The sequence below is a fragment of the Oreochromis niloticus genome, linkage group LG5 (assembly GCF_001858045.2).
Source record: "Oreochromis niloticus isolate F11D_XX linkage group LG5, O_niloticus_UMD_NMBU, whole genome shotgun sequence".
Classification (NCBI taxonomy): domain Eukaryota; kingdom Metazoa; phylum Chordata; class Actinopteri; order Cichliformes; family Cichlidae; genus Oreochromis; species Oreochromis niloticus.
In genome coordinates, this window is record NC_031970.2 from 32,780,147 (window position 1) to 32,924,325 (window position 144,179).

At 39.8% G+C, this 144,179-nt stretch overlaps 1 protein-coding gene across 1 annotated transcript; it reads right to left on the reverse strand.

The window, feature by feature from the left end:
• Positions 1–20,970: 20,970 nt before the first annotated feature.
• Positions 20,971–75,607, reverse strand: cntn3b (contactin 3b). Its single transcript, XM_003442722.5, has 23 exons — positions 75,203–75,607; positions 67,978–68,113; positions 65,715–65,850; positions 51,610–51,785; positions 47,354–47,452; positions 44,835–45,038; positions 43,629–43,731; positions 43,113–43,297; positions 42,543–42,679; positions 41,905–42,034; positions 41,115–41,265; positions 39,433–39,560; positions 37,666–37,841; positions 35,012–35,129; positions 33,998–34,156; positions 33,721–33,870; positions 30,102–30,172; positions 29,483–29,714; positions 28,943–29,052; positions 27,499–27,685; positions 25,777–25,889; positions 25,511–25,676; positions 20,971–24,991 (listed from the first exon to the last, which is right to left on the reverse strand). Exons 2-23 carry the CDS (start codon positions 68,030–68,032, stop codon positions 24,747–24,749), a joined length of 3,231 nt encoding a protein of 1,076 aa, XP_003442770.1. The 5' UTR covers positions 68,033–68,113; positions 75,203–75,607; the 3' UTR covers positions 20,971–24,746.
• Positions 75,608–144,179: the final 68,572 nt, after the last annotated feature.

Genomic DNA, 144,179 nt, shown 5'->3' on the forward strand with positions numbered 1-144,179 from the left:
CACAATTCTCCTGCAGGAAATTTATTGTGCCCGACAGTAAGCAAATACTTCCACGGAACAACACACAACAAAACAATGAGAGGATGAGAGGAAAGAATGGAGATATGCATATTCGTAATGTTTGGGGGGGATAAAAAAGCTTCACTTCCAACTTTTAAACTAACATGTAGCCAGTGTGAAAGCCAGCATAAGAAAATCCACTGAAGGGACACAGACTTTACAAATTCCAGTCAGCTAGCAATTGTTCACACAAAATTGTTGTTGCTCTGATTAGTGCAACAATATCCATTTTAATGCTGGAACATCCTGATCTGACATCTTGGAAAACACAGCATGCCCGGAATATAAAATCAATGGCAGCCTTCATTAGAGTCGAGCAAAGATCTCTATCGACACGTACAAATGTACTGAAAGTGAAATGGATATATTCAACAGTAACACATTCTGTGTGTGCTCCGCGAGGAGGAGGAGGAGGAGGATGAAGAAGAGGAGGGAGGGGGTAACCTTAGACAACATGCCAACAGTGGAGACTGCTCTTTCTAAGTAATAAGATTAGCCGCCAGCATGTGTGCAACAGGATAGTCTCAGTTGCAGTGCTGGTCAGATTTACTGTTGCAAGCTGCTAAAGGGTTCCCAGTATTGTAATACAGCATCCATTAACTTCCACATTATCTTTCAATTAACTTTCATTTCAATATATACAATGGATCTATTTTATATCCAATAAGAGCAAACATCATCTTGGCGACGATTACTCACCGCCTCACTCAGCAGTTCCTGAGTGCAAGATGCTTCCTATAAGGTTTGTTTGTTTTCTATATGTTCTTACCAATACCTTCCAGCATCGAAATCTATCATATAATAGTTATTTGCAGTGGTGGGTGGGTTGTGAGGACCGGGGGCGGGGGACGGGATGCAGTTGGCAACAGAGTGTGTATGTCTGTGCGTGTGTGTGTGTGTGTGTGTGTGTGTGTGTGGGCATGTGAACTTGGCAGAGACATGAGATGAGAAAACACACTCACCAGTTCCATTGTCTCCTGGAGATTGTACATCACGGTTCAGCCTGGGTGGTGTTTTTCTAAGCTCTGTGGTGCATTTACAGTCCAAAGGGAGGATTAGCACTGAACACGCAACAGGATTTGAGCTTTTCTCTCAAATGGCTCAATTTTCATATCTCCTTCAACAGAGGCTCAATTTAGGGTTCGGGGAATGGACAGAACCACGAGACTGCTGCTTTGGTGGATTTTGAAATAAACTGAAACACATGATGTACACTGTTAAATAAGACTAGGCTACAGATACTGTACCATCAATTTCTGTATTGCGTTTGTGAGATTGATGTTAAAATCTGGTGGCAGGAGCTGGACTCCTTTGGATAACTTCTCAACATCCACCGGGTCACCAGTGAAACATCTAAGAGTGGCATTAGTGTGGAGTTAGTGTCCACCCCAACAGCCAAATAGAAATGCTGTTAAAACAAAATGTCAGAAAGAGTGTATAGGCCTTCATTTGAAAAGCAACATGTTTTAGTTTCTGATAATTTTCTATTTAAGCATGTGTCTTAAAGAAAACCCTGATGTGAGAGTTTTAGAGTCGCTCTGAGTATCAATAATCTTCAAGTATGAAGACTTTAAGAAAAGTCACTGGGTTAAATTCCACTATAAAAGAAAAGCTAACTCAAAATATGATTTCTACCCACTTCTTGAATGTTTGTCAGTTATTTTTATGCTAATGTAGACATGGGTGAAATACCGTAGAATTACGGTCCCGCGGTGAAACACGTTTCAGCCATGTATTCCACCCCTAACCATAACCTTATCCATAACCTTAACCAGCACTTTAATGACGTGAAATAGTGTTTTCCAAAGCGATTGGAGGAAAATGAACGAACATGTGTGGATTGGTTCCAAACGGTTCACATGTTTCCTCATTTTTCCGATCTCATCATTTAGGAACGTGTTGGGTGCCCGGAAGCGTAACATGTTGACGATTTGTCACCTACCGTACGCCTCGGGAGTGAGAACATGTTGCGTCACAGTACTTGAGTCGCTCCTCATTTCTTTATGTTTTGCTAAGAAAAAGGGAAAAAGGATCAGATTTATTGAAACATGTGCAAACATAATGCAAATACAGTATATAAGCAAAAACACAATTGTAATGAGCCATGAGGCAACTGTTGTTGTGATTTTGCGTTATATAAATTAAGCTGAATATGAGCAACTTGAATTGCCTTAACTGAAGATCAATTAGGGTCAAATGCATCTCCAGTCTTTGATACATTTCTTTTTATTTCTTAGGGATATGACTATGACTAGGATACTGGTCATCTGCTGTAAACTGGTTTTTAGGCCTGCCACATATTTTATGCTCCACTTGTTCAGTTTCCTCAAATTCTTTAAGGACACACTGCACACTACCTGTAGCTCTTTGGGAATTAGCTGATTGGTTAAAAAAATGCTTCTTTTTGCTCGGCAAACTGTGTTATCTTGGTTTTTTTTTCATACATCCAATTAATTAATAGAAAATAAAATAATGGATAATAATAATAAATATGTGTTATACCTGATGAAGTTCAGTTAGAGTAACACTGTGACTCAGTAAAATAGGGTTAAGCAAGAAGTTACAAAGTGTGTGGAGACTTCACATTTTCTTCTTCTTTCTCATATGTACTTGTCATTCATTCAGGTGTGCAGAGATTTTGAACCAATGGATGCAACTAATAAAATTATGCAAGTTTTGCAACAGGCTGCAAAAGTAACTACATATACAGATTGAAACAGCTTCTTTGTCAATTTATATGTTTGATTTTTGAGTCAGGTGATGTTATGAAATGTTATGAAACATTCATGTATATAGCTAAAAAACAACAACATTCTTCTGGAAATGCTCAGGTGCAAGGACAGAACTGAAAATGTGTGAAAAAGCAGCCAATGGCCAAAGAAGAACTTGAAAGACCTTCAGAAAACCGGGAAAATTGTTGCTCTAGACCACTTTAAAATTGTAAACATGTTTGGCTCCTTGGAAGCAAAATATCTAGAAGTACATGGTGGCTCAAGACTTCTGCACAGTACTCTTTATAGAGGCCTGTTAGAAAATGGCCCTCAGCTCTGCTGGGTTGTGACCTGAGCAAACCATTCATGGTCTTAGTCACTAGTTTCACTCTTACCAAATACAACATGATGGTAATTCTGTAAAGTCTAGTCCCATGATTCAGTCAAAAGGACCCATTTATATACTTAAGTTGACAGGACAGTAGCATACAGTATGAGCTACTGTGCCACTGATTTTCTCAGTCAGGTCTGCCTTTTCTTGTCACATCCAGCTTCAAAACTATAAGACGCCGATGGCGAAAACGTTCAGTTTGAGGCTTCAGTAGCACTTCACTAACCAGTGGATTACATCATGTCACAGTGGTGGCATCCATCTTTTATATGTAGTCCATGATTGTGTGCTTACATATTTCTATTGCAAATAAGACATAAATAAACATATATAAAAACATAGAATCTATTAAAAAAATGCATAGGTGGGGGGTGGGGGTGGGGGTGATATTTAAAATGCACTTGTGCCATTGTGTATGTGTGTATGCAATATTTCTGGGGTCTCTGCAGCGAAACCTTTGGGGGAAGGATTAATAGGAGTGGGGGTCTGCTGATGCATGCTCTTGCTCCTTTGGGTCTCCATAATTCACATTGTCAGCCGGAGAGCCGGTGCAGAGCACCAACCCGGAGCTGTCTCTCATCATCACACACAGTCAAGAGCCTGTCAGAACAGATGAAGCCACCGGCTCAGCACTGTCGAGGAACATTGAGCCGTAATTCACATTCTCCTGCCCCGACAGGCCTCACTAAATCCAGGTCCTGCCACGAAGCACTCGCATCTGATCAAGGAAGCCCCGCAGAGGAGCCCCCTTGTGATGAACTAGATTAGCTATGATCGACTCACCCTTGCCTCCCCGTCGCATGATATCGGCACCAATAATTGGTATGTTGCTTTCCACAGTGGCTCAGTATGTGCCTGCGCATGAATTCTCACACTGTGCAAAAGAAAATTAAGACATATCTTTTCAGTTCATGCCTTATTTAGGATGCATTAGATGTGTGGGACACATATAATAACCTCTTTTCTTCTTCTTCTTCTTTTTTTTTCTTGCGCAAATTATATTTCAGCTCTATCAAAATTAAACTCCAAGGGGTGGTTGGGGATTAAATTAGTGTAATGATACGCAACATCACACTGCAGCGTCCTTTTGCCACAACCTAGAGAGACGTGAGAGATCATCAGAGTCGGTGTAGCTGAATCTCACAACAATTATCAGCTGCAGTAGCCTTCTATTTGTTCTGATATACACGTTTTGGCAGATGCATACAAAAGGGACAAAGCCGCCGTGTCCCTCTTACAGCAAAATAATTCCTCTGAGTATATTTAACAGAGCGTTTTCACAGCATCAGCCCACAGAGCCCACATCTGTGTTTGAGTGTCTTAATTAAGCTGTAATGAAGAAGTGTGCATGAGCTACATGGAGCTCAGGCATTTCTGGTGCCCAGTGTCAGACCTCATTTATACCATCAGGCTCTGTGATTGACACCCCGCTCTTTAGCAAACCGGAGGGCATGAACGCCGGAAATACACTGCAGAAATTATCTGCAACACCACTCCAAGTTATAGGCAAAATCATGAGACACTGGAGACTGAGATCCAGTGACCTAAAACAAGACTATTGCACTAAGACGTGGGAGTTTCCCTGGAAGATATTTATTATCATGATCATTCAAGAGTATGTAAATGAAACTGATTCAACATAACACTAGTTTAGGAATGGTAATCCCCACGCCATCCATTGCTTTAGCGTTCTGCAGATACAAATGTATAATTCAAATAATTCAGATACATATTTAATTTGCTCCGGGCTTGTGTGCAAGAGAACAAATGACAGAGCAGAAAAAGAACTGACATATTAACATATGTCATCTGCCAAATTCTGCTTTTATGCTTGCTGCTCAATTAAATGCCTTTTCACATTTTCCGTGCGCATTTCTGAGAGCTGACATCCACATAAGTTATACAGTAACAGGCTGTGCAAAGGGCTTCCTATGATGCATGCAGCATCATAGCACGACACTGTATGTGCTGCATAAATTCATGAACACGCATGAACACGTGTTGCGCTGACTCATAATTCATATTCCCGCATATTTGCCGAGGTGAGCCATCAGGAATGAATATGAGTCATTAGTGACAGGAGAGCATTCAGAACTATTTTTCTTCAACATGTTTTATTATTATCATTATTATTATTTTTCAATGCAGACATCACTCACTTCATCACAGAGAGCAATGCTCTAATGTCAGACTTCACTTCTCTGTGATATTGCGGTCTTGCTGTTCCAATGCCTGAATCCAGATACAGTGATACAGAAGTGTGTCTGTTTGGCTTATTGTCACAGTGACATGATGGAGATGCAGGTTTATTTGTTTATTTATTTCGATTTGGGGAGGGTTTTGATGATAAGTGATCTGCAAATACAGAAGTACCCAAGGATACCGATGTTGAGGATCAGTTATTTTAAAGCGCACCCGGAGCACTGAAAATTCAGTCAGTGCATCAGAATATCTATGTATATAATTAAACAAGTCGCATTTCTTATTAATGAATCAACGCCATTGTTTATGTCTTGTGTACATTGTGAGGCATTTAATAGCAGAGATGGGCAGTAACGCGTTACTTGTAACGCGTTACTGTCATCTGATTACTTTTTTCAAGTAACGAGTAATGTAAGGGATTACTATTGCAAAAATGGTAATTAGATTACCGTTACTTTCACGTAGGAACGCTGCGTTACTGCGTTACTAAAACCGTGATTTTTTGCGAGAACGTCTCATGACAGTGACGTAAGCGAGTGCGACGTTCGTGACAACAGCTGTCTGCAGATCATAATATATGGAGTGCGGGACAGAGTGTAGCATGCAGCGTTTAAAGCGTGGAAGTACTGACCTTATTTTGAGTTTGATTCGATAAAAAGTGACAAAAACATTAGTGTCCGTTGTGCGTGGGAAGAAAACTTCTTTTTACAGCGAAAAAACCCCTAAACTTCCAAGCAAGCGCCGAGTGTACTACGACGTAATGTGAAATTCACAGAGAAACTCGCGGATTCTTCCACTGACCGCTGCAGCACACCTGCACCAGGGTAAACCTCCGCCTACCCCAGTCCTGCTTTACAGGTGAAAATAGAGCAACAGGACCGCTAGTCTTTGATTTTATTTATTTTCTGCTGTGTTTTACTTGCATCTATTTGAAAGAGTGAGTGTAAACACAAAAAAATTTTATTTTATGTGCTGGAATGTGCAGAAAATAGGTTTAAATGTTAAACAAATTTCTTCCAGTCAGAGAATGTTGCATATAATTTAATTTTTGCTTGATGCATAAAGTTAAAAGATTAAAACTAATAAAACAAGTTTTAAAAAGAGACTTTTCCATTTGATTACATTTTGTATGATGAATTATGCAGAAAAAGTAGAATTGGGCTGAAAGATCTATCGCTTTATCACCTATTCAGGTTGTAAATTGTGTTTTTAAAAAGTAACTAAGTAACTAAGTAATTAATTACTTTTGAAAATAAGTAATCAGTAAAGTAACGGGATTACTTTTTGGGGGAAGTAATCAGTAATTAGTAACTGATTACTTTTTTTCAAGTAACTTGACCAACACTGTTTAATAGTGTCGCAAAGTAGCATGTATCCACTGTAATCTGCTGTTTTACTGCAGCTCCTCAAGGACGTAATAGCATGTGAAGACTGCTCTCTACAACGTTAGCAGTGATAACAGATAGTGACAGAAGAAGAAAGGCATTGTTAATCTAATCATGTACACATGATCACTTCAGCTGTCAGTTATTGCCATTCTCTCTCAGTTCCACAGCGTGTACGAATATTACAGCTGTACTAATAACCACCGTGTAAATGTTTGACTCTCATGATCTACATCAGATGTACGTAGATACAGGTCACATTTCAGTGTCTTTTAGCTCCTTGGTTTTTGTTTAGCTTCTTTACTTTCTTTGTCTTTTACATAATTGATGATTCTCATTGCTTTTCTTTGATTTTTGATTTCATTTAATGCAGCTGTAGCTGTAAATGTGGCCACAGGCATCAAAAGTTATATCCCCCCGGAGTTATTAATTGGAAAAATTCCATTATGCAGCTGAATTTTTACCATTTCGGTTATTTTTTTCTAGTTTGATCACCATTTTTAGCTTTTTATTAAAAAATGTAAATCCCCGGATACATTTAAGAGGTTTTACTTTAGTCTTAAATACGTCTGGTCATTCATTTATAACAAAAACAAAACAAAACAACTGCATCAAAACCTACCGTGTGCTTCATGTGCACCAATGGCCTGATGACAATTCCAGCTGAAAACTGCTCTGAGGTCGAGAGACTATCCTTTTACAGCACTATGATACATATACCGAGGTTCAGACATTCATTCTTCCAGTTCAGTTAAATGAATTTCATGTGCTTGATGTATTTAATGAATTTCATGCAATGATTACTCTCTCATGCTGGCCTAGGTTGACACATAACCGTTTACCAACACACTAACAACCACAGAATCACAGATGAACTCGACAAGCAGATCTTTGGACAGGTTCAGACCTAGAACCATGTTGCTTCGAGGTGACAGATGCACCACTGTGCTGCCCCGCTATTTGTTAAACTTGTTAACTGAGTTTGTAAAGTTAGTGTTCTCTGTGTTCCGCTCTCTCTCAGTTCAGTGCAATGAGAAACAGACTCTAATTTAGATAGCACCTCTTTTATTCTTGCCTAGCACTGATAGCACTTCTTATCCGGCAAGCTGCATCCACAGATATATTTTTAAAAATATATGCACGTTTGCAAATTCCAGATGGGTGCATCAGGGGTATTTGTGGTTCAGTATCTTGCAAAGAAGACTTCAGCATAGGAACACAAGTGCTGGGAATGAAACCACTTCTGAATAATAGACATGCTATTCTAAGATTGTATTGTTGTATTGTATGTAAAAAAAAAAAAAGATTCTTCATTCTCAATAAACACAAAGCAATAATTCTGAGTAAAATGCAGCTGAAATATATGACATTGCCAAAAGTATTCACTCATCCATCCAAATCATTGATTTCAGGTGTTCCAGTCACTTCCATATTCACAGGTGTATAAAATCCAACAGCTGGGCATGTAGACTTCTACAAACATTTGTGAAAGAATGGGTCACTCTCAGGAGTTCAGTGAATTTCAGCCTAGTATGGTGGTAAGATGCCACCTGTGCAACAAGTCCAGACGTTAAATTTACTCACTACTAAATATTCCACCGTTAGCTGTTAGTGGTAAGTGATTCTGAACAACAGAAACTCAGCCGTGGCCTTCAGATTAGAGAGCTTCATAGAATTGGTTTCCATGGCCAACCAGCTGCATCCAAGCCTTATATCACCAAGTGCAATGCAAAGTGTCAGATTCACTTTGCTGTAAAGCACACTGCCTCTCAACTCTAGAGCAGTGGAGATGTGTTCTCTGGCAACCCGATGGATGAGTCTGGGTTTCGTGGTTGTCAGGAGGACAGCACTTGTCTAACTGCAGTTTGCAAAGTTTAAAGTTTGGTGGAGAGGGGCTTATGGTATGGGGTTGTTTTTGAGGAGTTCAACCTCAAAACGAGGAACTATTAATGCTTCAGCATACCAAGACATTTTGGACAATTTCATGCTCCCAACTTTGCGGGAACAGTTTGGGAATGCCCTCTCCTGTTCTAACATGACTACACACCAGTGAAAAAAACAAAGTCGATAAAGACATGAATGAGCGAGTTTGACGCGAAAGAACTTGAACTACCCTGCACGGAATTGTGATCTCAACCTTCGAACACCTTTGGGATTTCATGGAAAATTAATCTAATTTATTTCAGTTTTTTTGAGTAAGGAATCCATAGAAGAGACATGAATAAAGCAAAATATATATATATTTTTTAAATGACATGTTTTCCTGCACCCCACAACCCCCTTTGCAAATTATTAAACAAAATGAAAAAAAAGTACTTTCAGACTAAACCTGTATTATTTAACACTAAGATTATCAGCATGGTAACTACTACTTCATCTTTACTCTATGTAAAGAAACTCTATTTTGTTGCCTTTGTCTACAGCCATGTGAAAACGGCTTCCACCTTGAGTTTTCAAATGACTAATGGGCTTCATCAGAAAAGTCATTACAGAAAAGTATTTGTGCCAATTTTATACTTGTATCCACCTGTAAATTAGATATAACAGCTACAGTACATTTCCAACAGTAAGCAGATTGAAAGCTCAAAAGCAGATCAAAGCTTTTAGACTAATTATACATTTCCAAGCACTAAGCAGCAGACAAGGACTGTCACATGCCACCTCACCTAATTTATAATTCTAGATGAGGTGTTACTGTTATTATCACTTGCAAAAGAAAAAAAAAATGAAGCTAAACCTAGAGGATGTGGCTTTGCAAGTTTTCTTCAAATAAAACACCAGTAATCCCTTTAGGACAGACATGACGGAGGTGAAAAGTTGCTTATAACGTTTTCTGCTGAAGATTGTGGAGAGAAGCTGCTAAATTCCAACATATTCTAATACATCACAATACATCAATTTAAAAATGATTGTGAAAAGTACTTTATTTGTAAAAGTGCCCAACACTAGGGTTGGTTTGATTAGGTTAGGGCTGTAATGTAGGATGGATGTTATATTCAAGTGGAAAAGAGAAATTTGTATACATTTGTCCTGCTTCCGTGTAATAAACTTACACGTTTCCTTTGGAAATTTCACTTAAATATACAGAAAAAAGCATACCATGTCTTCTGTATATCAAGTCTATTTGTAATTTAGTTTCAGGATCCAGAGGAGCATCTCTAATTAAGGTTTATTATTTGAACTTTGACATAGTCCTTTCTTTAAAAGCTGTATTAGCAGGAAATTCTTCACGCTGCCGGAAAAAAAATTATAAAGCATGAAAACAAATCATCTATCACTGTCTTGATCACCAAGGCGTGTGCACTGGTAATAATTTGTTGCCATGCAGTGCTCTGCAATAAAGCCGGCAGTGGAAACGATAATGAAAAAAGATTCACCAAGATGTCATTAGACAAGTTCAGAAATAAAAGCCGTGGGTATATATTTAATAAATATCCAATGCTTTAGTTCAAACCTTTCCCTTTTTTCACACATTTACTTCTACACTGATATTATGTTCAAAAGACTGAAGTTTCCCACAGAAGAGCAAAAAGTGTTCTCCCACTAACCTATAACATATAATCTGAGAGAATCCAAGCATATGGCTGCTTGTTACATATTAAATATCATGTTTAAATAAGCTGTTTGAACAGTCATTAATGACAGCTGCCTCTGTTCATCCACTGCAGGCTAATGATGAATCCAGGCTCAACACATACGGCAGCTATGGCTGATTAATTATAAGTTTCCTCAGGTAGCTACTGGTTGGAAATACTTGGAAACAATGAACTCTGATGAAACACATTAAATTACAGACAGGCCCAGTGTATATCCTGGATATTATTTGTGATATTTATTTCACAGATAGTGTTTGGTTTTCGCATTATATCCCAAATTGCAGATTTACCTCTTAAGGGCCAATGCAAAAGACGGCGCCCCATCCATGGATGCCCAGTTACAGGAAACACCTTTAAACAGCAAAAGATAAAAAGAAGCTAGAGAAGGCTTGTCTACGTACAGACAGAGACAAATGACACAAAGGAGAACCAATGTAACAAACTAAGAAATAATGCATATTAACAACATGAAACAGATATGTCTTTGTTACACACACACTTCCTCAAAGCAAACCTGAAAATCCAACAGACTGCAAATGAAAGGAAAGACTTGACACCATCGCAGCGAGAAAGGACAAGGACGCCATTCAAACAGACGCGGAGGAGACAAGAGATGAAGAGATGTTCGCTCAGGATGAAGCAGGTAATTGCAGACAAGTCGTGATGTGAGAACAGTTTTGAACAAAGGCAGGACAAGGACTGTTTACATTTCCCTGACAAGGATCTCTTGTGGGTGTGCAAGTAGTGTGAAGCTGTTATAGACTGCAAAAGCTCTGAAAGAAGAGGCTGGAGAGTGATTAGGTTGAATTCTTGGGCCTTAAAGACCACAGTTTGCATCATGTCTCACACTGTGCAAAACTCCTCTAGTTTAATTCCTTCTATATTTCTGAGTCAAGTTCAAAAAAGAAAAAGGTTTGTGAATCTTTTAGAATTACCAGCATATCTCATACACTGTTGCTGAGCTTCATCTTAGTCATTACAAACACAATCTGACTAAGAAAACAGAATCGTTGTACTTGACTACGCATGAGCAAGCTGAGCAATCAGACTACAAAAAGTCCACCATGTTAACTCTTCCCCAGAAGTTAAAATTAGGGAAATGAGACTGCAAGTGTGGTTTGTAGAGGTGCCCTCTGTAAGTAAAGGCATACAAAGTGTGTGGTTAGTGTTAAAGTTTGCTTTTCTTTCAAAGACTGATTGGGGGTGAACCCATACCTCAATCACAACAACTTTCGTAGGACCTTGAGGAGAAGAACTTTAGAGATGCATGAAGCTGGTAATGGCAACAGAAGCATTTCCAAAGATCTGGGTATTTATTGATTCTCTCATTTGTTTTGTAGACAGAATGTCCACAAGCTGATCAAACTCAGAACTACTGCTGCTTGCCCTAGGAGTGGGCGTCCTGCAGATATCGTACAAAAAAAGCACACCGCAGTCAGAAAGAGAAAGAAAAAGAACCCAAGGGTAACTCCCTAGACTTTATTATATCTGTCCACACTATTAGCAGAAAACTGATGGTGGAAATGGAACAAAACAACAAATGAGACCATTGCTCTCCTAAAAAAGAGAAAGAACACCCGGATGTTCTGCAGAAAAAAATGCAAACACAAACACAAACAAACCTCCACAATGTTTAGGTAAAGTAATGACGCTGCACACCAGTATCAAAACTCTATCCAAACCTCAGGATCTGGATCATCGAGGAGGTGAATGATTATCCACTCCATAATCTGAACTGGATAAAGTCTGGCTAAACAAAACTGATGTAAACTGAAAGGCAAATCTTAAAAACGTAAAAATTGTGTTGGGTCGACACATAACAGATTATTTAACATAGAAAATGTATGTTTAGGTGCTTTCCAGCTAGGAGCCTGCCACAAATACACATCATTTGCTCCCATTTCTTTGGCTGAATCTACTAAAGACATGTGAACAAATTTCTCTAGCTAAAAGATAACAGTTTGATAAAATAGTATTTTTATATCAGTAAGGTAATTCCCAAACAACTAAACTTGGCATATCTCTGCATGGTGTACTTTGAAAATTTTGAGGAAACTGGACAAGTGGTGTGAGATAAAAGAATGGCCCTTCTGCATCTGGCAGAAAAGGTTTCAATAGAAGGTCTTCTAACAAACTATTCATATACAAGCACAACAAGAAGAAAAGGCTGAGGTGTGCTAAGTTATATTTTTTTAAAAATGGACTGAAAATCAGTGGCAACGGGTCTGATCAGGCGATGTTTTCAAATTTAAAATTTTTGGTTCAAATTGTTGTCAGAAAAGAGGTACAACAGGCACAGGTTGGCCTCCCCAGAGTCTGGACCTCAACATTACTGAAACAGTCTAAGATCTTGACAGAACAGAACAAAAGACAGTGAAAGTCCAACTGTTCCTCTAGACTAATTAAACAAAATGACAAGAAAGCTTTCCAAGGACATTTCAGGCTGTGTTAAAGAACAAAGGTGGCCATACCAGACATTGACTGTCCAGCTCCTTAGAACTGTACAAACTCTGATTTTGCCTTATATGCTGTTTCCTTTTATATTTGCACATTTCAGTAAGTTGCTGCACCTTTTTCCCCCACTTTCCTTTCCAAGACTTTTGCACCAAATTGCGAAACATTTCTCACCATTGTCCAACATATAAGAGGAAACAACACCTGATGGAGGTTGAAGAATTCAATTCAATTCAATTCAATTCAATTCAATTCAATTCAATTCAATTCAATTCAATTCAATTCAATTCAAGTCAAGTCAAGTTTTATTTATACAGTGCCAAATCACAACAACAGTCGCCTCAATGCGCTTTATATTGTAAGGTAGACCCTACAATAATACATACATGAATGATCTTCACTAATACAAGAAGAAGGTGCAAGAAACTTTGTTTAAATCAAATTGTTTCCATTTTGCAATGCAAGTGGTTGTTGAATAAGACATGAAATTTTTTAAAGGTTTAAGTTTTTCACTTTACAAAATGAGTCAGGATCAATGAGTGTAGAAAACAGTTTTCTACAGTCATTGGTCAGGATATGTTGCACTACTTTTTATCTTTGGATGAAAATATGCTTTTTTTAAGACTCACAAACCCTGATGATTTAAAACTTTACAATCGGCATAGTTCATTTTGATAAAGTTGTTGGACAACTTCACTTGAAGTAAACTGTTCACAACTGTACGGTTAGATTGGCATTGTTGACTACTATTTCCAGCTGAAGTATCAACTTTTCTCTCACAAGACCCGCTTCACAAAAAGTTAAATTATGCTCTAAACTGAAAGTAGAGGTTAAATGTCAGATTCTCTTTCTGATTTTGAATTCTCTTGATATTGCTATTCCTTTAGAAATTCATTGTAGAAGATTAAAGGGACTTTTTTTCATCCTTTGAAAATCCAAGTCCTTGCTCAGTCCCATTTTGAGCTTATAAAAACCCATCTAGGGTGATCTAGGTCACCCTTTGAAAACAGAACGTGGTTAGCATTCAGAGGCATCTGCTAACCTTGTTTTCTAATTTGTTGTACCTTATCTATGGAGAGAGGCTACATGCCCACTCATTCGACTGCTTTCACAGCTGGGAGCAGCCCGGTATAGTCACAGTCCTCTGCTGTTGGCCACAGGGCAGCATCACAGGGGCAAACTGGGGTTAAGTGTCTATGTAAAGGGCAGTCTGAGGGTAGTCACTGGGGGAGGGAGGAAAAACATCCACTTTCCCTCCTAAGATTGTTCCTGTTGGTCAGGGGTTTGGAATGGAAACCTTCCTGCTAGAAATCTGCTTGTCCAATCTGACCTTGAAAAATCAGAGAAATACCAGTGTTGGCCAACTCCACAGCTTAAGTATAAAATATAAAAATGTATTTTTTAAAAGATTTGTTACCGTTTTTGCTACACAGCCCTAAGATTAGTGCTGTAAAACCTTCGTGCTAACATAATAACCAGTGACCTACTTGGCCCTGTGAGCATCATGCAGGACTTGCCAGTGCTGATGATTGTATCCACAGACACCTCCAACACACAACCACTGTCTCCTGGTTTTACTAGCTGCTTCCTGGAAGGAGGCTTGACTTTATCCTCTAAAGCTGAGTTAAATCTGAGAGCTGGTCAAGGCGGTTTGGCTGAAGCCCACTATGAGTCATCATTCCCATGTTGGGTTCGCTTGACCTCACTGGAATGTCAGAGGGGACTGTGTTCCAGTTTTTCCTTTTTCCCCCTATTTGGAACATTTTCCATTACTAGTAATCTGCGGCTAAGCTGCTTTTAAGAACTTAAATACAATCCAAAACTTTAAATTTGCATTTATACCATCTTTCTTCCCTAATGGCTTTATGTTTTTAGAAGTGGTCACACTGGTTCTAGTGTTGTCACCGTCCTTCTAGTCAAATCCTTTCTGAATTGTGGAATTACACACTGAGCTAATTCAGTGGGATTTAAATCCCAGGAGGATAATCAAACTTGCCAAAATGCTGATGTTGACCAATAATAAGTGGGAATTTACAGTTGGCACACATGCATGACTGGGATGAATTAAAGCGTAATACTAATTCATCATGCATCACCTGTAAAAATCCACAACAACTGGGACTTATGTTTATGTCACATTATACTGCAGTGTGTAGAAAAAACATGTATCGTGAATGATACTCATAGAATGCTTTCTTGCTCTAACTGAGCACTCAAAACACTCTACAAGCTTCAATCACCCATTCATACACGTATAAGCACTTTTTCTATACCTTCGTGTAAGGTTTGCTTATACTCTGATGGATGCATCAAAGGCAACTCAGGGTTCAGTATCAACTGCCCAAGGATATTTTGAAATGCTGACTGGAGAAGCTTGGGAACAAACCACTGACATGCTGATTAGTAGACAGCCCACTCTACCTCTTGAGCCACAGTCCCCCTGACAGTAGCAAAATTTATATTGCCTATCCCTTAAATTGTTTCTTTCTCTAAATTGTAGTAATTTACACAACCTTCTCTTAGAAAAACACCTGAAAATAAAGTGCACTGCAACTGGAAAGAGCTACAAACAATGAAATAGAAGTGAGATCCTGTGCACGCACCTTTAGCTGAAATATTTCAACTTATTAAACAAAAGCAGGCGGAACAGATTCATATAGCACAAAAAATGTCAGGCACTTTCATCATTTTCCAGTATGTTTATAAATTCAACAGATAACAGAACAATCACCCTGCTGAAAACCTTCCATTTGCTGTTCCTGGCTGGTCGATCGGTGAATCTCTCCTTAATTTGCTAGTCGAAGTAAAGCAGCGCCATCAAATTTGTAGGAAGCGGTGATGAAAAGCCGGAGCTTTCAAACAGAAACAATAGCAAATGTTAATATTGGATCAGGTCCAGCTAATATGCTATTTCAGTTAATGATTTTCCTTTCTTCACTTGTGCCCGCATTAAAGATTGCCTCTGAAAGCTTTACTCTGCTGGTGGCTTCCACGCACTTCCCAGAGTGATGGATGGCGCTCGCCTCTGATCGCTCCTTTTCATATTGTTCTTGGGCCACACAGGGCCGATACCCCCTCATTAATAAACCTCATTGATTAATTTCCAAACCTCCCTCTTGTGTCCCTTCCCTTGTCGTCTGTAAAGAAAGGCGCCCTCCTAATTAGTGAACACTGATGGAGCGTCTATAATGACCAGGGACAAAGCAGTGCTGGTGCTAAAAAGAAATCCATAAATGCTCACTGTGGCTGAAGTCTTTATCTGCATTGGATCATTTTAGAATCTTTTATGCTAATGGCCATTTAACCTTAAATATGTCTGCTGTGTTAATTGCCATAAGAAAAACATATATATGGTTAGCACGTCCCTCAAAAACCTGTTTGATGAATATGTGTTCAAGCTGACATTTCGTTTTGTTTAATTAATAAGATGCTCATTGGCACTCACAGCCTTGATTATGCGGCACGTATGGATAGATCTATCTGTCTGTCTGTCTCTCTATGAAACAAATCTCATTTTGCAACTTTTGTCTCCTGTCAAAAAAAGCACATTTGAGACTCTTCGCAGCTTGCGTCAAAGCGCAGTTGTTTTTATTTTATTTTTTTTTAACCAATCAGTCGCTCTGATTCTTTGAAATAAAGCAGAGGTTACGTGGGAGGAAGGTCGGACTCTTTTAATTTTCAGAAACATGAAGCATTTTTGGGGAAGAGAAGAGATAACATACCACTGAAAATTGCTGTCTTTCTGTCACTTGAAAGCACACTTATATTGAATTTTGTAATCATTTGCCATGAATAACACATGAGTGATTCTGTGTGAAAGACCAGAGCACTTTAATTATAAAATCCCGATGCACACACACTGAATCGGGGATAGATTTGAAAGTATGAAGTGACCTTAAGTTATTCATAAACATCTCAGCTAGAATTAATGCGTTCTGCCAAAACTAACAATGTGTAGATTATGCTTATAATACTAGTGCGATGGGGTTACTGCTGGTGCTAATTTAGGAAAAAAGTTAAGCGAACTTTAATTTTGTTTCAGAAACCCTTTGCTTTAATAATATTTTTTTATGAATCTGAAACAGCCCCTCTGGTTGTGGCTGTATCACGTGTACAAAAAAGCAGAAAGAAAGAAATTTGGAGGAAATAGTAAAGGGAGCCATGAGAGCGTGAGCGGTGTTGCTCTAAAGAAATGCATTCATATATATCTCATTACAACTGGATTTTCAGTGGCGATCATTTATATGCATAATAATTTGCAGTTCCTCATAAATAGTGTAAAACTCAAACATGGAGGTCAACAAAGGGTGAAAGCAAATGAGCCACCTTTTGTGAAGAAAAAGCACGAGTTCAAATCCCACAGCTTGTCTATTACTTAGAGACAACCCCAGGTCAAAAATAAAGGAACTTCTATTCTTCACAGATACTGTGCCTGTGCCGGGCTAATGATGGGGAAAATGCACAGTGGAGAAGGCAGTGCAAAGCTGGGCTTTGATGAATCGGGTGATTATATTCTGAAACACTCCTTTGCTCTACAAACTGCTGTAGCATAAAGTAATCCTGTTTAGATCTCACTGACTAAAAAGACCTGCTTGCCAGCGATGTGTGAATCCCAAAAGCAGACGCTCTCGCCTCTTCTTGCTTTGGATTATGTAAGGAGGTTCTTTTAGTTTAATCAAGCACTACTATGATGTTGCCATTTATGTAAAGTTAAAACGCCTCATTACTCGTTACGTTGTACTTGATATTTGCAAAGCCCCTCTGTGAATTATCAACAGCAGCATCTATATGTCTTTTTGGACTACAAATGTAGGATCCTGGGATTAAAACTGGGTCATAAAATTGTATTTTATGACTAGAAAGATTCATAATGTGTAACTCTCTTTAATTTCGTTGCATTTAATAACACATGTTTAGTTTTAGAGTAAATTTAGTTGGAGTTCTTGTGTTTTAGGAAATCAACCATTTTTCCATTGTACAGGGAGTGCAGAATTATTAGGCAAATGAGTATTTTGTCCACATCATCCTCTTCATGCATGTTGTCTTACTCCAAGCTGTATAGGCTCGAAAGCCTACTACCAATTAAGCATATTAGGTGATGTGCATCTCTGTAATGAGAAGGGGTGTGGTCTAATGACATCAACACCCTATATCAGGTGTGCATAATTATTAGGCAACTTCCTTTCCTTTGGCAAAATGGGTCAAAAGAAGGACTTGACAGGCTCAGAAAAGTCAAAAATAGTGAGATATCTTGCAGAGGGATGCAGCAGTCTTAAAATTGCAAAGCTTCTGAAGCGTGATCATCGAACAATCAAGCGTTTCATTCAACATAGTCAACAGGGTCGCAAGAAGCGTGTGGAAAAACCAAGGCGCAAAATAACTGCCCATGAACTGAGAAAAGTCAAGCGTGCAGCTGCCAAGATGCCACTTGCCACCAGTTTGGCCATATTTCAGAGCTGCAACATCACTGGAGTGCCCAAAAGCACAAGGTGTGCAATACTCAGAGACATGGCCAAGGTAAGAAAGGCTGAAAGACGACCACCACTGAACAAGACACACAAGCTGAAACGTCAAGACTGGGCCAAGAAATATCTCAAGACTGATTTTTCTAAGGTTTTATGGACTGATGAAATGAGAGTGAGTCTTGATGGGCCAGATGGATGGGCCCGTGGCTGGATTGGTAAAGGGCAGAGAGCTCCAGTCCGACTCAGACGCCAGCAAGGTGGAGGTGGAGTACTGGTTTGGGCTGGTATCATCAAAGATGAGCTTGGGGCCTTTTCGGGTTGAGGATGGAGTCAAGCTCAACTCCCAGTCCTACTGCCAGTTTCTGGAAGACACCTTCTTCAAGCAGTGGTACAGGAAGAAGTCTGCATCCTTCAAGAAAAACATGATTTTCATGCAGGACAATGCTCCATCACACGCGTCCAAGTACTCCACAGCGTGGCTGGCAAGAAAGGGTATAAAAGAAGAAAAACTAATGACATGGCCTCCTTGTTCACCTGATCTGAACCCCATTGAGAACCTGTGGTCCATCATCAAATGTGAGATTTACAAGGAGGGAAAACAGTACACCTCTCTGAACAGTGTCTGGGAGGCTGTGGTTGCTGCTGCACGCAATGTTGATGGTGAACAGATCAAAACACTGACAGAATCCATGGATGGCAGGCTTTTGAGTGTCCTTGCACAGAAAGGTGGCTATATTGGTCGCTGATTTGTTTTTGTTTTGTTTTTGAATGTCAGAAATGTATATTTGTGAATGTGGAGATGTTATATTGGTTTCACTGGTAAAAATAAATAATTGAAATGGGTATATATTTGTTTTTTGTTAAGTTGCCTAATAATTATGCACAGTAATAGTCACCTGCACACACAGATATCCCCCTAAAATAGCTAAAACTAAAAACAAACTAAAAACTACTTCCAAAAACATTCAGCTTTGATATTAATGAGTTTTTTGGGTTCATTGAGAACATGGTTGTTGTTCAATAATAAAATTATTCCTCAAAAATACAACTTGCCTAATAATTCTGCACTCCCTGTATTTCCAAATGCCTGTTTTGCATGGCACTAAATCATTATCTTTTTAGCTGAAATGCGGTTATCAAGGATTAATTTGCCATATTGTGATAAGTATTGATTAGGGCCGACCCCTGTAAGTCAACATCTTGACGCCTCAATCGAACGCCTTCTTCATGGCGAGCTTGTCGCTTTGTCTCGACAAGTCTTCAACTAAGTGATCATATTAGCCATTCAGTCTGAACTGACCCATGGAAGAGTTCCTGAAACAACTTATACGAGTGTGACGCCAGAGATGCGCTCCTTCACACAACAGTGAGAAGTCGATTGACTTCAGAATGTGACTGTAGCTCATAGTAACAGCTTTGACCTATGGGAGAGCGCAGGCTTGTTTATGGATATCACAACTGATGATTGAAGAGTAAAGCTCAAATGTGGTTTGTTCTGACAGCCTGTTCTTGTTATCAGCTGACCCTTTCGCCCTAAGGAACCTGTGTGATGTAGGTCCAGTGTTGCAGCAACCTGAGCATATAAGAACATTACAAGCAGCTGAAGGCAATGTGAAATGCACGGTGATAGCAATGATTAAGCTACTTTAATCAGCTATAAAGCATCTAGATACAATTTAGTTTCAGTGTAACAGGTATCCAAACATGTGCTGGAAGGAAAAAAAAAAAAAAGAAAAACTTTACCACACACCACTTATCAGTGCACAGTTGGGCTGAACAGTAAAAGTTACCATCGGCAAAATAAATGCTTTAGCAACCAAAAAGAAATATAAATACAAACTGTCAGCACAAAATACAGCATGTTTTACAAACAGCAAATATCGCTATAACATTAGAAACTGACAAGTCTCGCTCAGATGAGGTGCGAGTTATTTCATAACTGCTGTAAATTTAATCCTTTTCTTTAATATGCACACACTGTTTAAAGTGAAGCTAAAGGAGTTTGATTTGAACAGCCAACGGCAACACGCGTGCTCCCTGGCTCATTAATCCAACAAAGCTTTACGGCAGCCTGACATTATATGTGGCCTCCTTCAATTCTACTGACAAAATCCCGATTCTGTGGGGAGGCCTATTTTTGATATAGAAAAATATCCCTTTTTCCACAGTTAAAAGGATTTCTTACATATCATTTAACCTAGCCAGATTAACCTGGTAGGATGCTCGGGGCAAATATTTGCACAGTGGTCCCCGTTGACCCCCTTTTGCACTTCTTTTTTGCAGTGTTTACAGCACCCTGTTGTGCAAAATTCCACATTGCACATAGTGAAAACTGCAACTGCATAATTTGCCCGGAGATTCAGAAACTAAGCAATATCCCAGCTGGAATAACACATCCCAGCTCCATGCAGGTTTTATTCGTGTGTCAGTTTGTGGTAATTCTGTTAAAACTTAATTGAGCAGAGAACAATTTAAACAACAATAATAACACTCAGGAATAGCTCAGCTAATAACGTAGACCTTTTAGTTGTTATTGTACTTTGTTGTAGCAAATTCTCATACAAATATGCAATCAATCAAATTACCAAACATTCACTAGCACTTAAGGACTCCGGGGCCCCCTGGGGTCCTTGTTTTCGATTCCAAATTAAAGAAAGCTCCTTGTATGTTAGTAACTGGCTAAAAGCAAGAGAAAACACCAGCAGCTGGAATAAACATTTTTATTAACTTATAGTTTTAGAAAAAAACTCAACACAAATTCACAAACAATGATTAACATGCACAATTTTAGTATACAAGACAGTACAGTTACTTTTCAATATGAAAATGCCATTCTACATGTCAGTATCTCACAGAGATCAATGATTAATACACCAGTATTAAGGTCAGAGAACACACTATAGAAAAGCAGTAAGGTTGTCTTTGATGGCCATATTTAAAAAAGAAATATATGCAAGCTATATACACTGGACCTGGTGCACTTCTAGCAACAACAACCACAAAAAACCAAACTGACTGAAATGACTGAATGGATATAAATAGATATGTTGTTGCTCTTTGTTCAATACATTTCAGCCACTCCAATAATCCCTTTACTTACTTTCTTCAGATTGTACTTTGTAGTATTTTTCTATAGCACAAGGCCAGAAACAATACTTTAATTATCTTATGTGAACATGAGCAGACGTTACACATTAGGCTCAACTACGTCTATGTAAATAAAAGGCAGTTTGAGAAACTGCCACATAATTTCGTACCGTAAATTAATAACCTTTTAGCCTGCAATCTGGCGATGAGGTTACCTTATTTGGATATTAATGGAAATATTAACACCACTCAGAAACACGCAAGCTGCTTCGAGGCCCGGTCACACCAGAAAACTGCACACCAAATTCATAAAACAGGCTCCACAGCTTGACTGGCCAGTTTGTGAATTACTGGACATACTGTAGAGTTAGGACCACGCTAGAGCTAGGGCTCTTAAATCCTTCTGCTTTCTGTCTACTGGGTTATTTATTCCACGCTGTTATTTTGTTCCCAGGATTCACTCAGCGAAGACTTACCAAATGGAAAAAGAAAAAAGAAAAGGTTTGGCACTAGATTGGCTCCAGAGGGAGACATATATGATTAAAGACTTGCCTGACAATCAAAGCAGACTAGTGAAGAGCTGTGAAAAAAAAAGGTCAGCACTTCAAAAGTATACATGTACATAACATGAGTTAAAGTTTATGCAACAAAATGCATAATATGCAAAATGCAATATTTCATGGTTACTGCTCTTTTTAACATGAAAACTTAATTACTTTTCATTCCAGCCAGTGTGATATTTTTATAGTTGGCTGGACAAACCAGGCATTGTCATCGGTTTTACTGTGGGTTCTTGGACTATTTTCTCCATTTTCACAAACCATTCCTTGCTTTGGTGGGTGCACATGCCTGCTGAATCCATTTATGCTTTAAATCAGATAAAATCACAAACGTATTTAGCCGGCTCATCCAATTTAGCTCCAACCGGGGGGAAAAAAAATAGCTAGATTGCAAACTGCCAGGTCATTAGTACTGTCATAATGGGACATTAAGGACACACAGTTTATGCAAGAGAGAGGATTCGCACCACTGAAACTCACAGAAACAGATCTTTTGTTGAGCAGGATACACTTAAACATACTGCAGTTAAATAAAAGTTGATAGTGGAGCAGAGTAAATTAGCCAGGCTAGCTCCCCCTATTTGGATTCTTATGCTGTAAGCAATGCCACCAAAAATTCACCCATGTTTAACTCGAGGCAAGAAAAGTGACTGCACTGATCAAAGCAAGCCTGAACTGCTCTGGAAGTGAAATTTCACCGTTTTAAATGCTGGTGTGACCGGGCCTTTCTGCTCTTGGAAAGAAAGATACAGTAGTACTGCTGCTGGAGCACGACAGGGTTTGTTTTGATGTGCAACTCAAAAGAATAAACCAGCTAATCAATTTCAGGTCACCGCTCCAATTCAAAGTCACAATCTACAACTACGCTACAAGCGGAGCAAATACAGTGATTTCTAGTCAAACCAAAACACAACAACAACAGAAAATAAAAAGAATGTCTTTGAAGTCCTCCGATAGGGAGAAAAGTAGTGGAGGACATCTGAAACATCACTGACTGTAACACAACGGAACAAGTGCAATAAGAACACGGCCATCAGTCAATCAAGCAGCTGAATTGTGACGGCTGTAATAATGGGGCAGGAAAATCAATATCCCATTGACTGGTCTGCAGCAGTCTAATCAACAAGCGCAGCGCTTTATGAAACCAGTCAAGGAGCGGATAGGACAGCCTGATTATGTCGGCCGTTTGGACTTTTTTTACGAGGCCGCTGGGGTCCGCACACCTGCTCAGACGTTTAAGTGAGGACATCCAGTCACCTTGCATCAATTCCTTGTGCTTTCATTCGACTTTGGGGTGGGGACTTTAGGGAGGGAGGGGGAGTAAAGAGTGCAAAATGCAGACGATGACAGTCTCTAGCTAATAACCGTACGCAGCCCCGTGTTCGGCAAAGGCACAGTAATGTGTAGCAGTTGGGTTGACTCTATCCTTCCACGTGAACATTGTCAGGACCCCAGCAATCACACCTCGGCTTTTACTTGGGTGGCTTTTGACAGACTCATCCACATGATAAAAAGGCGTGAAAAGTAGCTCCCTCAGCAGAGCAGCAATGTTCCTTTGTTAATGTTCAGCTTGGTATGTGTCCAACCGACAGCGATGAGGTGGGGGTAAAATGACAGCCATGCCTTTTGCTCCATTTCCAGTCAGGGCTCTTTCACCACGGTATTCGCATCAATTATTCTGATACCTTAATAGCCCATAAATTATGCTACGGATGGAGTCATACATTTATTATACCACAGACCATAAATACTGAGACCAAAATTTCCGTCATATATCTCAATCCATTGCGGCTTTCCTAAAGCTTCCAACCCCCTTTTGTCGTAGGTGCTCCGGTGTCTCAATGAAAATTTAATCAACATACCATTTCCGATAATGGGTTCTTCTACATGCCGAGTTTCCTGTCCTTTCTAACTAATTTCTGCAGGAAAGAAAAGCAAACAATGCCTCTGCTGCAACACGAGTCTCTCTTCTAAGCTCTCTGAAGAGGAAAGAAAGAGGAAAAGAAATGAATATACCTCTACCGAAGGCACTGTTATCCCAAAGTCCACTGTGCACCGGGCCAGCTGGTCATCTGGGGTGTAGATGCACATGCTCTCGTTACGATGAACAGATCTAGTATACAGGTCGTCTAAATGTAGAGGAGGAACAGTACACATGGGATCTGCTCGACATTAAAATACCAAACGTCTCTATTCTCTGGAATCTGGGCTTTTTTTTTTTTGCTAGGCTGAAAATGCGGATAGGCATTCATTATTTAGAGGAGCATGAAACAGACAGCAAAATGCCACGATCTATCAGAGTACTGGGAGGGGGAACTTAGCTCAGGAGCCTATGGCTCTTGAACAGTCTTAAGTTTATTTCAGTGCACAGGTTCAGTGGGATTTGGACACAGTTGATCAGTTGGCTATTCATCTTTCACACATTTGACAAAACCTTGTAGAACTTTAAGCCTGCAATGGATGTTTCTGTTGGAAAAGGCTGCACAAATACTGGATAAGTGTGGTTTTAATGACTTCTGAGATGATCAAGTATGGATGCAATCTATCATTATATTATATCAATTTGCTGAGACAATAACTTCTTTTTTTCTTATAGGTTAAAACAAGCAGCCTCTGTTACCTACTTTGGTATGGACTATATATGTAAAGTCGGTTTTAAGGCATTAGTATCTCCAAAGATACTAAGATAAGTCATGTAGACATCAGAACTTCTAAAATGAAACCTAAAGCACGGTGGCACTTATGACACTGGATAAAAAATACCAAAAGATTTCATGCACGCAAATCATCACATCTCTATCTGATGGTCCTTTAAGAAGAAGTGGCACGGTCTCTTTAAGAGTTTGGCGCAGTCCGCTCTTTTCCAGCCTTTCCCAGTCCAGCCGCTGAAACCCGGGCCTTGTGCCAGTCCAGTGGAGGGTTAACATAGGACAGGCTGACTGAAGGGATGGAGGGGGAGAGAGGGAGAGCGCTCCATCGGCTGTGATTAAAGATCACCAGATGGAGCAGAGCAACGATGAGGACTGCAGAGTGACACAGCGGGCTGAGGTGACTCGCGCCCGAGCCCCGCGCTCCCATACCTGCAACCAAAAACCCACAGAGCAGCTCGTTAAGAACAGAACTACCTCGCAGCTCAAAGGAAGAAAACCCGCACTCTGCTGTGCTATCCTCTAAATTTCTGACAAGTCATCGTAAATCAAAAACCGAGCGTGACACTTTCCTATATCTACATTATTAGTGCCTTTCAACAGGAGAGGCTATCTAAGTATCCCGAGAAGATAAAATTGGTATCATATCAAAAGAGGAGAGCGCCAAATCGAGCTGCCTCACAATTTTGCACAGCAGCGGGATGGGAGCACAGAACTGCTTTATATGCTGCTGCGCTGAGCAGCCAGTCAACAAGGAATAATAACCCAATGGCAGAGATGGATGACACCGTGCACGCATTTCTAAAAAGGTCGCTTTTCTCGCACTAAGTCTATTACACCTGGTTGGAAAAGAATGCAACGAAGAAAAATTAAATGCTGTCTCTAAATTATGAATTCACACGTAAGATTTATCAGTGGTTAAAAAAAAAGGAAAAAAAACAAGAAACTCACTTAATTTATGGATGTGGATAGGCTCACTTCCCACACCTTCGCCGCCCTCGCTCACGGCTTTGATCTGAATGAGATAGTTGTCATTGGCTGAGAGGCTGAGCTCAGCAGTGGTTCGGTTGGTCAAGACAGTAAGGATGTCATTGTAGCGATGTCTCTTCAGCAGCACCTGAGGCACGGGGGAGTGACTCCGGAAAATGAGCTAAAGCAAACACCAACATTATTGTTTCTGGAGATAAATCACAGCTTTGCAAAATAGTGGGACTTACCAAATACCCAGTGACCTTTGACTCTGTCTCCATGGCTACTACAGGGTTCCAGTGCAGCGTAAGTGTTGAGCCAATCATGTTCCATTGTATGTTGAGCGGAGCCCGATCTGGAGCTACAAAAGAAATCAGAAGTAAGTATACAGAGGATATGCTGGTTGCCTTTTTTAAAGCATCTTTCTGGAGCAACATTCAAATTCTTGTTTTTTGCTGAATTCCCTATAAATAATTAATTTAGTTTTAAAAGAAAACACTCTCGTTAAATAAGACCGAAGTTAATAAACTGCACTGTGGGCAGCACTTAATGATAATAGGGGAAAACCTGTTGGCATCCCAAAACTGACACTAGTGGAAAGCCAGACTGTACTTGTCTCAGAGGCAGTGAGTCATTTAGCTAGAGTCAGGTTAGCCCTAACAAAGAAGAAAATGTTGTTGGAAACTCTTACTGGCAAGATCTACCCCACGAACCTGACTGTTCATCCTGGTTTAGACATTTTTGAATATGTTCCAGACTTTGTTGGTCCCTAAATTACCAACTAACATTCCTATGCCAGACGTTCTCAAACACTCTGGGGATTCCTCACATGAGACACAAGGACCGTGTCACAAACTTAACAGAGTTTTAGCTGGGTTTAAGTTTAATGCCATTAATTCAAATATTTCTTGGTGCTCATCAGCTTAGCTAGCTGGCTAATAACCCGAGCCATGCAGTAACAGGACCCTGAGAGAAGTGAGCGTTGTCATGATGTGATATGGCAGAGTCGTATCAGGGGCCCAAAGATAAAGTAAAAAGAATAATGGACACACTGCACATCTTTTACTGGCATAAATGTTCCTTATATATTACATTTATCTTTATATTTGAACTGACTTTTCAAGTGACTATGAATCGCTGACTCGGGATCCAAGTTTGAATACCACGAGTAAGTTATATATCCATGGTAGTGCCTAGCAATCCTCTCGACTTGCTTGAGGGTAAAAAGAATAAAACTCAATTGACCACCCCATCAGAAAGTGATTCTTAAGGGAAATCTGCTTGATTTTTCAAATTTGATGTCCTAATGCAAACTGGAAAACTCTTTTGTATACTGCACATCAGATGAGGAGAATACAGTTTTCTTTTCTGTTATTTTTCCCCCATGTTATCATTATTTGTGTAGTGAATAGATTTTTTCCTGCTCTTTCCATTCTGAGATTTCCAAGATACATTAATATATTTTTATATGTTATTATAATGCCAGTTCATCTCAGAGGAGCTTATTTTAAGGTAAGGACTCTATTATAATAAAAGACAACCCCAAAGATCAGACAAAGATCTCCTATAAGCAAGCTCTTGGCGACAGTGGGGAGGAAGAACTCCCCACTGTCCACAAGCAGAGACCACCAGCAGAGCCAGGCTCAGAGGGGCACAGCTTTTGGCTATGACCAGTTTCAGAGGTGTAAGGAAAAGAACATAAGAGCATACAAAGATAGGAAAAAATAAGCACAAATGTGGTCAAAGCCTGCAGGGGCTGTTTAAACTGATTTGCCAAACTAAAGACGACCTCCTGGATTTGTTGCAAGCGTGATGCAGTTACAGCTACTTGTGTTTGGAAAAAGGAACAGTCTCAGCACTAACAGTAAAGCTGAACAAATGCGATGCCCAGCATGGTGAGGACAGTCCAATGCCAAACTGAAGGTTACCATGTAAAGATACTTTCAATGTGCGTCTGGGGATGGACTCACGTGGTTTCTTTGTGGTGCTGTTGATGGGCGCGGACTGTGGCCCAGGGCCAGCCGTATTGAAAGCAGCCACAGACAGGTAGTACGCCGTATTTGCTTTCAGCCCCGTGATATTAACCAGCGTGTAGTTTCCAGATAAGCGCACTTTGCCAATAGTGTCAGGCTTGGTGTCATCTTCCCAGTACATGACCTGGTAGGAGAAGAAGGGTAAAAAAAAAGTCAGGCTCCCAAGCGCAAAGATTCAAGTGGTGCATTTCATTGCATTATTAAAATTCATAATCCATCGTGAAATCTGAAATGCCGTTTGTATTACAGAAAGGGAGGGGAGGAGGTGGTGAATAATAAATTTTTCACTAGTTGAGTCTCAGTTCCTGATGCACATCCCCTCAGCCGCCCTACTGATATACAGAGGGCATTAGAGAGCCATATGATCACTGACCCGGGGACAAAAATTCTACCTCAAGTCTTTCTAAGTCAAAGGAAAGTGGATCTTAAAGTGAAGAGGTTAAGAATAAATCTTGAGAATATTGTTTTTAAAAGAATACTTTAGTTCAGTTTAGTTTAGCAAAGCATCAGGTCTGTAAAACTAGATGCAGAGCTAACTTTCCCTCAGGCTATTAGCCAACACTTAGAGGTGCAGGTGACGCGATATTTGATAAAGCAAACTAATATGCCGCTTGCTGTGGGTCATCTTTAATATTCATGTATCTGGTATTAAGTGACAAGACTTGAGTCAATAAGTGATTAAACTGAAATGTGAAACCTGTCCTACGGGATACCCCTGTTTTTCAATTGCCCATAAATTGTTGTATTTCCAATTTGTTGACAATTAAAGTCACGTTTGATAAAGACCAGGAATCAAATCTTTTCAGCAGGATTATTGAATCTGAAAGTCGACTGAATTTACAAGCCCAACGACATCTACTTAAAAGCTGAGTGCCTCACACGTGTAGTCCTTGGTTTCCATACTGTTGGTGGCCTATTGAGATTCAGCAGCCTAAATCCACTTCAGAACCACATTTGGAGAATTGAGCTCTGTTCTGAAAGGACAATGTGGCCAGCACTATGGCAACTGCAGAGCTTTGTGAAAGGGGCCAGAGGTGACAGATACTGAAAGAGCACAGGAGGAGGGAGACTAAAAACAGCAAAGCCTTCTTTGCATTCTTGAAGCGATGAGGGATTTTTATTTTCCCCTCATGGGTTCAGTGTTGGGGTGCCAAAGTATTGCGATCACTTTGTCATGGTAACACATCAAACAAAATCTCTACTGAGATATATGCAAAGATACCGGAGAATATCATAAGTTAAAGAGAGAGACTCATTTAAAAAAAAAAAAAACAATGGATAAAACTGATAAACAAGGCACAGGGAAAGGCCCACTTATCATGTTATTTGAAAGGGAAATAAAAAAAGAGAGAAAAGAATATGATTTTGTAGCAGGTCGTACCTCATATCCAAGCACTCTTTCAGGGATGGTGGGAAGAGCTTCCCAGCTCACTTCAATTTGTGCTGCAGACACACTTCTAGCCCTAACCCTCTTAGGAGCCACACTGGGGACTGCAGAAATAGAGCAGAAATGTGGTGAGAATCCCACAGACTCATCCAACACCATCACACACACTAATAGCAATAAGAGGTAAGGCACAAAATAGACCTGTAGTTTCACTGAAAAGCTATTTCCCCTGCTCTCTTTTAATGGGATCTGTGACTGACATAAGGGAAGACTCTCTGCCCGGCAAATTCAATTAACAGGATACCTCCCTGACAGTGCGGTGTGGTAAGAGTCTGCTAGGATTTCCTGTAATCTACCAGCACGATAACTAATATCAAGTTGACATTCCCAGCTTGAGAGTGGAAGGAAATAACAGCACTGGAAAAAAAGGAGCTCATTTCATGATTACTATTCAAGGTCATGGTTATAAGGAGGGAGATTATAGCTTATTTAAGCGTCACTCTCTGCCGCCAGGCTGAGAAGTCTGTACCCTACCTTCCTCTGCCGAGTACACGACGGCGATAGAGCTGAAGGGCCCCTCGCCTCGGTTGTTGTATGCCCCCACTTTGACGTCAAAAGGTGAGAAGGGTGGGATGGTGTCATTTCGGAAGACGTAACGTGCCGCGGATGTGGAGATAACCGCTCGCGTCCACGTGACCGTGCCCACAGGCCTGAAGGCGATGATGTAGCCGAAGCCCTCTCCGTTCTGCAGTTCCTCGGGCACAGGCTGGGAGCAAAACACAAAACTATAGTGATATTAAAACGCATACAGACAAAAAAACAGACAGGCCCGTCTCTGCACTGTGCCTCGACTAAGGGATATCGTGAATAGACACAGCCCCTTTCTCAGCTGCCACCACCTAGAAGCCTCCACAAATGCCTTTTACCTTATCTTTTCCTTTCATATGTGATCGTGGCTAAAGAGCACAGTTCTTTCTAAAGAAAGTGTCCCCATCCCTGCTTTTGGAGGAATAAATGGCACTTGGGGGCTGAGCCAGATGAATGGTGTCTCCTTCTAATGGGGGTCATAAAATTGCTCCTTTCAATTCTGCACAATTAAGCAAAACCATTACCCGGCAATGGAGAGAACAGTAAAATGTGACAGATGACTTACCTCCCATGTTATCACTAATTCAGACTTTGTGCCGCCTCCACCTCCAACATCAGTGGGAGCTGTATCAGGAACTGAGAGGTAAAGCCCAAAGGGGAGCAATTAGAACACAGTTTACAAAGCTCAACGACAAGCCTCGACTGTACTTGTAACCTTATGACGAGTCTGCCAGCTGCAGATACTTCGCCTTCCATTTTACACCCCACAAATCCCCCACTTTGTGCAAACACAAGCATTGCAGAGAATAGTGACTTACAGACTTTGCCCAAATGTCAGCGTGCATACACCACAAGCCAAGATTTGTAATATTTTGCAAATGACATTTGACTCAGCCCACTCCTTTTCAATTCCCACTAGGCTGTTTGTGCACTGCAGCGTGCTGGAAAAAACGACAGTGTAGGTGGAGGAGCACTCAAGCACGTCCTCATAGTATCCTTTCGTAAGTGGAGCCCTGATTTAGTAAGCAGCGTTTGTGTTTGAAGCCCAGGAGTAGTTGAATGCTTGGAATTGAGATTCCTTTTTTTTTCCTACCCAGACTTGATATCCTTCTTTTTTTGCCATACCTGCAACTTTAACTACAATAAAACAATCATTATATATAAACAAACTTATATGAAAAATATAACTGAAAAATATAAACGTTATGATTTAGAAAATATTTAAGAGTTTCTGTAACACTTTAAGGCTTTGCGTGCTGCTCTACTAAAGCGGAAGATGCATGGTTTTCCTACTGAAAAAACATTTAAGCTACGTACGTCAGGTCTGCAAAGGGGGCTAAAAAACGTTATACCTTAGTAAGTATTTTCAAGAGACGGGGCAACATAGGATGGAGTATAATGACAGGCTCACCAAAGAAGCCTTAAAATTGTTAAAGTGTACCTGTTATGCTTATTTGACTCTATATTCTTTGACTCTACTAGAGTAGCTTTCCATGATTCCCAGTCCAGACTAGTCCTCCTTTCTTGGTGCGGGCCCTCAGTTCATCCTCTGTCTGAAATAATCTCTTTTAGTTCCTTCTACAAAGTGAACTTCTAAAGCGAGTGATTTAGCCTATAAATGCTTCATTTTTAGTAACATGACAGAGCAAGAGCGTGAAGGATCAGTTTCCAGTAGACTTCTTTTAGAACTTAGATTTAGTACACACAATCTAAGGTCCATAGCCAGATAGATCTTCTCTATTCTGACCAGGCCTAGTTGGGCAAACACACAGGACAAGGTCAGACTTTAATCCAATCAGTAGCAAAAATGCAAAATAATATTTAGAAAAAGTATAAACCTCACAGTTTACCCCATAATGACAAAGTGAAAATGTGCTTGAAATTCTTGCAAATTTTTTAAAAATAAAAGCCAAAACTATAACATGTACATAAGTATTCACAGCCTTTAACACATAAAATTGAGCTCAGTTCCATGACCTCAAGAATTGTCTGCAGGCCTCCAAGACAGGACTGCACTGAGGCACAGAAACATTTCATAGTCTTCCTAGTCTTCCCTGAGTGATCAGGGAGAATGGCCTTAGTCAGGGAGGTGACCAAGAACCCAGTAGTCATTCTGATAAAGTTCCAGCGTTGTACTGTGGAGAGGAGAAGCTTCCAGAAGGCCACCTATTTCTGCAGCATTCCACCGATCAGGCCTGTATGGTAGAGTTGCCAGATAGAAGCAACTCCTCAGTAAAAGGCACATCACAGCCTGCCTAGAGTTTGCCACAAAGCACCTGAAGGACTCTCAAACCATGAGAAGCAAAATTCTCTACAGATTGAACTGTTGGTCTGAATGGCAAGCCTCCATGTCTGGGGGAAACCAGGCACTGCTCATCACCAGGCCAATGCCAACCCTACAGTGAAGCATGGTGGTGGCAGCATTACTGTGGTGATGTTTTTTGTCCTGAGCAAAGGCTGTGAATACTTATATACATTTTATATTTGTATTTTTTATTTATTACCATGAATGTCAAGCAAACTATTTTCACTTATTTGTTTATTATGGGGTTTTGTGTGTGAACTTAACCAGTGTTGGAATAAGGTCATAACATAACAAAATGTGGAACCACTATAAATACTTGTAAATCACAAACCTTATGTTCATTTTTACCTGTGTGTGTATCTCTCTAAATTTCAAAACATTTACAATGGAAACACCATGGAGTTTCACGGTTTTTCAGAAGAATAAGCTACTTCATTATTTACACCCTGCTAGTACTGGTTTGGAACCCTTTCTGTCTTCAGAACTGCCTTAATTCTTTGCCTTAATTCATTTCTCAGAGATTTTGGTTCATGTTGACACGATAGCATCACATAGTTGCTCCAGATTTGCTGGCAGCACATTCATGAATGTGAATCTCCTGTTTCACCACATCCCAAAGTATTGGATTGAGATCTGATGACATTTGAGTACTATGAACTTACTGTCATGTTCAAGAAATCAGTTTGAGGTAAACAAGGACATGGTCAACAACAAAACTCAGGTAGGTTGTGGTGCTGAAACAATGCTCAGTTGTTACTAAGGAGATCAAGATCTGCCAAAACAATTGTCCCCCACTCTATTTTACCAACACCGCCTACACCATTGATGCAAGGAGGGCTGGCTCCACTCTTCTATGTTATTTACACCACATTGACCGTACCACTGGAATGCTGCAGCTGAGACTCGGACTCATCAGACCAGGTAACATGTTTCCAAACTCCTTTTGTCCAGTTTGGTGGGCCGACAAATTTACAGACTAGCGAATACTGTTGGTAGTATTACCCATTTGCTTATCTGTTGGTATCATCATTCACAATAAATTCCCACAAATGAAAATGTAAAAAGTAAAGAAGAGGGGGGTTGAAACACAGTTCATTCTTACTACATACTTTGTCCACCAGAGGGCATTCTGCAGCATCCCTGTTGGCAACACAGCTTTGAAGTGCCACAAAAACATTAACCAGCTGATCTGAGCACTGCAGGGTAATGAGTAAATAAATAACTACACACAACCAATGCTAGTGAAATCTGTTATATATCGAATATATTGGAATATCAGATTTTTAAATGACCAAATATCGGTATTGGTATCCTAAAAAAAAAACACAACCCTACATTGGTTGGGATCTACTACAAATGGATGTGTGGGGAAATCCAGCAGATCAGCAGTTCCACCTTTCTTCTCCATCCTGATACTTGGGTTAATCTTCAGCAAGTAATCTTTACCATATCTAAAATGCAATAATGCACTGAGTTGCTACCATGTGATTGGGTGATTTGATGTTTAATTATCAAGCAATTCATCGTTTCTACCTAATGATGTGGTATTCATTCCTGTGAAATCATCTGTAGCATAGCAGTCACTTTCTTGGACATATTAACTTTAGCTCACTATCACACCATTGCAAGTGTTTTTGTTAAAAAAAAAAGTGCTCTGCCGTCAAGCAAACTGGCAATAACATCAAAAACCGCCAACACAAATAAAATAAGCGTCACTTTTGGAATTGATTTTCCACAGTTCTGTGGTTGTGCTATAATCTCAACTCAGTTTTTGCCAAGGAAGACAGAGTCCCAAAAAGTGAACATTTTAAAGTAAAGCTGATCCATCAGTGCTTCTATCTGATTATGTGTGTAGCTTTCATTTTTTTGATGTACATACTTGCATCCTCCGTCCTGGTCTTGGCTGAGGCCGGGCTAGGCTCACCAAGCCCTACAGCATTGCGTGCCACCACCCTGAACTCGTACTCCACCCACGCATTCAGACCCACCACCGTGGCTGTCAGCATGTTACCATTGACCACCTCTGGCACTGCAAAGTGGAAATTCAGTTCTTTAATAGAAACAAATTGAACGCTAAACAACTGGACTCCAACTGAATGATGAGCAAATAAATATCCAGTCAAAATAAATACTACAGAAGCCTCTTTTCAGCGTACCTGTGTCTACAGCCTGCCAGCCCACGGTAAAAGGAGTTCGAGCCTGGACGATGTAGCCGGTGATGGGGCTGCCATTGTCCCTTCCGGGAGTCCAGGATAACTGTGCTGTACTGTCTGTGATTTCCTCCACTGATACCTTGTCCGGAGGACCTGGGGGACCTGCATCAATCAGACAATGACGAGGGTGAACCCAAGGTGAGCACCCATTTAAAAAAGCCTCCTCTCATCAAGCTCATAAAGACTTGTACACATTGTTACATATCAAGGCCATCAAGGCCATCAAGGCCACACTCGCTTTAATTAAGGGCTGCACCCTTGGTGTGTACACGCTTTATGTGTGTGTATGTGTGCGAGTGTGGGATTCTTAAGTGATGAGTTCACTGGTTGCGGAAAGATAAAGTGAATGGGATAGTTTATTAGAAAAGGAAATAGGTGCTTCATGAGGAGGAGACATCAGTAAGTAGAAAAAGGAAAGAATAGAGAAGCGAGTGTTTGCGACTACAACATGCTCAGTCTTTACCATGTTATAGCCGCTTGCTTTGCTGTTCCATTATTCAAATGCTTTCCATGATATTTTGCCGAAGTGTAAATGAGCCAATTACAGTCATTTTCTGTGATAAACATTGCCTTCTCAAAGCACCTGGGACAGCTATTAGAGTTTGTTTAGGGCATGAATACCAATGTGAATCACCAGAGATACGCTTGTACATGGAGCCAGATACACCAGGCACATATCAACAAAGCTACCTCAGCTACCTCACACACCAGAGCGAGCGTGTACACCATAATTGCATTTCAGTAACAAGTACAGTATATATTGTAAACAGGAGCTGACGCTACAGACTGAGACAGCATCCATTTTTGCTTCCCCATCGTGTATCTTCAGCGAGAGCCTCGGTATGTTTCACACCCTTCTGTCAAACTTCTTTTGCTTTGAATACTTTGACACACACTCTATGGTAGCCGTGCTACGGCGCTCACACAAAAGCAACCGAAATCTGGCCCTTCTCTTACCTTTGACGACCAAAATGGCAGAGGTGGACAGGCTTTCCACGTCAGTGTCAATAACACAGACATATTTCCCACCGTGGTTCAGCTGGATGTTACGAATCATCAGATCCCCTGATATGCTCTGAAAGAGAGAAATAAGGTTAAGTAAGAGATGTGGTGTTAATTAATCTTTCAGCCTGTGGCTCTGGGATGCCTTTACATTTCATAACATCCAATACACTCACAGTGACTCCGGGCCGCTGATTTTTGCATCTTTCAAACACCATCAACTGACATGGCAGATGTACTCTGAGCAAATAACCCTATTGGCCGTCCTTCAGGCACTATCTAACCAACCGGCCCCCGAACCCCCTGTAAACAACTACCAGCTACACACAGGACACACAAAACAAACACAGTCGAGCTAATTGGCAAAGCAATCCTAATTATTCTCTAATTACACAAGCTCAAGCAAGATATGAGTCTAACTCCCAGTGTAAAGAGTAAATACTATTTTACATGGGCTGCATGCATGTGATGGCCGTGAGGAACACGCAGCGAAACACAGCAGCAAATGTTAACTTTCTTATCTGGAAAAGGGGAGTTACTGCGTGTGGCTACATAAAGCAGAATTACCTAAAAAATGAGGCTGTAATTCTGCATTTTTCTTTGTTTTCAAAAAGAATGAAAATCATTCTTTATTCCTAACATCTTCTAGTGCTTTCGACTACAAAGGCAGCTCTTCTAAAAGCAACTAGCAAGTACGGTGCATAGCTCATTTCTCTGTACTGACAGAATATGTTAGCAATCAGAATACTTTTTTTTCCAGCATCCGTGAAAGTATTTGTTAATTTTAAAATTCATGTGGGAAAACGTGGCACAAAATTACTCATCAGTCGTACGCGGCGAATCTAAACTGCACAGCTGATTTAGCTTTTCATAGCTCGCTTAAATATTCTTTCAGTGCATTCCAATTAGCCAAGCATTCATCACATCGCAATGAAACAACATAACCTAAAAGCTATCATGCTACACTTCAGCATGTCTGTGTCATTCAGTCATCTTGTAAAGCGAGATATTATTAGAGCCCTCTTGCACAGCGTGACATGCACTTGCTACTGTACAGCGTCAGATGGGTCTTTGGGGGGATCAACTGATTGATTGTTTGGGGGTTTTCTGATGGGGGCTCAAAGGCAATAAGAAAAGTATGTAAAGTCAGCAGACGCTTTATCCAGGCAACATTACTCTGCTCTCATTTGGACTGCTGATGGGAGTCGGGCCTTTTGAAAGTCACCTCTTGAAGTGGCCTGTCACAAAGCATGTCAGCCAGAGAAAAAGAGTGTGCTGCTTTAGAAACTAGTCACCTGGGGGAGAGCCAGGTAAGACTCACTGCAGTCACAGTAGATCTCATCACCCCCAAAGGCTAGTGATCATAGTTCCACTGTGCCGCGACTGGGCACGAACACCCATGGATCTTCACCTCTCTAAGGCAACTGACAAAGCAGAGCTGAGCCGAATGGCACTTCTATGCGCCCAAGGGATAAAGTGACTATGTTTCTCGCTCTTTTTTTCTCTTTTACCCTTCCTTTCATCTTCTCTCCTCTTCCCTGACAGTTTTGAAGCGCCATGCCTGATTCTCCTTCCAATGTCAGCCGCCACCTGGCCGACCCGAGAGCTTGCGATGCGTCGCAGGCTTCCTGCCTTGGCAGGAAGGAAGTGATGAGGCAGATTTGCTTTAATTATGTTAATTAATTCATCAGAAGCTGTTGAGCAGGGGGTTGGTAATCTCTCTGGACAGGGGAAACAGACTCTGTGAAAACTATCTCTCATTAAATGCCTATGCACAGTTCAATGTCATTAGTAATTGCCATTTGCTTTCATGAAGAAACGAGTGCGCCGTGTCCACAAAACCATGAGCGTATTGAGATGCGATGTCAACTATTACCACATGAATGGCAGTGATCAGACTCTAAAACCTCGGATGATAAGCGGCGGTATGTGAAGCAAAAAGAGTGTGCATAGCAATTTGAAACTGACAAGCTCTGAACAATTAACTTTGCCCTTCATCAAAAGGAACAAATATTCAACAAAAAAAAATAAAAAGGCGTCACTTATCAATATTTCAAGGCATATGGATTTCAAATGAACATTTACTGGTGCCAGGCCTGCCCTTGGTGAATGCCAGCCAGCTCATTACTTAATTATTTCGGGACTCTAGATTCATAAATAGGTATGCAAATTCAATTACGGCGCAGGGAGATGATAAGAAAATGTTCTCCCTTGAGGTATGGGAATTAGAAGTTGAAGGGATGAAAAGTATAAAGACTTTATTAACGAGGGCCCTCTGTAAGAGTAAAATGGCATTTCACCGATATATTTTTAGAGGTGTAACACATGGCAGCTTGCACAGGCAATTCAAAAGGTAAGGATCCCGATTAGAGCTGATACCGCCATTCACCGAGGCTGTAACTGATATCGCTACCTTTTTGAAATTCTGTTCACAACTGACCACAGAGAAACTTTCAAATCTTTGCCTAAATCTCTTCATTTGAGTATTATTAGGGTCTACGAAGCTCTCAGCCGGGCTGTGGAGCATACCCTTGCGCGTTACACACTGTGTCCCAATTAATCCCAGAATAGCCAGAAAGTATCTGAGTTTAATGCTCGACATGACTCACCCCACCCACTCTTTCAAAATGATCGCTGTCTCGCTGGAAGTCGATGAGCTGGCCGTTGAATGCCCACGAGAAAGAGACATCCAGAGCTGGATCGGAGGCAATCTGGCAGGGTAACACGATGCTCTCGCCAACAATAATCTCCATGTTAGTAGGCCTCATGGTGATTCTGGTGGGCTCTGGCCAGACAACAGATGACAGCACAAGCATGTTAATATCTCTGCCACTGAAACCTCTAACACCACCATGACCCCTGCAACTGCCATTTCACTCCAATTCGCAGCTAAACCGAGCAACAGTCATTAAATTACCCATGAATGTGCGCTTTTTTTCTGATTTTAATAAGCACTTAAATTCCAAGCCTGTCCATTAGTAACATTTAATGACTTTGTGGGTTCACATTTTATCTCCCTAGATCAATTTGGACAAAAAAAAAAAAAGTTGTTTGAAACAGGATTACTGAGATGGGAGCACATTCTTACTGGTGACTGTGGTGGATTGGGGGCCTCGGAGTATGTTGACAAAAGGTCAGAGTAATTAAATTTCATGACATTAAATGGTTCAGCTGTCAGCGTATGAGAAGAATAGAAAGTAATGAGAAAAAAAAGTTGCACACAAAACAGATTAAAACCAGGGGACTACATGAACGTGTTATGTCATTGCACTCATAAATAATGACCTTTAACTAAATCAATGATAAGTATCTGTTGCTTACTTAACTGTTATTTTAGCTGCTATTTACCAGGCCCATTAATTTTACAATATCCTTGCTTGATAAAACACGCAATAAGCTGAAAGAAAAAATACATAAAAATAAGGACAAGAAAGAGCTGACTTTTATTTTGGAAATACTTCAAGGAAACTGTCTATTTGCTAATAAGAATTAAATTACTTTACCAAAAAAAAAAAATCACATATCAACAAAATATTTGGCATATAAGAGCATAACACTATCCAGAAATATCAGTGAGTGCATATTTCATAGAATTTTAGTTCGAAGAGCTGAAAGGTGAGACTGATAGTCACTACTTCTGCCAGCAGTTACAGGATTTTTTTGGCTCAGCACTTCATGGCTTGTGTTTGAGTACATGTGTGTGGCAAGATCATGACCCACCAAAATCCAACAGTTAAAGTTTTAAGTCATGTTCTTGGTCCACACAGTGCTTAGGGGGGTTTTTATATTACAAACAAATGTCCAGATGGTTGCTATAACTCAATCTTTCCTAGCACAATGCTGCATTGCAGCACATGTTGTGGCTGGTAAAGGACAACTGTATTTGTCACGTAATTTTGGATGTTTGCAGCGATTTAAACATGGCCACCTGCACGCTCAATAACCAGCATAATCATATTCAGGAATTGTTAAAGTGAAACAGCATCTGCTTTATTATTACCGTACACACATATGACTGATAACATCTTATCTTATTTAACTCTCACCAAGAAAGCATGTATTTCCTAAGGTTTCAGAGTTTGTCTTGTTCTTTTTTCCCTTTAAAAACCGAGAGTTAATTTTCCGAGTTAAAATCTTTAACAACAGCTGTCAAAATCAGGAATGAATGAAAAGCTGTTTTTTTACGGGTTTTTTTGGTTTCTTTTCTTCTCTTTGAAATCAAGAACCCATTGTTTGTAAAAATTAGCACAAGCCTTGAGAGGCAAATCAAAGTTCTTGAATGGAAAGCGTGTCAGGTGTGATGACAAAGAAGGGATGGAGCAGACAGCGAAAAGGTTAATTAACTGAGAGTGATTCGACTTTTAGGCCAGACTTACCAGTGACAATCAGTCTTCCTGTTGTGCTTGCTGTCCCAAACTGATTCTTAGCGATACACGTGTAGCTAGCTGCATCCCGTTTGGTTACATTGGCAATCTTTAATGTTCCATCTGGAAGCAAAGCAATCCTGAGAAGAGAGTGGCTTTTTACTGTATTGGGTAAGATAGCGAGCGTGAAGTAAAACTACAGTGTTCAGCTCTGTTTTGGATTTGTGTATAGTCATGACGTTTCCATCTATTGCCAGGTATATAATAAAATTCTCAAAGATTTGTCAAATAACTCAGATTTAAAGACTTTAAATAGATGAGGTCAGTGTGAAACCCTCATCATGCTGAAAGGTCACTGACTGGCTAGATATTTAAAAAAAAATAACATGCAAAATTAAAAACATGCTCCCCCACTTTAGTGTTTTATTATATTATTTCCACTAGCTGGGTCATCATTTTTAGAAATCTGTAGTTATTTAGAAGATGTCTATCTCCAAACATGTAGAAATCAAGACATGAGCTAAACATAAGCTTATATAGAAATCAGATGGTTGTAACAATTTTTCAACTGATGTGGTATTCAGTGAGAAAATGTGTGCAAAATTCATTTTCTAAACACTGCTCCAATTTACAGCGTGACTGCATATGTGAGTAAACATTTCCCTTCCAGTGTCTGCATACATCCAGTCTTGAAAGAGTACGTGGGCTTCACATATGCTAAATGTCAGTCAGCTTGGGAATTCTACCAATTTTCCGCCGCTATAGATGCAGCTTCCCATCTGGAGCCGACTAAAGAGGCTCGGTGCTGTTTTGACAAGACGCCTTGCTCGTATTGTTCTTTTTCAGACCTCCTCTTCAATAGGCAGCATGGGAGCGATTCAAACAGCATTTCTTTGCCTGCGATTGACTTTGTATTGAGTTTGCATTCATTCTGTCCTGTCTGTTGTGTGTGAGCGTGTGTTCCAAAGTCTTGATGTACGTACGATAACTTACAGGAGGTTTTAGAAACTATCTGAGCTTTTTGATTCCTTTGCCTATCGAGATGACAAAAAGCCTGAAACGTGACATGCCTTTGGAAGTTTCTACCTTTAAATGCTTCTTTATTGTGAAACGTTCCAGTTTATCCAATAAAAAATCCAACAGAGAAGGGCACCAAACTAAATGAAGCACCACTTTATACCCCTGAAAGCAACGCTTGATGTTGGCTCATTGTCTTTGTGCCTGTGTTCAGAGTTATTTCTTGTCTATTTAGACTGCTCTCCAATCTGTATCAAAGCTTTCGTCTCTGCTGTTTGGTGATTGCATCAATCAAGCCCTTGTAACTCTTTGTCTGTCACGATAAAACAGATAATTACAGGTGCAGTAGCTTCATTCTTACTTTTGAATTCCTTCCTCAGTTCACGAGATGAGCGGGAACTCCATTTACTAGTCTTTTATCTTTTTAAATATTTAACACAGGCAGTGTTGATATGACCACCTAGCATCTTCAGCCTTCACACTGAGCTATTTGCACACGAGGGGGCACGCAGTATATTAGCTATCTGCAATTTTCCTGGTGGGCGCCCTCTCGTTCTTCTCATTAGCCTTTCCTTCTATGCATCTCCACAAATGCCAAACGCACTATTGAAACAAGTCAGCTTGCAGTGAATGCGAATGAAAGCTGCCAGTAATATACACTTGGATTTTTATCCTACCTTTCAGTTCTCTGCAGGATTTCATTCCCTTTCTTCCACAGGCTAATTGCTGGGGGTGAGGCCTGAGGCTTGCATTCAAGAGTGACTTCGCTGCCTGAGCGAGCTTTTAGCAAGGCCCTTAGCGGACTTTTGGAGAAAGTAGGAGGTGAAGCTGCATGTAGGGGAACAGAGAAAGGTGAGAGATTAAAAAAAAATATATATATATGGGCAACCTGAACCTTTGCAGATCAACCGTGCTGTACTGAGATAAACTCTCCTTCAGCTTTCAGAGAAAGCAGCCTGAAATCTCAGCACAAAAGCCTACTGGTCTCAAAGCTCGCCACTAGTCATCCCACCCTTCAGCTGCATATCCATGCGCACACCATGCACCTCAAGCATGTCCCAAGCCATAAACTATTGTCTGCACTCATCAGTTTTTTGTTAGCCATCGTTGGGACACTCAAGTGTCATCACATGTATCAAGAGAGTTGAATTTCTTATTGAGCCAGTCAGATGGAAGTCATCAAAGCTTTGCAAATAAATCAATACCCTGTCTACATGAGAAGGCATGCACAATGCCACAAAACAATGCATTTGTAGTATCCAAATCAATACGTGAAATGACTGAAAGTAAAACGAGACACTCTATCAGATTCACATTTTTGCTGGCAAAGCCCATGGTGACATCAAATGCGTGCACAGACTGATTGCAGAGGAACGTTATAGCAGGCTGCTGGTTTTTATCTTAGGAGATGATCAAACGCATAGACAGATAAGCAGGATAAAAGCAGGAGGAGGGAGGCAATCTTACCTAACACCATTAGCTGGGCACTGGAATAAATAATTCCATGTTTGTTTTCAGCCACACACTGATACATCCCAGAATCGGAACGGTTTAACGAAGATATAGAAAGGGCTCCGTTTTCAATTTGTACACGGCCCTGTGGAGGAAAGAGAAAGAGTCCTGCATATCCATCGCAAGGCCAGCCTATTATATCCAAAGGCATAACAGCAATTACTGCAACTCTGCGTATGCTAAGCTTGACATAGATGAGGAAGTGCAGTGGTGAAAACTGTTTACCTGCTTCTTAAACACACCGAACAGAAGAAGTGTTAACATAATTTATATTTCATGACCTTTCAGGATGATCATGATGATGATGACAGATCACATCATTTTTAACAGCTAAAGTTGTCTCCGTGCTGCGTGGGGAGGGGATCGATGCTTTCTAAAGCATAGTCTGGCTATAGAATAGCTAACGTCTGCATTAGCATACATTAGCTAACGTATCCATTAGCATACATTACTAATATACACACAGCATATTGACATTATTGCATTTACAATTTCTGGTACAGACCAGCTCAATTTTTTGTTGTTACTTAGAAACTATTTAGAAACTCAGAAATTTTAGCCAGAAAAGAAAGAAATGTAACATATCTCCATACATCAGCCATCACTTGCTCCCCATTCTTCAGCCAGCTGTAGGATGGTTTAGGCTTTCCATTGGCCTTACATTCCCAGAAGAGGTTTCCCTCTATGGAAAGAGCTGTGTCTGCCATCGTCTGGAGCCAGTGAGGTTTAGCTTGGAATAAATGAAAAGGTTACCTATTCAAACATGCGTTTTAATTATAGAAGCACTGGATTAGTAAAGAATTGCATCAGGAATCATACAACCATAAAAGCAGCCTGGCATTAAAGCTTAAATTTAAGTCAAATTTTAAACTTTACAAGTGGATTACCAGCTTAATGAGAAACATGGGATGGTAAACAGATTTGAATATTAACTGGAAATGAATTTAAAGCCCTTGGAATAATAGCCATTTATCATTTCTACCCTTAGCTTGTTCTGAAATTTCAACAACATTAAGCCTCAAACGTCCGCAGAAAAAGGTTTTATGTCGAGCAAATGGGATTCAAGCTGCTGGCCATCTGCATGTTTTCTGGACAACTGTGGATATATATGTTCCATTTGTCCCTCCACCTCACTGTCATTCGATTTGAAACGGCTCACTTACCGTGGAATGAAATACGACCCCGTGCAGCATTTTTGCCTCTGCGATTCTCCGCCATGCACTCGTACGTCCCCGCATCCTCCTGCTGGAAATTAGGGATTTCCAGGACGGCATTTGAATTCTTCATTTTGACTTTGCTGGGGAAAGGGACGCCGCTCGTTCTCCTCCAGCTTATTTCTGGGACGGGGCTGTAAAAGAGGAACAAAAAGTTCCCAGGATTGTAACTGTCACTCGCTCTGATCAAAGTGTGATTAAGGACAGAAGGAAAAGTAGCTGTAAGAAAAAGCAAAAGCTTTGTGAATTCTCGTTCCCTGCAAATCAAACCGTGATTGCCAAGCTGTCGGATGCTCTTAAAAGAACTCTTACTTCTGCTCCCTTGTCTTTTTCATGCGTTCCTACGGATTGATGAATCTGAGGATGAGTAATGCTAATGCTTGTGCATTCTTAAATCGTCTTGAGTAGCTGTAATTCATGTGTGAATGCGTGTACCGTTTGTGTCACAGGCATACAGTGACTTACTTTCCCAAAGCGAAGCATTCCAGTTTCACCGCTGATTCTTTCGCAGCTGGAACTGAATCGGGAAAATGGACTTCTATTTTGGGTTCATATTCACCCATTACTCCTACAGAAGGGAGACAATAGATGACAAGGTTTTTACATCAGTGATTAACAGCAGACTCACACTCACCATGAATCAGGCAGAGCGAGAGCAATAACACAGCGGGGCAGCTAATGCAAAAGTTATGCATATGAATACAAAGTGACCAGTGAAGGCATTGTAAAGGGGGTGGGGGGGGGATTAAGAGGTGGGCTATAAAATGACTTATTTAGCTGAGATTGATAACATTTGGCTATGTGACTTCATTCAGGAGTTTATTTACCTTCACATCACCGGGACAGGTCAGTGACTTCCTTGCAGAGAGAGTAGCCTGCCCTTTATTATTACCAATCACAACCTGGCAGTCTCTAAGTAAGAGCTGATTTGGGGTCCTCTTCATGTTTTCAAATTAAAAGTCAGAAAAGACTGTGATAGAGCTGACGCACTCTGGGGAAAACATGTAAAATATGCAACTGCATCTTCCTCTGTGCTTAGTTAGAATATATTTGTGGCATTTTGATAATAACACAACCTAAGAAGCCAGCTCATAAAAGCTTTGTGCTGCAGCTGGAATACCAAATGAAATCAGTGGCTTTTATGTAACTCTGTGCCACATTGTAAAAAGACAAGCTTTGGAATTCGTGTCTTTACTAATGGTTAACAACTCATCTGTTGCTGTCTTACGGCTCAGTTTTAGGCTGGTAATAATCCCTTTTGCTGTCCTTTCGATTTTTCTTGTTTGTAATAATGCACTTGTAATTGTTTGACAGTCACAGCTTTCTCATTTTATGTCATCAAAGCTTGTAAACAAATATTAATAGCATTAATAATTCATAAATGTTCCAAATTCTTCAGCTGGAGGAGGATAAACACCAGCCAAATGGATTTTTCACAACCCGGCTATTATCTGTTGAGTTCGAAGCAGGTCCTACCACCTTGCCGGAGTACGATCAATTAGCTGCTTTTATAATGAAATTAAAATTTGGAACTTAAATTATAACCTAGATCTTAACGAGCTGAAATCATGATGAATCCGGGAATGCAGCCTTCAGGCAGAGAAGTCTGACCACAGATTAAAGCTGCATGGCATATGAGCATAAAGATGAAAGCCTGTTTTTAGTGTTTACCATCGCTTCTGAGGACCAGTGGTGTGGGAGAGCTGAGGATCTTCTCCCTTGTGACAGTGTTGTTAACCACACAGGTGTAGTTGCCCACATCTGAGCGCTCCACTTTGGCGATGTACAGGCTCCCTGTCTCTTGAGAGATGAATCTCCGACTGTCTTGTTGGACAAAGTGAGGGTATTCATTGAAGATCCACGCAAATGTCAGCTCTAGAAGAGAAAGGAAGACAGTTGAACTATGCAGCAGCGGTCCACTTTCACACCTCGGCTGATTTCACACGTGTTAGTCGCATTGGCCCCTGCTGGAACAGCTGTATCAAAAGAACTCGGCTATGGCCTTAAAATGTGAGCGTATCATGTCATTTTCCTTCCCTTATCTCAGTTTCCTTGGGAGGAGATACCAAGACTGGGTGACTGTAGCAGCTATCAGTGCAGAAAAAAAAATGGGAGAGCTAAGGAAAGGGAGCGAAACAAAATGGATTACAGCGCGTCAGTGGCCCTCCCCTGACACATGGCCTCCATTCCCTGGGTCCCTGAGCGCCTTAGTTCAGGGGTGGCACAGGCAAGTCAATGGTTGGATTGAGGGATGGATGGATTGGCACAAATATATGTTGTCATGCCCCTTTGCAAATGGCAGGTCTACCATAAGAAAGGAGAGACTTTCTGTGATGAATTACTGTGGCATTTTCTCAAAGAAAACACTGCAAAGACTTTCAAGAGTTAGGAGATGCTCTGTGTAATCAGCCACTTCAGAGGTAATGGGCTCAGAGTCAAAAGGTGTACACAATGACTGTCAATCGCCCCGAGGGGGAGAGCCCATAGATGGGATTGAGCGTCCGAGCTGGGTGCAGCGATGCAGATACAAAGCTGCCTCTGATTAGGCAAAAGCGGCAGCATAGTTCAGAGTCAGCATAACCTGGAGCTGAACTATGTGTCTATAACGGGCAGTAATATCATTCTGCCAAGCAATTCTTTGTTAAGCGAACTGACAAAGAAAATACAACACAAGTGGTTTTACAGTATGTGGAAGATAAAAGTGCCAAAAAAAAGCCCTTGGAGTAAACAAATGTCTAAGGTGGAGTACAATAACATCTGCTTGCAATGGTACTGTATTTAATTTTTCATAAATGGGTGTTGGGATAATGCATGCGGAGGGGGAGGAAAAAGCTTGTGCAGAATTCAAAGCCAATGAAGTGTAATGAAAACTAAAAGGAATGCCTCTTACTGTAGGCGTCAGATAAAGTTCAAGGTTACGTGGCACATCATCGCTTTCAAATTTTAAAAAGGAAAAGAGGGTGGAGAGAGGGGAAAGCGAGAGAGGGAGCCAGGAAGAGAGCAAAAGGGGAAAGAGGTAAGGAAGAAAAACAGGGACAACAGCCTTGCGCAGCTTTACTTTCATTCACTTTGGAAAATGCAGGAAAACACTGTGATACGGTTACAACAGCCAACTGCATATAAACCTATGTCAAAGAGAAAAGCTGTCAAACTGTATTTCACAGAGTACTTTGACCCATTATCCCAAAGACCAGCTGTACAATGCGCTGTGCTACAAACTGCTTGCTTGTGAAGGAAATTGGTTGTTCCACTGTGCAAGCTATTGTATCAAGAGGGTGACAAGCTAGGCAGCAGCCATTGTGTATTTTTTTTTAGTTTTCCGCAGACACTCAGAGCGGTCGGGCTGAGCAGCCCGTGTCTTTATCTCGTCTATTTGTAGCCTCTCCTTTATCAAATGCAATTTTAGCATCTCACTTGAACAATTAAAGCATCTTTTTTCTTGAATGTGTGGAGGTGCTTAAATATAAGGCTAACAGCCAAGAGTGCTATGTTCGTTATTTTAGCCTAAATACTGTAAATAGTGTGAAGACAGAAGCCTGGCTCTGTGCGAAAACAAATAAAAAGAAACACCTCTTAGCTCCTCTGAAGCTCGCTAATTAGCATATTTATTTCTGTAAAGCTCAAGTGCAGAAAAAAAAAAGAGAAATTGTGGTTTTATGGAGGTTAACATTCTGGCACCCTACCTCCTTTATAACCACAACATTTTATACTAAGCAAATCATTATACTGTGGTAATGAGCTGCTTCAGAGGTGCCGTGGCCCAAATATTGTCATTTTCAGCCGTCACCAAGCTAATTTAGTTCCTGTTTCCAGCTTTGTTTGAAGCTAAGCTAGCTACCTGCTGGCTTTAGCCTCACACAAGCAAGAAGAAGTAAGTTTATTTCCTAATTTAACTCTCAATGAAAGTAAATAAATATCTTTCTAATTTGAGAAACATGGCTTTAACTAGAAAAATAATCTGAATGTAGTGGAAAGAAATGCACCCAAGTGCGACTGGCTTATAGGTGTTCTCAATAAACAACATTAAGATGATTTTTACGAGCATGTGCACACATTAATGGGTGTAAAACTGGATTAAGTTTAGGAAAAGGCAGTAATTATTCATCAAAGTTTGCAGTTTGCGCTGAGTGGAGGTAATTCTTATGAGCTATGTTTAAATAACAGACAAAACTCTCACATAGCAAACTTACCTCCAGAATGTGGCGGTGGTCCACATAAAAGAACCACTCCTTGGCCTTCACGCACATTGACAGCACTCCTCACTGACTGAGTTTTGAAGTTATCCAGGTCTGATGAGACAAAAAACATTGAAACAGAAGTGGGTGGCGGTTTAAAAGAATAAGACTGACAGTCAGATTGACCAAAAAGTGTGATTCAAAGATTTTCTATATCCACGAGGGTTACTTTTAAAGAGATAGTTTTGAAGGGGGGACATAATTCTTCCCAAACTCCCCTCACAGAATCACTGAGCCATGTTTTTGATGCTACATTTTGAAGATTGGGACTTTTATAGGGCATCATTGATTGCCCTGGGACACCTCATGACAGCCTCCAATACTTTCAAAGACATCTGGTGTGCTGATGAAATAGACGGACCTGACTCTGTGACGTTTACCCTGCAACGCTGCACTTTAGGAAGAGATTAGGCTGAAATAAGATAAAACGAGCAGGGGAAAGAAGAAAATACTGTGCACAGACTGAACAAACACTGGTGAGCGCGCATGACAAATGACAGTTTGCAGTGCCAGCAGCAATAAGTAACATCATTATTAAATGTGGTGTAATCTTGCACTTAAAAGCATTAGCTTCCCCATCAATACTCTCAGCACAATCTATCCCCCTGCAAATGAATGAGCAGTTGCTGGCAGACAAAACCTAAACCTGGGATGATAAACCACCCCCGGCTTCATGACTGATGGAGGGAAGCTGCTGCAGTCCGCTCTGTACTCTGTCTGCACCCTCTGGCTAACAGCCTGGAGTAAGCCTTCCAAACACAAACAAAAGAAAGTCAGTGTGACCGATAAGGGAAATTAGGAGAAGGAAGATTATGGAGAGAAGTGGGACAGAGTGTTGGTAAGATTAATGAGCGGCTCTCTGATGACCGCAGTGGAATCAAACAGAGCCAAGTCACGGCAGGACACTTAGAAGGCCACAGGAGGAGATGGCTGACTTGAAATACAGACAGAGGCATCCTGATCTCACTAGGTTGTCTTTAGAAGAAATGTCATTAGGAGAGTCGATCTTCAAATGACATTTAGGATTCTCAGGAACTGTGTTGGAGCAAGAAACGTACAGTGCTACGTACTGATCACATTTTTGGTAGTTGTGCACTAAAACATATTTATATAATGAATACGGACCTAGAATGTTTAATTCAACAAACACGTGGATCTTGTCCCACAGTTGTGGCCAATTTCTGGATTATTTCTTCACAAATTAAGCAGGTAAAAGGACTAGAGCTGATTCCAAATGCGGCAATTACATTTGGAAGCTTTTTCTGTGAAACTGCATGTGGTCAAAGGAGCATGCAATTGGAAAAAAAGGACCATCCTCAGGCTGTAACAACAAAGTGAATACATCAGAGAGATAGTGGGAACATTAGGGGGAGGCCAAATCAACGTTGGTGTTTCTCTTCCAATTCAAACATAAAACCAAGACTTTGTGAGAGAAAACACAAAGGTGATGAGTAAAATACTGATCTGTCTCAAAAATTGAAAGGCCTGATTGGATCTTGCCAAAAACATCAGAAAAATCCAAACAAATTCAGCTGAAACTAGGATCAACCTTTATCAAAATAAGGTAGGTAGGTAAAAACTGAAGACCATCCCGAGCACACAACATCCTGTGTAAAACACAGCGAGGGCAGTATGATGCAAAGACACTGTTCTCACTGAGAGAAGACAGAAGCAGCTGGATTCATTCTGAAGTGAACAGTTCTACACTTACGCCTCAGATTCACATAAATGCAGTAAAATATTTAGAGACTCAAAACCAACTCAGGAGTCTTTGAAGCCAAATAAGTGCAGTTATGGAATGTCTGAGCCAATCACCTGTCCTCAGACTTATTGAGTTGCTTATCACTTGCTGAAGATGAAATTTTATGTCAGACCCACAAAGTAGCATCTGAAGACGTGTGAAAAAAGTGAAAAGCATTAATCAGAAATTCATTCTTCCTTAGCTGCTAATCCAGTTCAGGGTCACCGGGAGTACTGGTGAGAGTCAGGGTACGTGCTGGAAAGCGTCGCCCATTATTCTTAAAGTCCATGATTTCCAGACAAAGTATTAAAAATGAGCATCAACTACAACTACATTAGACACCTGAAAATATGGACAAAATGGAAAGTGCAACTGTAACCACTAAACAAAAAGAACAAAAATTGTGGCAAGGTTCAGACATTTATGGATGCAACTGCACAACAAGCCTGGCAACAGCTGTTTATAATTATAATGGCAGGACCTTTAGAAACAGGGGAAGGTGAATCAGAGGTTTACTAATAATTACTTAGTGAAAGAGAAACAGATGGCGCCTCTTCTTACAAAACTGCACAGAGACGGGTGAAGATGAAGCTGGACTCGGTGCTGGAGGGGATGTGCTTCTCTCTTCGCTGGGAAAAAGAATAATGGGCTTCACTGGAGTGAACTGACCACACACTGTAACTCTGAAAGCTAGAGGCCAAACTCACTGTAGCTTCAGTGATTCCTTTGTAAGCAGAATCAGTCTTTGCCATACGAGAATGGCTTGCCTAGAGATTACAGAGAGTGACCATTACAGCTCGACGATGATTGGTCTGGGCAATGGCGGCGCCATAGAGACATTCCCTGTTATATATTGTGTCCTATTGAGCTCTTGAGTAAGCTCCTTTACCTGCTACTCAGGCACTACAGCACCGCTCTCTAAGCGTATGACGTATTATTTTTCCAAAGCTTCTGGTAAAATTGTACCCAGTGACACAATTTCTATCTCTGTCTGCTCCAACATTGCTTTAAAAAACGTGTGACAAGGAAAGAAACGTGACAATGTGACAAGTTGTAAAGAAGCCAGCAGTTTATTCTGACTGTTCAAATTATAGGAACAGCTGTGTCATATTCTGACTGTCAGGAGAAAATCAAGCAATGGCCAGTGAGTCTTGTATGCCAATATCCACAGCGTGACTCTTTCTTAGCCCCTGTGAATGTATGTAATGCTTAAGCATTGTTGATTTTAAAATCAACTCTGCAAAAAAATAAAATCTATCCTATCATCAAACGTAAGGAGCTTGTATTATTTTTTTAAGCCACAGCTCTTCCAAAGACTGTGAAACAGGAAAATAACTGCTGCAGATCCCCTTCTGCTAATATGTAATTCATGAAATACAGATATAAAGAGACAATGGTAATTCAAACCACTGGGTTTGAGACCTGTGTGATCATCTAAGTGGCCTTTTTTTTCTGAATTCCCAGATCTCATAAATGAGTTTGACCTTGGTTGTATGAAAGCAGACTTTCTAAATCACAGTATTTTAAATTAATTTGGAACATTTTTTTTTTGTTGTAAAAATGAGCTGTGGGAGGATATGTTTACAGTGGTTGCAGCTGAATTGTGAAGGCTAAGCAAAGCAAAAGAAAGCACGACATTTCTATCTTAGGGCAGTGGCCTCATTACATGGAAAAACTGAATATCAGCCTTGCTGATCTTCTAGACCTCCCTCACTGTGCATTAGGCAAGACAATAAATGTCAAGCAGTTCTCCTCTTCACCCAGTCCCCACGAGTGAGATTCATTACTGAGCTGTAGGGATAATGGCAGTCCATCTCCTGAGAGGAAGTGAAAGGCTCTCTATCCTTGGGACATGATCAATAGTCAGGAGGCCTGATCAAGAGAGGAGAGGTGCCTCTACAGTGCCTGTCTGGAAGGTGGGACCACAACCAACAGCGTCACTTCTCAGCCCCCCTTTTGTCTTCGCAGGCTGCTATAGTAGCAGTCCTGCCACTGTCTGATCCACTTACAGTCTTCTGCGCATATTACACATAAAGAAAGAGCTGGTGATTGCATAGACGCAAAGACCTCTTAAGCGTTAGTTGTGTTTGTCCGCTTTAAAGTCTGTATCACAAAGGCTTGCGTATCACTTGGTGAAATATGAGGCAGTTTGGATGGAGCATAGATGCTGTCAGAGCTGGAACCGCTAATGAGAATCAATGGAGTTCAGAAGCAGTCAGAAGCTTCCTCACCCACTGTGTTTGTTGTATCTGACATTTCATTCGATTACCATTTCCCCTCTTGAAAATCTATTCCCAGGCAATCTAAATGAGAAATCGCAATAGTAAATGAAAAAAAGAAGGAAGGCCTGGGCTGCAAGCATATTACCCACATGTCAGGCTGTCAGACAGCAGATACAAAGAGATGCTAGAATGTCATAAGTGTGTCAGAACCATGCCAGGAACGTGTTAGCAATTGTAGGATCACTTACATGCAAATTGAAGGCTGGCTCTGCGGCTGAGTATGGACCCCCACATGTTGAAAGCTGTGCACTGGTACACCCCGGTGTCTTGGTCCTTGTCCAGGTTGCTAATGATCAGGCTGCCCCCAGACATGTGACGCCGGTAGTCATTCCCAAGATCAATGAGTGTTCCGTTTAGTGACCATCTGGAAAAACGCAAACACAATCAGTAGCTGAGCCCCCTGGAGATGAACACTCGCAGCGTTTATCGATTTGATCAGTCCGCCCACATCATGCTGCGAGGATAAAAGGTGAGCAATAAGAGTAGGGCCCTGTATTATTAACGCAGAAATGCGAACAGCTTTTGCAGCGAGTTAGGAAGAAAGAAAGCATTTCTTGTCACTTTAGACTTCAGTAGTCTTCAGTTTGACTTCATTTAAGGATTTTGTTTTGCTGTTAATTTAGGCAAATTTCCAAAACCCAGCAAATCATCTGTGGTGAATATTGATTTTCTCCTAGTTGCATGAAGAAGTAGATTTTATTTCATCTCATTTTTAATTACCTCCACAGAGGAGGATTGGTACGCTTTAAAAGTCTGCGAGCCGGATGTCTGGAAAGAAAAAAGGTTTGCCTTTCTGATGTTTGCTTAAAATCTTATCTGGACATGTGAAAAAGGTGCTGACAGATTTTAGTAGACTTCATGGAAACTGAGGTCAGAGGCTGAAAAATATTTATGGGTACAAGTTTGTAAAATTATTTTTCATGTATTTAAGTTAGACATTTTCACTATGCTTTCTGTTCAGTTGGTCAGCTAAGATATTCAAATTCACTACACTTACGTATGTCAGCAATTACTCCCCTGCAATTTTGTAGCACTATAGCTTTTTCCTCTATGTCCAGGTTGTGGTTTTGAGTGCAGGGGCTTAACCACCTGCTTTTACCTGTAAAAATAGTGACATTCCCATCAGCCACTGTTGCATGATATGTATGGAACAAATTTGCTTAATAAGCTAATAATAGCCAGTGCATTTATTGCAAAGGTAACATAGCAGACAGAGCTCAACATAACAAGCAAAAATTGTATCTAATCTCATCTAGTTTTGGATTACTTTAAAATTAAACATGAAATTTATTGCAGCCTATGCACAAATTATGTTCCACAATTGTTCTTCTTGATTATCTTTTCTATAAATTGTCTCAGTAATTTAAAGTAAAGGCGTACTCTACGGTTTTATTTCTGGTGTGTAAAGTTTTGTTGCTGCTGATTTTAATTCACTACCACATGGCAGACTTTATTTTTAAGAAGAGCATTTAAGGAAAATGCTCAGCATTAAGTTTTTTCAGTGTAAATAATAATTCATTAAAAACACCATTTATCATAACTAATTTATGAACAAAGCGAAAACAAACATGCTAACTATCTCACCTTGGCATGCAGTATAAAGTACTGGTCATATGATATTTGGTCAAATCAGATTACCCTGACAAAGCACTGACATAAATACCTGCACTTAGACTGCGTTCCTTGTTTAAGATTTAGTTTCCATAATTTAAAGATGCAATGAAACATTATCAAGTAATCAATGGCAAAGTAACTGTAATATAATATAATTAAATACTATTCTCACACGTCATCTGGATTTACAGCTACTTTTTAGGGTATTAAATGATCCTGATTACAGGTAAGCCATACCTTTCCCACCGTGAAGATATCTATGTATCTATACTGCTATATTTACTTCTGTACAAAGTATATGCACAACTTGATAAAGCAGCCATCATGGCTGTAGACATTGAAGCTTTTGTAACCTAGATGTAAATGAAAAAGAAATACTATGACTGTATGCCTACAATGTGTGCAATGTGATGCAAATTGAAATATAAATGGAAAATAAAATGTGTAAACATTTTGTGGTTGGAAAATTACAAATGTAAAGGTCTGTGCGGCTCTGGCAGATTTATGCGTTCTTTGAGTGCTTTCTAATTAGTTTTCTGTTTGTGTTTTTGTGTTTCTGACTTATTGCTTTCTGACACTTTCATATTGCATTGTCTACAGACCATTTCCTTCAAAGAAAGGTCACGAGACACTCTGTCATGCAAACAGAATTCAGGAAGTGACAGCTATTAATCACAGCTACCATCAGAGAGGAAACACTGAATAATGTTCATGCTGAATAATAAAAACACTTCATATGTATTTCACTGGATTTCAAGGAGATGCAAAACTCCTATACAGTACAGAGCATCACAGAGCGTTAACACTGATAAAAAATCTGAGTTCCTCAAACAGTTATAGAAGTAAAGAGATATTTTAATGCCATGTGTAATGCTGCCTCTGCAACAGGACTGTAAAATGACAATTCCAGTGACACGGGGGAAAAAAAATCAATATACATCTTTTCCTTCCTAGGCAAACTAGCAGGCAGTTAGAATGATGCCTCATATAGTCTTAAAGCCATTCGTGGTTCTCCCCAGTTTCCTCCCTGACAGATTACAAAAGACGAAGTTGTCTTTCATCTCGTAGCCTCTATTATTCATCTAACAGTCTGTGCCCGTCACTTAATCTGACTGATTTTGTCACTGTTCCAACAATATTACTTTTAAATGTCCTAAACTTGAAAAAGCTCAGGTTTCCAAGAATATATCTGACAGCACAGGCATTCAAAATAAAACACTCCCATTTCACTATTTGCTCATGATGTCCCTTTATGCCTCCATTCGAATTCTCCACTGTCCAATTCTTCCTCTGTTTGTGCCAAAGGGAGGATTATTGTATGTGCGAGAGGAGAGGAGGTTAAATGGCAAAGGATGAGAAGCTAGTCAGACTTGCAGCAACCCAGCATGACTGAACTTAATGGGAAAGGAAGGTGGGCAGCCTGGACAGATCACACACCCATGGAGCAGACAGCTGGCTGGGTGCGATGGTGCCTCTGCTCCACCAACACAATCAGTAGGCCACCCACCCACTTGTGCTGCACAAACATCTGAGACAAGCTTTGATATTAGCAGACCTGGGGAACCATTTTTTTTTTTGTATGGGATTTATAGATAAGGAAATATCAACAAGGGCAAAAGGGCTGCGGACTTCTTGTAAGCACAGTCTTGTGTAACATGCGCTGTCCTTTAGTCATTGCAGTATGCAGCTATGCCAGTGTTTGCCATTACCGTCCAATTTTGAGCTAAATAATGAGCCCGCTCTTGCAACTTTTCCCATGGTGACAGTGAGAGGTAAACTCTGAAAACATATGAAAGAACATCCACATAACACGCTGTACAAAACATCTCTATAGACCCAACCAGTCTGCACTGCTTTACATCAAAGGGACAAGAAAGGAGAAATGTACCTATCTCTTAATGGAGTGCTCTGTCACAGCTTTGTGGGACCCGGATGTGCACATAGTGAGATTTTCCAGTTTCACCTGCTGTAAATTTATTTTAGAATTTATTTGAAGTTTATTTCATTTGAGAAAATGTGACAGACGTCTCAGTCTCACCTGCTTTCTTCAGAATTCCTGCATGTAGTACCTGATAATCAATGCGTACATTTCTCTCATCACTTACTTATTTGCATACATTCACTCAGTCAGCCTTCAAAATCAGCGATCACTCTATTTTATGGACAATTCAGATCATGCCCATCAAAAATGAGTCTGTACAATGTACACTCATTTTTAGAAAGTCTGAATTTTATTAGTGATTAATAAATTTACTGATGCTTTGTAGATTCAATATTTTTAACTACCGACTATTTAAATGTTGACTGTGTTACACTGCATTTTGTGATTGACAATGGCTTTTACAGATGTTTTTGTACTTTACTTTATTGAACTCTTCTAAATGATGACATGAAGTTGTCAGGAAAAAAAGATCAAAATTGCATCACTTACACAAATAAATGTTCTAATTTGTACATTAAAAAATCTATAGTTTCTAACTTATAAAAGCATAAGAAAAATGAATTTTTCAGCTTTTTATAATTAAAGGCAGTTAGTCTTTAACACATAAAAATACACATAAACTATGATTAATAAGAGTTTTTAATGTTATTAACTCAATAATAACAGCTAAATTATAATGAAAGCTTTTACAGATATTAGCTGTCATAAATGTAAAGCGTTTGTAAAAGCTCAACATTTTGCAAAGGTGTTGCATTTTATCACAAAATGTATCCATAAATAAACAGTTTTAAACAAAAAGATACATCATTCATATGGATGTTATTAAGTATCAATATAAGAGATAATATAATATATGTGAACTATGGGTTCATGCTGTCAAATAAACTGTGAGCAAAAGTTAGTTCTCCCAGAGTAAGTCACTGAAAAAGACAAAAAAATGTTCAAGTCTTCGGTTTCAAATTCTAGTAAGTGATTTGTTATGGGTTCTTACAGTAATCTGTATCTGTCAGTGATAATAGGTTGTTATAAATGGATTTAGAGGAGAAGATGAATTACAGAGAGTCATGCTGAAAGAGGGTTTTTTTTTCTTCCCAACCTGGCAACTCAATAAAACACTTAAACTCTTTTACTGCATCAGTAAAAGAGAAAGGCAAGCCAGAGTTCTTAATGTTAGTGCGCTGAGTGAAACACACTGAATCCAACACCACATCAGGCAGAGAGGAGCTTACAGTAAGTCACCGAGAGAGAGTCCAGGAGAACAGTCCTATTTGCTGCGGTGTGCTGCAGGCACAGACTGAGCTGAGCATGCTCTGAATGAACTCCTCGTGACCTTGAGGTTCACATCAATTTTGCATGAGGTCTCCTCATCAAATAGACCGGGGACGGTACTGCACCACTGGCTCACCTGGCTTTCCTTGAGGCCAGACACCCACAGAGACAGCAGTGACCACACAGACCACATGCAGTTCACACATACACAATTGCAGGGCTTAGGAGCTGATAATGGAAATTCAACTGCTGACCAGGGTACTCTCTGCTATTATATTTAGCGGGCTATTGCTGCTGCCTTTCAATAAAATGGTGTTCATTTTGCTGTCGAGCCAAACGTAAGAACGTAACACCACAGACAGACTTAAAATCGCCCTCTATCAGTGTCGCTTTGCTGTGTAAAATCCTGTGAACTTAGCAATATATTAGTAGATACACTAATATTGCACCCGTATTCACATGGATATTGTACATATCGACATTATTATTATCTACAGTTTCAATTTATGGCCTGAAAGCAATACTCAAATTAATGAATGAATACTCATGCAGCGCTATCAAAGTCCACATATGCAGAATTAACCTGCGCCTAAGACCACATCGCTGCACTCTCTCTCAGTTCATCCATTTGTTTTTGAAATGATTTTGCAAGCCCGAGGCTCAGAGAATTTTCTCACCCTATAAAAGAGCATGTAACTCTCTAAAAGATAAAAATCAATTCTATTTGTTACAGTTTCTAGATTCGGTGCCGTTATCTGGCCCTATCCTGCGACTGAATTCTAATCACACCCTCCCAGTTCTACGCGTGTCCCTGTTACCCCGTTCCAACTGGTAAACAAAGGTAGAGTCGTGCATCTGCCCGAAGTCGCATTACATGATAGCAGACGCCAGCCGAAGCACTTTTTTATTCCCCTTTTCCAATCACTATTGTGCCCTTGATCCTGTGTTACGGCAGATTCATAGTAAACACACTGACAGGTGTATTCATAAAGCAGCGCCCTGAGCCCCGGAGTGTGCTCTGGTGCTACGCTGGACTATTTGTCAACTGAAAAACTGTCAGGGTTCCCGTTCATATATTCACCGTGTAGGCGAGGTGAAGGTGGAACGGCGCGCTGAAAACAAAATCAGGCAGTATGAAGCCAGCTAGCGACAATAACTCACTGGGATTATGAGCATAAACACAAATGACAACGAGGCATTCTCATTTTATCATATCTGCCACATATGTGTAGAGTTCTATTTAAATCAACCACACAGATTTTTTTTTCCAACTCATTCAGTCGTGTGTTAGAAGAATAACCCACCTTTACATGACTGTTAAATTTCACCAATCTGTCTGTTTTCAGTATATTATAGGAGAAAATATGTCAGGAAGTGTTTATTTTTAGATTTTGTCATCCTTGCCTTCCTCACTTAGTGGTTTCCTTCCATTTTCTGTAATGCCAGTCCACATTGCATTCTGCTCTGCTGGGCCTTTTCTGTGATGGATTTTTCCATGTGTGACTGTTGAGCATCCGTACAAACTGACAACAGCACGAAGGCTCAAAAGCACTTTCTCTCGTGACTGACACTCCAACACTGAGAGTTGCTGCTAATGATTTACCCCAAATTACAGGAGTGAAACCAGGTGACACCAAATATTTTCTTCTTTCTGTCAGTTTTGTGTGTTACGAGTATTTTGTGTCCATCCAAAGACAGATGGATCTTATTCCTCTGTGCAGCAGAGCTCCTCTGTTGTCAGACATCTATTAAAAACGCATCAGTGACCCACATCGATGCACTGAGTGACACGTTCCTTTATGACTGGGAACATGGGTACTGCTGTTTACTTTGAATCGATCCACAATCCCGCTGCCATAAATGCACACAAGCTCGCCAAATCTGTACTCATCCCCTGCTGAAAATGGTCTTGAACAAATGAGGTGTTTACTTTTGTTTAGTCAACCTTTCCGGTGCCCAGCTGTTTCGGGAAATTACTGAGCCTCTTCTTAAAAATATAACTGTAAATTTGAGAGCCTTTTTTTTTAACATTTACAGGCTCAGCAAGAGCCACCGGGCTTTGGTTGAGAGCTGCATAAGAAAGGAAAATCAGATTGTATTCAGAGATGGACAAATGGAGTGCTTGTTTTGGTCTCCACAGAATTTGTAGACTCTGAAGAAAAAATATAATTTCTTGTTCTAAGTTGCTGTGGCATACTGGTCTTTTACCAGCATAGTGCTTTATGTAAATATGGTCTACGCTAGGGGCCCCCAACCCCCGGGACACCGATCCGTGAGTCGTTTGGTACAGGGCTGCGAGAGTTGAGGCTCGGGTGTGAAATTTATGATTCTCAGGGTTTTTATCGGATTTAACTCGGTTTCCCTGGGTCTTTTCCCATCTTGTAGTTGTGTCTTATTTTGAACGAAATATTTATGCGTTACCATAGCGACCAGAGAGCATTAAAGGGCAGAGAGGAGGATTTTACTCTCAATGTTGTTGGCGCATTTCAGGAGGACGCTGCTAATAGAGTTAAACAATTACATAGTGAATTCATTATATTTTTATATTTTTTTATTATATTACATTTACAAAATGCCACTGTTTTTGTCTTGGTCGTATCATTTTATTTTGTTGTATTTATCCACGACACCTTAAAGGCCGGTCCGTGAAAATATTGTCTGACATTAAACCGTGGCGCAAAAAAGGTTGAGGACCGCTGGTCTACGCCATTGGTTCCAATATACTGTACCCAATCACACAAGTATCAGCGGAGGTCAGTTGGGTGGGCCTTTTGACTATATTCTATAATTGCAATATAAAACTGTAGAAAATATAATTTATTAATATCAACTTCAAGCAGTTATTGGAGGGTGCGAAAAAAAAGTGACACATCAAGGGCCCTGACTAACTAACAGTGAGGAGGTTAATGAGGAGGAAATTGGAAACCACCAATAACCGCCAGTGAACAGGACCCATGACCTAAAGAAACCAGGGGGAAAAAAAGTGTCAGTATGACACTGTGGTGAAAGATGCCTGTCTTACAGGGTCAACAATAGCCCTCAGCCTGACTGTGTCATGCGTCAAGAGAAGTTGGCTAATGTTAACATGGTGCCAAGTAAGTCCCTTCTAACAGAAACTTGGCCCACTTTAAGAGAGCACTAGATCAGAAGAGAAGCAGAAAGAAGATTCGTCGGATTGTGTGAAAGTGTCTGATAAGGTGATGAAGGCGAGGTACATCCTTGCATACAAACTGTAGGTGACACGCGAAGCTCCCAAAGGTGTCTCATCTGATAATACAATAAAGAAAACACGAACAACAACAGATGACATGTCAGATGACATAGAGGCTACTTTGCACTGATATCAGCAGAGGTGTAACTTGAAATTTTGGCTTGGACTTTCACTCTGTATTAAACCTGCTATAGATTTCTACCACATTGTGCACATCTGGCCTCTTTCCAGGGCGAATAAAGTGAAAGTGAAATTGATTCGGGTAATATCTGATTCATAATTGATCATTTTAAAAGCACTAAATGTCCTCAGGTGTTTTCCAGCGCCACGCGAGACGCTGAAAAGCTGAAATACCCAATACTAATCGAAAAGACAAACTCACTGCTACAAACACATTCGAGGCTCTCTGACGAGGGTTAACATCATCATCATTTCTGGCAAATTCAATATTGTGTGGCCCAATTTTCTGTATGGATATTAGACCAAATGGATGGAATTTCCTTAATAGCTAGAGTAACTGAGGAAATTAAGTGCTCTGAATGTAATACCCTCTCTCGCTTGGCATATCTAATTATATAAATACTATTCATTGGCAGCATGTAGGCTTGTGCATATAGTTTATGCCCAGTCTGCTGAAAGTCACAGCATGACCACTTCCTAAAGGCATTTCTTTCAGCTTACATTCAGGACGTTTTGAGCTTCTAATTTCAGTGTTGGTGAAATAAATTGCAAAGAATTTACGCTTTCTATTTTATCACCAGGACAAAAAGAAAAAAAAGTCCTCTCCTTGCCCGAAGGGAAACAAGTCAAGGACAATCAGTGTCACAAAAACTGATGCAACCCAAATAAAGCTCAAAAATGACTCTTTCTTCAAAGTAACATTAAGGGCAAAAATCTAGTGTCTTTAAAAGCATTACCAAAAATGTCAATCCACAGTGGTCAGAGTATGCTTACTCAAACATCAATTTTTCCTTTTAAACCTGGTTTCACATTATTTATTAATACGCGATGGCAGTGACTCCAAGAGCTACTGACCTAGATGAAATTGGCCAGTGTGAGATATCTGTGTTGTTTTTGTTCTACAAACAGAAGCCGAGTGGTTTGAAACACAGAAAAATTAGTGAATGATAGGTACTGCAGAAAATGAGAAGCCACACAAGGCTTGCCAGCGAGGTGGGGTAGAGTTAAGCAGGAAATGCATTTGAAATCAGAGAAATAATAAAAGCAAAGGGCAATAAAAATGACTTTTTATCAGCAGAACTCCTGAACACGTGGGCGGTGTATATCTTCAATATCGTAGAGTGATATTACCCACCAAGCACCAACTGTCCACGGCTGTTGTTTTGTGAGCTTAAATTGATCAACCAGTCATAGCTATATTGAGTCATAGTTACTGAAAACTGGGCTGCCTTTCATACAGTGTAATTTTGCCCAAATTAGGACTACATTAAAAAGAACAGAACCCCATATAATTTGGTTGAAAAGTGAAAGGGGAAAAAAAGAACAGCCTGAAAACAGAGCTTTGCACCTGGCAATGTCTTTTCAGGGACTGTTTACCAAGATTTTGCTGGTGCAGGTAATAACTGATATTAGCATATTACAGACAGCAGTACAATTCATTAGTTACATCTTGCTAGTACTGGAACCCCTTTTTGCATTCAGAACTACTTTAATTCTTCGTGGGATACACTGAAAAAAGTGCTGAAAACTCTTCTTAGAGATTTTGCTTCATACTGACAAGATGCCATCACATAGTTGATGCAGATTTGTAGACTATACAGCCATGTTGGAGATGATGTCATCTTTGTGACATCATACATTATTCCATTCATAACATCGGTACACTGTGGTCATAAAAGGATCAATATGGCAAGCAACAGCACTCAAGTAGGCTGTGGTGTATAAACAATAATCAGTTGATAATGAAGGGCCGGGAAAATATCCCCATGTTATCACAAAACCACAACCAGCCTGAACCACTCATGCACAGCAGGAAGGACCCATGCCTTCATGTTTTTTAAATCACAATTCCAACCCTGCCATCCAAATGTTGCAGCAGAAATCTAGACTCATCAGACCAGGCAATGTTTTTCCAGTCTTCTGTTGTCCAGCTGTAGCCTTAATTTCCTGTTCTTAGCTGACAGCAGTGGCATCCAATATGGTCTTCTCCTGCTGCAGCCCATCTGCTTCATGTTTCAATGTGCTGTGCTCTTATGCATACCTTGTTGTAACAAGTGGTGATTTGATCTACTATTCCCTTCCTATCAACTCACAGCAGATCTGAGTAGTTTCTTCTGACCTCTGGCATCAACAAGGTATTTTTTCACAGAGAACTGCCGCTCACTAGATATTTTCTCTTTATTGGACCATTCTCTGTAAATCCTAGATATGGCTGTGTGGAAAAACCCCACTAGATCAGCAGTTTATGAAATACTTAGACCTGCCCATCCAGCACCAACAACCATGCCACGTTCAAAGTCACTTAAATCACCTTCCTTGCCCATTCTCATGTTCAGATTGAACTTCAGTGTGTCTACCTGCCTGAGCACATGTTGCTGCTATGTGATTGGGCAGTTAGATACTTGCATTAAGAAACAGTTAAAGTAAGCACTGAGTGTATGCTCTTCAGTATTTGCTGATAGGAAAACTTACATAACAAAAATGTTGCTTGGGGTAATTAAGACACATTGTCTGCACTACACTCTACACTCTCGCCACTTCTGAGTAGGCGGTTCATTTGCTTAGTACAGTGGAACCCCGACTTACGAATACCTTGTTAAACGAAAAATTCAAGTTACGAAGGCACTGAATGGCAATATTTCTGCCCGTGTTACGGCAAAATGCCCGTGTTACGAAATCCGCTGGCTCTGATTGGCTGAGCCCAGAATGCCTACAATGCCTTCCGAATCATGTGACAACCCCTTGGCTTTCGTACTTGCGCTTCGCTGTTCCACTTGAATGACGTATTGTTGTTGCTGTTAGCAATTAGCCTATAGCCTATCGTTCACTCAAAAGGCGCGATGGGTGCTTCGACTTACGAAAATTTTCGACTTACAAAAGACCCTACAGTTGGGGTTCCACTGTAGTTTGTTAAATACTTTCCTTCAAAGTTAATAACCAAAGATGCCATAATTTTCCCTTTTCAGTATACTAAAATACTAATAGACTATGTGCACGTTAGCATATGCTACTTCCGGTGCGGAAACTCCTGTGGGGAGCTTTGTTTCCGGTGTCCTATTCGCGCCTTGTTTACGGTCCAAAACAAGTTAAGCAAATGAATGAATCAAGCGGCGATTTACATTTCTATAGATGTCCTGGGCATTTACCCAATATATCTGTAAATGATGTTCATCGACTTGTCGATATTTTTTCCCCCGCGCCTCAGAGCAAAAGAGAAAAGGGGATTCAAATTTTATATTTCTCAGTATCTGTAAACAGCGGTCCCTCGTTTATCGCGGGTGTTATGTTCTAAAAATAACCAGCGATAGGTGAACTCAAGTAGCCAATTTTATTTTTTGACAGTGCAAAACGTTTCGTCAACATCGTCGACATACAGTACTGCACTTCAGTCACATTGCTAGCGATCGATGCAGCGATTCTGTACTGTACAGGAGAGACGTCACGGAGGAGATCGTCTGCAGCGATCACGACGCAGGACACAGTGTGATGTAAAAAAAAAAAAAGCATGCAAACTTGCACTAAAAAATCTGCGAAACAGCGAGGTGAAAGTTGAACCGCGTTATAGCGAGGGACCACTGTAATTTTGAAGGTAAGTCACAACATACCCTTCGTAAATACTAATGTATAGAAACCCTTACCAGCAATCGTTCGTTTTTTGTGTGGCTTTTTTCACGGTTTGTTAACATGCTGTGTAGGTGTGTACTTGACTAGCTGATATCGACATAACGGGGGAAACATCTGGTTTGACTGTTCTTCACCTGTAGTTTGAATGCTGAAAATTTGCCTGTTTAAATCATAAGACCAGTCACTATACAGAGATGTGCTTCTGAATGTGGACGATGTGTCTTCAGATTTTGTAATGCAGTTCTGCTTGTGTTGAGTGATGTAAACAACTGATCGATCTAAACTCTTTAAATGTCAAAATTGATCATTAGATTTTTTATGACACAACAGTGGTGAGTGTTCCCACCTTCTGCTCTTTGTAACTTAACGCGATCTTTCCGTTTTCGAGTTTTGGACATGATTTTGGAGTATATCTTCGCAGTAGCGATTGACGGCAAAGTAAAGCTAGCAGAAATGTACAACCCTACATCCGGTCTCAAACCAGGAAGTTAGCATTTTCTCGTGCACAGGGTCTATGCTGTACAAGTTTTTATTTTTGGAAATATATAAAGAATGTTGACATACTCATATTACAATTGATATTAATAATGGATTGGATTTATATAGCGCTTTTCAAGGCACCCAAAGCGCTTTACAATGCCACTATTCATTCACTCTCACATTCACACACTGGTGGAGGCAAGCTACAGTTGTAGCCACAGCTGCCCTGGGGCAGACTGACAGAGGCGAGGCTGCCATATCACGCCATCGGCCCTCTGGCCAACACCAGTAGACGGTAGGGTAAAGTGTCTTGCCCAAGGACACAACGACCAGGACAGAGAGCCCGGGGATCGAACCGGCGACCTTCCGGTTACAGATACGCTTCCCAACCCCCTGAGCCACGGTCGCCCATGGATTTTTCAAATCATTTAATACTGATTTTGTGTTTAATACAAAATCAGTATTAAACACACCTGTATCAATTAGGCTCTAACATTATGAATGACCACGGTATCAAAGACACACACAGTTACTACATAAACACTGTTACTACCCGTTTGGCGCAGTTGGGTTAGAACAACCTAAAAGTTACATGAATAACAAAATATTACCTTGCGACAAAGCTATCACTAACCTGTTAGCAAACTTGCCACACTAGCAGCTACATTAGCATTCTTTTGTAGTTGTATTACTATGACCCCTGGGAAACTGAACTCCTAACCCTGCTTTAGTCCTCTTATCCTTTGTTTTATATCTATGACAAATACATCTGGCATGTTGCTAAATGTTAAAGGCTATGTCTATTGACTGTGGTGCTAGCTAGTAGCGTAAACCTAAGTTGTGGGTGTCTGCCACTACAAATAAGCCCTTTCACATAAGACACTGTCATATGAGCCACTGTTCACTTAAAATATTGATTAGAGCAGCTTTAAAATGAGGATACACTCTTGCAGTGAGAATCTGTGTATATTCGCTCCTCTAATATTACATCATACCTCTGCTTGCTCAGCTAGAGAACAAACTGCAGATCATCCTGACAACAATGGCATTTCCTACTGCTGCATTAACTCTGCAAAGAGCCCCAAAGAGAAAACCTCTCGAACAACACAAGTGAACGTCAGAAAGGCTTTAAGTTGCGGGTGAGATAATGCGAGTGATGGTTTTGCCTTCATCCCGGAGATAGCTCGGGTTGCACAACATGTACAGTGATACCCCCCCCCACTGCTCTGCCTGAACCATGTTTTCAGTGCAGACACATTATAGGAAATGTAAGCGTTTAACAGAATGTCACTCACAAGGTTACTGCCTCTATCCTCTGCTTGCTGTGCATCTACATGGTGCTGACCAAGCTGTGAAACACAATCTACCACAAAAAAACAAAAAAACCCAGCCAGCTGCCATTTTCAGGCCGGGCTCCCTGCACCGCCAGGGAATAGCCACAGAGATATCAAAGGATCTGCGGTGCAAATGAGTCGCTCAAATCTCCTTTTCTCTCCTAATGATTTCTTAAGCCGTGCACCATATTATAAATCACCAGCTTCATTTCACACCATGCCTTAAATCTTATCATTAATAAGGTTAACCTCACTCGTATCTTAGGTGTTAGCATATTCATCAACCACAGTGGCGGCTCCATGACTCCAACTCCACATCATAGCTCAGGCCAAAAACAGATAAGCCTTTTTTTTCAATTAGAAACAGATGCTCAGTTAAACAGTTGCTCTTTGAAGCTTGTCTTCTTGTTGGATGGCGCGTTATCTCTCTCGAGCATTTATGTCCAGAAAACGTTGTTCTCTAACAAATCGATAGCATCCAACAATATTGGGACCGTCTTTGATTTCTGTGGAAGCAGCAATGAAGGTTCACAAGCAATTAAGCCGGATTGGATTTTCAGCACGCGACGCAGACGTGGAGCACGGAGCAGGTAGACAGCTGAGGCTTGTGGGGAATGGCACTTTGATGTGGTAATTTACCTGTACTGTGGAGGAGGGCTCCCCTCTGCCTCACACGTAATGGTAGCCTGGTGGTCTGGGGAGTTGATTGGTAAAATGAGGTCACTTGGCTCCGTCCTCCATCTTGGCCCTTGAAATATGACATCTTCTGTACAGGCTGTAGAAAGGGGAGAAAGTCTATAGTTGTACAAGCTAGAAAATTTGTCTCTTTGACCTTAAGAGAAAATACTGGAAGAAGCACAATCTCTGTGAGGGCAAATAGTTAATCTTGCAGAAATACAGGAACCTTCTGACACTGAGTGTATATTACTTTTTCAATATACTCTATACAGTATATTGCCTCCTATTCTCTGAGCAGTACCTCACTTTACAAAGAAGAATGCATTAGGACACTCCTCGTGATGTGTTGTGTACATTATTTGCTTATCTTGCTGCAAGGAGAGTAAATCCTACTTACCCTTGTTAGGCATTAACAGCTAATGCTGACATATTTGTTATCTGTTCCTCTGTGTGCTACTGCATTTTTCAGATGAGCGTGACACTTGGAATAATGAGGAAAAGAGCAATGGCCTAGGCACTTATGCGAATTCACTCAAGTTCTACACACTAGGCCACTTTTCCATAAGGCCAGGCTTCATTCTGTCATTTTATCCTTGTGACAAATCATTATATTGTAGCTGGATGTGATTATGTGAGTAAATAAAAATCCTGGAAAATATGTCACCTACTGCTTTGATTGCATTTAGCTGGCTAAGAGATTTGTGCGTTCTAATGAGTCAAACAGAGCTCGCTGACTGATATGACTAAAGTGAGGTGGTTGTTAATTACTTGCCAGGAACAATATCCTAAAAACAGCTGAATACAGTGCAGGGACTTAAGTTAAGCACCTAAGTCAACAACAGATAATGCAGAGAGCCCGTTTTCACGTATTCCCTCAGTAATTAATGGCGGCTTGGGAGTGACAGGATTGATAAATAAAGCGAGGCGTTGTATTTTCGGAACATCTACGCCATGTTACACATGCATGTTAATTGAGGCCATAAGGATGCGCTCATCTGCCAGCAGCCAAAAAGGAAAGGATGTTGAACACAATCTGGTGCTAAAGCAGAGTCAACAGACGGCCAGTGTAGGCCTAATTAATATCCTACTGCTAACAGATTGTGGCATGTGGCTAGCAGTTCTACATGTGGTTTTAATCGGCGAAAATGTGTCAAGGAATCAAAACAGGTTGAGAAACGAGGCAGGGCAGTGAGTCACGGCTGCTCTTGGCAGTGCTTTGGGAACACAGGGAAGCAGGATTTGGAGAAATCCGGAGGTGAAATTCGGGATGAAAAGCATCACGTTTCAAAACAATTGCCGCCGAATGATCTATCAACAAATGATGGTACCATGAACGAATGCAGGAGTGAATTCTTTCACCCCACAGGCTAACAACACAGGTGTGAGTTTATTCCATGTGGCTGCCTCATTGTCCCAGAACAGAGAGCCAAGACAACACGTTGCTTCACATGTCATTAATGATTGTTATCGGCCGCAGCAACTGCCGTTACGCTCCCGGTGCGTGATGGCAACACCGAATAAGAACTAGCACCTACAGGCCCTGTTAAAAACACTCGTCCGCTAGCAAGGTGAGGCTGCTTGGATTTCGCTCCTTTGGGTGCAGGGCTGTGAATTACCCATGAGCCAATTTGAATAACATTCATTGGGATTTACAATGTCATTTGAACAAGGGTTGACATTCCGAGTCTCTGTGCTTCTGCTGTAGAATCCCAGGTGGCTGCACAAGGGCAGAATGAGGCGCAGTGGCAAGTAGATTGTGCTAAAATGTGAGTCTGGATTCACTGCATGGATCCTGATAATGATCGGGACAGGCCATAAACAGGAATAGGATTGGACTCCCAGATGTCCCTGACGGGGTAGTGAAAACGTGCAGCGGGCACACCGCTCTAGGGAATGGTGAAGGACATCATGCTGGAATACTGTACATATAATGACTGTGGTTTAATTAGTGTAACCTTTTTTTGGTCAAAAGATTTTTCTAAGGTTACTTGCAAATGCTCAGCTATGTCCTCTTAGTGAGACGAAAGTATATGCACATTTTATTAAAAATAAAAAAAACCCTACTGCTGTGAGAATGTCAAAAAGCGCAAAAAGAGCATAGGAAGACTGTACTTTAATGCACACACATTAAAAATTAGTCTTTCTCAGGAGAGGTTTTGTGGTGACATAAACCATGACAACATGTGCAGTGAGACTCAGATACAATACGTGTAAAATACCTTACCTGCAAGGCATCCGGTGATTGATAGCAGAACAATTTGTTTCCATGGTAGCATCATCTTTAGTTGCCGAGGGCTAAGTAGACTCTCATCCAATTACTTGTGAATGGAATGCTCTCGCTTGAATACAAGAATTTTAATCTGAAGGGAAAGTAATTATGGATGTGATTAAAATATGACATTTTGATCCAAATATGACAAGCATTCAACAGCACAAAAAACCCCCCAAAAAACACGATTACAGCACTGCTAACTTCCATAATTGGTTCCTATTATTTTTGAGTTACTGTAAAGTGAATGTTGAGGAAGTGGGGAAAAGCAGCAGCAGACAAAAACCTGAGGATACAACCCAGCTGTGAGAGGGGTTTTTTTCTCTCTCAGGTGGCGCAGAAGAAGAAGAGGAAGAAGAAGAGAAACAGCTGCTAAATGGGCATGTTTTCTTTTACTGTGTGTGTTTCTCATCCCGCCTAACAAGCTCAATTCTGCTGCTTTAAAGAGAAGTGAGGAAGGAAATGATTGACCTCAAAAGACACTTCTCTCTCCCAATTTGACTATTAATAGGAGCTGGCAGACTGTGTACCAGCACTCCACAAAATGCTATTTCGTACTTTAACAAAGACTTTGGGGGCCGACTGAATGTAAGCAAAGTGACTGTTTTCATTTCTGTATACATAAATCAAATTTCCTTAGATCAACAAGAAAAACATGAGAAATACATGAGTGCCACACACTGAAACTGTGAAAACAAGACTGACAGTAGAGGACAGACGTGTGCCATCCTATTGCCTTACCCTAACTAGATGCTTAATAATTGATAATCCAACATTTAGTCTTGTAGTTGTGTAATGTCTGGAGTTACTATGAAATAGCAATTAATAACATTTGTTAGTGAGTTAGACTTAATTAGTTAGTCAGTAAGGCTTGTTCATTTCTTGGGCTTGTATTGATTTTTAATGATATTCACACTTTGGTTTACCTTTCAGTTGCCTACTTAGCAACTCTACTTGTGATGGTCAGTTTTTAGGGGGTTAAAAAAAATCTATGGGCAGGACATAATGATGTTAAACTCAGTAAGGTACACTTCTCTCTAAAGCGACTGAGCTTTTTGTCACAGCTATGTGCTGTTTGGATGAGAGGGGAGAAACACCCTTCAACCATGTTATGTGTTGATGTTGCGTAATTTGTCCACCAGAGGGCAGTCTGCAACTTCCTTATTGGCAACTTGCTTGTTTGTTGAAAATGGTCATTAAAAAATATATAAAAAGAGCAATCATTGACTTCTTGTAACAATAAAAGAAGTTGGTTTTTTTATAACCCTCAAATAACTACACATATAAAATGTGAAATAAATCTGTTCAGGTTCTGTGCCCCTGAGAAAAAAAAACTTATCAGCCAATTTATCAGATTTTTATTTTCATATCACCAAATATCTGTAGCAATATTTGTCTTTAAAATCCTGAATGGTAGAGCTCAAGAAATCACAGCAGAGGCATTTTATTAAACTTGTTTGTATGCTGATTTTGTTAACATTAATCCAGTGACTATCTCACCCCTGAAATCAAAGCTTTTAATAACTGCTATAATAAAAATGTGGAGCCCCTCAAAAAGGCATTAAGGACAGTCCTTGTGTATTTTAAGGAGTAACAGGCACAAAGAAATTATTCACACACAAAAAACCAAAAATGAAAAAAGAGAGAGCCTGATGCTTGTTTGATGTTAGAAGTGTGTATTTTTCTCCATTATGGGGAATGTAGGATCCTTCTGGAGAGTGACCCATACGAGGGACTAAAATATCTCAGCCTCTCATGCACCAGTTGTGACCATTCTTTTTTAAAACCTTCCTCTTCCGAGACCGCCAACTTTGTGGAAGCATGAAACAGATTTACTAAGCAGGGCAAATTAGCGTGAGGCCACAGTTGGAAAAAAACTGCCCACGGGAGCGGAAAGCTCTGCAGGTGATCTACTAACAATGCGCACTTTTATGGATACACGCGTAGCCCATTCTTTACAATAATGCAATCTAGAGCAAAGGACCCACAAACAAGCAGAGCGGAGGAGGGTGTGAGCAAACTAGTAACTACACAGGCCCAGCTTGTTACTTGTAATCTGAAAACATAATATAGGGTTTGTGTTTGGTTTCACACACGTTTCCCCAGAAAACAGCAAGACAGTGAAGACTGAGGGAAGGCAGTGGGAGGAAAGTTGGAGGTGTTGTTGAAGAAATGAAAGAATTTCACTAAAACGCTTCACTCTGCATTGTCCAGCTTGGTTGCAAAAAGGACTGGAAATGGCATTTGGGGCAAGGGAAAGGACGCACAGGGAAAGATGTATTCAACTGTGAAAGTAAATGCAAGCTAAACCTCGCTAAATCTTGATTATCAGGGGGTCTTTTTTCCAGAAGCAACATAATTGATCTGGGAGAAACATCCTGCTCTGTCCATGGTGCTGAAGTGTGAAAAATACAGTCTGAATGTGATTAAGTTGAGGATTTTGCATTTTTACAGTGTGTGAGATGACATTAAAAGCTCAACACTTAGGAGAAACTAAGACTTCACTGCCTGACTTTTTCTAAAGAAGATTTGATGCAGTGGGTACAGCACAACTTATTCTAGCTGGAGGTTCCAGGACATCTTTGATTTACTCCAGCAGATGAATAATAACGTGCCCTACTGGAATCGATATGCTCCAATAACACCTCTTCTGGCGTTCAGCTTTGTTTTCAGTGGCGGATCCTCCAAGCATGATGCAGATATGTCCAGCAAAAATTAGGCAAGACATGGGGTTTTTTTTCAGTGTTAAATAATGCAGCAATTAGCAATAAACTTCAAACTCCAACAAATAGACAGAAAATAAGGACAGAAAAAATGAAAAGGCTGCTTCTTTTCCATTTATTGCCCTCTTTTAATAACTCTCCATGGTTGTTTTTTGTAATGCCAGAAGAGAGCTTTCACTGGAACAAACAGTATATCTGGCCCTTTATTGCTTATTTCCCCTTTTTAATATCACTGGATGGATTAGGTCATTGCTGGTAACTCACTCAGTGGGACTGCTTTATGGACTTTTCATCAGATTCACATTTAACTCTCTTAATTAGCCAAAAGTGGACATTCCAGTCTTTATATCACAATATCAGCATCTACCGTGATAAGAAGCCGTTCTGTGGTGGAACATTTTATTCGCCTCCTTTGCTTTACGTGGAGCTGAAGTGACGTTCTGCCTTATCTAGTAATCGATGATGTTAGGGGCCATTAAAACTTTTCATATGTGCTGGTGGAATGGAGAGCTGTAATTGCAGTATCAGTGACACGGGAGGGGCTTTGCTCAAGCTCTGACCTACATCACAGCGAGAGGAAAGTGATACGCCTCTCAGGATTAAGAATTCAACCCAACCCCTCTTCCTTATAACACAACCCTGTTGTGTGGATTAACCCTAGGCTATCTTTGGAAATTTTTTGAAACAGACCTAAATACTAACCACTCACTTGATCTATCAGCTACAGGCTTGTGGCTGGGGTTTGATGTGAAAGGCATGGCAACATAATCTTATAGAAGAGTGTGATGCACAGTCAAATTTACAGACAGGACAAAATAATGCCATTTGCCTGATCGCAACTTAATGGCCAGAGCTGGCTTAGCTCGACTGTGCCGGTGCCAGTAATTGTTCGCGGTTTGCTGTAATTGCAAGCGCAGCCAGATCCAGAGTGGATTTCCTGGTGTCTTTCAAAATTTAAGGGGGCGTTTTGCCACTCTAAAACCCCATCACATTGGATTACACGCTTCGAGATTCTACTGGAGCACAAAAAAAAAGAAGAGAAAAAAAAGCGTGTGCTGCATTTTTCAGTTCGAGTGTAGTATTAGCAGCCAGTTGAGGATCCAACCTAGTCATCCCAACAAACTTCAACATCCTGAGAGAAAAATCTCCCAGTAAAGATGTTCTGGTTTGTGATCAGCACGTGGCAGAGTGTCTGCTCAAGTACAGGATAGCTGGCCTCAAGTGGCTTCATTCTGAAGCCTTCATAAACCTGCAATAACATTCTCATCCTGGAGTATTTTGTGAATTTGATTCACAAAAACTTTATTTTGTTAATATAAAACAGCAAACAGAAGCATGTGTTTCTACAATACCCAGTTTTTCAGTGGCTCTCAGTGCAGCGCTTAAGTGTCTCCCGATGCTCCAATCCTTTGAGTCCTACTAGATTAAAATAGCATAATACCATCCAACGGTTTTCTTATATAAAGGCGATTTTTAACTCTTTTGACCTTCAGAAAGCTTCACCTGTGTCATTCCTTGCAGAGCTGAATATCATCTAAAGCTTTAGTAAATCTAGGAGAGAAAGAACAAATAGCGAGGATGCAAAGCAAACTAAAAATGACTTCTTTGCTTTTGTGGCGGCGAGGTGGCATTTTCTTTCTTCGGCTTCCTCAGCCGAAATGATGGGCAAACGATTGCTCTGCCAAATGTAATGAGGCATCACACTTTCACCTCCACAGAAGCTAAACCTAATGGAAGTCATTGGCTAAACGCATTCCAGAGTAAATGAGATGACTTCTTGGTTAGTGGGGCTGTTGTTTGGCGCATAATTGATAGGAGAGGTGGTTAAAGGCATCCATTTCCCCCCCGAGGGCAGCATAATTGCAAAAGAATCTAATAAGGGAGGGAAGAAAGGAGAGTTTCTATCACAGCTCAAGGTCTGCATTTAGATCATATGCGGTACACAGGAAACGCACAGCAGAGCTATATCAGAACATGCAAAACACCAGCAGCAGGGTGGGGATAGATTCACTACATTATATGATCTATTCATTGTAGTTCTTGTCTTCAGGGCTATCTGCTGCCATCTCCATTAAATCCACTCAGCAGAAGAACCCGGGAAACAAGGATGTGCCACCAGGGGCAGACTCAATCTAAATCCACAGCTGCTCGCCTCTTTTTGCCAGTGAATGAAGAATTCACAATCAACTCTGAATTTACTCTGACTGACTGAGGACCCGAGTAGGCTGAGGGTGGCTTTCTTTTAGAAATTATAGTTCCTCAAAACAAACAAAAACGAGATGACGTAGAAATAAAAGCAAAGCATAATATCTGCATTTCACAACTTTGCAGCCTGCAGTGAAATACTTGGAAGAGAAATGAAAGAAAACAGAAGCAAAGAAGGGGTAATTGTTTGGTATTGATTGCGCCATAACTCTGCATTAGGCTCTTGGGTGAGTGAGCGGTGCTTCCCATAGCAAATTATGCATTAAAGGTTTCAAATAAAAAGGCATTTTGTGTAATTGCCCTCCCCTCCTAAACCCCAGCCTCAAAAGCTACATTAACATTCATGAAAGAACTCCCCCCCCCCATACACACACACACTCAGATGTTTCCTCGCAGGCTAGAAAGAAAAAGCAGCAGCTTCACACATGTGATTGACATGTCACGCTGCGAGCGTGTGAATAAAACGCAGCGGTTAGAACTGTGGCTAAGGTCAGGGTTGAATGCTGGAGGACAGCAAAGAGCAAAGCTGGAGGCAGGAGTTCTACTCACGAAAGATCACTTAAGTGAAAAGCAGAGGCATGAAAGCACTTCACATTCAGTGTTGACTTTTCACACACAAAATACAAAAAAAAAAAAAACCAAAACGCTGTAATTTCACATTCAGTTATGACCTCTCCTGACTTTTTCTTTCCTGTACGTGTTTACATATTTGTTAAAATACACATCTGGACAGGACATTTTACAGCTGTGTATTTCCAAGCGAAAAATCACAGTCCCCCCCCGACACACACACACACACACACACACACACACACACACACACAGACATACCTCCCCATGACATCCCCTCCAATGTTAAACACGGCTGCATGCCTCAGCTGCTGCCTAACACACGGCTGGGGGGGACAAGAGAGTAAGTGCACTTAAAAGAAAGGGGAGCGGCGATCCATTTCTCAACCCCTTCATCAGCCAGGCACATCCCCAGACCCTCATCCTAGATACAGCACCCCTCCCCCCTCCCCCCCGCAAAAAAAACAAAAAAACAAAAAAAAAAACCCTGACTGGAGGTCAAGGATGAGGAGCAGGAGACACTCAGGCAGGCTCTTTACATTTTTTCTTATACTATTCAACTCGTTTCACAGCCTTTCCAGGGGAAAAGGAACTGGCTGTAGAATGTAATTGCCACTCTGGTTCAATCAAAAAGGTTTTTGAAAGCAAACGGTGCTACAGCACAAGCTCATCTTTGCACCGCTATCCTGCTATGTGTTATAGAACAATTCGCTGCATGCCTTTCAAAGACACGTCTCACCTCTCATTTGCCTTCTGCTTGTTATTCTCAAAGTTATGCGAAAAGCAGCCATAAATAAACATGAATAGAGGGGAGAACGATTCCAATCCCTGCTGAATAGCAGGATACTTTGAAGATGCAGAGCCGGCTGCATTTTCTGTTCACTGTTCTGTCCGATTGCAGTCTGGGTGGGAAGAAAGGGAATACTTGTGTGCAGACCACCGATGGGCAAATATTTGGATTTGCATGAAAAAAAAAAGAAGAAAACAAGATTAAAAGAGAGAGGATGGAGTCGAGCTGTTAAAGATCATTTCTCTAATAACTATCCCCCGTGTGGCACAACTATCATGAGTATGGAAAATTTTTGAGAAAAGAGACAAAATCATCGAAATGTTATAATTTAAGAGGGCATGGGGGCACAACTCAGCAGCACAGAAAAATAAAAAAGCAACAATTTTAAATAATTCACATAGGTCAATGCTCTTCCCCCCTCCTCCATCTGCGGAGATGGATATCATCGCCTTTAACAAGTTCGAAAGAGGCTTTTCTCCAGGCGGACGGTCCTGATGCTGTTTCTCTCTGTGTGACTGAGCAGAGCGGCACCATATGGACTTTGTCTAAAGATGAGAGAAATGAGCCCCAGCGGTACAAATCCCAGTAGGACCATCCAACCCATTTGAGGCTCATCTAGAAACGCAATCATCAGCATCGTGCACGTGTGCCTACTATCAGCACGCACACATTTGGCGTCTGTGCCCTTTTCACAAATTTAGACAACGGCATCTCGCCAGAGGAAAGAGAGGTTTTAAGCTCTATCCTTCCAACTTATGTTTGTTTCTATTTTCTTTTATTTCATGTTTGCAAAACCAAAACTTAGCAGCACACAGTTCACGGTAGGTGCATGCACATAAATTTAGGGCGACAACACGCACGCATGCAGTGATGCTCTCCAAGGATCACTTACTTGTCCTAGGATGCAGATTTTTTCCTCTTCATTAAACTGCTGTGATTGTAATCCCACTATCCGTCAGACGCGTTGTTTCACACACGTTATTTCATTTTCTTTCTTTTCCTTTTTTTCACAGTAACTCCTGTCCTCTTAAAAAGCAAGAACAAAAAAGAGAGGATGCCCTCTGCTCCAGCAGTGTTTGCGCTCTGCACTTAATTCTGCTCGCTTGGATGGGACTAACAGTAAGCTGTGCTCTCGGTAAATTCCCACAATCATAAGTACATTTGCCGGCCGAGGACGATACGCGCAGAGCCGAGTGTTCCGCGACCTCCTCCAACTGCACTTCCACAAGATGCTGCCAAGAAGCACAGAGGACAGCGCTGCCTCTGAGCGGAGACTCACATTGTGCGCATACACGGGTTCTGCTCTCTTTGTGCGCAGGAAGAAGCGCCCACTGGTGACGCGTGAAAACACCCATCGATGCACGGTAATGCGCCACCAGCCTATGGGCAGCTGACATAAACGCACGTTTTATGTGTTTATCGTTTAAATTAAGGTAATTTATGTGCAAAAATAAAATAAATACATTGGAAAAAAGAGAAAAAGACCGAAACCACAGGGTCGGTCGGTTTTAAAAGAAGGAAGAAGCACTCAGAAACAAACGCCGTGAAAAACATCAAAATATGTTTTAGTAATGTAATGTCTAGAATGTAGTGTGCAAAAAACTTTTATGATAACCCCATGCCTGGGCTTGAAGGCGGGTAAATGTGATCTGCTGATTAATGGAAAGTATTAGTATTAGTGGTAAGTATTAGATTAGTGGAAAGAATCGATGTGTTACTGGTCCCTGAACTCACCAACAGAAACCTCGACGTTTTTACGAGGAAAATGCATCAAGTAAAAAATACACGTTTTGTGTGTTGTTTTTTGTGCCCCTGTATCACTATAAACCCTTATAAAGATTCTAGCTCACTGTACTGAAAAGCACAGCAGCTACAAACGTGTGTGTGTGTGTGTGTGTGTGTGAAGGACCACACACTCAGGTGCTTTAGAGCCTCTTGGTTTATAAATATGATGTCACCTACTTTGTGTTTCATTGTTTTCATGATGCAACCATCCGAAATCACTGTTTTTGGTGGAGTTTTATTTCCCACAGCTCTTTTTAAAGTGTTTGCAGGAAAAATTCAATCACATGCTCGTTATAAACACACGGGCTAATAATAAAGGCTCATTTTCCCCACTTACGTCTGCGCCAGGCGTATGAACACAGTTAGGTCATCAGTCTGAAAGCTGCACTAATCACTATGTAAAAGCCATCCAATTGCTGTGCGCATGTAAGGGAACCAATGTAGTCACAATATCAAAAATAAACATAAATAAATACAAATTAAAAATTAATTATAACCCAGCTGTGTAGGTGCTTTGGTATTGTTCAGCATGTTTGTCCTCCGCGCATTTGTCCTGTCTATTTTCAGCCAAAATATTAGGATAAACCTACCGTCCACTTCCTGTCCAGCAGCAGGAAGTGGACATTAGCTGGTGACCATAAGAGAAAGAGTGCTAACGGGTACCTGTTTGCAAATATGTGCAGCTTTATAAGACGATTACATACCAGTGCTGTGTTTGTGTTGCTATTATATCTTTGTGCTGGGTCCAGGTTACTGTTTTAAGCAATATTTGTAGATTAAGTGCATATAAATAACAGTAGAATGTCTTGAAAAATGATCACTTATGTTAATCGTTTAATCTATAATGCATTTACTTTAAATCGTCTTTTTTATGGGACTAGCTGTTATTAAATCTAATGGCACATACTGCATAGACTCTGTAGCATGGACATGTAAGTAGCGTTCACAGGAGTATGCTGAAAGTAGAGATAACTGCTGGTACAGGATCTGTGGTAGACAAGTTACAAAGATTGTTGGCAATATTTCTCTTGCAATGCCAAGTCCTGGATTTGATGGGGCTCCAAACATTTTGCAGACTACTTCAGCTGCTTCCCAGCCACACTGTTTTGGCATCATTTTTAAAGTACCTGAGCTTCTTGGGCCTGTGTTTTCTTCGGGAATGATAACCTCAAAAATACACTCAGGTCACTTCATTAGGTACACAGTGTGACCAGGTTTACTCCCCTTTTTTGTTCAGAATTGCCTTAATTCTTTGTAGAATAATTACTAATAGCCCAAAAGACCACCAGCAAGCATGACACAATCACCAGCAACCTGAACCTGATATCTCTGGCTCTCTTCCACAGCATATCTTTTTATCCGGTCTTCCTTCTCTCTCCCCAACTGATTGCAGCAGATGGCCCCGCCCCTCCCTGAGCCTGGTTCTGCCGGAGGGTTCTTCCTGTTAAAAGGGAGTTTTCCCTTCCCACTGTCGCCAAAGTGCTTGCTCATAGGGGGTCATATGATTGTTGGGTCTTTCTCTGTATGTATTATTGTAGGGTCTACCTTACAGTATAAAATGCCTTGAGGTCACTGTTGTTGTGATTTGGCGCTGTATAAAAAGAAATTGAATTAAATTGAATATACAACAGGAGGGATCCATTCATCCATCCTCTTCCTCTTCCTTATAAGGGTCGTGGTTGGGCTGAAGCCTATCCCAGCTACGGCTGGGTAGGGTACACCCTGGACAGGTCGCCAGTCTGACACAAGACTAACACAGAGAGACAGACAACCATTTGCACTCAGCTTAACCTAACCCCCCCATGTCTTTGGACATTGGGAAGAAGCCAGGGTACCCAGAGAGAACCCACACAAACACAGGGAAAACATGCAAACTCATCAGACCAGGCAATGCTTGCTTCTGCTGTCCAGTTCTGATGAGCCATGCAAATCATAGCGTGTGTTTCCTGTTCTTAGCTGACAGGACTGGCACCTGGTATGCTCTTCTGCTTCTGTAGCTCATGTGCTTCAAGGTACCTTGGCATCTTGGTTGTAACAAGTAGTTATATGAGTTACTGCTGCATTTCTATTAGCTCAAAGCAGTCTGACCTTTTCTCCCCTCTTGCATCAACAAAGCATTTCCACCCATGGTACTGCAGCTCACTGGATATCTTCTTGTTGTCGAACGATTCTCTGTAAACTCTAAAGATGATCGTGTGGAAAAATTCCAGTAGATCAGCAGTTTCTGAAATAAACCATCAGGCACCAGCAACTATACCACATCTAAAGTCACTTCAATCATCTTCTTCACCTTCCTGATACTTGGGTTTTAATGTCATGATGATCTTTTAACCAACAGTTTGTCTGAAGGTGTGGAATGAAAGTGACTAGCAGATTAGATATTTGCGCTCACAAGCGGTACTTGTGACAGCTGCACCTAAATAAGTGGCTGCTGAGTACATACATGGGTTACACAGGTTTGTGTGAGGTTGGTTAATGAGATTATAACTGGAAACTGCTTAGATCTGCCACCATCTTTAAATTATGGATTAGGAGAGAAGGCATTTACATTCTACTCTTCAATTTCCCGCTAGGCTGCAAGCTACTCCAACACCAAGCCTTAAATGAGGCTGTTTTTCCACCAACCAGAATGTATTTTAGTGCTGCTGAGCTGGGATCTGCCAACAGGACGTCATAGGGAGTCAGATGGTGATGGCCTTTGCACACCTAGATACCTCCATTTGCTTACATATCTCCTTCTCCTATAGTCAGTATTTCCAGAGCAAGAAACTTTGTTCCAGGTTGCTATGGTGGCCCCTCCCTTGCTGCACTCAGTCCACAGTGTCCTTGTCCTTGAGTGGTCAAATTTGAACTCCACTTCACTGAGAGTTAAAATTTGGAAGTGTGTATCTTTTGAACTTAGGTGCCTGACCAGCAAACACTTCTTTAATATGAGCTAATTAGTCTCTCGGTTTTTTATCTGTGAAATCAGAGCTTCACAATGCTCATGATGGTTTAGTGGCCACAAGGTCTCTTGTGTTGCAAATTACAAACAATAGAGCTTCATCTTGCCAGGGTTACTGCTCGTGTTTTTGTAACCAATGCACTAATTTCAAACTGAAGTTCTTCACAGGCTTCTCAGACAGTACGAATTATGTTGTTGTTGGTGTCAGAGTACAAGTGCACACAAATTAGCTGTCTACCACTAATTTCTGCTTACACTGAGACACTGACTGAAAATGAAGCATTACAGCAGCGATTCAGGGTTTTAATGCAACAGGGCTGAAAACAGTCAGTGAAATTAACAATGCAAGGCTCATCATTGTGAAATATAGATAAACTTTAATCGTATAAGCCACTTTAACCAATAGATTTTATACGTTTTTCATCAGCAGCTGTGGAATGGATATCTCATTTACTTTATAAGCTGTGTCAGTGATTCACTTTTAAGGTGAAGGATGCCTTGAAGATGCAGTTGCTTAAAATAAATAAATAAAAATAGGTAAAAAGCTGCAGACATTCAGCTTCATGTTTTATCAACTGTCACTCATCACACTAAATTTCCTGTCCCTGCATGGGTAATTGCTGTTAGTTTTATCTGATACAAACCATTTGATTGACTTAAATATTAAAATGATGGAGATATGAATATTTAATGTTTATGGTCATAGGAGAAATCCAGGGGCTTCGGGGAGACTAATGGAAAAGACAGAGGTGGGGAGATTCCATTAATTAAGGTCATTTGGGGTCTGATTGGTTGAGGAGAGGTGTACCGTAGTGGGAGTTTGTGTTTGGGAAAATGACAGATCAAGGTCTGCAGAGATATGAGGCTATCACATACACTCCATCCAGCTTCATCTACAAGTAAGTGAGGTGGCAAAATGAGTGATGACACCATTCTGTATTCTGCATGCACAAGCATCTGTTTCAGAGAGCACAAGTCCTGCTCGATTGCCTGTAGACCAACCATGGCTGGAGACCCTTTGAAGCTGAATCACATCTCCAACCATCTCTTGATGAAAGTCAAAAGAAATTTCTGGTGGCACTTCATGATACAGGCTGCAAATTAAAGTGCAATTTCACAACATTTATCATGAAATTTTCTAAAACTAGGCCAAAAATTTCAGTACCTAAAACTATTTACCCTGACATTCAGTAGAACAAGGGAGAAGCAAATGCAAGTTTGAATAATAAGAACAAAAAAATTCTACTCTCAGTAATTTTAGGTGATGAGTAAATTTTGGGTAGTTTAGAGAAAACAACATCTGCTCCATGTAATGTTGTAAGTACACAGTAATTTTAAGAGTGTGCTCTGTGTTTGAGTAGCCTAAGCCCCATGCTCACTTGTTATTACAAATTATTTTGGTGCACATGGTAAAACATACACTGTTCAACTGCATGCATATTTTGGTTTACAAGAAAAAAATAAGTACCATCAAAAATTGATGGAACCAAATCTAATTTTTGCCTTTTTAGATGAAGATGAAAGCGGGAATAAGGAAGGAGGAGGAAGATTCTTCTCCCTTCAATTTTCTGCTTCTGCAGTAATTTCTTTAAAAAATTGATGCGAGTTTCCAAATACAGTTATTATTGCATCCTTCTGCATGATTAAATATGGAGAACTATTTAAAACAAAGAGCCAAGCATGATAGTTTGCAGTGTTGCTGTGCTGTATAAGCAATGCTTTTTACTTGATAAAGAATGTTGACTGTGATGAGCTGCTATTGTGGTTAGAATGGGTCAAAATTGGGAGTTGGTTTAAAAAAATACAGATAAGTAGAAAATCATACTACTGCTTATTCTTATTCTTTTCTTTTTTTTTTTTTGAGCAAATCCAAATATTATACATTTAAAAGTACAACAATATTAGGTTGATCATGCATGTTGTCTGAACATGTGGGAAACTACAAACTCTTGAAGGTAAGGGGCAAAGCCAGTTTGCAGACTCTAAAGCAAGAGTGTTGACTTAACAGCATACACCTCAAGGGTTTTATTTGCATGGACTTGAGATTGACAATGGATTGGGAAAACTGGTCAGGCAGCTCAGGAGTACGACTCTGGGAGGGAAGAGTCGAGGATTAGTCCATGCCAGAAACTGATTGTTTGAAGAGCGAGTGTTGTTACTTGATGAGAATGAGATGAACAGAAGGAGGAGCCAATGGTCAGGTACTCCTGGAGAGTTGGTACCATTGGCGAGTGGACAGGCAGGTGAGTTTTTGACCAGTGGTTTTCATCCAGCTTAAGAAATCTGGTAAGAGAGTCTTGCTGGAAGTGTTTTCTTCAGCCCTACAGGAGTGACTAACAAACAGGAGTTCTCTCAGGAGTTAGCATAGCAAACACGCGGGAAAATACAGGTGCCAAGAAGGAATCTGATTACTTTACTACTGATGACAATCCAGTCCAGACCGGATGTTGGAGCTGGTGCTTAAATTTAGGTGGGTGACGACTCTGATGAGAAACAGATGCGATGACTGAAGAGCAGGAACAGAAGACTGCATGTGAGACTAAATTAAAAAAACAAAAAAATATATTTCTCATAATGTATTTAGCAACATAAATATTAGAAGATTTATGCTAACTACAGCTATATAAATTAATCATAGATTAATCTTCTTCTTTCAGTCGCCACAGTGCCTCCAACTCACCCTATTCCTAGCATCTTCCTCCACCAAAAGTCTGCATGTCCTCCATCACCACATCTGTGGATCCTCTCTGTGGTCTTCCTCTTTTCCTCCTGACTGGCAGCCCTGTATTCAACATCCTCTGTCAAGTATATCCATTATCCCTCCTCTACACATGTCCAAACCATCTGTGTCTTACCTCTCTAACATGGCCTGCAAACCGTTCAACCTCAGGTTTAATCCTGTCATTTCTGGTCACTCCCAATGAAAGTTTTTGTATCTTCAGCTCTGCCACTTCCAGCTTGGCCACCTGTCTTTTTTGTGCCACCATCTCCAAACCATACATCACAGCAGGTCTCACTACCATCTTACAAACCTTCCCTTTCACTCTTGCTGCTATCCTTCTCCCACAAATCACCCATGGCACTTGTCTCCACCCACTCCATCCGGCCTGCTCTTTCTTCTCTTGTGCACTGTCTGTTGCACTGAATGGTTAAACAACCCAGGTACTCTCTCATTCACACACATGTATTTTGTCTTGCTTGTTCTCTCCAAAGCCCCCCCACCCCCTCTCTTCTGCCTGCTCCCCACTCTTGCTACAGATCACAATGTCGTCTGTAAACATCATAGTCCATGGAGACTCTTGCCTGACCTCATCTGTCAGCCTGTCACTACTGCAAACAAGAAGGGCCTCGGATCGATCCCTGATGTAATCCCACCCCCTCCTTCAACCCATCTGTCTCTCCTACCGCACACCTCACCACTGTCTCGCTGTCCTGCACCACCCTCACATACTTTTCAGACACTCCTGACTTCACCATGCAGTACCAAAGTTCCTCTCTTGGCTTTCTAAGGATCCATGAAGGCACAGTGAAGTTTTGTTGAGCTTTTCTGGAAATTTCCATCAGCACTCTCAAAGGGTGCATTGCATCTGCAGTACCATACTGCTACTCACTGCTCATCACCTCTCTTCTGTGTGTGGTTCATAAACTTTATCCCCATGTAGTCACCATAGCTCTGCACATCACCCTTGTTGTTGAAAGTTAATACCAGTAAACCTCTTCTTCTTTCTCAGGCATCCCCTCAAGTTCCCTCTCCTAGACACCTCCATACCTCCACAGGTATGTTATCTGGACCAACTGCCTCTCCACTCTTCATCCTCTTCATAACTGCCATCACTTTATCCTTATTAATCCTCTAAACTTCTTGATTCACTAACTGTCTTCCATCTGTCCTCTTCTGTGTTTCATTTTCTTCATTCATAAAGTCCTCAAAGTACTCCTTTCATTTTCTCATCAAACTTCCACATGTGTTTGGGAAAATGACAATTCCACAAAATTCCTCATTTCCATTTCTGTCCTTTATCACTCTAACCTGCTGCACATCCTTTCCAGCTTGACCTGTCTGTCTATCCAGTTGATAGAAGTTCGTCTGTCCTTCCTTAGTGTCTAACCTCAAATACAAATCACTATAAGCTTTTTCCTTTGCCATCTCACTCTTTGCAGTACACCTAGTTTCCCGGTACCCCTGTCTTCATTCCCCGACTAGTCCCCATTTTCTTTGCCGACCTCTTCCTTTGAATGCTTCCTTATTCCACAATCAAGTCTCCTTGTCCTCTTTCCTCGGTCCAGAGGATACACCAAACACCAAATACCTTCGTGGCAGTTTCCCTGCCACCTTAGCTGTACTTTCCCAGTCATCTTCTCACCTAGATCCTGTTTCAACTCCTTCCTGAACTCTGAGCAACATTCTTCCTTCTTCAACTTCCACCTTTAATTCTCGCCTCTGCCTTCATTTCCTTCCTTTTCTTGATTTCCAAAGTGATCCTGCAGATTATCATACGATGCTCCCTAGCTACAACCTTGCAGTCTTCTATCTTGTTCAGTCTGCACCTTCTACACCTGCATGCACCTTTCTCTTATACATCCCCCCATGTTTTTCTCTCTTATTTATGTAGGTGTTAACCACAGCCATTTCCATATATTGATTTCCATATATTTTTCCCTTAAATCCACAAACATATACCATATTCTCTCCTTAAGTCCATACCTAACAAACACCCCCTTTTCACCTCCGTTCCCTTCACCTACAGTCCATTGAAGTCTACTCCAATCTCCACGCTCTCCCCTCTCGGGAAACTCTTTACCACTTCATCCAGATCTTTCTCTTCTAACTGACAACAACCTGTGGGACAAACTCACTGACAACATTCATCATCAGCCCTTCAATTTCAAGCTTCAAACTCACATCCCTGTCTGACGCCGTTTTCATCTCCACAACACTGTTCACATTCTCATCCTTCAAAAACATTGCTGTTGTGCATGAGTGTTCAAGATAAAACAAACAAAAAACCCCAAGACAAAAACAACTTGTCAAATAAATGAAGCCGTAGTCCAAATTTATTTTCATTTCTTGATGGATTAAGAGATTATTTCATGCTCCTGCTGTTCTTTTTTGTTATAACGCTAATTAGCGAAGATATTTCATTAAAGCAGTTATTTGTCAAGAAATCCACATAGCCACGTCTGTTTAAAGTTTTTTTTCTTTTAATTAAAGGTAACTGAAAACAAACCATATTGCTTCCATTACTGTAAAACCATATTGGCTTGTGCTCTGTAATGTCACCTTACAAAGGAGGAAAGGGAGAACAGCATTTATCCTTTTTATATAAGAGTACAGTTGAACAGTGGATATTCTGCTACGCACACCAAAATAATGTGTAATTACAACATGAAAGGGGAGGTGATACAGCCTTTACCCCTAAAATCACTATAATTACAAAGTGAGATGGGGAAACACTGCATTCTTCTAAAATAGCCTGAGGCTACTCACTACTTAAAATTACTTACAATATAATTTGTGTCTTTTCTTGTTTTAAAAGTCTGAAGTTACTGACAACTTGAAAATAACTTGGTCTTTCTTTTAAAGGCTCCAGTTATTACTCAACCCTAACACCCCGATGTGCTGTATTTTTGAACCTAAGAAAGAAATAGTGTTAAGAAATATTAAGAAATAGTATTTTATTCTAGAATTTATCATTTTACAAAGTATAGACATGTTTTGCTTATGCCTGGTTATATGGTTTGCACTTCTTTTATATACAGTTGCTTGCAAAAGTATTCGGCCCCCTTGAACTTTTCCACATTTTGTCACATTACTGCCACAAACATGAATCAATTTTATTGGAATTCCACGTGAAAGACCAATACAAAGTGGTGTACACGTGAGAAGTGGAACGAAAATCATACATGATTCCAAACATTTTTTACAAATAAATAACTACAAAGTGGGGTGTGCATAATTATTCAGCCCCCTGAGTCAATACTTTGTAGAACCACCTTTTGCTGCAATTACAGCTGCCAGTCTTTTAGGTTATGTCTCTACCAGCTTTGCACATCTAGAGACCGAAATCCTTGCCCATTCTTCTTTGCAAAACAGCTCCACAACTGCCCTGTGACAGCCTCAGAGGTTGTCTAAGAGAATATGGGCGCAACAACACCATGAAGTCCAAAGAACACACCAGACAGGTCAGGGATAAAGTTATTGAGAAATTTAAAGCAGGCTTAGGCTACAAAAAGATTTCCCAAGCCTTGAACATCCCACGGAGCACTGTTCAAGCGATCATTCAGAAATGGAAGGAGTATGGCACAACTGTAAACCTACCAAGACAAGGCCGTCCACCTAAACTCACAGGCCGAACAAGGAGAGCGCTGATCAGAAATGCAGCCAAGAGGCCCATGGTGACTCTGGACGAGCTGCAGAGATCTACAGCTCAGGTGGGGGAATCTGTCCATAGGACAACTATTAGTCGTGCACTGCACAAAGTTGGCCTTTATGGAAGAGTGGCAAGAAGAAAGCCGTTGTTAACAGAAAACCATAAGAAGTCCCGTTTGCAGTTTGCCACAAGCCATGTGGGGGACACAGCAAACATGTGGAAGAAGGTGCTCTGGTCAGATGAGACCAAAATAGAACTTTTTGGCCAAAATGCAAAACCTGAGTTAGGCATGTGCATGAGTAGAGAAAGGATGCCATCATCAGTGGAGCGCTGATACTCTGACTCGCCATGGCAACAGGTAAATAAAGAGCAGAGCCTTCATTTTGGGCTGAGGAATATGAGTATATGTCATCATGGACCATGATATTTATCTTAAAATATTAAAAGAAAGAAAATATTTATTATTGTTCAAGTACAGCCATTCTGTCATCATCAAATACAGGGTAAAAAAAAATCAATACTTAAAGGTTTTTATTGCTACAGTTTTTTATTTTGTTTGTTTCAATAATTGTTCAGTAAAAAATTATGTATGTAGAAACATGACTGTTTCACAGAGAATTTCATTATTTGTCATTACTAGTAAATTATTTTTAATGAGATTCACATGCTTAATAATATTTTAAGAGTTAAGTTTCACATCTAACAAAAAACAACAACAAAAACGAAACAATCAGGGACCTTTTCAAAGTCTTTAACAAATATAAAGTTTTATTAGTAAAAGCAAACACGTCATAACAAATATCTGGGATTTTGTATTTTTTATAATAAATAAAGTAAAGCTTTTGGGGGATGGGCCATTTGAAATAAGGAAAACAGACTGTGTTGGAAAAAATAACACACTACAAAGAGATCCAAACCGATCCGGACAGGAGTTGGGACATGACCAGAGTTGAATTTGATCTGTTTTTTGTTTGCATGCTAGTCATTCAATAAAAATACAGTCATTTCATTCTGATAATAATTAATGTAATTTAGAACACAGAGTGTTACGAATGAATGCTGACACCTGAGAGATGTGTGGAATAGTTAAGTTGTATATAGACCAGATGTTTGCCCAGGGCAGTAACTGCATAAGATTCAGACCAATCCAACATATATGAATGTGTATTGCCTAAACTGCCACAGTTCACTCTCAGTTTTATAGTTTACTTTGAAGTTTCTGTTGCTGTGTGATGATGCAGGCATTTGACACATAGTCAGAGATGAGTTAGCCTAAAAATATAGACCTTCAGAATCCCAAACAGCATCACCTGACACAACATTATTATGTTTATTTATTATACAAAATTTACATTGTTAGTTAAGTAACATTACTAGCTGCATTTTTGTATAGATTTCAGTGTCTTCTTTTAATTTGTGAAAATAAGAACGAACCAAAACACAAAAGCTGACAGCATGCTGTTACAGTATGCTGCACACTACAGAGACAGACTGGGGCTTTGGTATGCTCTACAGTTTTCATTTTGGCATTTTGTAAAAGTCTTTGTAGAAAAATGTAGGGGGAGCAGAAAGCACTTGTTAATGCTCCACTCACTGCAAAAACTAACTCTGCTGACCGTGACCTGTTACCTTGTGTCTTTTAATGAATAACTCTTCTCAATCATCCCTCCAATGCTCCAGATTGAGTTCCAGCATGTTATTTTAAAGCACACTATTAGTAATAACAAATAAAAAAAAAACTTTCCATAAAAAAGAGGTAACCAAGGAAATTTCTCTTCTATCAGGCTTTCTGCTTTCGCCACGCCAGGCCCCAAAATGGCTATTAATATGGGCTTTTTCATATGTAAACTTTGAACCTTTGAACCAGTAAGCCTTCACACTTTCTCATTTGAATCGTCACTATTCTATATTAGCATTTGTGTGACAGACATAATGTTCATTAATTCAGAATGTTGGACCATGTTCTGATGAATCTGCAGGCGCTGCTGCCAGTAAGGAGAAATGCTGCATGTCACACAGTACACACGTCACTAGCATATAATATCTGTGTGCACTATAGGCAAGTCCAAACAATAACTGAAGGTTACTCTACAGGAAAATAAATGTTTTAAATTACTCTAATTGAGGATTCTTCTAAAAACTGGGGTCGACTGGGACTGATGCACTAAATTAGGGATTCTCCAAGAAGCCATATGTTGGTATAAATATATGCAAATTAGTGTTATAAAATTCTTAAAAAGAGGTCAGAAGGCTGGGAATCATCAAGCAGCTCCTCTATGAACATAACATTGAGTCTAATGCTGCTGTGCTCCCCTGACCCCTGAGCAGGGAGTGCACATGGAAAAAAAATGTATAATTTTTAAGGTCTCCTGGTGCTTTGCACATTCTCACTGCTTTCATACTTAACAATGACCTTCTGAATGGGCGCCACGAGGAGAGAAACTGGGAAGATAGAAAACAAGGGAAAAGTTATGAGAAAGATGAAAATTACCTGAAGGTGTCCACTTCTTCCCAGTGAAACATACAGCTTTGACTGAGAGAATGCTTTTTTTTTCTTTCAAGCTCCAGGCTTGGCAGCATAGAGTATACTGCTCCCATTGTTGTTTCTGCCAGTTCTCTAAAGTTGGAGGTATAACAACATCCACTGGCGAGAATAACACTTTGTTTCATTGGTGAACTTTGGATTTGTGCTGTGAAGAAAAAAAACACTAAGAGATGTGGGCAACACCTCAGCGTGAACATGTCAAAGGTGGTCTAAGTGAAAAAAAGTAGGAAAATCAAAAAGCACAAAGTAAAAAGAAATCAGCGTTGTTACATAATGTACAGTCCAGAGGGTAAGCATTTGGACAGTTACACAGTTTTTGTTCTCCAGGCTCTGAGTTTCAGAACATTCAGTGTAAAATAAAATGTAAGCTGCTCAAGGAACATTTAGCAGATGAACATCCATTACTGCAAATACAATACTATCTATCTATCTATCTATCTATCTATCTATCTATCTATCTATCTATCTATCTATCTATCTATCTATCTATCTTTTAAATGAAAGTATAGGAATTGTGATAGCCTTATTCAGAAGGATGAAGACAGAAGATATAAGTAATGAACAGTATGGATTCAGCTTCATGCTGGAAGCAGTTATTATGAACATTGGCTATGTTTGAAAATTGTTTGAAAATGAGTCCTTATCAATGACAGCCTGGTCAGTAAGGTAACACCTTCTAAGTAAGTAAAACTATAATTTGAGTAGAATCTAAAGGACAATGAGTATTGTAAGATCCAGCAATAAAAATAAATATAAAGTTTAAAACGGGCACAAAAATGAGGCAATGGTATCATGGGGAGGTAGTGAGGTGCATATTTTAAATAATATTTTATTTGGTATAATAAACCCTGTTTACAAATCATATCAACGCTACAGTGAACATACTTGTAAGCACTCGTGTCACTTTAGCTTTCCTGCAGCACCTCTGCAGTCACATGGTGCTGCTGTAGCTTCCTGCTCAGCAGGCATACAGTTATGCCTTCAAGTTTTCTTGGTGTTCCAGATTTCGTTTCAACTTCCATAAATCCCCTAAACTGCCATTTCTTAATGATGGGTTAGTCAGTGGAAATTGCAAGCTGGAAGCTTTGATTTCTTTTTATAGACTTCCTCTGCTTTGCAGGCTTCAATTAGCTTTCATATCCAGTCAGCTGCCGTAAAGAGCCCTTAGTTGCTGAGTGTCACCACAAAGTTTGAAGAGTAAAAGCATTCATCAGCTCACGGGTTGTCATCAGTTAACAATTTCAATGAAGGACTTAATCAACCTCACATTTCATCAAGGCCCAAACAACAAGAACAACAACAACAATAAGAAAAAGAAGACTGATTTTATTAAAATTTTTTAATGAAAAAAATTTTTATTTGAAGAGTTTGTATTTAGTATTTAGTATTTAGTCAACAAAATGCATAATTTCTACAAACTTTTGTATACAACCTGTACATAGCTGTACATAAAGAAACAAAGTAAATAAAGGCAGCTGATGTTCTGTCTAAGATGAGTTTTTATACACCGTATATAAAGCCCTGATGACTTTATAGACTTGATTCACCTAAACAAATTATTAAATTCTTCATTTTCTGAATCCAAGTGAGAAAAACAAGGCAACCTTCTACAGTACCTAATTTTTTGGAAAATAGCTTCCATGCTATAGTGTTACTAGTCACATGGTAGTGCTTTTTGTGTTACCTAATATAACAAACATGGCCACCATGACAACATCCAGTGGTTTTTGTGCTCTCATTTGAAATCACTGACTAAAACTTTAAACACATCTAACTGTGGCCATATTTAGTGTGGTTACCAAGGTGTATGCACAGATACAGTATTAGTATTGTGTTAAATTGTATAAGCACTGGCACACAACTGAAGCACAATTATTGCAGTTGTATTTTGTAATCAGCTTTTAAAAATGTGATTAAGTTATTGTGTTAAATTAAAGTACATTTGCTGATTTCCACTGAATGTTTGACTGGAAATACTTCATTTTAGCTTAGTTTTTATGAGTTTCACAGTCAGTTTGTAGAATACAGGTATTTTCGAGACTTAAAAAGTTTAGAAATATTTAAAAATACTAACACAGCACTTTGACTCACATTCATTAGCTGCTTTTGGAGCTCGCCTCAAGTTATCACTGTTTTTTTTTTTTTTTACTTTCCATGTTTTTAATGATGAGACTCTGCTTGTATTTGAATTCTAATAAATGACTTTTACTTTAATTCTAACAGTTTTAAAATGTGTTTTAGTTTTTTATTATTATTTTTTTTTTTAGTATGAAAAAATCAGGACACCAAGAAAAGAAGACATATCCAGGACATTAGACGTCCTTCTCAAGTAATCATTTGAAGAACTGCTCCCATTGGCTGTTTTAGTACGGAGGTTGCTGCTTGCTCAGTGGTGTATTTCTCATGACATTGGTTGTAACTAGAGGCAATATTAGGCCTTCTAAGAGCAAATCTCACCACAAGCCATAAGATTATTTTCAGTGGGTATGTAGAATATAAATAAAATACAAGAGTAAAACTGATTAAACTTACTTTTCTTAAGAAAAGTTAACTTTTTTTCATGGTCTTGGGTTTTTATCTCGTTTTGGTTTTATATTCAGTAACATAGCAAAGTGTGAGTGTGTCTTTCTGAGGTTTATTGTTTAGATTTTTGTGTCAGCACATTCCTGTTCTGTTATTGTACAGTGAGCTATAGTATGGAGGAAGTTCAATATAGCCAGGCTTTCTTTGCAACAAAACCTAAAATCCCTGTCAGAGGTTACAAGTATCAAGACAGTGTTTATTAAATTTGCCTCAAAGCCTCAGGTTCTATGTGCATTCACATAAAACGGGGTGTTTCACACATCATTTGACTCTTCTTCTGCATAAAAGGATCCCCGTGAGTGCCACCTGCTTCAATCAGATGATGACGAAGATAAATAGTGTTAAAAAAAAAACACGGTTACAAATAAATAATTCATGATTAAAATAGTTAACTTTAGGTTTTTCCTCACAGAGCAGAAGAATAAATTTTTTATTTGCGTTAATTATGTTAAAACTGTTGTTTATTTCTTAAGTGATGGCTCCACATTAGGCTGCTGACAGTTTACATCTTATACATTTAAACATCAAAGATTTTGTCCTATAGGTAATTAAAGGAGACCTGGTAACTGTGACACTTACCTTAATGTCATACAAACCGCTCTTTAATGTTGTCAATACTGTGCTCTTCTCTTCTCATGACCAATGCATTATTATTAATCATGGAATAGTTCACCACTCCATTAACGGGTGCTAATTAAGAGGCTAAATACATTTAGCAATTAGCATTTAACTATAGTAAAACAGTAAGTTTAAAAGAAGAAGGGAATGCCATTTCATTGACACTGAAGTAAATAAACCAATCTCAGCTCAAAATGTGTGAAATTATAAGTATACTCTGGTGTCCTGCCATCTGTAGCATGCCCTACTCTTAATGTGTTAGCATGCTGTTTTGAGAAATACATGAGTACAAAGCTCAGCCGAGCCATGCAACACCTGAGACTGATAGTAGAAAATTCCCGTAGAAAGTTTGCCAGGAATTAGTAAATGCCAATTCATGGTTCCTGTACATATACAAGACTGCTTGTGTTATTTTCAGGGTACCACAACTTGTTTTTTGCTTCACTGCTCAGTGTTTTTTTTTTTGTCTTGTTTGTTGTTAGACATGCATTTTCAGTGAATAAAACTGAGTGCATTTATACTTAATTGTTAAGCATTTCTTTTGCTATACTGAAGCGATGTTGTAAATACAGGATGCAAGAGCAAAATACAGAGCTGGACCTGTTTTGAGAGATACTGGTGTTTTAACTGGCACAGTCTGGAAAAGAACAGCATCTTAAAGGTCTTCTTGTGGATTAAACCACATCTGAATTTTTTCGACTAAAAATAATTCCTTAAAATTATTTTGATCCATTTTTGTAATTTTGTGGGTATCTAATCATATGTACATTTCTATTCCTGAGCTGGAGAGGAAAAGCCAGTGCTTGATTTCTAAATCAGGAGGTTCTCGAGCCTCACAGCACATATTAATCCTTGTTGGAAAGGTGTTGTTTCATAGTAGCATAATGAGTTGTGGTCAACACCAGCAATTATCTTCACTTCACCTGTCCTCTGTTTCACCGTGACACACAATGAACAGAGCAGAGGAAACACGGAAACACACACACACACACACACACACACACACACACACACACACACACGCAAGCAGAACCAATTTTCAGCCTGGGAGTTTTATATTTGAGGCCAGCCTTTTTTTGTTGGTGAAAATAAGATAAAAGAAGCAACACTTCAGTTCTTACTATCCTGTATTATATTTATTGTTGATGTTTTTTGTCAGTCTCCTCAGCAACACTATCCTCTGTTTGTTACTCAGGAATCTTCTGCTAGGCTGCTGTATCACGGCTTACTGTCTGTGTCACTTTCCTTTTCCCCTTCTCTCAACATCAGACTCATCTGTACTGAATCACATTAGGAAAGTCACAAGGCCACAGGGACTGCAATTTAATCCACAGACAGTCAGTTACCCATCATTAAATGTTAAGGTATTATTCAGTCATTCGATTCAGTTTGTTATTTTTTATATGTACCACACAAATATATTCATTATTCACATCCTGACCTCCTTGATATATGTTTTCTTTTGATAACTCTACATCTTACTATAATGATTGTAGTGTAAGTATGTTTGCTCCCTCACTTCTCCTATATGCATTAATCAATCTGGATGATACTTTCAATATAAAAAGCCTGTGGTACCAGGATTATTAACGTCTATACTGTATATCGTTTGGCATTTTCATAACACTCACTTAGCTGACAATATGTACACATTATGCATACATTGTTTGTTGCACATATTTTAAAATCTTTGGGGGAACAGGTATGTGTTTTTATACACATTTCTATAAATGACTTTTCATTTGGCAGTAATAGTGCCTATCATGGAGTATTGTGTCCTATAAAATGATCTTTCAAAAAACAAGGACACAAAATATATATTTTTTCAGTCTTTTTTTTGGTGTTTTTGGTGGTTTTTTTGCAAATATGTAAAGTGATACAATGAAGATAAAAAGAATAATATGATGAATTAACATGTCTGTGTTTTTATGCAACAGCAGGTGAACAAGTGTCACAGGCCATTTACAAAAACACCCACAGGGTGGCATTTGCTAGTTTTCCTAAGCTGAAGTAGTGAGGTGAGAACCCAAATGCAGAATGAAGGAGGCAGAATGTTCAGACGGAAATCGATTGTTAAAGGCAACAAAAAAAGTCCAATACAAACAAAGTAAGAAAGATGGAACACGGAACCAAAAACATAAGAACACACGGGAATCCAGAAAGATAAACACCAGGAGCCGAAAGTGAACAGGGCAGCACGAGAGAGAACATGAAAACACAACTTGACAAAGAGGAACACACAGGTGAAGACAAGTGGGGCAAGACTGACAATCACAAAGGAAGGAGAAACAGCAGATGCACACCAGAAAACAAACCTTCAATGGAAACAGGAAGTGCCCAAAAAACAAATACTGAACACAGAGCCAAGAAGACTCAGAGAACAGAGCAAAAGAACGACCACACTGAGGGAGGAACAGACAGGAAAACATCGAGTCTGAAGATTCAAAAACACAAAAATAAAAATTAAAAATTAAGAACAGAAAGCGAAACTCCAAATCCAAAACTCAAAGTATCCCAATGCTTGGGACCATGGTTCATATAGAATTCATTTACCCCCTGCGCTCCTTGTGGTTTGCTTTTTTTGTAGTAAACTGCCTTAATTTCATATTTCATAAGTTGTACTTCAATACATATGTACTGCATATGACTTATATGTATTTTCTCACATTGCATTTTCCTCTGAACTATATGACCAGCTGTGTTGGTGAATTTCTAATCTTTCAGTTATACACTGTCAAATTAGACAAAAACTGAAGACCCTAATGAAAAAATACATGATGCAATACCTACATGATGCATGTGCTGCTCTTTTTAGTAGAGTGACTATCCCACAGTATGCAGCTGCTGACTGCGAGCACAGCTGCAGCTGCTCTCCCTGCTGTGACGGGGAAGCTGTGGCGGGATTTGTGGTTATTTTTCTGACTTCTCCTTCTGATCTGGATGCGGTTCACTCTATGACACTATGGATATGTTCAGCTGTATTAAGCCTCTGGAAATTATGCCGGTTCTATGACGGATGTGTTACAAACATACAGTAGCTACAGGGCAATGCTCAGTCAGCAAAAGCATCACAGCAACAACCACTGCATGTAGACAGTGTTATAACCATGAACAGCAACCATGTCACAGCCATATTTTTAACAACCAAAGCCACCAACACTGACAGCTGTGCCACTCCAGCGTCTGCAGTCGTAATGCCAGATTCTCTTTCTTGGCAGCAGTAAGTGAGACAGGACGTGACGCTTACGTTTTTCATTCGTGAAGTACATCTGCAACACATCACAAATTTAATCAAATTTTCCTTCTTGAAAGAACAGGAGAAACCACAAACAAACAAAATAATTCATTTGATTTATTAAAAAAAGAGATACACCAAATAACACTTTTACTTCTTGTATTTTTGTTTATGTTTTAAATGCTTTCAACTCTATAAACAGAAGCAGCAATTTTACGTCTATGCTAAATTGATGTTGACAGGTTAAATGAGCTGCTGATGCTGTGTGGCAGGGGTTCTCTCATCTTGAGATATAGTATGAGCAGATGTTATACATTTATCTTATCTTACAGCATTTTTTTTTACTGATGATTAGTTTGTTTTAATTACACTGAAAAACATGTAGCAGCATTAGAATTAAATATAACTACAGTGCAGGAAATAATTATTTGGTCCTGGCTGAATTTGTAAGTTTGCTCACTTACAAAGAAATGAGCAGTTTATCGTTTTTTTTTATGCTAGTTTCATTTTAATAGAGAGAGATAGAATATCAACCAATAAAAGGTTGCAAATTAGCTTCCATCTCACTGAGTGAAATAGGTATTTGATCCCTTAGCAAACATGTTTATTAGAGGAGAACTCGTTGATGGCTTGCACAGCGGTAAGATGTGTCTTAAACAGTGTTGGTCAAGTTACTTGAAAAAAGTAATCAGTTACTAATTACTGATTACTTCCCCCAAAAAGTAATCCCGTTACTTTACTGATTACTTATTTTCAAACGTAATTAATTACTTAGTTACTTAGTTACTTTTTAAAAATACAATTTACAACCTGAATAGGTAATAAAGCGATAGATCTTTCAGCCCAATTCTACTTTTTCTGCATAATTCATCATACAAAATGTAATCAAATGGAAATGTCTCTTTTTAAAACTTGTTTTATTAGTTTTAATCTTTTAACTTTATGCATCAAGCAAAAATTAAATTATATGCAACATTCTATGACTGGAAGAAATTTGTTTAACATTTAAACCTATTTTCTGCACATTCCAGCACATAAAATAAAATATTTTTTTGTGTTTACACTCACTCTTTCAAATAGATGCAAGTAAAACACAGCAGAAAATAAATAAAGTCAAAGACTAGTTGCTCTATTTTCACCTGTAAAGCAGGACTGGGGTAGGCGGAGGTTTGCCCTGGTGCAGGTGTGCCGCAGCGGTCAATAGAAGAATCCGCGAGTTTCTCTGTGAATTTCCCATTACAGTCATAGTGCATTCGGTGCTTGCTTGGAAGTTTAGGGCGTTTTTTTCGCTGTAAAAAGAAGTTTTCTTCCCACGCAGTGAACAGTGGACACTAATGTTTTTGTCACTTTTTATGGAATCAAACTCAAAATAAGGTCAGTACTTCCACGCTTTGAACGCTGCATGCTATACTCTCTCCCGCACTCGATATATTATCCATTGTTGATCTGCAGACAGCTGTTGTCATGAACGTCGCACTCGCTTACGTCACTGTCATGAGACATTCTCGCAAAAACTCACGGTTTTAGTAATGCAGTAACGCAGCGTTCCTACAGTAAAGTAACGGTAATCTAATTACCGTTTTTGCAATGGTAATCCCTTACATTACTCGTTACTTGAAAAAAGTAATCATCTCTGGTCTTAAAGTTGGATTTCCACACTTCTTGGGGGGGATTTTGGTCCACTCCTCTTTATAGAAACTCTTTAAATTCTTTAGTTTACGTGGCTGACACTTGGCAACTCCAAGCTTCAGCTCCTCCACAGATTTTCTATAGGTCTCAGGTCTGGAGCCTTACTTTATAACCTTAATGTGCTTCTTCTTTACCCACTCCTTTGATGCCAGGGTAGTATGCTTTGGGTGATTGTTGTTGGAAGACCCATCCATGACCCATCTTCAGTGCTGTAGTTGAGGGAAGTAAGTTCTTGTCCAAGATTTTACTCTACATAGTCCCCCAATGTGGTGAAGTTGTCCTGTACCCTAAACAGAAAAACAGACCCAAAGTATAATGTTTCATCCTCCATACTTGACTGTAGGGATGGTGTTCTTTGGGTCATACTGAGCATCTGACCACTGAACTTTCTTCAAGCCTACTCTGAATCATTCAGATGCTCACTGGGAAACTTAAGACTGACCTGTTCATGTGCCTTCTTGAGCATGGGATTTTGCAGGTCTTGCAAGATTTCAGTTGATTACATCATAGAATGGTGTTCTTTGTGGCTGTGGTCCCAAATGCCTTCAGATCATTACCAGTCTTTTTCAGTGAGGTTTGGGCTGATCCACTATCCTTTTTATGATTATTCTCACTTCATGAGGCAAGCTCTTGCATGGAGTTCCTGCCCAAGGGTGACTTGACAGTCATTTTATATTTCTTCTGTCTCTGAAATTTGGTACCAGCCACTGTCACCTTCTCACAAAGTGTCTTGTTGTTCTTGTAGCCCATCCCAGCAGCAAGCTCACCCAAGCTTCAAAGATGTTGTCTCTCACTTCACCTGGGCTTACAGTGTTTATTCCCTGACTTTGTCACATTGGGGTTGTGCTTGTATTTCAGGTGGAAAAAGCTCATGTTGTTCAAGTTTTCCAGTGTTGTAATTATTACAGTTCTTTTTATTCACATATTTGTATCTAGATACAATTTACATTTCACGTGCTTCTTTTATAGTTGCAAACACTTGTAAAATACTGGCAATGTTGAGTCCTGTGAGAGTTGGTGAACCACCGTGTCTACTTTTCATTCTAATTTCCTTGAGCTCAAGCATGCAGTACTTTCACATGATTCTCATGTGAGTCATAACCAAGCTCAGAAATTCAATCTAAAAGGTGCAGCCAACCCAAAAGTTTCAGATTCACCTCTGAGTCGATAATCTGGACCTCTTGATCATGTCTGTGTTGTCCCAGAAGTTTTGATTAGTAAAATTCCAGTAATTTTTAGGGAGTTACTTAGCACTAATGAGCAGATATGTATCTCTTTGATGCACTGGGACTGTTTATAGATGCACCCTTTTAATCAAGCTAGTGTTACCTGATGACTAAGCACACTCCCCTTTTTATAAATATTGTTAATTTTTCTTCCAAAATAACAACAGAGGCTTAAAAAGAAGAAAGTTAGCATTAGGCCTCAAAATGTAGATTTCAGGATCCAACATTGTTACATTGTTTTAGACAGTCTTGATGCACACTCAACCATCCAGGTAAGTAAATCCCAAAAGGCTGATTCTGTAGCATTTCCAGTGGGAGAAACGTTTCTTCACTCATCCAAGTGACTTCTTCATGCTCAGCTGACTGCAGGTTTCCCCAGCCTTATGGCCATTGATCAATGGTCTTTGATAAGTGGTTGTTAATCAATGGTCATGACAATTTGCATAATAACAATCAAGGAACTGACCTCACAGCCCATTGTTCATTCAGTGGGCTAGTTTCAGTCACTGTGCAAATGTACTGTTTATGAGGTTGGGGATACTTCAGATGAACAGAATCAACCTTTTGGTTTTAGACTAAACATTCACATATAAACGTGAAGCATATTGCATCTTCCTGCAAAAAGTTATTAGAAGACCTTAAGATTTTACATGATTTGTCATGTCAAGCATATGTTTTATGAGCTTTACACTACTGTTGACATGAGATAAGGAAATGCAATAAATATTTTTAGATTAATTTCTGTATTAATAACTCTAAAAAATTAATAACAAAAAATTAAAAAATAGTGCCTGACATGGTTGCATCCACACTTTAGGTTTAGCTATAAATATATATTTATACAGTAGTATATAAATATATATAGTATCACAAATACTGCAGTTGGTGGAGCATTCCATATTATTGCTGTTTAGTAGTAATAAAAACATTTATCTTTAGCATCGCATGATTCTAATGAACTCTTTGTGTCGTGTCATCAAATTCATTATATCCTTGGCTGAATCAAAAACGAGAAAAAAATGCTTAAAATATTGAACTAGTTGTTGTTGTTAGTGAAGCAGCGACTCTGGATGGATTGCAAAACAACAATTTGACAGCTGTTTCGTCATGTTCTGCAATGCTTCTCATTGGGACATGCCCTTAGCAGAAACTCCAGTCCCTGTTTACTCTAAGCTTGATGCTTGCACTGTGTTGTTTCCACATATTGCACATATCCCTGACCACCACTGATGATTAATATGCAGATTTCAGAATGTGTGAATGTTTGTGTTGAATTATTTTGGTGTGCAACCACACTGGCATTTAGAGCTTGAGGTAGTGCTCCACTTTCAGCAAATTCCCCCAGATACACATATCTTATACCTCTGTTAGAACTGTTAGTTTTCACAGCGGTGTAACGTGGATATTTGCTCTTGAGAACAAGTGAGTCATCCCATCTTTCTATAAATTGCTCCCTTTTTTTTTAATTAATGAATGGAAAGCTTTATTTTTCATTGCCTTCTGATGAACCACAAATCTATTCTGGGGAAAGAGTATTGAGATTAATCAGTTTAAATGACATGTGTAATTAATTGTTTGACTGTCTTTGGAATACTTTCCTCAGGGGTTAATAAAAAGAAACTGTCTGCAGTATGCAAGCATATACTGAAGACTGTCTGCAGAAAACAGCTCGCAGCCATTTACTTAACGTGCTCTATCTTGTCTATTTTATCCATATGGTTAGTTAAAAGTAAGTTGTGGTTTTCACTGAGGAGCTATATTTGAACTCATACAAATCACAACCTTTTTAAGTTGCAGTGTGCCACATTTTATCTTATTGCTGAAAAGTTTTATCCCTACAGCTCTCTCAATATGCAAGTGCCTAAAATCTCAATTTTCTGCTCTGTGTTTAGTAAACGATTTAGTGTCTATTACGGAGAAGTGAACAAGTAAACATGAGAGAGATCTGGGGCACAGCCCTGGTGTCTTGCCTTGCAGTTACTAGTCAACAATAGTAACTTCAGGGATTCACATCAATCCTCGCCCAAGAAGTATTCCCCAAATATAAAATATATAAAACAAACTGAGCTACTTGTGTTTGAGCAAAATGGATTTACTGTATGTTTGTCCAAACATGAGTAAATCCAAACATCCTAAATGATGTATTAATAGAGTCATGTGACCTGTAGAGCAGAAGCAGCCAGGATACAAGGTAAGGAAAGGTGTGGTGAGGAACCTTATCATCCTCTTTTAAAAACACACAACACAACACACAGTGATTTGAATTATTCATCCCTACTAAGCCCAAAATAAATGCTGGAACATGTTCCAGTCATGTAAAATTAATTTAGTAACACGTGTAATATTTTGTAGCCTCTTACTAAAGCTTAGTTAATGACTCCTAAAATTAGTTTCAGTATTCTTAACAAAGACCAAGACAGTCTATGGAGCGAGATGCAATTACTGAAGAGGAAACATCCATAATTATTGACCAATTTACTCTCTTTGTGGAGCTAAACAGCGTGCCCGTGGGCTGCTGACCACCTGTGGTTTATTAGTGATACTTTGTTCTGCACTAAAAAGGCAGCATTAACTACTGAAGTCTATAAGTTAAGACATTTTTTAAAAATTAAATCAAGTAAATACCATAATTGCTCTGCTAAGTGCTTATCCCCTTAACAATCGAATTCACTACAAAGGAAAGTTTGCATTTTGTGAAAAATTTAATTAATAAATAAAAACCCTAAAAACTAAACAAATGTATCAGACTGTTGCTATCTTTGTTTTATATTGGACAGAAATAACAGATATGTTAGCTTATGACTTCAAAACAAAGTGGCACAGTGGTGTGTAAAGGCGTAAAGCACTAACAGGCTAATTTGTCAAGCTGCTAGCTTACCTTTGACACAGGTATAGAGCACTGATTGAACCAACTTGCATGCCATGCATAGATAGGATAGCTTATAGTGTTCTTGGGTCCTACCTGAGACCTTGCCTGTGCTGTAAGCTTTCACAGGCCCACGTTCTCATTTCCCTAATGGCATCCTTTAATCCTCTCCTTGCATCTTAGTCCCTCCCACCACAGATGCGAATGGAGGAGACAAGGAAGAGAATCAAAGACAGAAGAGCAGAGAAACAAAATCAGACATCCCTGCCTTAGAGCCTGATTTTAAAGCAACGTGAATTAAACATGATGTTTGACATTAATGCATTATAAATAGTTTTGTATTAGCTCAAGTACTGCTGATTCTTATGAAAAATATGAATAAAATTTTGACTAAAAATACCGTAAAAATGTAAATAAAAGGGACAAGTCGCTTATATAGTCCTCCCACCATGGTTTCTATGTTGTAGCTGCATGCCACGCCTTGTTTAACACTTTCACACACCTGTGCATCCATGATCATAGTTTCTGCCTTCTTTCTTCTCTGTCCTCCAAATGCATTTTGGGAATTGAGACATCCTTCACCATGGTGTACTGAGATTGATTATTGAGTCACAGGCAGGAGGATGGAGGATGGAAGACACGGGAGTCACAAATTAGTGAAATGAGAAAAGCCCAGTGTTGCTGCCCTCTCCATACGGGGAACCCAATTTGTTGAAGGCATTTGCAGAGCAATTCGTCGTTTCTGTCACTGCTGCAATTTAAAAGGATTTTCTTGTTTTCTTATCAGTGTTGGAATAAAATGACTGCACTTACCTGACATCTGCCAATATAAATATCAGTGTTGTACAGAGCTGTAAGCTATATAATTTCGTTCCCTTTTCGAAAAAGGTCTTTGTGTCATCAACTGTAAAAGCTGATTGTGCTATTGTGTGTTTGTTGCTCTTAAAGCCTGAAAAGCTCAAACATTAGTGGAAAAAAAAAATCTTTAATATCATATAAAAGCAAAGATATGATTTGACTTCAATCCGAGAACCAAACATAACATGCTGCAGCTCCTCCTGTAAGCTGTTTTATTCAGTTGCTTATCTTGAAGAGCTTTTTCTCCTGGAGGAGTACAGTAATCACACACAAACACACTGTCACTGGTCACATTGTACATGTGTTAAGGGGAAAGAAGAAGGCCTTTTTTGCACATGCGTAGAACAAAAGGGGGTCTTTACTAGAGTTGGATGTCTCAAGATCGGTCTCGAGATCACTTTTACATGGTCTTGGTCTTGTCTTGGTCTCGGATCCCTCGGTCTTGTCTTGGTCTTGCTGTCTCAGATCGACATAGTGGTCGGGAGATTTGGAGTCAACAGTATCCATGACACACAACGTAACGTTCGATAATGTGTCATGCGCAAAAGCGTCGGCTCTAAAAGCCGTTCTTAGAGAGTGCTTTGTAGTGAATAGAATAGTCAACTCCCATTGAGCGAGAACCGGCTCCTCACTTAATTTCCTTTCGCTGCTCAGCTCTCACACAGTGGCTCAGCTATGCTCCAATCCCTCCATATTGTGGCCAATCACATGCGAGGATATAGGATAATATCATTATGTGAAAAACAGAGAAGGTGAGAGACGGGACAGTCAAGTGGAGCGTGCGTCTGTCCTCTCAGTAAGTGAGTGAGACAGTAGACAGCGGTGAGGAGGGCTGTGCAAGTGCATCGCAAAAACATAAATATGCTTGACACCCGTAAACGAAGCAGCATCTGGCTGCAGCTTAAAGACTTTTTCGTCTCGGTCTCGTCTCGACTTTGTCTTGGTCTTGACTCGGTCTGTCTTGGTCTTGTCTTGGTCTCGATACCCTCTGGTCTTGGTATTGTCTTGGTCTTGGTTTAGGCGGTCTTGACTACAAGTCTAGTCGTTACAGACAGCATTAAAGATGGACGTAGCCTCTGGGTCTGGAAAGTGAAGCTAACGCTGACGTGGAGTCACTGAGCAGAACCTCTCTGCTGTGGTGATGTCTTCTGGAGCATTTCTGATGTGACTGTCTCAGAAATATGGCTAGCTTTGTGATACAGACCATCCAAGAAGTTAGCGTTCTAGCTGAGTGATATTAGACTGTAATATTTGACAGACTGGGTGATGTCACAGATGTTCAGTCTATAAACACTCTATGCTATAACCCTTACACACACACATATAACAGAGAAAGATGATTTCATTTTAGTTAATTTAAAGTCTTAAAATGAAAGATTTGTTCATACTAATTATATTTTCCTTTAAAAGTTAGAAATGTTCTTATTTCAACCTTTAAGCTAAAATGCAGCCATGTTTGGCTCTATCTGACCTGTGGAGGAACTGCAGTAACATTTTATGACCACTAAACTAATGAAGTTCTGTGGGGTAATGCAGATAAAGTGCTGCATCCCTATTAAGTGCAAAAAGGGGGGAGGGGGGGGGGGGGACGCAGCTGGGAGGTTAGGGAGGTATAAAAATGGAGATAAAATGTGACCAAATGAGACTGGCTGGAAAACATTGGCCATTACACACCTCCAAGCAGCCTCCGATGAACTGATTCACTGCAGGCACATGTTGGAATTAGGGGAGAGGGACTGTAAAGACGGAATGCAGAGAAAAAATACATTTCAGTGAAGTTTGTAAAAGAGCTTTCAGTCCAGAAAGTAGGAGACGTGAGCAGACTTTATCCAGGGCTGAGAAACTCTGAGACATAAAAAAAAGCATTTTTAAGTTACAGAAATGTGACAGCTGTCACATAATACATCGAACTATAAATCAGATACACGTCAAATTGGATGTAATCATTGTTTGGCCTGACTTACTGACAGATTTCAGGGTATCTGGGTCAGCGGTGTCCCCTCACAGCCTTTCATCTCTCGCTCTGCCTCGGGTTGTGCTCCTTTCACATGCTTGTGTGATATGTAGACACGGTGGATCTTGCTACCTGATGTTATTTTGATCAATAATTGTTTTCACTTGTGTTTTGGCTAATAGAAGCAGCTGAGAAACACACAGTTCTGAATGTTTACTGGTGTGAGTAAGTCTTCAAGGAGCATGAAGGTGGTGCAGGAAAACTAATGTTATTTTCACCTGCACCAATTTAGTTGTTAATACAGGACTGAAAGTTGCTTTTGGACAGCTTCCCTTTGGTGTGCATGTATGTGAAACCCTTTTAATCCTTTCTTTGTAAAAGTGCAGTTTTACATATACGATAATGTCTGTTTTTATTCATGTTAAATGCTGACTTTTCTTTTTCTTTTGCACAGGCTGGATTTGAAGTGAAATGAACGATCAAAGTATCACACGTTAATAAAACTGTATACATGAACGCGTCAAGTCACGACTTCAGCGAAGAAAAACTACGAACACTGTGAAAGGCATGTTTATATCTGTGAATGGTAAGCAAGAGCAAAGACCTCTTTAGGGTGATATAAATAGTGCATGAAGCTGAGAGCTTCTCAGTTAGCACACATGGCCTTTTCTGCAGATGTTGATATACTGATATTCAGAGATGTAAAGCGAGCGATTCCAATAGAGAACCAATGGCGGCATTCATCAGAACTTGCCAGGAAGGAAGGATCACGAGGACATTAATTGGTGCGATTCACTTAAGCGGTGAGCACAATAAGCAGCTGTGTTTTCCCATCGGATTGAGAGCGCGATGAACGGCGACCATGCACAGACTTTTTTTCTTTACCTGCACGAGTTTGGAGGTTGAGCTGGAGCTATGAAGACGTTGCTGCTGCTCTGTCACATGTGGCCCTGCCAAGCAGGGGCCTTTGTTCTTTGGCAGCATGCCAGCCCGCAAACTACTGCCAGAAGAACTGTGTCATGTTCCTGTTCAGCTGGGTTTGTAGACGGGGAACACAGGGATAATCCATTCTATTTGATAGCTCTGTGGCAGGAATTGGAGTGGCTGTCACGGCAACTTTACAACAGATTTGCTGTCAAAACTGAAATATTATGTATATCACCTCCCATCTATTAAAGCACATGCTCAGCCCCAGGGCCTTGGTGCTCTCTGTAAGCTGAGAATAGCTATTTATCCACAATCTCAGCACACGTAACTTCAGTGAGAAACTTAGGAGAAAAAAAAATTGAATTCATAGAGAATCTTGCATCACTCTCTTGTACAGAAATAGTCTTGTTTCTAATTAGACGCTGAAAAAACTTTAGAATTCCAAGTAAAATTTCCTCAGCTCAGGACAGAAATACAGGACAGAAATCTTATAATTCATTATATTTTCCTATAGCAAACCTGAGTAATCTAGGGCAAAGGCCCCTAAGACAATATTGCACAGCAAGACAAAAAAAAATCGAACTAATTAGTCCTTGTGCCACTGGGTATGTCAGTGTTGTGGAAGTGCACAAACTGCAAGTGCCTGGTGGATGTCTGAGCGAACAACACTAATCTTCAGTTGAATTATACTTTACAACATGTCCTGCAAGTTTAGCATTAATCTTAAGTGCTGTCAGCCCATAACAGTGGCACAGGTCTCTATAAATTTAATCTCAGTCAGAGAGTGCAGGAAGTAAGATTTTAGGAAAAAACTGCAGTGGGTCAATTGTGTATAAAAAACACACAGTTTGTGAAATAATAATTAAGTATGACGTATTTTTTAAAGATTTATTTGAACTTATACCTTTTACTAAACTAACCAGTTGCTCTAGGAGCCTAAATTTAACCAAACAGCAAGTAGGTATTACACTGAAAAGCAGGAGGAAATGAAAAACTGCAATAAAACCTCAGCTGTCTTCTGCTTCTTTTACACTGCATCAATCCCCGAGTGATCTTTGCTCGTCTTTTTATTTGTAAGATTTCTTGTTTTAGAGAAACTAAGTGTCCTTCAAAGACTGAGAATTTAGCAGTATGGAAGAATATTTTTAAGGAGACTGATTTTGTTTTCGAGGGAAAAAAATGATGCTGTTGTTATATAATTGCATATAGTCTATATTTGGTGACAATTAGACAATTCCTTGAAAAGACATTCTTTAATGTAGACAAAAGTACAATTATGATCTTCTCCAACGAGTCGGTCTGTTTATAGTGAGGCCTTTCACAATAAATCAGCCAAAACAACAGAGGCTTGTTGGAGGCTCTTGGAATTTTTCCAGACACAGAATAAATGAAAATGATAACTATTTCATAGCATTTGTTCAGATATTCATAGAACACCAGATGTTTGACTTTAAAATAAAGCAGGATGAAAATTGGTATGTTAGCCAAACAAAAACAGGCACTTACATATTTATAGCAGCAACAGAGATTTTACTTACTTACATACTTATGGATTTATTTAATTCAGCACCCGTGCACTGACAATGATCATTACTCATTATCAGCAGATAAATAATCAACAGACGTCTACAAAATTATTGGTTTACACACTGATGGTGGTTAAGTGGACTTAATATTTCTACATTTATCACAAAAACAGGCAAGCTTCTGTTCTTTCTTGGCATTGTGCCGCTATTTATAAATACAAATTATCATGTACAAATTGATATTGTACATGATAATAAAGGGTTGTTAAAATATTACGACGGTCAATAGTTTTAAAAAGCTGAAACTAAGTGACTTTAAGGGCTTTCTTAGGTTTTGGACTTACATTTTAGCATTTTTGCACTTGCACTGGCTTTATGAAAACTTGCTCACAACGACTTGAGTGTCTTCATCCAACACATTGTGTGCTCCAGTGTTCATAATAGTCCAAAAGTTTTTGATGACTCCCGCAAGTGGTGAAAAATCAGATTTACTGGATTTTCGTCCAAGTTGACATTTATGTATCCAGGCAAATAGATGGAGGGCTAATGTTTCTGATACTGCTTTCTGTGCCTAACCGAGACCACTTGCACATTTTTAATCAGATTATCTTACTTTTTATAAACTAATGGTTAGCTATATGTAAGGACAAGAAAGACATTGTGGACAAAAACAAGACAACCCCCCCATAATCTTTAGTTACAATATTATATTTGGTTAAAATGTTCAAAATGTTATTTTCTTTGGTAGTTGTAAAATAACGTGTGCCCCAGTCTGCAATAAGACATAGTGCGGGAAGGGTAGTTATTCCTCCGTTACAACACAAGAGGGAGTATCCCCTAAAATGAGCAGCTCTAGCAAGAGTAAATAAGCCCAGCCACTAACCATAAGGCAGTGCGCCTTAGCCGTGAAGCTAACAATTATAGCAGCTAGAGCTAATTCACTAGTTTGTGTGGACACCTCGTGGCGCTGTTGTGGATCTATACCTGTACCGGGCTGTAAGCGAATGAAGACTGGTGAATCACACTATCTTTTGTTTATGTTTATTTCATTGATGTACTGTAAGAAGTATTAATGTTTTGAGTTTAAAGACTAACCATAAGGCAGTGCACCTAAAAGAGCTGTGTGAGATTGTACAAATGTGTAACGATGCACTATGTCTATACATTTGCAGTAAAGGCGAACTCACAAAGCTTTAATTCATCTTAATCCAAGTGTGCAACATATATTTGCATATGTTTGGCTGGCTGTACTGATATGTAGTGTTAGTATTTTAATTTCATAATGGTGACAAACATGGACAAGGCTAGTTTAAACACTATTGTTATCCACCTCTCATCAAGAGGCATGATGCTGCTCCTCATGGCGCACGAATGGCATGAGTAGCTGGCTGTGATGGCAAGGAAAGTGAACGGTGGGGATGAGGTGCATTAAGAATGACAAAAACACAACTTTTGGGCAATGCATACTTTTAATTAGGAATTGATGCCATGGGCCAAACTTAAAATTGGAATATGAAATTATAAAATAGAAACTGGAAAACAGAACTGTCTCGCAAAAAAGGGCAAGTAAGAGGCCAAAAGAGGAGGTGCTTGAACACGACCTGGGGTCTATCTGAGCATGTGTCTGGTTATAGCTATGACAGATGATGTGTTAAAAAAAAAGAGGAAAAATCTGAGAAAATGAGCTGGAGATGAACTGACCGACTCCAGCAAGCGGTTAGATCCACCGACCTCGGTGACTCGTCTCCGGACATTTGACCAAACAGAAGTCGCCAAATGCTGTACCATCATGAAATGGTTAGAGGAGGATGAATCATAGTTTGAATGGCCCCAAATTATGTGAAAATGCAGAGTTTTACTTATTATATTGTTGTCTGTACCTTAGCAAAAAGTCCAAACAGATTTTAATGTGTATAATTAGTTAATTTGTGTCATTTAGTGAGAAAACCTATTAGTATTAGTATCTGTTCTCATGAATGGAAACACTTATGTTTCTCTCAGGTTATGTGTTTTGCACAGACTGATTAAGGGAACAACTGAAAAGCAATTTACATATTTTAAATAATGTGTTTCAGTATATACACCACCTGAACATCATATAGAGAAATAAACCTTAAAATATGAACATTAGAAACACAGCTTACATTTTTAAAAAGATAAAGCAACATTTAAATAATTTCAAGGAGGAAACACACATTTAAAGATAATACCCACTGATTTGTGTTTCTTCCATCAGCGGTGAAAAACACCTCAGAAAATATGTACGGCCTAATTACTGTGCTGTGGCATTTTACCCTTAAAAATCTAAAAAGCATTTTTGTGCAACACATATGGTAGCTGCCCCTAAAGGTGACATATCACTGTGCAAATAATTACACTGTGTAATAGTGAGGCATTTGGATGTTGTTCATGGGTAATAAGTGGGGTTTTTCAGACTGCTTTTGCCTTAAAGGTAGAGAAAAATAGATTATTCTTTTCTTCTGTGAACCATCAATGACATTAGTATATTTAATTATGTTCCATAAAGAGTCAGCCACGCCTCACATATACTGACTTTGAATGTGGTCATTGGTGTCACACAGATTCGACTATTTCACAAACTGCTGATCTACTGGGATTTTCACACACAACCATCTCTGGGGCTTACTCACAACAGTCTGAAAGAGAGAAAATATCCAGTCAGCGGCAGTTCTCTAGGCAAGGATGCCAGAGGTCACAGGAGATTGCCTTGTGCTGATAAGCTACAATAACTCAAATAACCACTCGTTACAAAGTATGCAGAAGAGCATCTTTAAATGAACAACACTATAGCAGCAGAGGACTACTCCAGGTACCTATCCTGTCTGCTAAGAACAGGAAACTGAGGCTGCAGTTTGTTCAGGCTCACCAAAACAGAACAACAGAATTTCGGAAAAATGTCGCTTGTTTCTGATGAGTCTCAATCTCTGCTGAAGCATTCAGATGGTCAGGTCAGAATTTGGCATTAAACATGAAACTGTGGTTCCATCTTCAGCTCCAGGTGGTGTTGGTGCAATGTTGGGAGCATATTTTATTGGCACAACCTGTACCCTTTATTAGAAATTGAACACTTAAATGGCAAAATCTGAGCATTATTGTTGCCTGTGGCCATCCTTTTAAGACCAATGCATCCACCTTCTCATGACTGCCTCCAGCAGGATAGCACACAATGTCACAGTTCAGATCAGCTCAAACTGGTTTCGTGAACATGATGATTCGCTATACAGGGAGTGCAGAATTATTAGGCAAGTTGTATTTTTGAGGAATAATTTTATTATTGAACAACAACCATGTTCTCAGTGAACCCAAAAAACTCATTAATATCAAAGCTGAATGTTTTTGGAAGTAGTTTTTAGTTTGTTTTTAGTTTTAGCTATTTTAGGGGGATATCTGTGTGTGCAGGTGACTATTACTGTGCATAATTATTAGGCAACTTAACAAAAAACAAATATATACCCATTTCAATTATTTATTTTTACCAGTGAAACCAATATAACATCTCCACATTCACAAATATACATTTCTGACATTCAAAAACAAAACAAAAACAAATCAGCGACCAATATAGCCACCTTTCTTTGCAAGGACACTCAAAAGCCTGCCATCCATGGATTCTGTCAGTGTTTTCATCTGTTCACCATCAACATTGCATGCAGCAGCAACCACAGCCTCCCAGACACTGTTCAGAGAGGTGTACTGTTTTCCCTCCTTGTAAATCTCACATTTGATGATGGACCACAGGTTCTCAATGGGGTTCAGATCAGGTGAACAAGGAGGCCATGTCATTAGTTTTTCTTCTTTTATACCCTTTCTTGCCAGCCACGCTGTGGAGTACTTGGACACGTGTGATGGAGCATTGTCCTGCATGAAAATCATGTTTTTCTTGAAGGATGCAGACTTCTTCCTGTACCACTGCTTGAAGAAGGTGTCTTCCAGAAACTGGCAGTAGGACTGGGAGTTGAGCTTGACTCCATCCTCAACCCGAAAAGGCCCCACAAGCTCATCTTTGATGATACCAGCCCAAACCAGTACTCCACCTCCACCTTGCTGGCGTCTGAGTCGGACTGGAGCTCTCTGCCCTTTACCAATCCAGCCACGGGCCCATCCATCTGGCCCATCAAGACTCACTCTCATTTCATCAGTCCATAAAACCTTAGAAAAATAAGTCTTGAGATATTTCTTGGCCCAGTCTTGACGTTTCAGCTTGTGTGTCTTGTTCAGTGGTGGTCGTCTTTCAGCCTTTCTTACCTCGGCCATGTCTCTGAGTATTGCACACCTTGTGCTTTTGGGCACTCCAGTGATGTTGCAGCTCTGAAATATGGCCAAACTGGTGGCAAGTGGCATCTTGGCAGCTGCACGCTTGACTTTTCTCAGTTCATGGGCAGTTATTTTGCGCCTTGGTTTTTCCACACGCTTCTTGTGACCCTGTTGACTATTTTGAATGAAACGCTTGATTGTTCGATGATCACGCTTCAGAAGCTTTGCAATTTTAAGACTGCTGCATCCCTCTGCAAGATATCTCACTATTTTTGACTTTTCTGAGCCTGTCAAGTCCTTCTTTTGACCCATTTTGCCAAAGGAAAGGAAGTTGCCTAATAATTATGCACACCTGATATAGGGTGTTGATGTCATTAGACCACACCCCTTCTCATTACAGAGATGCACATCACCTAATATGCTTAATTGGTAGTAGGCTTTCGAGCCTATACAGCTTGGAGTGAGACAACATGCATGAAGAGGATGATGTGGACAAAATACTCATTTGCCTAATAATTCTGCACTCCCTGTACTCAAAAGGCCTCCACAGGACCTTATTGAATCTGTGCCACAAAGAATTGGGCGGTTCTGAAGGTAAAAGGAGGTCCGACCCTCATTTGCTAGCAAGATGTGACTAATGAAGCGGTTGGTGGGTGTGTTGATACAGATGGATGCTTAGAAATGTAAGGACTTGTTGATTAACGACAAAATTCAGAAATGTTTACAGCTGTCATTGTGCTGGTGACAAAAGCAAAGTTTTTCAAAAGAATATTTTGTATTTTCTCTACCTTTGAGACAGGATACTACACTTTGTGTACAGGTACAAAAAAATGTGTTGAATAGTAATTTATTTAATAGAAATTTTCTGACAACATTTGAACATTTTAGAGTTGTTGATGGAAAAAATTCCCTTTCATGAATTTAAATTAATTTGTTACATTGTTAAAGTTACTTGAGTTTAAAGTTTGCAGCACAGGAACTTTTAACACGCAACTTGTGTGTGGCTTTCTACAAATACCCACACAAAAATCATTGAGCTTCAATCAAGTGTTAAAAAAAAGAAATGTGAGCAGGCAAGCGAGTCTGACAGATTAGCAGTGTTTGACATTTATATGCTGTGTAGGGTAGAAGTTACAATAATACACACAAAGGTAAATTAAAAGTTTTCAATTAATTGAAATTTATTGCAATTTATTGCATGCAAGGTGAAAGTAGCCTGTCATGCGTAGATGATGATGATGTTAATAGTTTCTCAGCCACATTCACTGTATGACTGATGGCTCTAAACTCTGGAATCCAATGTTCAGCTTTATAGATTTTTTTGTTTTACTTTGTGTGACGGCACTGCGGTGCAGTGGTTAGCGCTGCCCCCTCACAGAAAGAAGGTGCTGGGTTAAAGTCCACTGGATGGCTGGGGCTCTTCCATGTTCTCCAGCTTTTTTTATTTTACCTTTGAATAAATCAAAATTAACAAGAAAAATCAACTTTATCAGGTATGTTTATCTGTGTATTGGCTATCTTGTTGCCATGATCTTGAATTGGAGCTTGATATTGATCATACCTTTCACGAGTCACACACACACACTTCACACAAGGGCGAATGTAGTAAGACTTGATTGAACTAACGCTGATCAGCCACTCTAGCACTGGAATCTCAGCGCTTCCCATCTCAGCGTTAAGGAACAATCAGACTGTAAGACAGGAGGGAACACAGTTACAAACGAATACACAGGAGAACAGAGTCAACCAGAGGTGGAAACAAGCATACGACCACTGAGGAGAGGAACCAAAGCAGGAGGTAAAATCAAAACAGGGCACATGAGAGAACTGATCTATCAGAGTGTGAGGGGAACACCAAAAAATAGCTAAACTAAAACCGAACAAGAACACACACACGCACAAAAACAGCACCATGACAGTTTTGTGGCTGTAACCTCGTGTAAGCTCATACTTTGCACCGTGCTTCTACTTGGATGAAGTGTGCAACCTAAATAAAGCTTTGCTCTCTTTTGTTTGCTTTATTTAGGTTGCCTTATTTTCTTTAAGGTTTTCTGTACTAAACAACACAAATGTTCTCCACTTTTTCCTACATTCACATTTTGAAATGCAGGTGGTTTTAGTTTTTGTTGTGCCTAAAGCGTTGGTAACAGCTGGACCTGAAGGTATTTGTGCTCAGTGTTTAACAAGATGAATTTGCTTTATGACCATACATAAAAAAGAAAAGTAGTAAACGCTCATTTTAAGCTGACAGGACTTTGTGTGTCTTTTGAGTGAGCTAAATCAGACTGTTATGAACCAACATAGTTGCAACCGGACGATCGCAGTTTGCCACACAATCTCATCAGTTACAGATGTATATGTGTCTGTTTTGTGGTTGTTTTTTAAAGCAGTATTTGAGTTCATAGCTGTGCCAGTTCCACATTAAAATGACTGAGCGTGCTTTTAAAATGTGGGGGTGTGCTAGGAGCAGTCACAGTAGAGACTGCATGGCCAGGTTGCAGCAATCAAAAATAGCCTACTGGTGATGCAATGCAAGGCCTGTAGTATATTACAAAATGATAAAAAGTACAAAAAAACTAATACGTGGAGGTGGTAAAACTGCAGAAAAACAAACCACAGACAGCGTGTTTTTGAGCCAACAGTGTGGTGTCAGCATTTTAAAGTTTACTAGCCAAAAGTATCATGAGTAATGGCATGAGGTGTGTTGCTTGGCTCTTTTGTGCCATTTCATACACCAAAGATCTGAACACGACTGAATTACGTGGTTTGAAAAATGCACATCTGATTACCTCCCCATTTCTGCTAAACAGCTGTGCACAGCTGCTTCCCTCATCTTCTCATTTAGCTCTCTCCCACAGAGAAGGGCTAAGTATTTGTTTTAATGATTACAAAGTTGATGGTTAGTTGATGTTAGTTAGCAATCACAAGTGACAATATTCAGATTAAAGTGGAGTGGAGAGTGAGTGAAGACCTTGAAACTGCAAAGCAAATTTTATGACACACTGAAAAACAAGTACTCTAAGAACATCTCAAATGACTAATTCAAATAAATATGTGATCACTGACATGCAGCCTAGAACACATATGATCACTGAATCAAAACTGAGTGCAGAGATTTGTAATTAGCCCAATTGTATGATTTTTTTAAAAGGAGATTAAAAAAATTGACCAACTAAAACTTTGTGGAGTTCAATTGAAGCAGTAATCAGGAGATACATAATGAGTCAATGGACTGGTTATAAGACCCAGAGTGGCTATCCTCCTAAAAGTCCACCGTGAAACGTGGGCTCTAAAACAGATGGGCAAGTACTTCACAGGCCCAGGTCTTATCATAGGAAATCAGTCTGAAGCACATAATCAACATCTATGGATGGTTTCCAAGAACAAAAATAAAACAAAAAACCTTTCTTGCTCCCATAACTGCAAGATGAGTCTTTTCCAAAGAATGCAAAGGCAACCAATAAATATTAGATGTACATATCTGTTCAGCTCAGACTGGTGTGAGCCTCACCTGGGCTGCCACAGTGCACCGAGCAGTTAGCAAAGCACAAAGGAACATTTATAGATAGCATCATGATTATCTGTGGATATATCAAAATACTGGCTGTCAAGATGTCTCCAACAGCCTTGAGGAAGAGAACGACACAATCATGATAATGATCGAGCTTACACTGCCAAAATAACACAAAAGTTAAAACTATGACATGGCCAAGTATATGTCACCTAACCTGAATCCAACAGAACACCTTTGGGGGTATTTTAAAGAGAAATGTAGAGCATCACAAGCCCTCCAGCAAAGAGCAGCGGCAGCTGTTAAAAAAGAAGAAGAAGAAGAAGAGCAGAACGTCTTCCCAGAAATATGTGAACACTGGTATCCTTTTTTATCCTGAGAGGATTGAGCTTGTCATCAAAAATAAAAGTAAACATTGAGTCATGAAAACCTAAAACTGCGGCATCTCAGTGAGAAAATGTCTGGAGCACGTCTCTGTGGAGTTTGCATGCTCATCCTGCGCCTGTGGCTTTCGTCCCACACGTGTGCATTGGCTGTGAGAGTGTTATCCCTATGGAAGGCTGCTGACTTGTCCAGGATGGACCCCACTTTTTGCCCTACGGCAGCACCTGAGAAAGTAAATGGATGATGAAAAGCAACTTTTGCTGAGTTTTTAATCTGTGTAAACTTACTGTAAGGGTATCCACAATCCTGAATCATTTAATAGTAAAGCTATTACAGGCAGTGTATTTGTGTTTACTGCACCTTTTTTTTGTTTGCTCAACTATACAGAGCCACTGAAAGGCACACAGTAAATGCATGTAATTGACCCTGAAAAAGTAGAAAAACGCTTTCAGTGTACAGTACTGTAGGTATACTTCTATTGGCCTCAGTGGTTTTGAAAAGTTTAAATTGTTCAATAGGACCATGGCTGGAGTTAATATTTATACACATATACTGCAAGCCAATGTCAAAAAATATGCAACCCCCTTTTATTTAAGCACTCGGATCACACTGGCGAGTGGCCAGGAATGCAGTCCCTTCGGTCCCTTTCCTAATATATAAGCACTATAAACTCCTATTTACTGCCAATTTCCATTTTAAAATGCAGGAAAATAGATGGTGCAGTGGTCTCAACTACTAGCCATACTTCCACAAGTGAGTTGTTATAGATATATCAAAGTTCATACACTTTTTCTTTGTAATCATTGCTGTTGCAGTTCTTGAAATATGAACGCTACATCCTCCCACCATATGTCAAACGCCCATTGGGAAAACTAACTTTTAAGTTTATAATCTTACTTTTTCATTTTTAGACATATTTTTAGTAGGAGAACGTCTAAGTCTCAGCTTTGCTACATTATATGACAACCAGTGTTAGTGCCTAGAGCAATGCTGAGACAGGGGGCTATAAACATATCATAGAGTCTCAGATTTATCCTTTCAATTCAAGAAGATTTACTGACATGTCTGGTGAGGTGAGAATACCATTGCCTTTGGTTGTAAATCCTGTCTCTGAAAAACTTCCTGCATTCTGCTGCAGAGAACTGTGTCGTTCCACTAGCGGCTAGCAAAGCCTTATCCAAAGACTCAAACATCCATCCTATCTGAAAGACGTCAACATGTGAGCACTGCACCATTAGTCCAGAAGAGAGGAGGTGAATAAAACTTATCATCAATGCACCATTAACCTTTAATGAACTGGTGCTACATTTTCAAGACAAAGCTGTTCTGAAACTCCCCTTCCCAGGACGTCAATCCCCCCCTCCTCCCAGCCTGTCCTTGTCGCCCAGAATTTTGTCTGGTGCTGAATTAGTAATGGAGCAAAAGACATGATTTACAGGAAAATTTGAACTTCGGTTCACGTTGCTTGTTCGGTTGTTTTCACAAGCGTGTAGCGTTCTCTAAAAAGGGGGCATATTTAAACCTCTGAGGGATCAGACATTGATTTACGGTGTGCTCCGTACTGTGCTCCACTCATCAATAGAGGTATTTCTTCAACGTTATAATAGCAGCTGTGGATGTTGATGAGGTATTATTTTGCACATAAAACACTCCCACATGCTGAGTCTTTCAATGCTAATTATATTTGGCTTATTTTTTTATGCCTCTGTCGCAGTGGGTCGGCTCTGCTCATGGTCCCACTCTTAAAGCAGCCTTTTTGACGCACCTCATCTCCTCACAGCATGTGCTGACCCATGCTTCAAGTTCACTGCCGGGAACAGTGAAAAGCCAGATTCATGCTTTGTTATGTTTGAAGGTAACATCAGAACCTGATTTGTTTGAACACTAAATAGAACTCAAAGAGAATCCACATTAGAAAGCAAGCTGTTATTAAAAAGTGCCTGCTGGTGCTGGACTTTTAAATGTATCTGAATGTGCCATTAAACAGAAGGTAGTGCACACAAGACTCTTGACTCAGAAAACAAATAGCCAGGGGAAAATGGCTGCCAACTCAGCGTGCATGAATGTTATTTAACCATGTTCTATGGATTATTTCACACAAATTTTCTTCAGTTCTGATGGATGCTTCCAAAGTCCTGTTCAGGGATGGGAATCGATAAGAATTTAGCAATTCCAATTCCATGATCGATATCACGTGTTGATTCGATTCCTTATCGATTCTCATTGGCTCCACTTTGAGAGTCACCACTGTCTCTAAGCAGCATATCAAAGACATTCATGCAAAGTAATTACTTGCTGGATGGTCAAACTCTTGTGATCATTGTTGGGGTCGTTATGCAAACAAAATAATTATTGCACATATTACACAGAACACTTTTCTTAAATGTAGTGCAGTACATTACTTAATTACTCCCAGGAGAAAAACATTTGTTATACTACTCGTTACGTTATTTTCATGTTACTCTGTAGAAGGAACAGAAACACTGTCTCATAATTACCAGGTAACAATATAAACCTACAGGTTGCAGTCCGACACACCAGCACAAATCCCTATCCTGATGAGGACACATGTGATGTGATCTTTCTTTTAGTATTTAGGTATGAACACAAAGCCGACAACACAAACCAGCACAAAGACACTTTAAAGCGATCGCCACGGAGATTCTACTGTAGAAACATGAACAGATAGAAATGGTGGCTGCAGCCTGACTGCTCATCAGTTGTTTACCTGTTGAAGTTCAGTTAAAGTCCTATATGCTCTAGCTAAAATCATAAACAGTAGCAGTACGAAAAGCGAGGAGATAACATGCGTCTCTTGTTTTTATTTTCTTTACAGCAGTGTAACATTGGCGTGGCTATAAAACATTTATATAGTCAGAAAACTGAATATTCATAATAAATAAAAAAAGAACACTACCAAAAATCAAGCAACTCAACATTTCTCCGTCATTTTTTCTAAGACACTATAAGTTATATACTATACTGGCACTGGTATCAAAGATGGTTATCCATCCTGCTTCGGTGAATATTGCCCTGTTGCACCGACTCTCATCATCATGAAGTTCTTTAAAAGACTAGTCATGCAACGTATCACACGCGTCCTCCCTCTCTGTCAGTTTGCAAACCAGTCAATCAGTGATGCAATATCCTCTCAGCCCACGCCCACCTCGAAACAAAAAAAGTCTTATGTGAGATTGGAGTTCATTGAGTTGGCACTTCAACACATCATTCACCAGCAGTTAACAGACAAACTGGACCAGCAGGGGGGATAATGGGAACATCTCTGTTTGTAACTGAGTGGTGGATCTGATAGGGTGACCAGATCCCAAACAACTAACTGTGGGACAAACACAGTTAATGTTTGTGTGGGACATTATTGTAGGGTTATTAACTTATAATAAACTTAACTTACAATAAATTGATTTAAGGCAACCGTTTTTTAAATTTGACACTATATAACTAAAATTGAATTGAATGGAAATGAATTGACAAAGTGGGACACTTTAACAATAATGGGAGTTTGTCAAATGTATTGTGTTTTCCAACTCTCTTGCTTTACAGTACAGAAGTACAGTAAAGTACAGTACAGTAAATGCAATAAGAATGAATAGAAGCTAAAGTTTGTTCTTATGATCTCTTACATTACTGAAATAATCTTAAATACTTTTGTATTCTTTGTTATTTCAGCTGCTGTTCTGTCTGGTAACAGGTCTTTGACATAACCTTTATGAGCCATAGCTGATAATTTTAGGAATTTCTAGCCAATTATGACACACACAGATTTTGTGTCACTTCACGCAATTTTAATTCACTTCAGTTTTATTTATATATTGCCAAAACACAACAGCAGTCACCTCAAGGTGCTTTATAGTTTAAGGTAACGACCCTACAACCAAATGACCCCCTATGCCCCCATGACTAGATATTGCCACTTCATTTTCTTTGTTGTAATTTCCATCATGCTCACCAAAATCTGCAAATCCTCTGACTTTTTGGTAACTTGGTAACAGCATTAGACAGACTAACCTTTATTTGAGTATAATAAAAAGCCTTCCCTTCACATGCATTGGGTAAAAGCCAGACATCAGGAAAGTGCATGTCCTGCAGAGCTGGTCAAAATGAGGTACGTTGTTTCAAGCAGTGGGACAAGAGGACAAGAAATAATAACACTGTGCAGTCTCACTTAAAGAGGGACATCTGGTTAATCTACTGGGAGACCACAAGCAGTTTGGGTTGGCAACAATGCTGGGCACTCGAGCCCCCCTAAGAACATGTGTTCAGTCCGTTGCACTTTACCCCGCTGACCCACAATTGCACCCTAAACTACAGCATCAACCTCTTCATCAAGTTAGCAGACGACACAACAGCAGTGGAGCTCATCAACAACAAGGACCAGAAAGACCACAGGAGAGAAGTGAAACAGCTGGCCATGTGGTGCAGCGAGAACAATTTCTCCTTAATTGTAAAAAAAAGAAAGAAAAAAAATAGATATCAACTTCTGGAGAGCTCACACCCAACAGCCACCACTTGTGATCAACGGTTCTGCTGTTGAAAGAGTGAGTAGCACCAGATTTCTGGGTGTGCACATCAAGGCCTCTCCTAGACAAACAACAACATCACTGGCTAAGAAAGCAAAGCAGGCAACATCCCTACTTCTTCCGCATACTAAGAAGACCGAGAGTCTTGGGACCCATCATGCACAGAGGCACTGAAAGCATCTTGACCAGCTGCATCCCTGTGTTGTTCAGAAATGCACCACCTCTGACCACAAACCCTTCAACACTCATTTATAACCTGCAGAGCAGAAAGTGTGTACTTTAAAAAGGAGGGCTGTTGATAGATGAGTGTTATGCTTTGGCTTTTTTTCAGTTTAGAGAAAATGACAAAAACTGTATCTCTGTTTATCTAATACTCTCATTATCTACAGAACCTTTTTGGGGTCTATTTCAATCGTCATCTCCTCTGCTGTCTACTGCCGTCCTCAGCACAAGGACACATTTTAAAAAACATATTTAAAAATTTATTTCCCATGTCGAAAGACTTAAGCAAATATTTGAAAACACCGAGATATGTCTCTTGGCATGTTACGTAAAGCTGTGCCTTAGAAATTGTTGTTTTCACAAAATTGTTTGATTATATAATATTTCAATGGCTTTACTCCATGGCACGAATGACAGATGAACAGATATGGATTTATTTGTTCTTTTCGGAGAGCCCAGGCTATTTATAAAACACCAAGGCTTGTAACCTGAGCCTAAAAACGCCTATGCTTCATCAAAGACGCCTTGGGTGACGGTGCCTGAAGGCAAAGGTATTTATAGTGAAATCTTCAAGGTAGAACAGACCGTTCTTAGTGTAAATGGGAAGCAATCAAATAAGATTTTAAAACATCTCAACTTGCAGTGCTTAACGTGCTTAATTACAGGTTCTAATTCTCTCCCAGTTTTCTGAACAAAGTTACACACATATACTGGAATTAAGAGTACAAATAAAAATATCGTATAAATGTAACTGGCTCACTTCACTTCTTTTTTGAGGACTCAGTAGCCATTCAGAATGCAGTGAAAAAGGTCAACATTAATATAAACATAGCATGTATGTCACATTGTAGCAGCGATCATCAAAATACAATCATGTAGTGCTGTTTCAAAGCATACTGATGGAAGTGAAGAGTGTGGCAGGGAACAGTGCACAAGCAACAGCAATGAACACAGACTTGAGTGGGTTGTCAAGAAAAGTCAATTCAAGAACCTGGAAGAGCTTCTTAAGGAGTGGACTGAGGCTGCTGTCCGTGGGATCAAGAGTCACCATGCACAGATGTCTTGAGCACAGTGGTTACTCCTCCTGAACCAGTAACAGCATCCTGGGATAAGGAGGAAAACAACTTGACTGCTTTTGTAATTCATTTTGAAATCAAGGTCCTAGTGTGTGAAGGAAAAGTGGAGAGGCACAGATATCAAACCAAGTTCAGTGTGTAGTTTCTTTAGTCTGTAATGATTTGGGGTGCCATGTTATCTGCTGGTGTGGTTGGTGGTTGATCTGCTGCGTTTTATTAAGTCCAAAGTCAGTGTAGCTATCTACCAGGAGATTTTAGAGCATGTCATACTTCCATGTGCTGACAAGCTATATGGAGATCCTTATTTGCTTTTCCAGGAGGACTTAGCACTTGCCTGCAGTGCTAAAACTACTACCAAAACATTTGCTGACCATACTATTACTCTGCTTAATTGGCCAGGCAACTCGCCTGACCTAAGCCCACAGAGAATATATGGGTTACTGTCAAGAAGCTGATGAGAAAGACCTGACCCGAAAATATAGGAGAGCAAAAAGGCATAAAGCTTGGGCTTCAGTATCACCTCAGCAGTAACACAAACTGATCACCTCCATGGCATACTGCAGTGTTGCAATAACGTTTGGTAACGGAGTACCAATTAAGAACTATATGAGCTTATAAACACACTTTTCATAAGCTGGCCATTTTTGTATGGCAAATCTGTTTTTACTCATCTTAATTTCTTAGAATTTGAAATACTAGGAAATAAATGCACACACTAGTGTACAATAGGAACATATGATACAAAAACAATGTAAATACAGTTGGAGACAAAGGTGAAAATAAAAATGTAAGAACTATGGAGAGATAACAAATGTTGCAGTGCTTTTAAACTTCTTATGATAAACAACAAATACGCCTATTTGTTAAAGGTTATCGCACAAGCTGATTCACACAGTTTTGTTATCTGGCCCTGAAATGTAAAGAAAATGTATTGTGTTACCCTAGTCAGAAGTGAATTTCTTTCTTCTTCCAAAGGCTTTTTCATGAAGAAATAATGTCTAGATTTTAGATGGTGTCACAGAGGACAAAGTAGAGTGTTTCAGCATGGACGTGTGAGGTAAAGGGTATAATAATACAGCATGAAATGCATTGCACTTTTGTAGACGTCCTCTTTTAGGAAGGTCAGCACAAGTGGTTTTATTGGCCAGCGTGCAGTTGGTTTTGCAGTCACGTCAGCGCTAAAGAGTGGTCTCATCTGAAGTGAGGTGTAGTTTGAGTTTATGCTGTTTCAATAAGGTGAGATCATTTGAGAGATTTGAACGCGATTTATTGAGCTAGATAAATTAATCGACGTATTTGGCGATTAGACTCCGATCGCCCATCATGGCAGAATGGAATCCCAACGGTGACGGGATTTAGGGCAGGACATCCTGGAGTCTAGACGCTGGTGCTGATGAAGATGAAGACTGAGGCTTTGATGGAGCTCTGGGTGACTCTGAGGTGGAGTTGGAGAGGTGGTGGGTTGCACGAATGAGTCTGAAAATGAGAATGAGGAGAGTACAGATTTAAACCGCACAGAGTGGAGGCTGATTAGCTCAAAGGAGGCGGGCAAAAAGATGACTGGACTGGAGTAACGTGCGAGTAGCGTGTCAGAGTGGTAGTAATCTAAAGAACAGACCAGCTACTTAACATTACACTGTTAATTGAGCCACACCTCCAGGCTTTTTCCCAGGAGCCATCACTATACTGAACTCCCAGAAACACTCAAGCGCTTTACGACCACCATCTACATCATCATAATATCTACATCACTAACTATTATATTTACATCGCAGGTCATACCCAGTAAAATCCTCATAAAATTATGTGCAACATTACATATTTTATGGTGCCTGACACAAATCTCTTGTGTCATATCTGCACGCAATAACCTGGAGACATTGGGTGCGATATTCTTATTTGTTATTTATCTTATTTACACAGTGCCAGACTCCTATCAGAGTACTTTGTGTGTTGTACGAGTGCGTAGGAATGAGTGCAACCACATATTGTTATTTGGCGTAATTGCACAAGCATGCGAGTACGTGTGATTATTATCTTTGGCTATTGTTATCTGGCATGAGCGTGTGGGTGTATGAAAAATCGTTTCTAGGTGTACACAGCAAGTTTCATTGTGCTTTCTCTAGGTGCAATGACCATAAAGATTTAAATTCAGGTTTTTTGTTTTTCACTTCTTTGAGTAAAGCTTTCACTCTCTCAAGAGCACCCTTGTATTTCCTCTCCATCAACTTACTGAAGTGGGCCCTGGAGGGAAGTGCGTACCCTAAGTAAAATGTGCTGACCATCTCACAGAAGCCCTGACCCTCCACAATAGCAAGGGCTTTTTATCCTTGACAATCATGCTGAGAATGTTATCCCAGAGTTCAACAGCCATGTGGGGCATGAATACAGTGTGTGCTTTTTTACAGGAGAAATCTTGCCTATAGATTTGTGTCTCTCTGAGACACAAGACCAACACAACCCTAAGACACAACCATAACACAGTCCCAAAACATGAAATCTTGCAATAAAGGGACCATTTTAAAAAAGTGTTTATGTGATCAGAAATCCATCTATGTGGTTTCACATCCTAACAGTGCTCAATTGGAATGAGATCCTCTAAATGTGGAGGCAATTTGAAGGAATCTACATAATCAGCAACAATGCTCAGGTAGGTTGTGGCCTATGTTTTAAAAGATGCTTAGTCATTACTAAGGGTCCAATAAAACAACCCTCACATCATTACACTGAATTCTGACCCTGCCAACCAAAGGTTACAGCAGAAATTTCCCTCGGGATGAATAAAGTATTATCAATCAATCAATCAATCAATCAATTAAATTGAGACTCATCAGACCAGGGAACGTTTTCCAGTCTTCTGTTGTCTAATACTGGGAAGCTAACATGAATTATATCCTCAATTTCCTGTTCTCAGTTGACAGGAGTGGCAGCAGGTGTGGTCTTCTGCTGCTATAGCCCATCTGCTTCAAGGTTCAGTCTCTTGAGCATTCAGAGTTGCTCTTCTGCACACCTTGGTTGTAACAAGTGGCTGCTTCACTGAGTGAATGGGTTAAATGCAGAGAGGAATTTTCCCACGGGGATCCATAAAGTATGCATTATTATTATTATTATTATTATCATTATTATTATTACAGTCATTGTTGCCTTCCTATTAACTCAAAGAAGTCCTTCCAGTCTCTTCTGACATTTGCAACAACAAGGCATTTTCTCCAAGACTGCCGCTCACTCGATATCTCTGTAATCCTAAAAGATGTTTGTGTAGGTTTCTAAAATAATCACTTTTCTTCCCGATTTTGACGGGCAAAATGCAGCGAGTTTCTGCAATGTGACTGGGTGAGTAAATATTTCCATTAACAAATAGCTGTACAGGTGTATCTAATAAAGTGGCACAGGAGTGTATATGCACGTATATATAGCTGCTTACAACTTGATGACCCAGCTGCTGTCAATATGCTACCAGGATGTTTTCTTTTAAACTGTTAATGTTAAACAGTTGTTTCACTGCAGTGGTCCATTTCAGCTTTTACAAAGTCTCTGTTAGAATTCTCACACTTTTGAATTCTCAGCTTTTTGTTCTCATATTCAGCATGCAGGGAGCAGGAGATCGGAGAGAGACAAAGACATTAATACATTCCATTCAAATTGATATTTACGTAAAATTGACATATTACACAACAGTTCAAATGACTCAGATGTGAAAAATCTTTTAAAGCTCTTACATTATCTTGTAATTTGACCTGACTGCGCTCCAGGCCCATCCAGATAATTGAGTAAAAAAAAAAAAAAAAAGTGTGAATGTGAATCTTTATAAAATACTGACTGGATAGAATTATTGCACTTCTAAACGGCTTCTGCCTGATAAAATGTGTCAGAAGGCCAATAATCTGCACAAAATGATCACAATGGGATTTCTGCTCATAGCCACATATGAACATATTGGCAACATTTATTTTGCGAATATGACGCTAGCATGCTGCTGATCCATTTAACTTCAGGCTGCACAAATTTTGTCAACGTTATATTTTGTATGTAGAGTACAGAATTGCTGTGCCATGGTGCAAGAATAATGAAACACTGACTCACGTATGTTTGTCATCTGCTCTAAATATGTGAAGAAAAAGGAATATGGTGCCTGAAATAAAATCTCAAATATGACAAAAGCAGTTTTGTCAGTGTTGTTCAAACAGCTTTATAATTATGGCAATTCTTTCAAGCATTAAAGAACTCTGAACAAGCGGTAAAATCGCTCTAACACATGATCTTATTAAGATAATTACAGAGTGAAAAGCTTGAAAGAATTTAAATGGTTTAACAAAAACTGCCTGGTAGAAGAAATGTTCCAGAACAAAAAGAAACCAAGGTTATAATGCCTTCATTTACCAATTCAAGTGTGGTTCAAGAACAGTGTGTGTGTGTGTGTGTGTGTGGTGGCTGAGTCAGGGGTAAATTAATATGCAGTATAACTTATTTACATGAAAAGACATTTACAAGCAAAACTATTTAACTGACTTGATTGCCAAAATGAACACTGAGTTTTTAATTGATTCTGCTTCAAACCATTTTTAATATGTATTTATATTTTAAATTGCTTTAAAGCGTATAAATTGTATAAACAGTGTGAATGCCTCTGTCATAAATTATTTGGATTTTTGCTACATTTCTGGGGGCTTAAATGTGAAGGTTTTAGCTATGAGCTAGTGGGGGTTCCTCAATCTTCCCACAGTTAGATTTAGCTACTATCCAGCCTGGCATGGGGAGTGGGGTAAATATTAAAAACAAAATGTTCTTTGTCTGATTATTTATTTATTTATTGCCTATTTATTTTTCATCACTTACATTTTTTATATATACAATTTTTTTAATATTTAAAACAGGATTTGAATTCATTATAAACTAGTTTCCAGACCGTGTTTACATCAGCAAACTTGATCATATTTAAAATATAAAACAAATATAAAAACTCCTGACATGAAAACACATACAATTTGGAGTGAACAAGGAAATGTTGCTGGAGAAATAGGAGTAACTGTCACCCTGTTTCTAAATTGGCAAAAATCTGACATATCTGAAGGTGAATCGCAAATTAAGCTAGTAAAATAAAGATAAATGTATGATTCCTATGAGGAATCCTCATTGTGCAAATCTGGAGCTGTGGTTGCTACTTTTACATTTCTCCCTGGAAGTTTTGTTATAAAAAAAAAGTTTTCGGCATCATGAACTGTTCTCTTAAATCTTAGAAAATGTAGAGAAAACATAAACTGGGTGTGGGTTGCCAGTCTAATCTGTTTGACCAGAACATTGTCAGCTATGAATTTCACTGTTAAAAACTTGCAATCATTGCATGAGTGCAGGCAGTCCTGCAAACTGTCTGAAGTCAAAAGTAGTTAGTTTGAAGTGTAGAAGGGAGAGAATTCGTCACCTTACTTACATGAGCGAATGTCTTAGTAAAAGGTGTGAAGTGCTGTTTCTAACCATTCAGTGCTTCGGCTAACAGTCAGAATATGCTACCATTAGCCTCACTAGCCACTACTCCACTGGACATATGAGATATCACAATCCGGTTGTTCAGTGATGACGCGACGAATCCTACTTCCGGGCCTAAAGTAGTCTGCGTTTAATATGGCTTTTGTGTTGTTAACATGTTTAATGTTTTGTATTTTCTTCTATTTAATCTCAAAAAGCTCCTAAAAACAGTCAGTGATCACCGTTGACCTCCCTCGGCTTTTATTACTGCTAATCATTTATTTAAGCTCAGTTTTTAAACCCTTACGATGTAACTACAGCCCAGCCCATGCAGCAGTATATGAATAACTAACCTCGTATTGTGGATGGATTATCTCAGTTGTTCTCCTGGCTGAAGTTTAGTCCTTTTACAGCATCCTGCCATGCGATTACATTTGTTCCTGACCACTGAGAACACTCACGTTAACTTTTATCGAGTGGAAAAAAAGTTAGCTTGTTTATATTATGCTAACATAGCTGTGTCGCTAGCGGTCACGTAGCACATCATTATATACCAGCTAGCCAAACTTCAGTAACCCTACAAACGTCACTGCTGTTTAGTTTTCTGTCTTCATTTATGTTGGAAGTGATAACAGAGCCGTACGTTTGAATTTGTTTCCAAAACCCCGCAGTCAGGACATGCTATATTGTATTTAGATAGAAGCTAGCGAGCTAACTTCCTGCTAACTTCTAACTCCGTTAAATGTCATAAATTCCGTTTTCATGGATGCCTGGATGTTAAACTCAATTGTTACACCTGGTATAGCAGAACACTGATCATTTTATTAAAGATGAAAGACTTTAGACAGTTTTTCAACTCTCAGTAATGCCACAGTGATCGTTTGATATATGGACCTGCAGCTAGTGATGCGCGAATCATGAACGAATCGTTCAATACTCGAGAATCACTTTACTGACTCGTGAATCATGATTCACAAGCGCAACTGACTCACTGACTCATCCCTGTTGCTGTTAGCAAACTAATTTCACTAGTAGAAATATATCTAGCTTATAATTCAAATTGTGAAGAAAAACACAACATCCAGTATCTTAACAAAAACATTTCTGCTCTGAACTGGAAGAAAAAACCCTGAGTAGAAGCTCACATCAAGACAATAGCTCCTCGGTTCACAGTAGCAACGCTCTGCTAACATGCTAACAGCACATTTGAGCTACTCACCCCCTCCATTCCTGCGCTGAATCGTAGGGGAAGCAAATCACTCATGACTCACTAACCCCCTCCCTCCTGTGCTGAATCGTAGCGTAAGCAAATCACTCATGACTCGCTAACCCTCTCCCTCCTGTGCTGAATCATAGAGCGCGCGAATCACTCATGACTCGCTCACCCCCTCCCTCCTGTGCTGAATCATAGAGCGAGCGAATCACTCATGACTCGCTAACCCCCTCCCTCCTGTGCTGAATCATAGAGCGAACGAATCACTCACTCACTCACTCACCCCCTCCCTCCTGGCTCGCAGCTACTTCTTCTTCTTCTTGGTTGGCAACCAATGTTAAGGCGCACTACCGCCCCCTGGCTCACAGCTCAGTGGACATTTAGATGAGAAAATATATATTTGACACATGTAAGGAAAATACTAATAAAATAAAAATAAACAAAAGAAATGTTCCCTTTAGAAATTCTTTTGCTCTTTTTTTGGTATATAAAATAGTTGTTTTCTTTAAGAATCACTCATCTTAGCAGTAGGATTTACACTAAAAGAGAAAAAAATTAAGTTTGAGTGAAAATGTACATTTTTTGCACTCTCTGGTCAACTCACTCAGTGACTCAAATGACTCAAAAAACCCGATTCACTTTGGTGAGTGACTCATTAAAACTCGATTCAGTAAAAAGAATCAAATTTACCATCACTACCTGCAGCGGAGTTTAGGCCCAGACACGGCCAGTGACGTCAGACTGAACAACCGGATAACAACAAGAACGTGGGGTGTACTACATTAGTGTGTTTTACTGCTTAACATTAAACTTTTAAATGTGTATGACGGGCGATCATGAAAATTATCATGTTTACTGACTGAATGTTGGCAGACTCGCTAAAAAAAATCCTATATTGATTTAAATTTTCTTCTTTGTGGAAAGGCTGTGATCAGCTGACCATTGCACCTGGCTCTGAGGTTTACTGGTCTTTGTTGATTTGGCCAACCCTTAGATGAAATAAAGTTAGCATAAATGTGGAATTTCTATCATCAGCTTAAGATGAAATTGATGATTGCTACTCTTTGACGTAGCCTATCGGTGGATATTTTGGTCTTCTACACACCATACTGCAAACTAAGACCTCATCACACTGGAAAAATATAGAGTTATCATTCAGTTCATTTTAAAAGACAACATGAAATAACCAGTTAATGATGCAAAATCACAATACAACCGTAATTAAAAAACAAAAAGAAAACATGACTGCTGGGTGTACCTGTGAACAAACCTTCAAATTAAATACATGCTAGCTATTTCTCGTTGAATGTGGAGAAAAATCACACAACACTATACAGCTTGTTGGGGATACCCTGATGGGTGGAATTTCCAAATTAAAGGTGAATCAGATGTTGCAAGTCAACAGTTTGAACACGTATTTCATTTTGTGAAAAGCATTTGTTTCCATATGTAACTATCTACCTAGAAGCATATTGCAGCATTAGGTCAGGCACAGTGCTTTTCTGTCTGCTGCAGCCCCCTCGGCAGCCACAGCGCACTGGATAAGCTGAGTCTGATTCCAGTCGCTGTGAATGAGTAGATAGGGAGGTGAGTCTCATATCTCCATCCTGACAGGCACAACCCACCCCCGCCACCCGGGACTCCACACCAATCATCCCTGATAGTGCACGACTCACATCTCCCCTCATGCACCCGGATACACACTCGCACGCATGCGAGCGCTCGGTGAGACCCGGCACTCGCCTTTTATTTAAATGTGATAAATATTTAATTTGTGAACGTGTTGTGAAAGATCACACGAGCACGCACAAAGGACCCTCAGCTGAATATGCAACGCTCTGATAAATATTTCAGTACTCCATTTCCCCAGTCCCCGGTTGACTCACCAGGAACCTGGAGCTGATCCTGGTGAGAATTAAACATGTTTTCCTTGCAATATTTATTCTGTAAAAACAGCCAAAGCCTTGCTGATTTCAAGAGGTTACTGTGACTGGGCTTGATCTTTTGTGCATTTAAAGATGCTCACTTTAATGACATAATAAATCTTCCCAGTTCGCTCTCTTATAGGTTAGTAGCACAAGACTAATAACACCAATAATCCTCCCACTAGCATAATGTCCCCCCACTGCCTCTCTGCTCCTATAAATAGTATCACACTGTAAACTGTGGCTCTTTCTTTCTTTCTTTCTGACATAGGCTCCAACACCTACACCACAACGGCACTGCGCCCTGTAATTAATTTGTGTTTCCCACAGAGCCATGTCTGAGGTTGCTTTGATACCAAACAATCTTAAGCCTCTAATGCTAATTCCAAAAAGCTGCCTTTGTTTAATGCTACAGTTTCACATTTATTTCTCCACGGGGGAAGGTAATGAAACAACGCAGACCTTGCAAACACTATAAAGCATAATTTCACCTCTCCATTTGAAGATACATTTCATTTTCTTATAGCAGAAAAAAAGGCGCAGTAAATAAAAAAAAGAAGAACGCCAGTAAAAACATTTTCAAGGGCAATCCTCACCTACCCAAATCCCCTCTCCCTCCCTTCACTTATCAGATTTAAAAAGAGCCAGCCATATTCATTTTGGTGTGGTGAAAAGTCTCACGCCAGCCTGGTGCAGTGCTCTTCTTTGTATGAGACAAATTCATCAATAAAGCAATTGTTTAAGCTCCCTGTAGGTTCCAGCGCGGGCTGTAAAATTTATGAGCAGCAGTACAAACAGACAGTGGATGGATCGAAAAGGGTCCCGGAGGCAGCCGGAAGAGAGTCCTTAGCAATAACAACACAATCAATCACATCTAGCACACGTCACATCCAACCCCAGGCTCCCCGGCAGCACATTCAAAACATATTCCCACATTCACATGATCGTAGGCCTGTCATCATATCTTTCTGCGGGAGTGGCTGGTGTTATATGTGCAAGGGTATGCAGGCGTGCAATCCTCATATGCTAATATCTCTCTATCTGCAGTGTCTAGGTGAGCTGTCTGGAGATTATTCAAGAGAAGGCTGTTATGTAATTACACTTATTGTGACAGCCTGGCAGAGCTGTTTGATGATTTTACTGTTCAAATTAGACTCAAACATAGTTGTTCAAGTCCAGCAAGCTTGGTAAATACCTAACACAAGCAAATACTGGGTCAGTTGAGAAGGAGAAGTCTCGGTTCAGTTATGTACTCTGCACAAATGCAGGAGACAGGTTGTCTTTTCTAGGGTGTCAAATACCACCGTTTTGTCAAAGCAGCTGCCATCTCTAAATACACACAATTGTGATATTGGACATAGTCTTTGTGAATGTAGGACAAGTAAAAGCTTGTTTTAAAGAGGGAGAAAGTCTGCATGAAAACGCACGGTGGTGGTGTAAATCACACTATAGTAGTTACTGTCAGAGGTGTGGACTCGAGTCACATAGACTTGACTTGAAAAAAGGTTGTAAGACTTGTGACTTGACTTGGACTTTTACACCAGTGACTTGGGACTTGAATTGGACTTGAACCTGTTTACTTGAAAAGACTTGATATTTTACCCAAATCTAAAATTTAACATACATATTATATAAAAAGTGCGGACCATTAATTCACTTTATTCATTCATTCATTCATTCTTACCACACTCCGTATGTATGTGAGCGTGGGCTGTAGCACAGCCAATCAAATTAACCAGATTTGAAAAAAACAAGAACAAAAACGTTCGAGCCAAAAATGCTTCCAAGAGTAATTTCTTTCGGGTACATAAACTACGAAGTAGTCAACAAAAAACGAAATGCAATATGCAAAACATGCCAGAAGAGAATCACAGACGGAGATGGAACAACTTCCAACTTTGTCCGACATTTGAAGTTGCATAAAGAACGGTAGGTGGTGCTTTTTTTTTTTTTTTTTTTGCTACGATGAGACAGCTGACTTAGCTAACTTCATCTTATTAGCAAATGTTCTTCGGGCTACGTTGATGATACTGTTTGGCTTTAACAGGTATGATATGTTTGTCATGCTATTTTAAATCCGGTCCTGCAAGCGCATCCAAGAATAACATGCAACTTGTTAGCTCAGAATTGTCGGTGAATGGTGAGCAGGGTCCGTTTCAGAAAGTGGGTTCTGTAGCTGTACTCAGTCTCTCTCCGTCTCCTCCCCATCATTAACCCCGTAGATTTAACCCAGTTTAGACTGACAAATATTTATTTTACCATCACATCACAATTCAAAATCACTGTGTTTAATTTGCAATTAGTGTATGGTCGTGTTTAACTTTTGCATGTCTGAGCCAGGGAAAAAATTTTTTTTTGGTTAGAAAATCTGGCCCACCTTAGTGTGTAATTGAGTAGTCCTGCTATACATGGCCTTTTTCTTCTGTCATTTATGTCAATACATCAAATAAAATACTTTGATCTTATATTATTAGCTGTTGTTTATTTGCAAAGGTTATTCTCAACAGGGATGCTAGACAAAAACGGCGTTTTCTACAGACAGCCTAGCATACGCTCTCCACTTGCGAGTGAAAAAAGAAAAAGAAAAAACACCCCTTCCCTATTGGTGTTAGAGTTTACCATGTCAGCCAATCAAAAAAATGATAAGGCAACATGTGACATTTGGTTGTTTAGGGAGAAGGGGAAGTTTTTAGGAGTGACACCCGCGACGGAAAGCGGGCGAGCGAAAGAAAGAGAGAGAGAGAGAGTTTTCATATGTGAGACATTAGTGACGTTTAGCGTGTTTGGAGGCTGTAGTTAGTTTGTTGTGTAGTTATTGTTTTGTATTGTGTGTCGGTTAGACTGCTGAATTTCATATTTGATCTAAAAAAGCTGTCAAAGGCAGATTCCAGTGTAAACGCTGTCTCCACATAGAAAACTGGACTGTTGCACCTCTAGTTGTCAGACCTGCAGGGTTTAGGCCTGTGGTGTTCTCCTCTGTCTTATACTGAACACAAACTACATTTTTTGGACTGGCACAAATAATTTGTGTGCCTTCTTATTTGATGCAGCACACCTGATTGTTCTGTAAATAGATTTAAATGGTTATATAAAAAACGCCTGAGGCCTTGGCTGCATTTTTAGGTAAATAGTACCATATAACTTTGTTGTTTGCAAAACTTGTGCATAATTTTTAGAAATGTACAATTTCTATTTGCATTTCAAGTTATGAAAATGATTCGTTAAACATGTAAAAAAATATAACTTTTTTCTACTCGGATTCTGAATTTTTTGTCTGAATTTAGATCAACTGTGCTAATATAGTATATCAAAATGAAAAAAATAACTCAAATTTCAGATATTTGAGGTTGTGCTGTAAATAATGATACCAAACAAGGCAAGAAAAACATATTTTAAAAGTGAAATATAGAAGTAAAATCAAAAGTAGTCAAGAACGGCCAATTATACCCGGGACCCCAGAGGGTTAAAAAAAGACTTGAAAGGACTTGAAATTCAAAGTTTCGGACTTGGGACTTGACTTGAAAGTTGTCTGTCTTGACTTGCGACTTGACTCTGACTTGCTTGACTTTACTTGAGACTTGACTTGTGACTTGAGGATAAAGACTTGGGACTTACTTGAGACTTGCAAAACAATGACTTGGTCCCACCTCTGGTTACTGTTACTTTTACTCCTACTTCAACCAGAACTACTTGTGTTTGTTAAAGGAAGGATCGCACTAAATGGTGCACACTTAAGGTTTGAAAACAGTCAAGAGTGTGTTGAGTTACCTTCTCACCTGTGCATCTGATCTGCTGTGTTCACTGGATAACACACACGTCTGTACGTTATATGCAAGCACAATCGTGCTTGGGTAAATGGGCTTGTACTTATATACAGCTTTCTGCACAACATAGCATTCAAAGCACTCTCACTGAAAGCCTCATTCACATACATTCATAGAGCCCTTTATCTATGCATGACCACATTCTAACCTTTCCGCACACACTCACACAAATGCATCAGGGTCAACTCGGGGTTCTGTATCTTGCCAAAGGATATTTCGACATGTAAACTTGAGGAATCAAGGTTTGATCTGCAACCTTTTTGACTGGTAGCCAACCTACTCTACTGCCTGAGCCACAGCATTTCTTGTTGGGTCTCTCTGCTGAACCTGAAGACCGCATTGTTTGGCATACAAAAGCTGGACTGAAATATGATTCAAGCACATGAATGAGTGACTTAGTCATAATTAAGTTGGGTATTTTAGGTTATACTCAGTATGTCATGTCACGGAGTGTTAAATAAAAACATTTCAAAAAGCGAAATTGCAATTTTTCTGTATTTGCACAAGATTTCTTTTCTTATATGACATCTTATTTTAAAAGATGTACAGAACTCTTGCTGGGGAATGGCTTCAACACGTGGTGCATTATTGGCATGAACTCCATGCTTGTGTGCCTACACATCCCTGATATGAAAGGGACTATATCTTCAAAACCATGTGTCACTAGCAGGGAAAGCATGAAACAATAAGAATAATTCAGGTCAGCTCTGTCCAAGGCCACTCCATTCTCTCAAACCAACATAGTGTAGGCTGACTAAATGCTAATCAGGGCTGTAACAATATCAGATTTTCTCAGTATGAATCTGGTGGTGGGTGATGCAGTGGTTGGCACAGTTGCCTCACAGCACAGAGGTCCTGGGTTTAAATCCAGTGGCCACCTCGATCCCGTCAGTGTCAAGTTTGTGTGGGTTCTCTGTGGGAACCCAGCTTGAGGTTGGGTTAACTGATGAGTCTAAATTTGCTGTAGGTGTGAATGTTTGTCCGCCTCTCGCTGTTAGCTAGTGGCTGCCTCTTGTTCTGTGGTAGCAGGGCTAGGATCGAGCCCAGCCCAGAACCCTGAGCTGGATAAGAAAATGGACGAAATCAGCTTTCTCTTCTTTTTTTTTTCTTCAAAAAAATACATTGAAAACAGCAGTGAAGGAAGATAAAGTGAAAGTCTGTATCAGGGGTAGGCAACTCCAGGACTCGAGTGCCGGTGTCCTGCAGATTTTAGATGTGTCCTTGATCCAATCACAGCTTATTTAAATGGTTAAATTACCTCCTCAACATGTCTTGAAGTTCTCCAGAGGCCTGGTAATGAAGTAATCATGTGATTCAGGTGTGCTGACCCAAAGTGAGATCTAAAACCTGCAGGACACCGGCCCTCGAGGCCTGGAGTTGCCTACCCCTGGTCTATATCCATAACAGTCCATAACATAACATAATAATAATAATCTAGTGAACCCTCTTATGGTAACTCTGGTCCACTATGTTTATCTCAGATGACTTTTTAAAACTTTTGACAGTTTCTCAGCGCATCCTCACTGAAATGTACAGTACTGTGCAAAAGTTTTGAGCCAGTCCTGATTTGCTCAAAAGCCTGACTTTCTTTTAACTTTTCAAGTGATCTTGAGCAACAGTTCTCCAAGTTGTCTAGAGGTCTTTTAAGGTGTTTTTCATTTTTTCACTAATTTTCTATCAGGTTCTTTTACCTGATATTTTTCAAAAGAGGGCGTTTTTGGTTTTTAAGCCACCAAACCTTGACCAATGAATCAAGCATAAAAAGGGACCCAGCTCAAGCAATAAACCACTGATGTGTCTACACAAAACAGACAAAAGCAAAAAACATTTAAAGTGTATCTGCAGGCACTTTGTGAGAAGTAGTCTGTCGCAAAAGATGTAATTTGCTTCCATTTCTTCAGATGAATCTCTGAAAAATGCCAAAGATAACACAGTTCTACAGACATCAAATAGTATTTTTCCACCAACACGGTGATTCCCAAAGAGCTATTAAACAAAAAATTGAGATATCTCAGCGAGGTGAGGAGGTAAGGAAAGTGGACTAGTGGAGGACAAAAGAAGAAGTGGCGAGCCTAAAAACTATCTACAGTAGATGAACAGTATCTGAGAGCCACGTCCTAAAGAAAAACGAGAAACAAAGGCACCTGACAGAGGACTCTCACAAAAGATACATCTGGCCCTTCAGTTGATCCATCTACTGTTAACTGAATCAGCTAATTCAGTTAACAGTAGATGGATCAACTGGAGGGTAGCTGTCAAGAAGCCATTTACTCCCAGAGAAACAGGGAGAAAAGGCTGAGGTAAACCAGATTACACCAAAGCTGTACTAAAATCAGTGGCAGCAGATCTTATGGAGCAATGAATGCAAATTTGAAATTCTTGGTTCAAATTGTTATTAATATGTAAGTAACTTGTCAGGCGAGTAGTACAACAGCGAGGGTCAATAACCATCTGTAAAACACGGTGGAGGCTCTATCGTGGTTTCGGACTGCATTTCAGTCAGTGATGTTGGGGATCTTGTTAAAACTGATGGAAATACAAATGCAGAAAATGACTATCAGATACCTGCCCAGAAAAACACACAGTGGAGCACTATAATCATGGATTGGCCTAGTCAGAGCCTAGACCTACATGTAAACATTATTGAAGCGGTGCGTGATTATCTTGACAGAGAAGAAGAGCTTTGCATGTCCTTCAGGAAGCCTGGAGAACTGTTCCTAAAGACTGCTTAAAGAAATCACAAGAAAGCTTGCCTAACAGAGAGTTTAGGCTGTGTTAAAGAATAAAGGCGGTCATATCAAATAATGACTTGCAAGCTCAGTAGAATTGTACAAACTCTGTTTTGGGCTTAAATGTTGCATTCCCATTTATGTTTGTACACGTTTCAATAAATTCTGTTTCTATTTCTATTTTTTCTAGAAAAATATAAATAAATGAGGGATGGCTTAAGACTTTTGCACAGTACTGTAACACATAATTTAATTTAATGAGTATCGGGCACTTAAATGAGGTGCCTGGTACTCCTCCACCTTCCTCTTCCATTTAGCAATGCGACTTTTCCCGACAGGCAGTCCACCGCTGCTCATTAGGAGACAAAACTTTTGCAATATGGCTCCCACAAGTGTTGTATGAGTTAGTGCCCACTCTTTACATAAATGCTTCACAACTCTTGTATACTTTCTTTAATGCATTAGTGACATCAGCTGCATACTTGTATTCCTACACAACTTAAAACCCAAACTTCTTCAAACCTGCGTTTATAGTGTGATAAGCAGACAGCATGTGTGTCATGGACGCAGGGATTTGTGCCTAAGTTTTGGTATTCTTATGTTTGTCTTTATTTTATACTTGTAACAGATATTTACTGGTTTGTTTCTTTATGTTCTATTCTCTGCTAGCAATCCAGTTACTGTTGATGATTATAGTTTTATCCTGCCTGCCCAGTGCTTCTCATTAAGTCTCCATCTCTTTGTCCAGTGTTCTCGTGTTCCTGTTTTATTTTGGTAGTTTCATCTCTGATTTGTTCCCAGCTCCTTCCTAATATTTCTCTGGTATTCCTGGTGCTCTAGTAGTCATCGTGTTGTTTCCAGTTTGATATCGTTACCTATGTACTTGACAGTCTAAATAAATAGCTCACTTTTTATTTGTACTCCTCCTCTGCATCTCTCTGGGTCCTCACTGCACCACACATCCATAATATTCAACATAACACTGAATATAGCAGTATTTGCTTCCCCGTCATAGAGTGTAGTGTAGGTTGCATCTCAGTTAAACAGTGTATAGTCTACTGAAGCCATTGTTCTTGCTGTAAAGAAACATTTCTCAAGAACTGTATTTAATCATATTCCCTTGTGTCCGTGTTCCCTCGGTGCGCTTGGTAAACTTTTGGAGTCTCCCAGTTTGCTGTGTTTATGTTTGGAGAGACACATGGAGGACATATTTGCCTCTGGCACACCCACAGCATCAGCCAAGACTCTGCTCATTATTCCTCCAATACAACAAGGAGCCAGGCCGGGGATGAGCTCGGCAGGCCTGGACAACAATCTTAACCCGCAGAGCTGGGCCCAGATATGCTTCTGATCTTTGCACATGAATTGGCAGTGAAAGCTGAAATAGAGGAAGAGGCTTTCCAATTTAAACTGGATGGCAGGGAATTAAGTGTAAGGTAGCATAAAGTGGTTTTATTTTCTGTTTATTGTACATTTGTTTTCAAGCTTTCCCCAGAAAATGTGAGGAGATGTACAGAATAAGCAGTAGAGAGAGTAGATATGGATCATTATAAGCACTGAAAGCACCTACCATGCCTACAACACTTTGTCATTTGTCATATCTTTTCTGAAAGATTTGCGTGGTACAATTCCTTTGTATCTCTCACAGCCACAAAGGAGTATGCTGGATGAATCAGCAGCAGAGATATGAGTTTTATTATCAAGCACAGCTCATGTAAACATGCAGTCTGCAGGTCTGATGCAAAAAACAAACAAACAAACAAAAAGCACACGTGAATCTCGATATGTTCACGATGATTGCATGCTGCTTACATACTGTGCGACGATGATCAAGTTTGCATTTGAATATCATCGCCTCTGAAGGGGTATGTATTTGAATAAAAATGCGTCCTTGGAAGGAATCGCAAGCACAACACTAACTCGCTTTCTTTAGTGGGATTTTCAAATATCACACCCACACGAGACTCCAAATACACATTTCTGAGCCTCCACACTTCTGATCAAATGTTGGTACAGTGCAGCGTCGTCGGTGTTGTCGCCGCTTTCATCGCAAGATGTTTCTGTGTTATAAATCACAGGCTGCTATAGTGCTGTTGCCATTTGCAAGTGATACAAATCATAGCCCACACAAAGTGGCATTCACAGTCACAGTACAAATTAAAGACTCGTTTTGCTGCAACAACTTGACAGAAACAGATGGTTAAAGTGCAACTTGTAAGTTGAATTCATTCTTTTGATGTGGAAAAAAAAATTGTGCTTTCAAAAATTGTTTCCCTGCTTCTTTTTCTGTTTACTTTGTGTCGGCTCACATGAGGAAGCCAGTTTTTAAAAAGTGTCTTGGAGGTTGTAGTTAGTCTATGTGGTTGTTACAGAGTATAACAGGGTTTTTTTATATTTTAAGTGAGATGATGGAACTTCAGTACTCCATCTTTAACTTGGCCATCTGCACTACTGAGCATCCCTCGAGTAGACCATAATCTAAGCATTATGTCTGTCTTTTTCCCTTACATATAAAGATAATTAATCCTACTTATTCAACACTATGTTTTTGGACATTTGTTTCATTAAAAGTCAGATCATTCTGATTGCTGGTTATAGAGTGAAGTCTATAACCAGCTAAACTTTATAACTATTGTGCTTTTACTCTATAACTGTTGAGGAGGCAGTCAGTGCACTAGTTTAAGGTAAGTTAAAGGTTCTTGGTGCAGCATGGAAAACAAGTTGGTAGTTACTTCAAGCATAGACAAGCTTTTTCTTTGCCAAATATCTAGCCACACACAGCATTCAGGATGTAACACTCAGCCTATGGTCTTCCACTTTCATCTTGTTGCTCTGTAAATGCCATTTGATTCTTGTGCAGTGCTTAAATGTCGTGCTTCAATCATTTGAAAAATTGTTGCCTAGGAACATACCCAAGGCAGTAATCACACTTATCACCACAAAGGAATAAAAAAAATGGTAGCAGTTGCCACAGTTTGAGGACAAATAGTCTTTTGTTATTGTCTTTGAATGACAACAACTGGTCATTCTATAGTTCAGCTTACCTTTAACATGTCTTGTTGACATGTCAGTACACTGAGCAGGACACTGAGCAGGTAAGCAGGCAATCTTTGCAGCATAGCCTTGTAAATAATTGTCATACAGTTCTGCTCTCTCTTGATTTGCTAGCTTCATTTAGAAGAAAAAACTCACCTGTACTAACACAAAAAAATTAAAAAGCTTCAAGGCGGATATGGAAGCATGCATTTAAACATCACCATTAAGCTCAGTGGGGGAGCAGGCGACCACATGCTGCATGGTAAGAAAGTAGCGGCCAGGGCTCAAGTCTCATGTGCCCATTTGTTGCGTGTCTTCCTCTCTGTTTCTCCATGTTCACTGTTTAATAAAAGCAAAAAAGCCATATCACCATAATGAAGGGTGGACAAAATTGTGGGCTGCTCTTGCTTATGAGAAACAAGATTTAGTTTTATTTAAAAAAATCTAAATCTAATCTTCAAGTCCACTTGACTTAAAAAAGCATTAAAGGGATTGTTCATCTAAACCAACTATTAAATGCTTTTGATAGATACACGTAAATTACAACAAAAAACCGATTACGAGGAGTTTCAATAATATTACTGAGTACACATATTGCAACTGTTGTTGTGCTGTAACATGAGCGGTTGACAATCCTGGGCACTCGTAGGTTGCCGAGGGTTAACTGATGGCACTACACGCAGTGAATTAATCTGAGAAGGTGCATTAAAAAATAAATATCTACGACTGGACCACCGGTGCACATCGCAAATTAACTCGCATGGACACATTAGTTGCGCCGCTTCTTAATGACGGTATTTTAGCTAACAACCCCGTCTACTGGATTCTACTTGTAATTGGATAATAATTACTTAATCTACCGGTCAGAGGGACCTTGCTAGCTGGCAGTTTTTTCAAGCAATGTTGAAACTTCTACATCCCGACACTTCAAATGCCTCAGGGAGCTGACCGCTCAGTGCAGCATCATCACCACGGAAAACACGGATACATCCAAAGACTCGAGACAGAATTCACAATGTGTTTTTGGGACTTTCAGGTGTATGGACCAATGTTTTCTTTTCTGATCAAACCAGAAAGCTTTAATGAGCAGCTGGATTTGTCTCTCTTTAACTGGCTGGACACAGAGGACATCGAAATGCAGCTGATTGAACTGAAAAAGTCGACTCTGTGGGGTCAAAGTTTGCAGAACTACGAACGCAGCTGGAATCCAGAGCTGTGCGTATTCATGGAGCTTGCACTTTCACCTGCTGGACATCACTACCTGACAAGTTTAACTGTCTTAAGAACATAGACCTGTGTCTCTGAGTGGGATACCAGGGATCACATTAACATGTGTATCCTTGTATTAACAAACATGCCATATTGACGCCACTTTATCATTGTTTTCTTATCATTGTTGTGAGGAGACCATAAATAGCATTTGCATTGTTTGTTGTATAGTGGTTTTTGTTTTGTTTTTTTATAACTGATCTGCACTTTGCCAACATCTGCAAACAAATATAGTTCTATAAAGTTGTTCTATATAGTGTGCAACTGTTGATATAGAGTGTTATTAAATTTATTGTTAATGCACATTGCCCGGATCAACAAGGTCCCTGTCAGGTGTTGAGGAACCAGGGCACCCTGACCGGAAGTGGGATACTGGAACAAGAAGGCATCGGTGGGCAAGAGATGAAAATAGGGCGTTCTTGGAATATATATATATATATATATATATATGTATCCTCTATCGTTTTGATAGCTGATTTTAAGATACTCACTGCTACAACTGTAGCAACTAATAGTACGCGGTTGAGTACAACGAAGTCAGAGTTTTCCTTTTTTTCCTCTTACACACTGAAACATGGTGACATTTTAACAACACAGATTGTTTATTTGAAATAAACATGTTATGCTACTCGTTACATCAAAAAACCTAAGTATCAGGTAACCTGAGTATGGTTATTTAGCATCTAAATTTACTTTGCAACCCATTACAACCAACATTCCCCCCTCACAGAGGTATATTTAATAAAGCTGGTCTCTACCAAGTACCACTTCAGTGTTCCACTGTTTCTTCCCACACCTTAAATCAAGTTCTCTCTGATGGCTCTTGTTTCTCATCATTCTTGCTCTCCCTGGATCCTTGGAGGCTTAGAGAGACACTTCCACTAATTTCACAACACATTAATGAACCTAAAATGACTGAAAGCAATAAGCAACTGTGCCATGTCTTTTCCGTCAAAAGGAGTGTCGCGAAATCAATCAAATACAGAGCAGTGAAACAAACCACGGAGGCCCCGGAAAAGTGCAATCAAATGGTGAGTTTATTACACAGGAGAAGAGATATCAGCATATGTCTTCCAACAAAAATACACTGGACGCTGATTTTATAGCATAAGGGATCACGCCCCCACGTACGTCAATTACAGATTAAAAATACATTGTTTACAGTCAATGATACATCTTGTACATCTTTAATGGCTATAAACAGACATAAAACTTCTCTTTTCTGTAACACCTTCCATACAAGGCAATAAATTTCAAGCTTCAGGGTCTCTAAGGGCTAATTATTGACCCTCGTCATCAGTCACCAAGTAGACTAAAATGCAACAGGTTACAAAAGAAGCAGAATACATTTGGGCCTTCACTCAGGCCTGTTACTAGATTTATGTGTATTGTAAGCATGCATGCAGTCAACCTTCTATGTTCTCATCTTCCCTCAGCATGTATCACCTGGATAGTCGCACCAGTGAAGCTTAAGACCCTTTTGGATGGAACATCAACTCCAAATAAGCACAAATATGCAATGTGTATAGATTGATCATAACTAAACCTGTAAATAGAAAAGGTCAATGTGATGACAAACATCTTCAATACAATATGAACCCTGTAAAAAATATTACTAATAGAATAATGCTGTAAAATATGTTATTAATGCAATTATAATAATGCAGGTTATATGGCAGCAATAAAAGAATTTCTGAATCTCCACAGGAGCCAATGTGTGTATCAGATCAGATCAATATAAAACATTACACAGTATATTGCACACGCTTTCACAGCTTAGCTTCTAAACTTGAAGATTATTTGATTTTGTACTTTTGAGTCAGAACTGGCTCCACGTACAAAGCATCTGTCTCCTAACCTTGCAGGCAAAGGCCACAAGGCTTTCAGCGCTGGGAGTGTGACTCAGTGAAAACCAAGAGTTTTTTTACTAACATGACTGACGCCTTGGAGACAAGCACAAAGCACTGCATGGCTTATCGTTGCTGTTAGACAGACCAACACCTTCATGCTGCAGGTGGCGGCCTTGGCTGATTTCTATACAATGTTGACTTTGGAGGCACTCTGTTTCAGCATGACACTAAGGCTTTGTTCTGTCTGTTGCATGAGCAAAAAGATTGAAAACAAAAACCCAGAATCTTCAAAAGATGGACACGGAGGGCAAACTTACCTCACTGCATGTTGGGGGACAGTGGAACTTTAGCTGTAAGTTCCAATGAAATACATATTGATTTGTGAGGCAAGAAAAAGAGCTTAACATTCACAGCTAACACTTATCTTCATATATTTGTTCTGCAAGTAGTCAGCAAATTTTCTTCTTTTGAATTAGAAAAACAAAAGCAATCAGCAGGAAAGCTTTTTGTCCTTTTTTGCTTTTAAAAACATTACAGCCTCCAACTAAAACCCTCTATGAAAAATTGATTACCCGCTGGGAATAACAACGCTTTAAACAGTAAAATAAATAAATAAAAGGTGAAAAATAGCCAATATGTTCAATCTGGCTTATAAATAGACCGTTCACCTTACCAGAGCACAGATGGAAAATTACACCTGAATGCAAACTCCCACTGTTCCCTTTTTTACTATATCATCGAATAGTGCCATTCAGGGAGCGATAACCTGCCATTACACAGGATATACTGCGGAAGTTACGTCTTACAGAAGAAGGGCAAAAAATTGACGATACATTTCATTCTTTTCTCTTTTTTTAAGCTCTGAGTAATGATATAGCTGAAATAAATAATGAGAGGTGGGAATTGGAGCTCTCTTTTGCAATTAGTCATTTCAGTTCTAAATATAATTTGGCTTAGTTGAAATGCCAAGGCTGTGATTTCACAGTGTCTGTCTCCAAAGGTCAATCTAAAGGTTCTTCTGTTCTTTTTCTTTTCTTCAGTTCTTTCTTTTCACAGATTTTCACTATTTCAACCACCTCTCCTTGAGAAACGCTGCTGTATTTCCAGTGGATTCTAGCGCTTTATCTGCAACAGTGCTGCTGCTGCATCTTTTAAAGCAGCCCACACATCAACAAAATTGTTTTGGTTGAGTAGAAAATGCATACAACAACGGTACAGTATAGTGACAGCGCCAGGGAGCTGACAGGTAATACTGTCATGATAATTGCCGGGGGCAGTCTCGTGTGCATGATGCAAAAAGAAAAAAACAAAATCACTAGGTTTTTTATACATTTTCAAGGTAGTATAGCAACAGCTAAAGCAGCCAGTTAAACGTCCCTTCTTCAACAAATGCATCCTTTGGGACTGAAAGGAAGTGCAACTTTTCAAAATGCACCTCATCTTTGTGAAAGTTCACTGTGACTTAAGTATCTGTGGTTCCTATCCACACCTAAACAATTCTGAAAGGCATTTCTTTTCAGCAACAAGCTCACAATGAGACCCAGAGAGTTTCTAGCAGTCTCCCGCTATTGTAGCACCATTAGAGCAGCACTGGGGATTACATGGTTTTGCAGTCTCAAATGGTTGCTCTGAGAAACAATTATCTGATTGCGACTTGAGGCAAAGGGATAAAAGGGTGTTCAGACTCCACAGGGGCCTGTGGTAAAGCAATACTGGGAGCAGGCTCTCTGCCACCAAAGCAATGTACAAACCAGCCTCATTGCTGCAGAATATTTGAGATAAACACTGTGAAAACGACCAGATTTTAAACAGCTGTTTCATTTTGACAAGGTTAGTCCTTTCTCCAAGCTATTCATAAGAAATGATTTTCCTTTTTTTTCCATTGTTTGGAGATTGTTTCTCTATCAAAATACAAAACAGTGGTTGAACAGCTGAAGATTAGTGACAAAATTCTTTCAAAGGTCTTTGGGAATTTCTATTGTGTAATGCTATTCAGCAATGATGTGATGAAGTTCCTTGCATAGACAAAGTTTGTTTATGAAACAGAAATAAAAATGAACAAGAGGAATAATGTTTTTATGCTTTTTTTCCACCGAGTCAGTGCCCTTTGTCTTGTTTTGCTCTACAAAAGCTTTTTATGAATGATGGTTTTCCACATTCATTGAATACGTTTAGAAATAACATGCCAACAATATTAGTCATCCATGTGTTCACTAGATGAAGAATTTCTATTAAACATTCACATCACAGGTCAAAAAACATGACTAAATCCTTAGTTAAGTTATTAACTTCCTGCAAACAAAAGCCTTTAGATTAGATCTGCCTAACACTGAACAATAGTAATATGTTCTTTAAAGTTATCAGATGACACTGATCTTTGTACGGCTTTTATTGTGTCACCCTAACATTACCTTTGGTACAATATTGTACATATGATATGTTGGGATCCTCTTTTGCATCTTCATTCAGCATGTTGTGATGGTTTTTGGAGAACTGAATGAGCTGAAACTCCTCTGCCAGTTCAGCTGGAGACTGAGAGTCAAGAACAGATGCATAAAGCAGCTCCAAGCCTTTCACTGTTAGCACGTGCCTTTGGAATTACCCCCACACAGTTCTAATAAAGTAGTGTTTTTAAGTGTTCAACTCTTGACACAGTAAATAAAACCCAACATATCCCCCCTTACCTTTAACTTACTGTTACTTACTTAGGCTTAAATATTTAATGTTACTGAGAAAAGCCAAACTTTAAAACCAAGTTTTCAGTGGATTTGAGATCTATATTGGGGGCATTTTTGGAGGGTTTTCTGCTTAAAGTAACAGGGTTATTATATTCATCTGTTGCACCTGCTCCCTGCCTGAGCTTCACCCACAGTTCGAGCCACTACACATTATTGTATTTCTCGATTCAGCAACTGTCAAGATCCTGGCGAGTAGAAACCCAGCTGCAGACTTTAAACATTCCCTCATGTGCTTGTTTTTTCCTGCTTTACATTGATGGTTCATTATTGTATGGACTAAACAACTGCAAAAATGTCAGAATACAGTAGGTTACTGCATTCTAATAAAGCTGATATATGGTTCACTGTTCATTCCTATGTTTCTCTTTACATGATTTTCCAGTGTTACTGGAGGTTATTCTATTAAAATGTAATCAACATTCACTTTTTTTGTTGGAAGTGTGGCCACAGGTTCCCATGTGATAGGCACTTTGGCAGGGAACTGATGCAAATGTGCAAAAATTGAGTTCTCAGTGTGCCAATAGACTGAGGCTGGATGCAAAAGGATATGAAGACAGAGCCAGACTTATTGACTTCACAGTGTTGTAGTCCACAGCCCTCTGTCCAAAAAACAGATAAAGTCTCACTCATCGCTGTAACACATGACAGATGATGAGATACTTAAGATAATTTATTGGCTGCTTTGTTAT

Coding starts and splice junctions, on each gene's coding strand:
- cntn3b (XM_003442722.5), bottom strand. CDS start 68,032: ATGATGCTACCATGGAAACAAATTGTTCTGCTATCAATCACCGGATGC. Junction 33,871..33,997: donor CTGGCAGGCTGTAGACACAG/GTACGCTGAAAA, acceptor TCCACTTTGCAG/TGCCAGAGGTGGTCAATGGT. Junction 25,677..25,776: donor CAAAGGTCACTGGGTATTTG/GTAAGTCCCACT, acceptor CCCGTGCCTCAG/GTGCTGCTGAAGAGACATCG.